This window comes from Emys orbicularis, chromosome 4 (assembly GCF_028017835.1).
Source record: "Emys orbicularis isolate rEmyOrb1 chromosome 4, rEmyOrb1.hap1, whole genome shotgun sequence".
In the NCBI taxonomy this organism is placed as follows: Eukaryota; Metazoa; Chordata; order Testudines; family Emydidae; genus Emys; species Emys orbicularis.
The window spans coordinates 153,257,640-153,400,423 of NC_088686.1; the positions used below are offsets into that span (position 1 = coordinate 153,257,640).

General features: G+C 51.7%; 4 protein-coding genes and 1 long non-coding RNA gene across 5 annotated transcripts in view; 4 read left to right on the top strand and 1 right to left on the bottom strand.

Annotated features, from left to right (window-relative positions):
- Nucleotides 1–9,909, top strand: part of LOC135878227 (E3 ubiquitin-protein ligase TRIM58-like) — a 10,469-nt gene extending 560 nt beyond the window's left edge. Inside the window, exons 2-6 of the mRNA XM_065403825.1 lie at nucleotides 1,045–1,140; nucleotides 7,416–7,646; nucleotides 7,970–7,992; nucleotides 8,079–8,191; nucleotides 9,380–9,909. Coding sequence (XP_065259897.1) covers nucleotides 1,045–1,140; nucleotides 7,416–7,646; nucleotides 7,970–7,992; nucleotides 8,079–8,191; nucleotides 9,380–9,909 — 993 coding nt within the window. The remainder of the gene's footprint in view (nucleotides 1–1,044; nucleotides 1,141–7,415; nucleotides 7,647–7,969; nucleotides 7,993–8,078; nucleotides 8,192–9,379) is intronic.
- Nucleotides 9,910–13,586: 3,677 nt separating this feature from the next.
- LOC135877933 (oocyte zinc finger protein XlCOF6.1-like) lies at nucleotides 13,587–18,007 on the bottom strand. Its single transcript, XM_065403455.1, has 3 exons — nucleotides 17,932–18,007; nucleotides 16,658–16,747; nucleotides 13,587–14,728 (listed from the first exon to the last, which is right to left on the bottom strand). Exons 1-3 carry the CDS (start codon nucleotides 18,005–18,007, stop codon nucleotides 13,587–13,589), a joined length of 1,308 nt encoding a protein of 435 aa, XP_065259527.1.
- Nucleotides 18,008–47,057: 29,050 nt separating this feature from the next.
- On the top strand, nucleotides 47,058–100,782 carry LOC135877935 (zinc finger protein 91-like). Its single transcript, XM_065403456.1, is given in 10 exon segments — nucleotides 47,058–47,133; nucleotides 48,700–48,800; nucleotides 49,569–49,695; nucleotides 52,155–52,271; nucleotides 54,339–55,338; nucleotides 73,846–74,793; nucleotides 74,795–75,176; nucleotides 80,487–80,981; nucleotides 98,446–99,696; nucleotides 99,699–100,782. Coding segments are annotated over 10 exon segments (4,836 nt in total). The 3' UTR covers nucleotides 100,038–100,782.
- Nucleotides 81,583–86,382, top strand: LOC135878228 (uncharacterized). The gene is made up of 3 exons (XR_010561387.1): nucleotides 81,583–81,675; nucleotides 82,948–83,064; nucleotides 84,863–86,382. It is a non-coding gene; the product is annotated as an uncharacterized LOC135878228 (long non-coding RNA).
- A 32,826-nt stretch (nucleotides 100,783–133,608) lies between the features above and the next one.
- Nucleotides 133,609–134,763, top strand: LOC135878614 (carbohydrate sulfotransferase 5-like). Its single transcript, XM_065404323.1, has one exon. The coding sequence runs from the start codon at nucleotides 133,609–133,611 to the stop codon at nucleotides 134,761–134,763; it is 1,155 nt and encodes a 384-aa protein (XP_065260395.1).
- The last annotated feature ends 8,021 nt before the right edge of the window (nucleotides 134,764–142,784 follow it).

The window sequence follows — 142,784 nt, forward strand, 5'->3', positions numbered from 1 at the left end:
ACAAGTCTTTTCTTGTGTTTGAGAAGACACTTTTCCCTCAGCAGGCTGGGCTGCTTGTCCATGCCTGGGGCAGGCCCTCAGGATACCTGGGTCAGTTCCCAGCTCTGACACAAATAGACCAAACAACGGCTTTAGGGTTTCTTCATTGCAACCAAGGGAACTTTTCAGGGAGAAACATGAATATTTTTCACAAAATCGTCCATGTTGAAAAAAAACAACATTTTTTCTTTGGGGGGAGGGGAACTTCTAAGCAAATCTTCGGACGGGCTTTATTTACAGGGGAGCCTGTGTGTGGTTAATGGCTCACTTTTACTGGTACACAAGGACACCCCTGGCGACTGATCCCAGGCAGGAGGCTCCTGAACTGTGGTCCTGCCCCTACACCGCCCATTCCCCCGAGGCCCCGCCCCCATGCCGCCCATTCCCCCGAGGCCCCGCCCCCATTCCTGCACCATCTCTTCCCTCAAGCCCCCACCCACCGCACATGCCTCTCTTCCCCTTCCCCGTCACTCGTTCTTATGGCCAGTAAAAATTGGGGGAGCCATGGCCCCCTGCCTCCCCCCCGTTCCAGCACCCCTGACAGGGCCAGATCCAGCGTTTTTGCTGCCCCAAGCATCGGAGAAAATAAATAAATAAATAAAGCCGCGATCGGCGGCACTTCGGTGGCAGCTCTACCGCCGCCGCTTCATTCTTCGGCGGCAATTCGGCGGCAGGTCCTTCCCTCCGAGAGGGACTGAGGGACCCGCCGCTGAATTGCCGCCGAAGAGCCGGACGTGCCGCCCCTTCCCATTGGCCGCCCCAGGCACCTGTTTGCTGCGCTGGTGCCTGGAGCCGGCCCTGACCCCTGATCCCAGGCCTCTGGATCTTCAACCACACACCGCTCCTGTTTGAGCTTACAGACCAGGGGGCATTAGCTGAGATGCAGTAGCAGCCTTACAACCCCCTCTACGTGGTCTGGTGGAAGCCAGAAGTGGTCAGCACCTCAGTGGCAGGTGCATGGCCCTCCCGGATGCCCTTCTGACCAGTGCTGCTGTTCCCCCTCAGACCAAAGTCCAGCAAGCCCTGACTCAGCTCAGGAAGGAGATGGAAGCTGCCAAGCGGCTGGAGGCCAAGGAGACCAGGAAGATCAAGGAATGGCAGGTAAGTGTCTCCCTGGTGGGACAGTAGATCCACTCCAGTTCAACCACAACCTATTGAGGCCTCGCTCTTGGTCGCCTTGTGTCAGTGCAGTGCCCAGTGCGACCGGGCCTTGCTGCTACCATGATACAAATTAATAATAATAATAGCAAGGTATTAACTGGCGACTTCTTTTGTATTTAGTGATGACCCTGGCTCAGGGATCTGTGGGGACTGAACAAAGCATCTGCCTCTAAAAGATGAAGTTTATTAGCTCAATGACTGTAGATGTCCAAGTTAGCAGGTCCGGCCTCCTGCCTAACCCAGGCCAGAGAATCTCCCCCAGCAATTCCTGCCTCTGGCCCAATAGCTCCTGGCTGAGCTAGAGCGGAGCTTTGAGACAGAGATGCCCCATCTCCACGGACAGACTCTCAAGGTTGGAGCAGACACTACTAGACCCCTACATGTGCTGTAGCTGCTGTGGGGGTCTGGGAGCACGTTAGCACAGATGTAGGGGAGCACGGCTCAGGGTCAGGGACGCTGCTCCTCTGACCCCCTGTGCTCTCTGAGGACACCCTGCTCTGGCTGTGAGCCTCCATCTCTCTGGGGTGAAATCCTGAGATTCTGCCACTCTCAGACCGGGTCCTGCCCTGCAGTCCCCTGTGTATCATGCACGTGTGGGCTGTCCCTTGGGGAGCACCCAACCCACGGTCCATTCAGTAGCCAGACTTCTTATAGCAATAGAGGTGTGTCCGTAACCATCTGGACAAAGTACTTCAGAGAAAAGGACCCTGACTCATCAAAAGGTCTCCACGCACATCCGCCTTACCTGGAATCCTGCCAGCTCCCAGGGGTCTAACTTTCCTCAGGCTAGTTCTCCATAGCTCTCAAAAACCTTTCCCTCTGCCTTGAGGGTGTAAGCCTGTTTGAGCCCCCCACCCCAAAGGGACCCAGCCTCCCTGGGCAAACTTGTCTGGCAGGGCCCGAGCCAGGGCATCAAAGCAAATGCATCTTTCATTGTACGTTAAGTGTTTCTGAGAAGCATATACCTGGATCCATCTGTCCCTTCTTGGGTGCCTTTCCTGCCACCCCTGCTATCAAGCTGAATAGATCTATTAAGACAGTGAACTTCCCAGTAACCCGGTCAAGATATAGTCTGTCTAGACCATTATGGACAACTCCAAATCTGTCACATCCACTCTAGCAATTTTAACATCCTCTACTACAGACTGTAAGTTAGGCCTGTATATATATATATTTTTCCCCATGACAGATCTTTATTCCTGATTTTTGATGGGAAATTTCAGAATGAAATGAAGATCTTCTTTACATTCTGAGCCAATGTGAAATTTCCCCTTTGGTTCAAATTCTTCAATGGGAGATTTAAAGAGCTCAATCTCTTTAGCTTCTCGAGAAGAAGAGTGAGATGTGACTCGATGGCAGTGTAGAAGTTGTGACAAAATGGGGTTTTATTCATCTTGTTATATTGCATGCGAGTCTTACTGTCCTATACTAATACTGTGGGTACCTCAGTTTCCCAGTGTACTGCACCAATGCTTCGGTGGTGGGAACTGGGTGTGTGATTTTTGCTGAGCCCCTCAGGGCAGGTGAGGCTGCCCAGCTGTTTGCACCTATGTAACCTGAGATGTCTGTGTGTTTGTGTGTGTGTGTGTGTGTGTGTGTGTGTGAGAGAGAGAGAGAGAGAGAGAGAGAGAGAGAGAGAGAGAGACCAGGTAACACCTTTGGCCTGAGAAGTGAGACAAAGAGAAGGAGGAGCAATGGGGGTGTCGGAGGTCTGGTCGCTGGAAGCTGGCAGTAGGGTGACCAGATAGCAAGTGTGAAAAATCGTGACGGGGTGGGGGGTAATAGGCCTCTATATAAGAAAAAGGCCCAAATATCGGGTCTGTCCCTATAAAATCAGGACCTCTGGTCACTCTAGTTGGGAGTCTGCTTGGGGGGACTGGAATAGGGGGAGTCCAGGACTTCTGGCCCAGGACTACCCAAGATGGACTTGGCTGAAAGTCACTGATTTCTGTGATAGCAAGCTCTGTTCTACGCTGCGTTCCTGTCAACCAATAACCTTCCGTTTAAGGAAGGGGATGATATAGATGCCTTCCTCACTGCCTTTGAGACAGCCTGCAATATGCACCAGGTTGACCCTACAGGCTTCGGCATCTCACCCCCTTACTGGGTCCCAAGACCATAGGGATGTTCAGGCAGATGGATGGGGTGGAAGCAGGGGACTATGAACTGTTCAAACAAGCCCTGCTGCGCAGGTTTGAGCTGACCCCCAAGCAGGGGTGGCTCTAGCTTTTTTGCCGCCTCAAGCACGGCAGGCAGGCTGCCTTCGGCGGCATGCCTGCGGGAGGTCCGCCGGTCCCACGGCTTCGGCGTACCCGCCGCCGAATTGCTGCCGAATTGCCGCCGAATCCGCGGGACTGGCAGACCTCCCGCAGGCATGCCGCCAAAGGCTGCCTGACTGCTGCCCTCACAGGGACCGGCAGGGCACCCCCTGTGGCTTGCCGCCCCAGGCACGCGCTTGGAGCGCTGGTGCCTGGAGCCGCCCCTGCCCCCAAGGCGTACAGGAAAAGGTTCCAGAGTATGCAGAAGACCCAGGGGATGACCAGTCTGGAACTGGTCATGCTGATGGGGGAATACACCCACAAGTGGGTGAATGGGGCCGGGGCCCAGACCAAGGAGGACGTGATTGAACTGATGGGGCTGGAGCGACTATATGAACTCTGTCCCCCGACCTGAGGATGGGGCTGGTGGACAAGAGGCCAAAGGACCTGCACCAAGCAGGGCTGCTGGCTGATGATTTTGTGGATAGCAGGTCGGGATATGGAATGGAATCCTGGGGGGACAGGCCCACATCAGTGCAGAAGAGGGGTCACCCAGGGCTACCCAGAAGGGAGTCTCGGATAAATCCCTCCTGAGAGGCACAGCCAATACCAGAGCTGACTGACCAGCCGCAGGAGACCAATGGGACCTGAGGTGTAATTACTGTGGCCAGAGGGGCCACAGATGGGCCCGGTCCCAAAAGCTCAGGGACAGGATAAGCAAACCGAGCCCTCAGAGGGTTACCTGGGTGGGAGCCCAGCCAGAGGAGGGGCTGGCTCCCCAGGCAGGAGGGGCTGGCAGTTTAGCAATGGCTCCAGAGGGAAGAGGAGTCTCCCAGGCCAGCTCCTTGGGGAGGCTTGATACTCCGGATTCAAAGTTCTCAGTCTACAGTGAGCGTGGGGCAGCCCCTGAGGAGCGAGTGCCTCATTCCCCTGGAGGTGGATAGGATGCAGGTCACTGGGTCCGAGGTGGTGGCTCCAGATCGGGTGGTGCCCAACACCTACCTGATGCTGACGGGCATCTGTGGGCCCCCATTTAAGGTACCTGTGATGAGGGTACATCTGAAATGGGGGGCCAAGGAGGGGCCCAAAGATATGGGGGCTGCACCATCAATTGCCAACCGAGGTGCTGATGGGGGGTGACCTGGTGGATTGGCCAGGCAGCCCCCAAGCACCCTAGTCATCACCCATAGCCAGAGCCAGCGAAGGGCACTCTGCCCTGACACCGGGGGCAGTGCCCTGCAGGGGGCGCAGGACCCTACCCTGGTGGGAAAGAAGTCACTGGGGACAGGACTTGGCCAGGCTGTGGCCTCGGACCCAGCCAGTGAGAGGGAGCAGGTTCCCATCCCTTCCCCAGCCGCTGAATTCCAGGCCGAACTGCGGAAGGATCCCTCCCTGGAGAAGCTGAGGGAACTTGCTGGCCACAGCACGGCGAAACCTCTGGGGGAAGGCTGCCAGGAGAGGCTCCTGTGGGAGAAGGTATTCCTGTACCAGGAATGGGCTCCCCAAGGGGAAGTAGAACTGTGGGGGATCAGGAGACATCTGGTAGTCCCCCAGAAGTACCGCCACAGGCTACTGTACCTGGCCCATGACATCCCTCTCTCGGGACACCAGGGAATCCAGCACACCTGGCAGAGGCTGCTACGGAACTTTTACTGTCCCTGGGTCGTTGATGCCGTCCAGCAGTACTGCAGGTCCTGCGACCCCTGCCAGAGGGTGGGGAAGGCCCAGGACAAGGAGAAAGCAGCTTTGAGGCCCCTGGCCATCATAGAGGAGCCTTTCCAGAAGGTGACCGTGGACATAGTGGGGCCCCTCAGCAAGGCAACTCAGACAGGGAGAAAATACATTCTGGTGGTGGTAGATTTCACTACTCGCTATCCTGAGGCCGTGGCTCTGTCCTCTATCGAGGCAGACACTGTGGCAGACGCACTGCTGACCATTTTCAGCAGAGTGGAGTTCCGCAAGGAGGTCCTTACAGACCAGTCTCCAATTTCATGTCAACTCTGCTCCAGTGCTTGTGGCAGAAGTGTGGGGTCCAACACCCCTGGGCCTCAGTGTATCACCCTCAGTCCAATGGGCTGGTGGAGAGGTTCGATGGAACTCTAAAGATGATGCTGAAAACCTTTATGAACCAGCACCCACAGGACTGGGACAAGTATTTACCCCACCTGCTGTTCGCGTACCAGGAAGTGCCCCAAGAATCAACAGGATTCTATCCTTTCAAGTTGCTGTATAGGAGGAGAGTGAGGGGACCCCTGGACTTGCTGAGGGAAGAATGGGAGGGGAAGGCCTCCCCCGATGGAGAATCAGTGGTGGAGTATGTACTGACCTTCTGGGAAAAGCTCGCTGAGCTCATGGGCTTGGCCAGGGAAAATCTAGCCAGGGGCCAATGGAAGCAGAAGCTCTGGTACGACCGCTCAGCGCGTGCCCGCTCCTATGCCACCGGGTACTAGGTGATGGTTCTCATTCCCGTGAGAAAGAACAAACTACAAGCTGCCGGGGACAGGCCTTTTAAGGTCATCAAGCAGCTGGATGAGGTGAACTATGTAGTGAAACTGTCTAACCGGGCTCACAGCCACCAGGTGTACCATGTCAACATGGTGAAGCCGTACTTTGACAGGGAGAATTTGGTACTGGCTGTGTGTGGCCATTGGGAGGAGCAGGGAGATGATCCCCTTGTGGATCTATTCCCTGAGACGGGGGCTGGACCTTCGCTGGAATCAATTCCCCTCTCTGACCAGCTAACCCCTGCCCACCAGACAGAGATCCGAGGGGTGCTGGGTTCCTACCAGCAGCTGTTCTCCAACTGGCCTGGGCTCACTAACCTGTCTGTCCACCAGGTGGAGACAGGAGCCCACCCTCCTGTAAGATGCTCCCCATTCCGGGTCACTGGGAAAACAGCCCAGGACCTGGAGAGAGAGGTCAAGGACATGCTGGCTATAGGGGTGATCCAGCCGTCCTCCAGCCAGTGATGTTGATCCCCAAGAAGGACGGGTCCGTCCGGTTTTGTGTGGATTACCGGAAGCTTAATGCCATCACCAAGTTTGATGCCTACCCCATGCCTAGGCCTGACGAGCTCCTAGACAAGCTGGGGGGGCTCGTCGTTGTCTCACTATGGATCTCACCACGGGCTACTGGCAAGTACCTTTGAATCCAGTTGCCCAGCTGAAATCTGCATCACCCCTCTGGGGTGGATAGATGGGGTGGAAACAAGGGATTATGAACTGTTCAAACAAGCCCTGCTGCGCGGGTTTGAGCTGACCCCCAAGCAGGGGTGGCTCTAGCTTTTTTGCCGCCCCAAGCACGGCAGGCAGGCTGCCTTCGGCGGCTTGCCTGCGGGAGGTCCGCCGGTCCCACGGCTTCGGCGTACCCGCCGCCAAATTGCCGCCGAATCCGCGGGACCGGCGGACCTCCCGCAGGCATGCTGCCAAAGGCTGCCTGATTGTTGCCCTCGCAGGGACCGGCAGAGAATGGCAGAAAAAGAGCCAATGGCTGGGAGCGGCGGCCAGACAAATTCAAAGTAGATATAAGGCACAGATTGTTAACACGAAGGGTGATTAACCACTGGAACAAACTCCTAAGGGAAGTGGCGGATGCTCCATCTCTTGGTGGCTTTGAATCTAGATGGGACGTCTTTCTGGAAAACGCTTTAATCAATCACAAGTTATTGGTCTCAGGACAGGGGTGACTGGCTGAAATTCAATGGCTGGGCTATGCAGGAGGTGAGACTAGAATCTAATGGTCCCTTATGGCCTTGGAATCTGTACATTTATTAAATAAAAAACGTTGGTTTTGTTTCACTTTTCGAAATCTGGATAGTGGGGAGTCATCAAACAATTTGGAGAAAATGGGGGGGGGGGAAGTTCGATGAGAAAAGTGTAGGGGAAGGTTGGCTGGTTGGTGTGTAAGTAGCACATCGTTTTTCCTCAGTCCTGTTGGTTTTTTTACTTCTCCCGGCAGGAGAAAGTGCAGGTTCAGCGTCAGATCATCACGTCAGAGTTCGAGAAGATCCGCCAGTTCCTGACTGAGGAGAAGAAGCTGCTGCTAGAGAAGCTGGCGACGGAAGAGAAGGACTTCATGCAGAGAGTACAGGCCAACCTAGCTGACCTCTCGGAGCAGAGCTCTGCCCTGGGCAAACTCATTGCAGAGCTGGAGGAGAAGTGCCGGAAATCATCTGTGGAGCTGCTGGAGGTGAGAGTGTGTTGGGTGTGTCAGCAGGTGACTGGGTGGCCAAGGAGGTAAGGTACAGGGCAGTGATGTGGGAGGCCTGGGTTTTAATCCCAGCCTGTCTCTGTGTGACTTTTCCTTCTGTGGGCATCAGTTTCTCCATCTGTTAAATGGGGTTAACTGGTAGAATTGGTTGGGAAATGACTTGGGATTTTTCCCTCTGCTGAAAAAATTTTGTTTTCTTCAAAAATTTGGGCTGGAAAAACCCCCAAATGGAAAATGTTAGGATTCACCAAACCAGCCTTTTTCACAGCAGACACTGATTCTCCTCCGTTTCTCCTCTGCAGGGTGTGAGGTGTCCACTGAGCAGGTAGGTGACTGTAGTCCATCTCCGTTCCATTTCTGCTATGGATGGGTGCGCTGGGAGCTGAGATAACGAGGCATTTCTCCCCGTAGTGCTGAAACTATCAAACTGCGGGAGCCAGAAGCCATCCCCACTGAAGTGAAGAATAGATACAAATTCCCTGAGCGTTGCCTGGATATGAAGAAAATGCTACAGAAATTCAAGAGTGAGTGACACTGCATGGGATGGAATTTGCTGGGGATCCCAGGGAGAACAGAAGAATATACACCCGTGTGTGTTTGGGCGGGGGGGGGGAGGAAGTAATGTGATACTTGGATGCATACACAGGGGAATCTGGAGTAGGAGTAGAGACGTTATTTTACCTCTGTGTTTATCACTGGTGCGACCGCTGCTGGATTCCTGTGGCCACAATTCCAGAAGGATGTTGATAAATTGCAGAGGGTTCAAGGAAGAGCCGTGAGAATGGTTGAAGGATTAGAAAACCTGCCTTCTAGTGAGAGACTCAAGGAGCTCAGTCTATTTAGCTTAACAAAGAGAAAGTTCAGGGGTGACTTGATCACAGTCTATAAGTACTTCCATGGGGAACAAATATTTAATAATAGCGGCCTCTTCAAGCTAGCAGACGAAGGTCTAACAAGATCCAGTGGCTGCTAGTTGAAGCTAGACAAACTCAGACTGTAAATACAGTGTGACTTCTTAACAGCGAGGGTGAGAAGCTACTGGAACAACTTACCAACGACTGTGGTGGATTCTCCATCACTGGCCATTTTTAATTCAAGTTTGGATGGGTTTTTTTTCTCTAAAAGATCTGCTCTGTGTTACACTGGAGATCAGGCCAGATTGTCACAGTTATCCCTTCTGGCCTTAGATCTCTGTGCAGGTAGGCAGGGCGTGGTTTGTACATGAGGGGAGGTAGGCCCACAGTGCTGAAGTGGGAAGCCATGATGTGTGGGCATGGGGCCGTAGTGAGGGGTAGAGTCACAGCATGGGATGAGGCTACATTCTGGGAGCCATGGTCCAGAGATGGGATCAAACCTGCGACCGCTGGAGCTAAATGCATGATCCTCTACTGCATGAGCTAAAAGCCACCTGCCCCTTAGCTAAGGCTGTAGCAGACTCATTAATCTCTGTGGGCTTGGTGCCACTAGCTTGGACAGAGCACCACACCCAGGAGGTGTGTGGGTTACACGGGGACGTGGCCGTGATACAGAGGATGGAGCTCCATTTTGGGGGTGGGACCATGTGTGGTGTGGGGCTATATTCTGGAGGCGTGGCCACAGGGCAGAGGTGCAGCCAGGGCCCGTGGGTGGGGCCATGTGGTCCCTGGACCATGGAGTGTTGGCTGCAGGCTGGTCTGACAGTGCTGGTCTGACTCTCTCATCTCTCCGTACAGCGGATGTGACTCTGGATCCCGAGACAGCCCACGTGTGCCTGGAGCTGTCCAAGGACCGTCGGGGCGTGCGGCTGGGGGAGCCGCAGCGGGACATCCCGTCCCACGCCAAGCGTTTCGACACGTACCGCTGTGTGCTGGGCGCGGCGGGGCTGCATACAGGACGGCACTACTGGGAGGTGGAGGTGGAGGCGGGCGACAAGGCCTACTGGACGCTGGGCGTAGCGCGGGGCTCGCTGCGCAGGAAGGGCTGGTTCAGCATGGAGCAGGAGGAGGGCATCTGGGCTGTGCGCCTCATCAGGGGCCAGTACCACGCCCTCACCTGCCCCGAGATCAGACTGTCCCCGAGCCGCAGCCCCCAGCTCCTGGGCATCTTCCTGGACTGTGACGGCGGGAGCATCACCTTCTATGAGGCCGAGGGCATGGAACCCATCTTCTCCTTTGCCACCGGCACCCCCTTCCCCGAGCCGCTCTACCCCTTCTTCTGGCTCATGTGCCCCGGCACCAGCCTCAGGATTTGCCCCACGGTGTGAGGGGGGGAAGCAGGCCTGACGGGCTGGGGAATGGCACGGGGGTGGGCAGTGTCCCTGACAGGGCCTCTGGGTGGGACAGTGGCTCCTGCCCCATCACACCAACACCCCCCTAATCGTCCAGTAGCTGGGAACCGCTCAAGGCTGTTGGAGTTGGGGGGCTCCCTCACCCTAGCAGCAGCGGGGGTGGGGGGCAGGGAGATGAGGTATGCCAGCCAGCTCCCCTCCCCTCCCCCAGCTCTCACGGTCAAGGGGGGCCTGCCTCGGTAAGTGTGTGTATACATGCTCCCATAGAACACCCATCCAGCCCTGTGCACCTCCCTCACCTACCAACAGCCCGGAGCTGAGACCAAGAGGGGCAGAGGTGGCAGGGCCGGGCCTGGTTCCTCAGTGGGACGGGCTCACCCGCACTGTTTGGGCCTCAGTCTCTGCCCCCTGGTGGGATGTCTTCGCTCCCCCTCCCCCAAAGAGCCCTCGCTCTGCTGGGTTGGGTTGGTCAGGACCATTTTTTTTAGAATAAACTGAATGTAAAGATGAGGCACGTTGTGAGTTACTGACCTCTCCACCCCACCCCCGCCAGGGTGGAGAAGCACTGGAATGGGTTACCTAGGGAGGTGGTGGAATCTCCTTCCTTAGAGGTTTTTAAGGTCAGGCTTGACAAAGCCCTGGCGGGGATGATTTAGTTGGTGTTGGTCCTGCTTGGAGCAGGGGGTTGGACTAGATGACCTCCTGAGGTCCCTTCCAACCCTGATATTCTATGATTCTATGAACAGCCCCGTGGGGCAGCACCATCTTGTGATTCAAACCCTTGGGAACTAAAACGAGAGTTATTCAGAACCCAGAGCTCATCGTCCTCCTAACTAAAGACAGTTTGGGGAGAAACCCACCCTAAAGCCCCCGTATTGGCTGCACTGCTGTGTGCTGCACTCCGGGACTTGACTCCAAAACTAGACTGGGAGGCCATCCGGGCAGGGACAATGTCTGGGATCACAGGAGGGATCCATCAAGAGCCCATTATTATTACTGTGAATCCAACCAGAATGGGGGTCCTGTTGTGCAGGGCACTGCACAGACGCTGGCCCTGCCTGAGTCTGGCGAGAGCCTGAGACTGTTGCTCTGAGGGGATGGGTTTCATACACTGTGCCCAGGAGGCTAAATCCTGCTGCTCAAGGGCTCTGATAATCAGGGGTTAAATCTACACGGCTCAGAGTCCTCTGGGAACTAGAGACCCCTAGAACATTGATTTTTGATGACATTTTTCAGTTTTTAGTGGTTTTTAAAAACCAAGCCCCCAGATTTTATGTTTGGAATCATGGGGTTTATTTTGTTCCAGGTTTCCCTCTTAGGATTTGTTTGCACTCACAGTGCTTGACCCTCATTGGATAAACTTGCTTTGTGGGGAGCTAGCATGGGCCACGTTTGCACCCCTCTGCCTCCGCCACCCTTTAGTCCCCTGCATAGCCCCACTGGCCTCCATCCCACATCCCTCCACCCCACGCTCCTGTGCCCCATCCCCCTTCCTCCTCCTGCACCCTCCGCTGCCTCCTGACTCTTCATGCCTCTGCCCCCCTTCCTCAGCCCCCCAACTGTCCCATAGTCCCTTTCTACCCTTCATCCTTCTGTGCCTTTCTGCCCTGCACCCCCTGTGCCCCTCCACCATGCGTCCTATGCCCTGCACCCTCTGCCCATCCCCACACAGCAATTACTGGGGAACAAGCTCCACCCTCACCCCCAGGCAGGATTCCCAGAACAGAGTTGCTCCTGGGAGCATTAGGCACTGTGGGGAAACCTGCCCACATCCTCCTGGGGCATGATGGGAGGCAAGGACTGAACTCCCACAATTCACTCCTGCCGTGAGTATGGCTGAGGGGGTTTGTGTGCGGGTTGGATCTGCAGCGCCCCCTGTTGGGCCCTTGTTCCTAGCGGCACTGGTGTGCGTGTGTGTGTGTGCGCACACTCCATCGGTCCATAGGGTTTTAGGCAAGACAGAAGCACAAGTCTGACTGCGCAGACAGACGGTGTGAGGGCTGTATGTTTGCGGCAGCCTCTGTGTCTGAATAAACTGGATTCTGCAGCCACAAAAGCTGGTCTCAGTCCAGTGAGTGGAGGAAGCACCCCCCAACCCCCTCCAGGGGAAAGGCCCCATATCACATTCCCTGCCCCCAAGACAGACAGTCAGCTCCTCCCAAACTCTGCAGTCCTTCACTGCAGTGCCCCCCACCCCCCACTGCCAGGCTGGGTTGTTATTGTTTATTTGAGTTATGGTGGGGCCTATAGGCCAGGTGCCCACTGTGCTGGGCACCGCACGGACACAGAACAAAGAGAAAGCACCAGCTCTCAAGAGCTCACCATCTGTGGGGGCAACATGAACCCTGGATCAGCCCAGGGGCCCCTCTAGCCGGTGTCCCAGCTCTGACAGTGCCCAGGAACAGCCCGTCCAGAGGGAGGGGCGTGAGGCCTGCAGTGGGCAGTTGTGGGAGGAGCTGGTTTGCTCCCAGTCCGAGTTTGGCTCCTGGTGTGAGGTGGGGCCAGGAGTGATTAGTCACTGAACGTTCTCGCTTCCCACCTGGACACTGAAGCGCGGCTCCTCTGCAGGTGTGAAGCGCCCTCTTTCCATCTGCCCCCAATCCCTTCAGAGACATGTTCGGTTCTTGGACTTGGCAATGAGTTCCACAGGGCATGGCAAAGGGCATTTCCTTTCACTGGACATGGGCTGTCTTTTGAAGTGTGGACCCCAGGATCGGACACAGGATCCAGGAATCGTCTCCCCAGTGCCGCATGCAGCAGGAACACGCCTTCTCCACTGACTCGGTATTTCCCTGCTCACACAGCCCAGGAGCAAGCTACCCTCTTAACCACAGCACTGCAGAGTGGATTTGCCTATTGTGGCCTCTGCTTTCCAGAGTACAGTCTGCATTCTGCCTGTCTGGCCTGCATTCCTTGGGCCTAGAAAGATGACCTTGCATTTGGCTGTATTAAAAAGCACCTTGTTCGAATGATCTCAACTGACCCCGATTCCTCATAGACTTGAAGGCCACAAGGGACCATCATAATCATCTAGTCTGACCTCCTCCACGTTGCAGGCCACAAAACCTCCCCCATCCACTCCCGTAACAAGCCCGTAACTGCTGGCTGTGTTACTGAAGTTCTCAAATTATGATGTAAAGACTTCAAGAGACAGAGAATCCACCATTTACTCTAGTTCAAACCTACAAGTGACGTATGCCCCATGCTGCAGAGGAAGCGAAAAACACCCAGGGTCTCTGCCAATCTGACCCGGGGGGGGGGGGGGGGGGGGAGGGGGAACTCCCTCCTGACCCCAAACATGGCGAAAAGTTAGACCCAGAGCATGGGGGTGAGATCCATGAGCCAGCTCTGCCCCCATTGTTATTCCCACCCACTCACTTTTGTGCCACCGGCAAGCTTTGCCCTGACGTGTGTGATACTGTCCGGGGATGCCAATCAGACTCCATGCTTTACTTCACTTGACCCTCCTGCCCCCACGACCCAGCTCCTTCCCATCCTAGTCCCCACCCCCAAACTCTCCATCTAGGTGCTAGGTCCCTCCCCCAGAGCCCATCCCCACCTTCCCAGCGTCCACCCCAATCTGACATCTGTCCTCTGCTCCTCTTGATCTCCAAGCCGGTCCCTGACCCCCAAGGGTGAGCCGTGGCCAGTCCCTAGCCCGTGTGAGTCCTCTGGTGTCTGATCAGGGCCGAACTCTGGCGGAAGTCCTTCCCGCACTGGGTGCATTTGAAGGGCTTCTCCCCAGTGTGGGTCTTCAGGTGGGCGCTGAGGGACGAACTGTGCAGGAAACTTTTCCCACACTGGCAGCAGCTGTGCGACCTCTGCTGGCTGTGAGTCCTCTGGTGCCTGCCAAGGGCAGCGCGGAGCCGGAAGGCTTTCCCACAAGCTGCGCACCGGTGTGGCATCTTCTCCCCGTGGGCACTGCTCTGGTGGTTCAGGAGTTCAGTGCTAGCACCGAAGCCAGCCCCGCAGTCAGGGCACTTGTGGGTCGCAGCCCCAGCGTCATGGCCCCTCCGGTGGGCGAGGAGATCGGAGCTGACGCTGAAGGCCTTGCCGCATTGTCCGCACTTGTAGGGCTTGTCTCCGGCGTGCAGCCGCTGGTGGATGAGGAAGCCCGAGTTCTGGGTGAAGCCTTTGCCGCACTGGTGGCAGCGGTAGGGTTTCTCACCAGTGTGGGTGCGCCAGTGCACCGTCAGGGTGGAGCTCATGCCAAAGCACTTGCCGCACACAGTGCACTGGTAGGGGCGCTCCCCGGTGTGGGTGCGGCGGTGGGCCACCAGGTCGGAGCGCTGGGCGAAGGCCTTGCCACAGTCGGGGCAGGGGAAGGGGCGCTCGCCGGTGTGGATGCGCCTGTGCGTGGCGATGTGGGAGCGCCGGGCAAAGCCCTTCCCACACTGGGGGCAGCGGTGGGGCTTGTGGCCGGCATGGCCGCGCAGGTGAGCGGCCAGGTTGGAGGAGTCGGTGAAACCGTGGCCGCAGTCTGGGCAGCGGTAGGGGCGTTCGCCGGTGTGGGTGCCCTGGTGCTTCACTAGGTTGGAGCTGCGGCTGAAGCTCTTGCCGCACTCACCACACTGGAACGGCCGCTCCCCGGTGTGCATGCGCCGGTGCTGAGCCAGGTGCGAGCTCCAGACAAAGCTCTTCCCGCACTCAGGGCATGTCTTCCGCTTCGCACTCCCTGCACCCTGTGCTCCATCCGGCTGAGCCTCGGCCCCGGGCAGGCCCTCGGACGCCTCGCCCGACAATGCTTCATCCTGCCACGGACTCCCCTCCTCGTCCCTGTGCAGCATCTCAGCACCTATGGGAAGGAAACGGGAGACAATGAACAGCTGGGAGAGGGGAATCCTGGGAGAGAGAGAGAGAGATCAGCGACTGAGATCAGGGGCCCATCATGCCAGGCACTGCGCAGACACACAGAGACTGAGATCAGGGACCCGTCACGCCGGGCGCTGCACAAACACACAGTGACTGGGATCAGGCCCCCATCACACCAGGTGCTGCACAGACACACAGTGACTGAGAGCAGGCCCCCATCACACCAGGTGCTGCACAGACACACAGTGACTGGAATCAGGCCCCCATCACACCAGGTGCTGCACAGACACACAGTGACTGGGATCAGGCCCCCATCACACCAGGTGCTGCACAGACACACAGTGACTGGGATCAGGCCCCCATCACGCCAGGTGCTGCACAGACACACAGTGACTGAGATCAGGGACCCGTCACGCCGGGCGCTGCACAGACACACAGTGACTGGGATCAGGCCCCCATCACACCAGGTGCTGCACAAACACACAGTGACTGGGATCAGGCCCCCATCACACCAGGTGCTGCACAAACACACAGTGACTGGGATCAGGCCCCCATCACACCAGGTGCTGCACAGACACACAGTGACTGAGATCAGGGCCCATCACACCAGGTGCTGCACAAACACACAGTGACTGAGAGCAAGCCCCCATCACACCAGGTGCTGCACAAACACACAGTGACTGGGATCAGGGGCCCATCACGCCAGGTGCTGCACAGACACACAGTGACTGAGATCAGGGGCCCCGTTGTGCCAGGCGCTGCACAGACATACAGTGACTGAGATCAGGGCCCTGTAGCGGTGGGCACTGCACAGACACACAGTGACTATAAAAACCATAAAAGATTAGGAGAAAGGTAACCTCAGAGAGCACAACTGTAATAGGTTGGGATCTTTAAAATACAAAGGCAGAGCACGATCCACTGGCTGGGAGCAGAAGGGAGACAATGGAGGCTGGGAATTAGGGGCCAGTGTTTATCTAGGAGGGGAATGAACCACTGGGAGAGCTCCCCTAGGGAGGAGGTGGGTTGTCCATCACTGGGAGTCTGTCAGTGGAGATGGGGCATCTCTCTCTCAAAGCTCCGCTCTAGCTCAGCCAGGAGTTACTGGGCCAGAGGCAGGAATCGCTGGGGGAGATTCCTGGCCTGGGTTAGGCAGGAGGCTGGGCTGGATGGGCACAATGGGCTCTGCTGTCTCTGACATCTATGCAATTCTAAGACATTATGACATGGAAAGGGCAAGATTCTGTCCTCATTACCAACTTCCTGCCACTAGAGCTGCGAGTGAGATTAAACAGGGCAGGAGCGAAATCTCTCCTCCTGTGTAGTCTTTGCTCTCTGCTCTTCGCAGAAGGATGGGAGGCAGAGGGCCAGAGCTGCTGTCAGAAATGAGTCAAGGTCAGTGCAATCCATGCATGCCACGGCCAGGAGGGCGTAATGCAGCTATTACAATGAAAAACAAGTTCCACTACAAAAAATGTTCCTTTCGCAGCTTCCGGCCTGAAGCATTTTTCGTCGCTTCAATATTCTTGGACCCAGATTTCCATCACGCTCATTAGCTACTTCTTTCGTCCACTGAAAACCTGGGTGTTTCACACACATAAAATTCTCTGGGGCCTGAGAACCCACTTCCCAGACAATTTTGGCTGTGGGCAGTGGACTTTTTGAAAGAGGACCTCGCCTGGTTGTACTTTGCAAAAACCAGTGCATTTCCAGAATCTTGCTGATTCTCCCCCACCCCAAAAAAAAAAACCATTAAGAAGCTAGGAGAAAACCTGTGATTTGGAAACCAAGATCTATGGCATGCTATTGAATTAACCGGGATGGGACAGAACTGGGGCTGTGGCGGGGGGAGCTCACCCCAGCCCCACTGGGATATTTACATGGCTCAGAGATGCTCTCTGAGCTCTCTCACCTCTGTGGACGCCTTGTGGCCCATCCGTGTCCTCAGAGCCCTGGAGATCCCGGACGCAGGGTGCTTCCATGGGAATCAGAAATCCTGCCCCTGTGAGGAAGAGCAGGGCAAGCGGGAGATTTTCTCCAGGAGCTGAAACTGGCCAACTACTGAAAGTTCTGAGAAAAAAACTCCTCTGGAATTATTTTGCCAACTGGGAAAGGGGGGGGGGCACACACAAAAACGATTTATTTTCTTTCTAAAATTTCCATGAAAAACAGCCCCCTAAATTGCAGCCAGCTCTAGTGACTAGGCAGCAAACAGCGAGCAGAAAAAGCCCCCCCCCCCCCGTTTCAGGGATGATCTGTTGTTCCTGTACAGCAAGGAGTGGGGTCTGCACAGGCTCCTGGGAACGAGTCCACACACCCGCTTGGCACGTTTCTCACAATCACTGAGCACCCCAGAGGGGGACTAGATAAACCTCACTAGAGCAGAGAGAGGCACAACCACTATGAGGGGCTGCCCAAGGCAAGCACTGACCCCCAACTGCTACCCCCAACTCTAACCTACCAGACTCCCCTCCCCTGCCAGGGCCGGGGACAGAACCCAGGAGTCCTGCTTCCCCGCACCTGCTGGCTGATGCACTCTCCCAGGCACCAAGGGATGCTCAGACCTGGCTCCCGGGCCCCCATAGCTTCAGGTCGTAATGCCGTGTAGAGGGAGAAAGGGAGGCACAATGGGGACTGGGGACTAGGACAGGAGCTGCACAACCAGGAAGTGCTGAAGAGATTGAGAGAGAGAGAGAAACATGAGCTTTGCCTCCCAGAGCCAGAGCCATCTAGTGGCTCCAGCCCCAGAACCGCATCCCCAGACAACAAGGAGTCCGGTGGCACCTTAAAGACTAACAGATTTATTTGGGCATAAGCTTTCGTGGGTAAAAATCTCACTTCTTCGGATGCATCCGAAGAATTCTTCATGCATCTGAAGAAGTGAGGTTTTTACCCACGAAAGCTTATGCCCAAATAAATCTGTTAGTCTTTAAGGTGCCACCAGACTCCTTGTTGTTTTTGTAGATACAGACTAACACGGCTACCCCCTGATACTTGATCCCCAGACAGGGGCCGGCAGACCCAGACAGACACAGGGCTGAATAAGATGGAGACAGTCAGAGAGCTAGGTACTGCTTTGGGATCTCGGGATCAATGCAGTCCCTGGACTTTGGGGCTAAGAAGATTAGCAGCAAAATTTCCCCACCGTGTTTAAATTGGCACCATTAGGTTTCACAATCAACAGACCCCCACGGACACTTTTCAGCCCTCGCGGAGCGATGGTCTCAGACTCTCTGCAGACGCAGGCAACTGTCACTGCCATGGCTACGCCACAGTTTATATTCCAAGCGTTTCACTCGGAACCCTAACAGCTAGGGACTGAGTTTCCTTGTTAAAGGCAGCTGAGCTGCTGGATCAAAGAAGGGGGGCTTCTACTGCAAATACTGAGCCAGGCCATCACAGAATACAATAAGATGTGACACAGAATAGAAGCCAGGAATCCAGACTCCCAGCCCTTCCCTCTGTGCAAACCCACTACCCCCGGCCCCGGCTTGCAGAGCTCACGAGCCCCTGCGCTGCTCTAGCCTTCCCTTGTGTGTGAGGTTGCGTGTGTGTGTGGGCACGTGTCTCACTCTACTACCTAGCTATGCAGAGCATCAGCCCCGTACAGCTACTCCCTCAGTCCAGGGACAGGCGCCTCTCTCCTGCCGCTAGCAGGCCAGGGCTCTAAGCGTGCCGGTGATGGCACCAGAGGGGTGTTTACACCAATGGTCCCAGCTCAGGAGGGGCCATTTCCGTTGGGTGCCAAGGGAGCTAGCAGAGTTATTACCTAGGGCCCCTGTGCCAGGCGCTGTACGGACACAGAACAGAGACAGGCCAAGCCCCGAAGAGCTTGAAAATCTCATTGTCTTTGTGCAGAGGGATTCATACATATAACGGGCAGCAGGGCCCAATGTGATTCCCAATCTCCCCCTGTGATTCCTGCCGCCAGCCCAGTAACTGCTGGCTGAGATAGAGCGGAGCTTCGAGAAAGGGACGCCCCATCTCCACAGAGAGACTCACAGTGAGGGAGAATCCATTCCGTCCCTAGGGGAGCTGGGGGTGGCAGGTGGAGGCCAGGGACCCATCCAACCCTCCCGCTGCTCCCTGACTGCCCCCCGGGACTCCCCTTACCATGCCCATGCCGGTCAGATGCTGGCTCCACGTGTAGGCAAAACACGCTGCCGGGCTGCAGGGAGCAGGGGAGGGGCTCTGGCTGCTGGAGGCCAATGGGAGCGGCTCAATCAGGCCCAGCCGCCCAATCACCATGCTGCACTCTCCATGGAAGGGAGGGAGGGAGGGGAGGGGGAAAAATCCCGGACCTTTTAACCTTGTTACCAATATCTCCTGGACGGCTATTTAAAGATGCAAAAGCCGGACATGTCCGGGGAAATACGGACGGATGGTAACCCTAGCATAGACAAGCCCTTAGTTAACAACATGTGAGCAGCACAATGTCACTCAATTATAATTCCCAGTGTCATGGCTATTCCACGGCATGTTAACTTTGGTGATCGGTTTCGGTTCCACTTTTTCTTGCTGAACCGCAGCTTCCTTCCTAGTCAGTGGAGTTGAGAGCAGAACATCACATCGGCCTTAGACCTCAGGGCACAGCCAGCCTCTGTACTGTCGGGCACAGCAAAGCCCCGCTGGGCTGGGTACCGTACTAACAGTAAACAATGGGCCCTGCCCCCAAGAGCTCACTCTTAAGGAGAAGATAAAGTGTTAGCAAGTAAGTGACTAAATAGCAAATGAGAATCATAGAATATCAGGGTTGGAAGGGACCTCAGGAGGTCATCTAGTCCAACCCCCTGCTCAAAGCAGGACCAATCCTCACCTAAATCATCCCAGCTAGGGCTTTGTCAAGCCGGACCTTAAAAACCTCTAAGGAAGGAGATTCCACCACCTCCCTAGGTAACCCATTCCAGGGCTTCACCACCCTCCTAGTGAAAAAGTTTTTCCTAATATCCAACCTAAACCTCCCCCACTACAACTTGAGAACATTATTCCTTGTTCTATTATCTGCTACCACTGAGAACAGTCTAGATCCATCCTCTTTGGAACCCCCTTTCAGGTAGTTGAAAGCAGCTATCAAATCCCCCCTCATTCTTCTCTTCTGCAGACTAAACAATCCCAGTTCCCTCAGCCTCGCCTCATAAGTCATGTGCTCCAGCCCCCTAATCATTTTTGTTGCCCTCCACTGGACTCTTTCCAATTTTTCCACATCCTTCTTGTAGTGTAGGGCCCAAAACTGGACACACTACTCCAGATGAGACCTCACCAATATCAAAGAGAGGGGAATGATCACGTCCCTCAATCTGCTGGCAATGCCCCTACTTATACAGCCCAAAATGCCGTTAGCCTTCTTGGCAACAAGGGCACACTGTTGACTCATATCCAGCTTCTCATCCACTGTCACCCCCTAGGTCCTTTTCTGCAGAAAAGGCCACCAGCAACTGTACTGAAGACGCAAGCCACCAGCAATTGTACTGATTACATTGAAGGGAGGAACTCTACCTGAGAGAGTAACACTAGGGTTTCAGATATTGAGAACCAAGCCATATAGATCTCTCCCTCCCTCAAGGTGTTATAAGTAAGGTTATGTTTTAGTCACAGGTATTTTTAGTAAAAGTCATGGACAGGTCACAGGCAGTAAACAAAAATTCACAGCCCGAGACCTGGCCATGACTTTTACTATATACCCCTGACTAAAACTTGGACGATGGGGCTGCAGGTGCTCGGGAGCGGTCCAGGGGCACTGTGGGTGCTCTGGGGGTGGCCCGGGACCCCCGCTGGTAATGGGGGGGGGCTCGCAGTCTCCCTACCTGGCTTCGTGTCCCTTCAGCTCCTAGGGGGAGGGCCAGCCAGGGGGGCTTCACGCGCTGCTCCCGCCACAACTGCCGGTTCCACCGGCACAGCTTCCATTGGCCGGGAACCGTAGCCAATGGGAGCTGTGGAGGCGGTGTCTGCAGACGCGGGCAGCCCCTGAGCCAACACCGGCCGACAATCGTTTTGCGCCCTTTTTCCGGGGTCCCGTCCACCAGACCCGCTCAGCCTGCTGCCTGCCTGGATGATCGGAATCCCAGGCAGGCAGTGGGCTGAGCGGGGCCAGCGGACGGATCCCCAGACCGGCAGCAGGCTGAGCGGCTCTGCCCGCTGCCGGTCTGGGGCTCCATCCGCCAGCTCCTGCCAGCCGGGGTCCCGCTCAGCCCCACTCAGCTGGCAGACCTCGGTGAGGTCGATCGGGGTGCCTGGACAGACATGGCTATCCTCCTCTTAGAGCACCGAGTGGGAGTGACTCCAGGTCATTCTCTTCTTTAAGTTTCGTCTCATGGAGATTCAGTCCTGCCTGGAATATCATGAGAGCTGGAGGCTTCTGCCTCAGGCTGCTCTCCCAGCCAGCAGCACTGCGTGGTTGCACCTACCCCAGCCTACCCCTTGCTCCCATGGCTCATGAAGCCTGGACAGCAGTAAGGAGCAGTTCAACTTGTGGAATGACAAATCCAGAACGAAGGATTGCACTCTATGGGCCACGTTAAGATTATTTCAGAGTCCTAGATAGCATTTAGTCCCTATAAAAGGCTTCATGAAAATTTCCCCCCGCCCCTAAAAAAAATGTTAATTTATCAGAGCAACTGAAAGGGTAAGGAACCCGGGACTATAACTTAGAGAGAGCTTCCTTATTATTTAACTCATAATTGATATAATTCAAAGTAAAATTTCACAGCGCGGTCTGTTCTAAGACTAAAAATGCAGGAGGGGAGTCAGAAAAAGGAACAGTGACCTGTTTCCATCCGGGGACGTTTTGCATGTTAGGTGACCGTGATAACCACTACACTATGGAGCTTTTGTGTGTTAGGTGAATGTGATAACCACTACACTACGGGGCTTCCCTTTTTTTTGCCACAGACTTTGCCGAACGCACAGGAATGTTTTCTCTAGCTACAGAAGCTACCTAATGCAATGTCTATATCTATGGCCTTCTTGCTCACAAAGCGGTCATGTCCCCGCCCAAGGCTGACACAGCGCGGAGTGCATGTGACACAGCGACCTGCCTTGGGCAGGATCGCTAGCGAGGCATGATACTTTTGCCGTTAAGCAAACACAGCAATTCTTTCCTGGCCTCTGCCACTGAATGCCTCCATGCATTATGCTGTGCCCTATCAGTGCGGGAGGACTGCATGAGCTCGGAAAATATGTCATCGCGAGTGCGTTTTTTTTGCCTTCTAATCTGTGATAACCTCAGGAAGGAGATGATAGGGGGAGCGTAGAAACATTCTGGGGGGACTGCATGGTCACCTGTGCTGCTGAGTGCTGCTGAGTTCGCCACACAGGCCAAACAGGAAATGAAATTCAAAAGTTCCCAGGGCTTTTCCTGTGTACCTGGCTCGTGCATCTGAGTTCAAAGTTCTGTCCAGAGCGGTCACAATGAAGCACTCTGGGATAGCTCCTGGAGACCAATACCGTCGAATTGTGTCCACACTACCCCAAATTTGACCCGGCGATGTCGATTTCAGCGCTGGTCCCCTCATTGGGGAGGAGTACAGAAATCGATTTTAAGACCCCGTTAAGTCAACAAAAATGGCTTCGTCGTGCGGACGGGTGCAGGGTTAAATCGATCTAACGCTGCTAAATTTGACCTAAACTCGTAGTGTAGACCAGGGCTAAGAAGAGGAGGAGGCATTTGTACTTTCATAGGGAAAGATTAGACTACATAGCAGTAGAGAATGAAGAAGTAAGCCTAGAATATAAAGCTGTGGAGATCCCAATGCAGAGGAGTAATATTTCTTTAAGGATTTATAATATCTATAACCCATGTTGGAAATTAAAAAGTTCAGAGCTACAAGAAATAGTGAAGAATGCTAAAAGACCGCGGCCAATGGGAGCTTTGGAGGAGGTACCCACAGGCAAGGGCAACAAACGGAGCCCTCTGCCCCCTTCCCTCAGGGGCCGCAGGAACGTGGTGCCGTCCGCTTCCTGGAGTGGCGTGGGGCCAGGGCAGGCAGGCAGGGAGCCTGCCCTGGCCCTGCTGTGTGCCACTGCCACCCCGGAGCCACTCCAGGTAAGCGGCGCCGGGCCGGCGCCCGCACCCCAAACCCCTCCTGCACCCTGCATCCCAACTCCCTGCCCCGGGCCCTCTGCCGCACCCCAACCCCTTGCCCTCAGCCCCCTGCTGCACCTTGCACCCCTCCTGCACCCCAACCCCCTGCCCTGAGCCCCCTCCCACACTCCACACCCCTCCCTGCACCACTGCCCTGAGCCCCCTCCCGCACTGTGCACCCCCTCCTGAACCCCAACCCCCTTCCCTGAGCCCCCTCATACAGCCCGCACCCCTCCTCTGCCCCAACCCCTTGCCCTGAGCCCCTTCCTGCACACCGCACCCCCTCCCACGCCCCGCACTCCCTCCCACACCCCAACCCCCTGCCCCAGCCCTACATTCATGGCCCTGCATGCAATTTCCCCACCCAGATGTGGCCCTCGGGCCAAAAAGTTTGCCCACCCCTGATGTACAATATTAAAAATAGAACCCCAAAGGGAAGTGTTATCAGCCCAACCTCATTTAATATTATGATACTGTAAACGATCTCCCAAAACAAATAAGTGCTGGGGCAGGCGTCATTCTATTCACAGATGATTGTGCTCTTGCGTTAGGAGCAGGAATACTGAGGTGGCAGAAGAGAGAATCAACGTGTTAGGAGAGACCTCTGACTGGGGAAATACGTGGGGCTTTGCATTCTCCATTGCTAAAACCAAAGAACTGGTCTTTACAGGAAGAAAAGTCGCAAAGGAATGTAAACTGTATCTGTATATAGAACAAACAGATATAGTTACAAGGTTCAAATTCTTAGTGTTAATATTTGATACTAAATTACTTTAGAAAGGTCATAAAACCCTTGTTAAAGATCAATGTGCAGAAAGGATTAACCTGCTTAAAAGACTTGCTGGAGCGCAGATAAGAAAACACTGCTGGTGGCCTACAGGGCTTTAATCAGACCAGTTACTGACTTGGCTGCCAAACTTTTGGGTCAGCGTCAAAATCAGAACTTAAAAAATGAGATGTATTACAAGCCCAGGCACTATGAATTGTGAGCAGTGCATTTACTACAACCCCTGTGTGCACTTCAGATCGCTTCCAGTGAAATGCCAGCTACGCTACAAATGAAACGACTGGCCCTAACTTTCTGGGCCAAAGTTAATGGGAACTGCAATGATGAAAGTACCAAGCAAAATATGAGGCTTGTTGGGAATCTGATAGGTGAACTATATAGCACTGTGGTGGGGCGGTTGCCCCACACAGGGAGAAGAAGGGGTTAAAAGCAGCACCAGGAATGCTGCGCAGAACCCACTAATCAGGAAAGGGCTTATTGAGCCCACCAATAGGGGGAAGGCTTGCTGGAGCAGCCAATCAGGGCCGGCGAGGGCCATATATAAAGGACTGTTCAGCAGAGCAGAAGGCAATCTCTTCCTGGAAGGCAAGGGTGGAGGACTGGGTGCCTGAAGAAGTGCCATAGCTAGAGCAGGGGAAGCAGTGTGCGAGGGTGAGCTGCTGGCTGACCACTGCCAGGCTGGGGCCTTGCTCCCAGGACTGAGAGGGTGCTAGGGCTACAGGGGAAGAGGCCCAGGGAAAAGAGGCAGTAGATTGGAGAGGGCAGTAAGTGGCTGCTGGCTATAGGGTCCCAGGGTCGGGACCCAGAGTAGGGGGCAGGCCTGGGTTCCCCCCCTTTGCACCCCACTTGCCAATGAGGAGAGTGGCCGGTATCCAGACTGCAGTTTGCCCCTGAGGCAAGGGACTGAACCTTAGACTGCAGCTGGCCATTGAGGCAAGTGGCGGGACTAAGGACTGATGGTCTCACGGAAGAAGGGAGATACTGGGGTGGGGGCATAGCTGGAGGACCGTGCCTAGAAGAGGACACTGCAGTTCGGGGAGCGACACGGGTCCAAAGAGTGGAGACAGCAGTGATGGCAGGCGTGACACCACTAGCCGAAAGCAGACTGGAAGGGCTGAGAGCTAATTCCCAGGATGGCCGGCAGGAGGCACCACGGTGGTGAATCGTGCCCCGTTACAAACACACAATGTTAGAACTCCACATGCAGGAGTTGAAAGACAAGGAAAACCTGAATGAAGTAAAAACTTTTAGTCATGGGGAAATTAGTTAGGGATGGAAAGTCGCATGCCCAAATGTGGATTTAGATTTATTTTATAAATTTGAGGCTAAAAGAGACAGTAGGTATTGAAAATGAAGTGTACCAGTCTATAGATGAGGAGTGGAGTCAGTTTTGTCAAATATATCGTAACCATTCTGCCAGGCGAAGCCAGCAGCAACCAGGGCCAGGTTCAATATCTAAGGGTTCTTTTCCATCGATACAATATAGAACTGACTCGAGCTCCCACCCAGTCACCTGGGAAAATTACACACCACCCCTGGGTGTCTCTGAGAGGCAATACTTCCCCTCTCACAAGCACAGAGTCTGAGTGTAGAAAATAAACTTTTAATAAAAGGAGGGGAGTGACTTGGCGTTAATTTGGGAAGACACTGCAAACAGGGTTCATAAACATAAACCATGAGTAAAAGACCCATCCCCAAATAAGTTGGGCAGTGCCCTTTCCCCCTCAGGTTCTTAAGTCCAGCAACCCAAAAGTCTCTTTAACGTGCCCGTCCCTTCTCTGCACCCCACTCACAGTTGCTGTACTTGGTCAGTGCAGATCTAGAGTTCAGAAGTGCATCTGTAGAGTTCACCTCCCACCCTGGGTGGAGGGGGGGGATAAGGAGGCACCTTACTCGTTCCACTGCTCAGACACTCGCTCGCCACCCCTCTCTCTCTGCACCCTGCTGGCCACTCACTGTGCCACCTGGCCACCCTGCCAGCCGCTGCTCCTCGCACCTGGCTGCCCTGCCAGCCCTGGTTCCTCTCCACTGGCCATCCCACTGGCCATGGTTCCTTGCTGCCTCACCAGCCAATTGTCAGTCACCTTCTGCTGCCACCAGCCTCTCTGCTGTGATCTCTGCACATGAGTCTCTTAGTAATTTTTAGCTTTTTGCAGGCTGGGCAGAAACACTGCCCCATCTCAAGTGATTTCAGCTCTGATTGAGCATTTAAAATAACAGAGAGGCTTCCTAATAAATCCTATTTAGCTCTTTCTTTGAAGAGTGGAGGGAAACAAGTTAAACCAGTCCAGGAAGAACCTTTGCAGGAGGGTCCACATCTTCTGGCTGGGACACTAATCCCCACCCCTCTTATTTCTACAGGGCTCTGGCATTTGAGCCCCTGGCTTGACGAGGTCCTTTCAGCTGAGGGTGACCCCCTCATTTGGGACACGTTAAGTACAGTTCTGCTCCCCTTTATTCACAATAATGCCAACATTGGTAACAGCATTTCACTACATGTTTTGTAACCCAACACCAGCCAAAGTTGATCACTTTGAGCAACACACTGCTCTATCTGCTGGATATCTAAGCAGAGTAGGTGTGCTCATGTAAATACAGTTTGCTCTTGAAGTCTCTCCCCCTCTCAGGTAGCTATCAGGGAAGAATTCAGCAGACCCTGCTTACACATATACAGGTGGGTCCAAAAAAACCCCCAAAAAAACAGGAAGCGTAGGGATGACATATTGTATACCAAAATTGGGAATTAGTGCATCCAAAAGAATATCTGATTATGTAGCTGTCATGACAGCTGAACTAGTAGCAATAATGCCAGCATTAAACTGGATCTGGGATGTACGCCCAGTAGCAGCAGCAGCAGTCATATTTTTGGATTCAATCTCAGGCATTATGGGGATAAAAAAGCATGTCTCAATATGTAGAAGTGATTTAATCAACAACATTATATTTCTAACAACAGAGTTACTACAGATGGGGATACAGGCAGCATTAGCTTGGATCCCAGTGCTTATTGGGATAACAGGGAACAAAATGGCCAACAAAGTAGCTAAAAACGCTGTGAGAAATGGAAGGATTAACACGGAAATGCCCTTGAGTAATAGGAATTCAAAAGCCTAGTACAGAAAAATGTAAAGGGAGAACGGCAAAACAAATTGCACTAATGGAAAAAGAGGAAGCTGATTATCTGAACTGTGCCCTAGAGCTGAGGATTATGACATACTTCGGGGCTGGATAGGACACACGCAGGAAGTGCTTTTGTTTAGAGTATTAACATTGTGGCTCAAACTAAAATCTTTTTCAGATGAAGAGACACAAAGACTGTGCGCCCTGTAAGGCAGAAGAAACGTGCAATTGCCTTTTATGGGCATGTCAGAGCTTTGATAAAGAAAGGGAAAAGCTTTGTGATGTGGTTACAGACCTCTCTGCCCCACACCCCGCCCCTATCCTTACTCCTATAATCCTTGCCTCCTTCCCACTGTGCTACTATCCTCCCCCACATCAGTGCCTATACACTTCCCAAAACCTAACCCTCCCCCAGCTCCTCTTCCCTTCCCCCCTCCGCTGACCCCCAGCAGTTCCTGTGTCCCCCCCTCTGGCTCCTGCAACTCTCTCTCCCAGGTGTTCCCCCCGTTCCTCCAGCCTCTGCATCCCAAGTCAGGTTGCTTCATGATACTCATGCCTGTCTTTTATCCGGAGATCTCAAAGCAGTGCCCACCCAATGCTTAGTGTATTTATCTTCACAGCCCAGTGCCGTTATCCCCATTGTGCCTATGGGAACTGAGGCAGAGATAGGCTAAGTGATTTGGCCAAGGTCACACAGGAAGTGCATAGCGGAGCAGGCACGTGAACCTGGGTCTCCTATGGCCTAAGCCAGTGCCCGAGCCCCTGTGGTGGGGCACCAGCAGCAGGGGTACTGGGAACACTGGAGAGACAATCACCCTGCTCGCAGTTCTGGGGCCCAAGGAGGCAGCAGCCCAGAGCAGTAATTGCAGAGAAAGTCTGGCTCAGCCTCTGCAGCCCTGGCCTGGAGCATAGGTTAAGACCTAGACCATCCCTGTCTAACATGTCCTTAAAAACCTCCATTTACAGGGATTCCACAACCTCCCCAGGGAACCTGTTCCAGTGCCTAATTATCCATGGAGTTAGAAAGTTTTTCCTAAATCTCCCTTGCTGCAAACTAAGCCGATTCCTTCTTGTCCTACCCTGGGTGGGCATGGAGAATGGTTGATCACTGTCCTCATTATCATAACCTTTGATATATTTGAAGGCTGTTGTCTTATCCACCCTCAGTTTTCTATACTCTAGACTAAACAAGTCCGGTTCTTTCGACCTTCCCTCACAGGCCAGGTTTTCTAAACCTCTGATCCTTTTTGTTGCTCTCCTCTGGACTCTCAACAATTTGGTCCACATATTTCCTAAAGTGTGGCGCCGAGAACCGGACACAGTGCTCCAGCTGAGGACTCACCAGTGCTGAGAAGAGCCGAACAATTACCTCCCCTGTCTTACATACGACACTGCTGTTAATACGCCCCAGAATGACATCTGCCTTTTCCGCAACAGCATCACACTGTTGACCTGTAGTCAACTTGTGATCTGCTGTAACCTCTAGATCAGGGGTCGGCAACCTTTCAGAAGTGGTGTGCCGAGTCTTCATTTATTCACTCTAATTTAAGGTTTCGCGTGCCAGTCATACATACCAGGGCATGGTCCTGAGAGGTGGAAGACCCAAGTGCTCTACATCAGGCCGAAGGGGGAACTGAACTTGCATCTCCCACATCCCAAGTGAGCGTGCTACACAGTGGGCAACAGGTATAAGGGAGATCCCCATATGTCCCCCGCCCCTGGCCATTTTGTAAATCCAGGCCACACACAAAAAACAAACGCTTTCCTTTCAGAAATGTGGAAACGCTTCGTTTCTCTTTTTCGGGTCAGTTTTGGCTTTTCGCTGAAATCCACCCGAATTCGCAAATAGCTTTGGGGTGACCCAAGCTGCATTTTTTCAATGGAAAAAAAAGCTATTTGTGCAAAGAAGTTCGCCCAGCAGTACTCATCACTGTCACGCAACACCCCACTGCAGCTGTCAAGTGCTAGATGTGGCCTTCGGACCCACACTTGCTGCTAGACCATGAATCAGGTTGGCAGGGGTCTAACCCCATCCCCCCGGGCGGATTAACAGGTACACCACATGGGGGTAGAGGGAGGGAAGTAAAGCCGAGGGCTGGATCCCTTCCCCCACAGCCTGGATTTCACTCCCTGCCTTTCCCTTCCCAAGCTCCGTGTCTGACATGCTAGGATCAGCTTCAGTCCAAGGCTCGTCTCCTGCCCGAGGCCTCTAGAGGGGATGAGACCAGCCCCCAAGTGTCCCCAAATCCTTGGAGAGAGACACACGTCTTTGTCCGTGCCCATAGGGTGACCAGACAGCAAGTGTGAAAAATCGGGACGGGGGTGGGGGGTAATAGGAGCCTATATAAGAAAAAGACCCAAAAATCAGGACTGTCCCTATAAAATCGGTACATCTGGTCACCCTACGTGCCCATCACATGTTGGAGTTTAAGGGTACGTTTACACTGCATCTGGGAGCGAGACTCCCCATCCGGCTCCACAGACTTGTGCTAGACAGTGCTCGCGGTAGCTATCGTGCTACAAAATACCGGTGTAGACACATTGCTTGGATGTTGCTGCTCAGGTTGGAGCTCGGGCTCCCAAGCCGACACAACCTCCTCCCGCCTCCCCTCCCACCAGCCTGAACGCCAGTGCAAGCTGCAGCGGCTACACGGCCAGTTTTAGGAGGCTACCACGAGCCCTCCTAAGAGGGGTGCTGGAACAGGGGGTCAGGAGATCATGGCCCACCCACTTTTACTGGCTGAGCGACGTGGGGGGGGGGGGATGGAGAGGAGCAAGTGGGGGGCAGGGTCTTGGGGGAAGGAGCGGAGCAGGGGCAGGGCATCAGGGAAGGGGCAGGGCAGAGCCTCTGGGAGTAGGGGTGCTACAGGGGGTGGGGTGCTACAGGGGGTTCAGGTGCCCGTGCGCCCCCCACACTTTAAGAGAGCTTCCGCTGCCCTTGCCTGCTAGCACAAGGCCATGGACCCAGGCACACTCCCAGCTGCACTGATCACACCCCCACGGGCATCAGCCTTTGCCCTATTTGGGTTTTTGTTTTGTTTTGTTTTTTACACAGGGAATACCCAGTCCTGACTCTGCCCCACCCACGTTCCCTTCCCACTCAGCTGGGGCTGGGAAAGTTTGGCTCAGGGTTCTGCCCCTACTTATCGCAGTCCAAGTATCCTCTCCCTCCCTCCCAGCAGCTGCTGCTTCCTCCCTTGCACCCCCCTCCACAAAATCCTCCTTGCCACCAACAAGCGAGCGACCGCCCCACTCTCAGACAGGTACCACCTTCTTTTTAATTTAAATATAAAGGTACAAAAGTTGCTCTATGTTAAACTAATAACAATAACCAGCCCCTATTGGGGTAACATGAGAATTACAGTGATTTCCCCTTTCAGCAGGCTGGGTGACAGGCAGCCCCCACTCCCGACAGGGCCCCGAGAGGTTGGTGCTGGCGGACTTAGATGGACAGCAAAGGCCCAGGGCAGCAGCCGGGTTCTGGCTTGGGGAACGTCTGGGGAGAAGCAGAGCAGAGCCTCATCCTGGCAGCGGTGGAATCGCCTTGCCCGAAGCCCTGATACAAAGGACGAATGGGTCTGTAACGGAAGTGAGAGCGTGGGGGAAGGGCACACAATACTGCAGTGTACTACAAAAACAGAACAAGAGCCCGGGACTGGAGTGCTGAAGCCAGCCAAGTTCACATTAGAAATCAGGCCCCGATTTTTCTCACTCAGGGTGGAACAAAGGCCCAAAGGAAGTGGCGAATCCTCCATTTCTCGGTGTCTTCAAAACCTGACCAGCTGCCATTGTGGAAGAGGCTTTAGTCAAAGGCAGGTCATCGGGCTCAGTGCAGGGGTAACTGGGTGAAATGTAAGGATCTGTGCTACACAGAAGGTCAGACTGGAAGATCTAATGGTCCCTTCTAGCTTTAAGCTCTAGGAGGGCATCTCTGGACTTTTTGTATCCAAAGGGAGGGTTGCGGTGGCCAAGTGCTGGCCCTGCAGGGGACAGAATATAGCTGTGGGGATTCAGGGCTGATGTCCTTTATCTTCCCAGAGACTAGGATAAGATGGAGATGTGTCCCCCAGATTTGTGGTCCTCACCAGCACAGCCCAGCAGCTGTTCAGTTCAGCCTCCAGGCCTTCACGCTCAGCTGCCAACAGAATGCAGCAGCCAGGGGCTGAGGTGGCTGGGAGAGCCAGGTGAGAAGAGGGAGCTGCAGTTTGGTTTGGGGCTCTGACGTTGGCAAATGAAGGATTTTTCCACTGATGTTTTAAAACAACACCCCCAGACAAAAATAGATCCATAGATTTCATTCTTGTCCAGATTTTTCACTGAAAAGTTCAACTTTTCAGCAAAAAAACAAACAAACAAAAACACCCAAACACATAAACTAAAACCAAAATATTTTGATTTGGAAATGCTGTCGCAGTTCCAAATGGGAGTTAAAATTTGGGTGCCCCGTGACCCCATTCTCCACTGTAGTCTGGCCTCCAGCATGCACCAGGGTCTCTCCTTTTGGTGAGAAGGCAGTTGCATCATGGGAATCCCTGTCCATGGTGCATCATGGGAAATGTAGTCCAGCTGAGGGCCCTGGTCCATAGATGAGAATGAGGATGAGGCAAGTGAACTACAACTCCCATAAGTTATACCCAAATTGAAATATTTCAGGTTTTGGCTGAAATATTTTTGGTTTGGGTGTTTGTTTTTTCAACAATAATTTTTTTTCCCTCAGAAAGTAGATATTTTATCTTGTTAAAAACCTGATTTTCCATTGAAAAATAATTTCAAGGGGAAGTTTTCACGCAGCCCTCGTCTTAACCAGTTGTGACATCTTTGGAAACATGGGGAAGACACAGAAATTGGTTTTCCTCCCTGGAACAGACACTGGAAGCAAAGGGAAAGGCACTGTGTGTGTGTGTGTGGGGGGGGGGGGTAGGGGGGTGTTCATTGCCTTCATTCCCCTTCCAGATCTGCAACAAGGAACTTGCACTTGTCCTTCAGCGCCTCGTAGAGCTGGTCCTTGCAATACTTGTTCCAGCTCACCATGAACTCATATAGCTTCCGCATTTTCATTGGGTTGGTTCTCTCGGCTGTAATGGTCAGGTATTGCTCAGTGTCCAACACGTCACCCAGCAGCTTATCCAGGACGCCCTCGACCAGAGTTACTCGCTGGATGAGCTGTTCTCGGTGCCGGTCCACAAAGTGTGTCTCTGAGGGGAGAAAGAGGAACACGAGAGAGTAAAGTAATGGTCTGCATCATGCTCTCTGCTGCACTTTGATTATCAACATGGTCTATTAGCTACTCTGTTATCGATGCATTCTATTTGATTATGTGCATGGTCTATTAGCTACTCCAGATGATCTATTTAAGAATCTACATAGTCTATTAGCTACTTCATTATCCACACAGTCTGCTCACTATTCCGTTATCCACACGATCTATTTAATTATCCACACAATCGCCTGCCCATCTTGACATCTTGATTAACTGCTCAAATGCCTGTATTGCTATTGCCCCTTTTACTGGCTCAGTCCCTAGCTACTGACCACCCACAGGGCCCTCTGTACTCAGACAGATTTTCTCTGCTCCTTAACCTCCCTCCCATGTATAATTAATCTGGTTTGCCCTGTCATCCAAAACCAATCCCCAACCCCTCCTGCTAAGCCCTGTCTCCCCTTCACCTCCAACTTCATTCAATGTGCCACCAACAACCACCCCTCCAGCTCCACCTCGGTTCCCCCCCTCTGATCCGGCTTCCACCATCACCAAGGCCCTCTTCTGGGTCCAGTCTCAGCGTTTTAACCCCATCCTCATCCTTGATTTCTCCACTGCTTCAGACACCATCCATCATACCCCTCCTGCTTGGTACTTTGTCCTACCTTAGGCTCCAAGACTCCCTCCTCTGCTGACTGTCCTCCTACCTCTCTGGTTGCTCCAGCGACTCATCCAGCGGATCTCCTCCCTGCCGCTCCCACTTCTCACTGAGAGGATCCCTCCTTTTCTCCCTGTTCTGAACTGTTCCCATGGCTTTGGCTGCTATCTTCGTGCCTGTGACTCTCGAATCTCTGCTCTTGTTCCCACTCCAACCCAATCGCTCCTCTCAGTCCTGTCTCTCTGAAGCCTCCTCCTGGATACCTCGCTGTCAGCTCACATTGGCCAACCAGATCTCCCCTGCGAGGCCCTCCATTCTCTGCCTCTATTGACAGCACCACCATCCTCCTTGCCACTCCAGCCCATGACCTGGCTGCATCTTTGACTCGGTCCTTCTCTCTTGACTCCCTCATATCCAGGCAGTGCCCAAATCTTGCCGCGTCTTCCTCCTCAGCATCTCTGAGATCTGTCCTTTCCTCTGTCCACAAAAGCTTTCTCCAGGTCTTTATCCCCTTCGGCCTCCTTCACATCCACATCAACCCCTCTCCCCTCCATTCCAAACCAAGGTGATATGGGATTTGAGATGCCACTATCTTGGTGCCCAAGGGTTCCGTTTTGGCTCAAAACAACAATGGTGTTTCTAACAGTTGGGTCCAAAAGGAACCTTAAACCCTCAGTCCCTTTGGGTTCAAATCCACAGCCAAGATCTGAGTCAGATCCAAAACTGGGAGGGGCTTGTTTTCATCACTGGGTTTAGATCTGGCCCAAGATGCAGGTAGGAAATCAAGGGAGAGCCACTGGCAAAACTCTGGCACTGTGGAACCTGCCTTCACCCTGATTTGGCCTTTGACTCCAAGCTGCAGCCTAACCCTGAGCTGGACACGAATTCCTGGGCCCATCTACCTCTCGCCCCACCCTCCATTCAGCTCTCTTCAATTTCATATAAAGACTTTGCCCATCAAAGCTTGCCTCTCACCTTTTCTACCAGCTGTGCTTCCTCCGTCTTCCCTGGAAATGGGCTTAAATTCCCTGGAGTCAGGGGTAACTTCTTTGGAAACAGCAGTAACTTCCCTGGAGTCAGGGGCAACGTCTTTGAAAACAGGAGTAACTTTCCTGGAGTTGGGGGCAACTTCTTTGAAAACAGGAGTAACTTTCCTGGAGACAGGGGCAACTTCTTTGAAAACAGGAGTAACTTCCCTCATGTTGGGGGCAACTTCTTTGAAAACAGGAGTAACTTCCCTGGTGTTGGGGGCAACTTCCTTGGCATCGGGGGTAGCTACACCTGTTCAGAGACCCCAGGAAGCAGAGTTAGAAACCAGGAGAAGACATTACAGAAGCTATTTTACCAGGAAACGTTAGAGTAACAGTCCTTTCTGCTTGTATTGCATTCCTCGTCAGGTATAAAGGTGAAAGGCTCAGCAAAAACATGTTTGGGCTGTTTCTTGCCCCGACACCCTGGCTAATGCTGGCCATCACATTTCTTTGGGAAAAACATAATCCTTCCCGTATTCTTAACATTAAAAATTTCAGCTCCTTGCTTCCCAATATTTTTTTCTGGACGGACTTTTCTGGTTTGGACTTTTGTACTCACCCCAGCTAAGCAGCACTTTAGAAGGTCCCAGGAAGTCGGGACCTGAGATTATTGTTAATTACTTTGCTCAGGAACACCACTCATGGACCAAGACTCCTTGCCCTAGGCATTGTACACTCACAGAACAAGAAGATGACCCCTGCCCCAAAGAGCATGGACCCATGGGTCTGATCCAGGACAGCAGGGAGAGGTGGGATACTGGGCTAGATGGACCCATGGGTCTGATTCAGGGCAGCATGAGGAAGGCGAGATACCAGGCTAGATGAGCCCATTGGTTGGATCGGAGCAGCAGTTCCTATGTCCCATCATTTTGTTCCAGGAGAGCGTGAGGGCTCTCTAGACCCCATTATGGATGAATCCCAGTTCAGGCTAGAGTGGGAGGAAACAACAGATATAGGGCCTCATCCTGCAAAACCTCACTGGGGTATCACCCAGCACAGCACTTGCTGCTGGGAGAAGTCTCAGTAAAGGGACTGGGATTGCTCACAGATGCCAGCAATAGGAGCTCAGCGGTGAGTGACTTACTTATTTCCAGGGTCAGGTACTAAAGCTACTAAGCGCTGCAGTGACTGACACCTGAAATATAATCCAGACCAGCAAACTGGGGTCTAGGACACAGACTGGCTGGCTGGGGCCTGGGGAGACAAACCAGAGTATTAGGATGTAGGGCTGGAGACAGATACACACACTAGGAGAAGGGAAGCCCCAAACAACCCAGGAGCAATAGCTCTCCACCTTTAAACTCAGACTGACCTTTGACCTCCAGCGTCCCGGTGCTCCTCTCAATGAGGGTCTGCAGGGCCACATGTCCCACCTGGCAGATGAACTCTGCCCCTTGGTGTCTCTGTGCCGATGGGGTGAAGGACAGCGTCACCATCTGCTGGTAGGTCTCCCTGTCTTTGGCGCAGGTCTCCTTGTGAATGATGGCGTAATCAGCGGAGTCCTCGATGGGTGTGGCCACACTGTCTCCACTCTCCCTCCTGAGCCAGATCACAGTTAGCTCCTGGGGGAAGTACCCTGCGATGAAGCAGCTGAAGGCCACGTGGCCGCCCTCCACCAGCGGCTGAGACTGGAATATTTCTGATACCTCCGGGCTCCGCAGGACAACTGAGAAGTCAAATGGATAGAGAGAGAGGGAAGGAGAAATCTTGCCTCGGAGTGAGGCTTCCATCTGTAGCGTCTGCTAATGGCCACTATTGGAGTTGGACTATTGGACTAGATGGGCCCATTGATCTGATTTGGGGTTCTAGGGAGGGGGCAAGATACAGTCTAGACTGGCCCAATGATTTGATCCAGAGTGGCGTGGAGGGGGCAGGAAACCGGCCTAGATGGGCCCCTCGGGGAAGTTCCTATGTCCCATCATTACATTCCAGGAGGGCTTGATGTCTCTGGACTCCAACATGGATCTCTGTTGGGGCGGAGAAGGGGGCCCAGCCCTCTCTGCTCAGCTCCACGTGGTACCTGCTGAATCCACAAAGGCAGGGCTTAAATTCAGCTGTGCGGAGCGGAGCTCCAGTAAATATTTCCCCTTGACTCCAGCCCGATGCTGTTGGCGCTCAACCTGGGATCCCAGCCCTCTGGGGGGCCCCGAGCTGGTCTCAGGGGATCCATGGGGCCCCGCGGCTGAAGCCCAGAGCCACAAGCCCAGGCACCTCTTGCCGAACTGAAACCCCAAGCCCTGGTGCGGCCCCTCTGGGGCTGAAGCCCTGAGCCCCGAATGGGAGGGGGGGATGGGCCTGGAGGACTCCAGGAGAATGTAAGCACTGCAACAAGGGAACTACTGACCTGTGTGTCCCTCTGCATTGTCCAAAGGGAGAATTTCCAGCTGCTCAGAGTCAGGAATCACTATGGGAGGGGACTCTGGAGCAAATGAGACAGAGAGGAAGCGTCAATGCTATAGAGCGAGTCGCAGCTCAGAGCTGGAAGGGGCGGAGACCACTCACAGGGAGCCTTATCCCCCCAACACTTGCCATGGGGCTACCAGGCACAGAGCTCCCTGCCTGAAGGCACTTACATTACATCTCAGTAATCTTCACCTGGCCTCTTTCTACAGGAGCCAGAGAAGGGCACAAACGGGGAGGGGGGCACTCTGCCGTTTGCCACGAGTCCATGATAGGAGGAAATGGGGGTGATGATCCCCCCACAAATCTAGGGGGCTGGGGAAGAGCCCTGAGCCAAAGCTGCCCCAGGCATAGGTGCCGACTCCGTGGGTGCTCCAGGGCTGAAGCACCCACAGGGAAAAATTGGTGGGTGCTCTGCACCCACCGGCAGCTCCCCGCCCCAGCTCACCTCCACCTCCGCTCTGCCTCCACCTCCTCCCTGGGTGCACCGCTGCATCCTGCTTCTCCCCCCTCCCTGGGCTTGCGCCACGAAACAGCTGATTCGCGTGGCAAGCGCTGGGAGGGGGGGAGGAGGGTGAACGGGGCACACTCGGGGAAGAGGCGGGGCCAGGGCAGGGATTTGGGGAAGGGGTCCAATGGGGCAGGGACGGGGCAGAGTTGGGGCAGAGACTTTGGGGAAGGGGTTGGAATGGGGATGGGGCAGGGGCGGGGAAAGGGTGGAGTCGGGGTGAGGCCAGGGGCGGGGGGGGCGTGAGCACCCACCGGCGCCAGGGAAAGTTGGCACCTATGGCCCCAGGTGTCTCCAAGCCTGGGATTTGGAAAGGGAATGATCTGTCCTGGGCTGGGGGAAAGGAATCCTCCTTTCAGAGCCTTTCACGCGCCTCTTGATCTGCACCCCACTCACCTGCTGCTCTGGCTGTGGCACCGGCAGGAAGGGGCTCGCTCTGCACAGGGGGCACTGGAGAAAAAAGGGGGAAAATCAGTCTCAGACCTGTGGTCAGCTCACAGCATAGCCCACCCTCTCCCCACACACTCCCTTCTCCCCACACATACACACAGAGGACAAACTTAGTTCTTAGAAGCCAGAACAGGAGTGCGAGTGAGATAGCGGAGTGGGGGAGAGTCAGGGGCAGAGGGAGAAGGATCCATAATTGCAGAGAAACAGGGGTTCAGAGGGCTAAAGCAGATGCTTCTGCCCCTCAGTTAGATTTGTTCATTGACCCTGTTCTAACTATCACATTTTCTTTCAAGTGAATGCTGCACAGACTTACTACAAATGGGGCCAGGGGGGGATGGTGGTGGTGTCTGGTCCAGAGAACGGAATGGAAGGAGGACAGATATGGCAGTGGAAAGGAGTCCACTGGGAAGGAATAGGGTCCATTCTGGTGCAGTCTGCAAGGCCTGCGTTGGACACCTGTCGTGGAGCACATGGAGCGATTCATAATTAATACAAAAAAACTAAGGAAATTCCCCATTTAAAAACAAACAACTTTGTTAACCTGCAGTTTGGGTGGAGAGATTCTCTCACTTACTTTACCTAAAACACCTCACAAAGCACTCTCGGTCCCACGAAGAGGGGCTCTCCAGGAGTCCCTCCTTGCGGGGCTGAGAGCAGGAGCCCTGCCACTCGGGCTGAAAACAGAATTCTATTGCGAGATCATGAGCGAAGCTTAATTTTACCTAAACAACAAGGAGTCTGGTGGCACCTTAAAGACTAAGGGCTGGTCTACACTAACCCCCCCACTTCGGACTAAGGTACGCAAATTCAGCTACGTTAATAACGTAGCTGAATTCGAAGTACCTTAGTCCGAAGTTACCGCGGTCCAGACGCGGCAGGAAGGCTCCCCCGTCGATGCTGCGTACTCCGCTCGCCGAGCTGGAGTACCAGCGTCGAAGGCGAGCACTTCCGGGATCGATCCGGGGCACTTCCGGGATCGATCCGGGATCGATTTATCGCGTCTTAACCAGACGCGATAAATCGAACTCAGAAAATCGATTGCTTACATCCGGACCCGGATGTAAGTGAAGACGTACCCTAACAGATTTATTTGGGTATAAGCTTTTGTGGGTAAAAGCATCTGAAGAAGTGAGGTTTTTACCCACGAAAGCTTATGCCCAAATAAATCTGTTAGTCTTTAAGGAGCCACCAGACTCCTTGTTGTTTTTGTAGATTCTGGGTAGGTCTACACTTACCTCCGGGTCCGGCGGTAAGAAATCGATCTTCTGGGATTGATTTATCGCGTCTTGTCTAGACGCGATAAATCGATCCCGGATCTGCTCGCCGTCGACGCCGGTACTCCAGCTCGGCGAGAGGAGTACGCGGCATCGACGGGGGAGCCTGCCTGCCGCGTCTGGACCCGCGGTAAGTTCGAATTAAGGTACTTCGAATTCAGCTATGTTATTAACGTAGCTGAATTTGCGTACCTTAGTTCGAAGTGGGGGGTTAGTGTGGACCAGGCCACAGACTAACACGGCTACCCCCGATACTTAATTTTACCTAGAAATCACATCTCTCACTATGCATTCGTGAGCATTGGCATGTCTGCACCGGGGAGGCCCAGCCACGGACCGGGCCCCCATTGCGCCAGGCACTGTACAAAACCCAGAACAAAAAGAGCGTCCCTGCCTCCAACGAGTGAGCAATCCATGTGAGCTGGTGAGCGCTCAGCTGGTTTGGGGGATCCTGCTGGTCCAAGGGGCTGAGTTAGTTTTGCTTGGCAAAGTGATGTTAAAGGAATAAGTGTGTGTGTGTTGGGGGGGGGGGGGGGGGCAGCAGGGGTTTTGCCAATGGATCAACAACCCTCTCTTGCTTTTTACACGAGGTGGGGGTGGGGAGCAGATTCTCCCCGGGTGTAAATGGTCCCTAACGCCACACCAGCTCAGGATTTGGCCGGAAAGGAGCAGGGGAGCTGCAGGGCAGAGAGGGGAGGGGGCTGGTAGGAGAAGAGAATGAAAGTGAAAGCGGGGGGGGGGGGGAAGAAATCCCAGCCTGGAAAAGAGGGGAAAGAAAGGCAGATTGGGGGTTGTTTCCAGCTCCCAGAGACCCCCGCGAGGGGGGGGGGGAGATTTAGTCGTGCCCAGAAACAAGGGGGCCGGCTGGGGGTGGGGAGGGGCAGTGGGGGTTCCCCCATCTCTCTGTACCGTCTGTGCCGAGTGCCTCTGCCAGGTCTCTGATGCGGTCCGGGTCTGTCAGCACCTTCACGGCCACCTCCAGCCCGTCGTGCTCGGCGCTGTCCCCGCGGTCGTTAATACCCGCGGCCGGCTCCGCCCCTCCCTCCGGCGTGTCCTCGGCGATGAGCTTCTCCCCCTCCCTCACCAGACACTTCTGCAGCCTCTTGCTGAAGCGCTGCAGCTCCCGCTCGCCCTTCTTCTCCAGGGGCCCCAGGACCTGCTTCAGGAGCTGCTCCATGCCGGCCCTGCCCGAAGCCAGCCCGCCGCTGCTGCCCGGCTCTGCTGGGAAGCGATTTGGACATCGGCCTCCCGGCCCAGCCGAGGTCCCTTCGCCCCACCCCTTGGGCATTTCCCACGCTCGTCACTCTCCGACGGAGACCGAGGGCGGGTCTGTCCAGGGACAGGAAGTGCTGGGCTGCGAGGCGGGGGGCTTAAGGTGACCAGATGTCCCGATTTTATAGGGACAGTCCCTATTTTGGGGTCTTTTTCTTATATAGGCTCCTATTAGCCCCCACCCCCGTCCCAATTTTTCAAACTTGCTGTCTGGTCACCCTAGTCTTCAGATCCAGGCCCGATGCCTTTCAGTCCCGCACAGCCAACTGGGGGACTAGATAGGGTGACGATATTTCTCAAAGGGAAAATGGGACACCCCATGTGGGGCTAGCCTGAGCCCCCCCTCTCTCCCATACTTGAGTGGCCTGAGCCGCTCGCCCGAGGGCCCCCCCCCCCCAGGGTGACCAGACAGCAAATGTGAAAAATCGGGACAGTGGGTGGGGAGTAATAGGAGCCCATATAAGAAAAAGACCCTCCAAAAAGGACTGTCCCTATAAAATCGGGACATCTGGTCACCCTAGTCCCCCCCCCCCCCACGGGGCTGACCCGAGACCCCCCTGCTCACCCAAGCACACCACACTCCCCACATGGGGCTGGCGTCGCTGCTTGCCTGAGCCCTGCCTGCCCCCCCCCTGTGTTCAGCTACCCCCCCTGTGGGGGGCTGGCATCACCACTCCCCACACACACATTCCTCTGCACCCCACTTTTTTGACAAAAGTGGGCATTTGTCCCATTTGCTCTTGCCAACTGATCAACTTTTGCCAAAAAAGTTGGGACGGCCAGGACAGGGCTTAAAAAAGGGACGGTCCCGGCCAAAACAGGACATGTGGCCACCTGTGATGGGGTGAACTCACCCCGCACTGGACGGGGAAGGGTTAACTCCTCAATGTGGGCAGAGGAAGCCACGCCCCCACATTCCTACTGGGCATGCTTCAGGTGTAGCCCCAGCATAGGCGCCAACTTCCCCTCTGCCCCATGGGTGCTTGACCCCCCCTGGCACTGCCCCTGCCCCACCCCAATTCCACCCCCTTCCCCAAGTCCCCACCCCTGCCCCGCCTCTTTACCGCCTCCTCCACGGAGCACACCATGTCTCCACTCCTCCCCCTCCCTCCTGGAAAGCCCTAAGCGTCGCCAAACAACTGTTAGGCGGCGGGCGGGAATCGCTGTGAGGGGGAGGAGCGGGGACGCGGCACGCTCGGGGGAGGAGGAGGCAAGGAGGGTGTGGAGGTGCAGGGAGCTTGGCTGCCAGTGGGTGCCCACTAATTTTTCCCCGTGGGTGCTCCAGCCCTGCAGCACCCACGGAGCCAGAGCCTATGAGCACCAGTTTAAGAGGGAGCAGTTCACCACCGGAGAGGCAGGATGTTCCTTGCCGGCTCCAACCCAGGAACCACGGGAACCCTGGACTGCAGAAATCAGAGGCGCTGAGACCCTAGCAGATGCTACCTGTGGATGCCCCAGGGGGGTCTGAGCTACAGGGAGTTGCACCAGCTGAGGAACCTGGAGACCCCGAAGACATGCAGACTGCCACCAGGAGTAACACGGCAGGAAGTAGCCTGGAGTGTGGGGGACTAGCCATTGTCCCGATGATGGTCAGCGTGTTGCAGACGGATCCCTGCTGACCCAGTGGCAGACACACTCGACACTAAGGCCAGGTCTATACTACACGGTTAAGTCAACCTAAGTTACGCAACTCCAGCTACATGAATAATGTAGCTGGAGTCGACTTGCCTTACGCTTCTCATTCTGGTAGAGTACTGAAGTTGACAGGAGAGCAGTCTGCAGTCGATTTAGCGGGTAGACCAGCTAAATCGACCCCCGGTGGCTCGATCGCCGCAGCGTCGATCCACAGTAAGTGTAGACATACCCTGACACGGCCCTAGGCTGGGACCCGATGGAGCAGGGAGGGCCCAGGTCCCCCTACCTGGCCGCCACCACCCCCTAGGCCCACACACTCCAACTGGCCACTAGGCCATACAGCCCCACCCTGAAGGGCAACTGTATTGACTCCGGCTGCTAGACCTTACTGTCTTGCAAACCCAGAGTATCTCTATGGACTCTAGCTGCTAGGCCTCACTCCCCTGCAGAGAAAGGCTCCCGCCCCCCAAACCTGACATAGGTCATGTGACCCTACTGCCTTGTGGATCAGGGCGATTACATAGACTCCAGTCATTGGGCCTTAGAACCCTGTGGATCAGGGCAACTCTATGGACTTCAGCCCTTAGGTCTCACGGCCTAGAGACAGAAGGGAGCTTGAAGATTGGGGTCCCCCCACCCCATCACACCATCCTATAACTAGATGAGATTGTCTGACTTGTATTATGCAGGTTAGACTATGACCTAATGGTCCCTTCTGGACTTAAAATCTATGAAAGTAGAAACCCAGTGCTTAATTTGTGCCGGGGCTTGCCAAGGCTGAGGCCCGGCACTTCCTGGCTTGGCAGTTCATAGCCCCGGCACCTCCGGCCTCTCCTCGTCAGTTATGAAAGTAAAAAAAATTGCTCAAGCCCCAGCATCTCTTTCATCACAAATTAAACACTATAGAAACCCCAGATTCACAGTGTCAAATGTCCTGTATTGCCAAATTCATGGTGACACCAATTCCAAATTCACAGCCACCAAACGCTGCACAGTGTCACCACACTCAAATTTAATATAGCCAAATTCACACTGTCACCAAATTCTTGTATTGCCAGCCCCCAATTCAACAAACAAAAATCATGTGTCAGGCCCCCAAGAGATCATTAGATTGGCTTAAAAAACCCCATGAGATTTAAAAAATATAATAAATTTGTCAATCTCGTTACTTCCCGTTCATGGTTAGAGCCTTTGCGGAGGATTACATTTTCTGACTCTTCTTCCCAACCATGAGGGCTAGGGATGGACTTTGTTTTTTAAATGACAGCCAAAATTCTCACATAATCCCCTGACTCCGGGAGCTGGGGCTTTAAAAAAAAACAACACCAAACTTCATGAAACTCACAAACAAATCATGAGAGTCTGTGACACTGCCAATTTAAGACCAGCTGGATGCTCAGAAAGCGGGAGACTATGCACAAGTGACTTAATGCTTCAATTTGCATATTTGAATATACACAGCTTTATTTGCATGGAGGAGAGGTCACCAGAGCTTAAGCCTGACGAGGCTGCAGCATGGAGCAAACACTGGGGGAGCCAGGAGAACCGCCTAGATGATCATAACGGTCCCTTCTGGCCTTAGACAGCTCTGGGTCTCGGCACTGCTCCCAGCTGGCTCTGACCTCCCCTGAGGCTGGTGTCTGGGGATGTTTCGTGGGTTCTTGAGGCTCTGACCCTGAGCTCCTTGTCCTGGGCTGGGTGGAGGGGAGCTGTGGCTGGGTTGCTGGTCTCCAGTGCTGGCTGTTGCTTGCTAAAGACTAAGAGGGGGTTAATGGCTGCTTCCTGCCATCAGCTGGGGGGATGCTCTGGCTCGGCTGCTCCCAGCTCTGGCTGCCCCCGGGGCTGGCCGTGGCTAGGAGCAGGGGTTGGCTCTGCTGCCTGCCCCCCTGATTGAGCTCTCAGGCCCGGTGTCCCTCTTGCCAAAATCGGGGCATTTCAGCTTCTAGGAGCTGTTCAGGCAAGAGCTAAAACTGCCCGTGACTGAAACAGGTTCCCCCGTCTCGCTCTAACCTGCCACCACCATCACACTGCCAAGGAGCAGGAACCAGAGCCCTCGGGCCTGTGCTAAGAAGGTGTCACAGAAGGTACAATATAGGGCTGCACATTTGGGGGTTGATCCCTGCTCGGGTCCATGTGTCATAGCCCCCACTCTGTTCTTCCACTCCAGGGGGGGGCAGAGGGGGGAGAAAAAGAAGTCTGCCCAGGTCTAGTGTGGAGGGTGGGGACACAGCTCCTCAGGCAGCCACCTGTCTCCTCCACACATCAGCCCCTAGGTGTTACTGCTGGCCAGCTGTAAACAAGAGGGACACATCCTAGGTAGAATGATGCCTAGTTAAAGTTGCCTGATGCATTCACTTTAAGACCCTGTCTTCAGTTGCTTATAGCTTTTTCAGACTTGAGCCATTCAGGCTGAAATGCTTCATGCCGGGTGCCTGCCTCAGGCTGAATGTTCTGGAAAGTTTCAGCGGAAATCATAGAAATGCAGGGCTGAAAGGGACCATGTACTTCCAGGCCAGACAGGCTGTATCATTCTTGATAAACTCACAGGAATGAACCTTATATATTGGGGAAAACAGGTACTCCTGGAGCTGGTCTGTGTCTCTCATGAGGGTGGTGTTGGGCAGGTTTGATCTCTGTCCGAACTTCCCCCCCCCAGCCAGTTCAGAAACAATTCTGCAATTTGCCTTTTAGCCAGGTTCACCTTGATGTGGTCTCTGTGTAAATCTACACCTTCCCTCTCAGAGAAACTGTCGGGCATCGTGCAATCAGCACTGGAGTCTGCCATAGCTCTGACCTAGTCTTCATTTTTAAAGGGTTAATGAGGAATGAGGAAAATACCCTTTGTCCCAGGCCGAGCCCAGGGCCTGCGTTAGCTGGCTGAGCTTCATAGGTAAGAGTAGAACGAATCAATAAAACAAATGTCCAAGGCCTTCACCTTCACAATCAGGACTTTGCCTTCGTGCGCGACCAGATCTACATCCATCTTCTCCTTCAAGAGCTGTCTCAGGATAATGTATCTGTCATCCCCTTGGCAGCAGGGAGCTAGGAACATGTGGTTCCCAAAGAGCTTAGCCAGAAAGATCCTGGCAAAGGCTGCAACACATGCCACACCCGTAAACTACCAGCAGATCTTGCTTTGCAAAAATGTAACTAGGGATCTGGTCAGGGGTCCCCTGCACCCAACATACACAATGTACTTTTCTGATGCCTTGGTTGTACTTATGTTGAGTTGTTGACCATGAAACACAGATGTCTGTCTAGATCAGTGATTCTCAATCTGTTTATTATTGTGGGCCGCAGGTTGAGAACCACAGGGCCCCCGCACCCTAAAACCACTCACAGTCCCTTATGCCCAGCGCCCCTGCCCAGAGTGGGGCCAGGCGTGGAGCTGGGCACCAGCGGGGATCCGGACCCTGCCACATGGGGCCAGGCAGCAGCTGGGACCCCCAGTGCCAGCCAGTAGCATAGCACCTGGTGGGGCTGGCAGCTAGGACTCGAGAAGGGGGTCAGGAGCGGAGGCCCACCTAAAACTGGGGGCAAACCCCTAGTTCCCAGAGCCCCCCAAAAAACTTACCCACAGACCTACTCACCAGCCCCCTGCTGGCAGAATCATAAAATATCAGGGTTGGAAGAGACCTCAGGAGGTCATCTAGTCCAACCCCCTGCTCAAAGCAGGACCAACCCCCACTGAATCCCCAAATCCCTAAATGGTCCCTTCAAGGATTGAACCTACAACCCTGGGTTTAGCAGGCTAATGCTCAAACCACTGAGCTATCCCTCCCCCCAGGGGTGCATGATGCTGTCTCCCCCTCAGCCAGCCCTGCTCCCTGCCAGACCAGAGCAGCAAATTTTGAATTTTTTTTTAGCACACAGTTGGGCGGCAGATGTGTGCTAATTGGCCGCATGCGGCCCGCATCTTGAGAACCGCTGGTTTAGATCATCACAGTCTTCAACATCACCAGGGATCCTAGTTTTCCGTGATAAAAAACCGCAAAATCTCTCATAAAAAAACATAAAAATCTTCATTTTCAGCGATTAAAATGAAATGCTGAACTTTAGTTTCCCTAGCCATAATATATAGAGTATCACTTGAACACAATGTTTTATTGATATCTTTACAATTTTAAACAAGTTTGAAGCCTCTTGTTTTCATTTCTTTTCATTCTGTTTATGTTGAGCTCTTTCCATTTGTTCTACAATTGTCTGCCTTCAAATGTAATCTACAACCTTGCTGAATCCTGTACAGAACAGCACATTACCATCAACGTGAAATTTGTCCTTGCCAAAGTCAGTGACATGGTCTTTAGGGGCGGTTTTTAAAGTTTTTGGCATCTTTTCGTAACTTTACTTACTCACGTCTGGAGGCTGAAGTAAAATCTGAGATGCATTAAAACATGAACCCCTATACGTCCTTGAATAACCTCTCTACGCTGGAAGCAGTTTACTGGAGTATGTTTAGCGATGTAAATTTAAAGAGCATTCAAAAATCAAGCACAAGAGGGGGAGGTTGTGCGCATTGAATAAGTGACACTGGTACTTTCAGTAACGTTTAGTGAATATATGTTTTTATTTTTTCACAAATTTAAAGATTCTCCGTAAAAATGCAAATTCTGCATTTTTCTGCAGCCAATGGATTTCTACGATCCCTGAACATCACACAGCTTACAGTCCTGGCCTTTGCACTGGTGGGTCTTTTTCCATGTAGTACTGACACCTGTCACACAGCATCTTGGACTGGCTTTGCTTTGGGTTGCCAACAGGGCCGGCTCCAGGCACCAGCTTGCCAAGCAGGTGCTTGGGGCGGCCACTCCGGAGAGGGGCGGCACGTCCAGCTATTCGGCGGCAATTCGGCGGACGGTCCCTCACTCCCGCTCGGAGCGAAGGACCTTCCGCTGAATTGCCACCGCAGATCGCGATCGCGGCTTTTTTTTTTTTTTTTTTTTGCGCTGCTTGGGGCGGCAAAAACCCTGGAGCCGGCCCTGGTTGCCAAGGCCTTCTGTCTGTCTAAACACAACCGGGACCTGCAGCACACCCTGCCAGTGTCGCACCTCTAGCACCTGCCGTACACTTGTAAGGATAAGGCCTTTTCCTGTAGCCATATTGTAAGGCCTAAAGCCTTTGTCTGCAGCCAGATTAGAAGAGCAGCAGCCGTTAGCTGAGAAGCAGAAAGTCACATCCTCACATTCCATCTAAGTTATATTAAAACAATGTAATACCAGGCTGTTAAGAAGGAGATCCTGTTCTAATAGCACCCACCATCACCTAGGGTGACCAGACAGCAAATATGAAAAATCGGGACAAGGGTGGGGGGTAATAGGAGCCTATATAAGAAAAAGACCCAAAAATTGGGACTGTCCCTATAAAATCGGGACATCTGGTTACCCTACCATCACCAGATAAACAGATTTTAAGATGGTTAAAGAAAACTTAGTTTGATAGCATTCTGTCTAGCAAGAAACCACTTAACAATAGTTGTGGTTGTGAAATCCTCATTTCTTTATTGTTTTATCTTTATGGTCCCCACTTCTCAAAGGTGCCACAGGACCCTCTGTTGCTTTTTACAGATTCAGACTAACACGGCTACCCCTCTGATACTTCTCTACTGTTTGTCTGTATGATCTCTGTCTGGTTCTCTGATTGTTTCTGTCTGCTGTATAATTAATTATGCAAGGTGTAAATCAATGAAGGTGGTGGGGTAGGATTGGTTAGAGAATTTCGTTACAATATGTTAGGATTGGTTAGTAAAATTTTAGTAAAATGATTGGTTAAGGTACAGTAAGCAGGACTCAAGTTTCACTATATAAACTGGGGTCCAAAAGGAAGTTCTTTGGAACCAGCTCCAGGACACAGCCCCAAACTCAAGAGCTGCCAGACCTCAACACTCTGCCAATGACACCATGCAGAACCTGGAGTCCCCAAATAACCTGATCCCGAGTGGCCAGCAGGAAAAGTTCGTCTGCCTTATTGGGAGTGGTGAGCATTGTATGTTGAGTGTGAGCATTCTGGTTTTGGTGATTATTAATAAATAGAGGATAAGGATATTACTGTGTAAGGCTCTTTCACTGGTAAAAGACCCCGCAAACCCATAGAGTGTAAGGTTACGCCTGAGCCCACGGAACGGGTAGGGGTGGGTGCCCCTAGAGTGTGTGAATAACAGAGAATTTTGGGTGGGTAACACACTCTGGGCTGAGGCAGAGCCTGCCGCTCTAGTGGCAAGCCTGGCTATTCTTAGGGTTACAGGTCATGTAACAAAGGTCACAGAAATATCTTACCCCATACATAGTCTTCACATCCAAGACCCCAAAGTCATGACCATTACACAAGAGGATAAACGGTGTTTTAGGGTGTACTGGACCCTGGGTCCCCTGCCCCAACCCCCCTTCTCATTGTACATCACCACGCTAACGGTGACCCCTGCACCCCACATCACTGAGCTTTTTTTCTGATGGGAAAAGCCCGATTTCTCATGGACCTTTCTCACCCCGACTAACAGCTCTGTGTTGGTGAGCTTCTTATCAGATAGCACTGCCACCAGGCTGCCTGGCGTCGCCGCTTACCCGGGTGTGTGCGGAGTCCCATTTTCAGTTTAGGGAAATAGGTCACCCTACATAATACTGGTTAAATTCCAGAGAAATTAGAAGAGCTTTCTGAATAGTCTATTTCGGGTTTAATGTGGAATAGTCTTGTGGGTGTACAAGCTTTGCTCTCATTGTCTCCAGGCCAGGCCATTCTGAACGGAACTGACATTTGCATAATGAAGTAATTTGTATCAATGTAATTTCTACTTAGAATTGTTTTCAAGGCCCTGCCCATGCACGCCAGTGGGGGAGGGCGGCTGCCTCCAGCCTCCGCTCGCTTCCGGGCTGGCTCGGGGCGGGGATTGTACCTGACCCACGTGTCCCAGCGCCCGGACTCCTGGGTTCCCAGACCCACTATTGCCCCGCCTGGCCCCGATTCCAGCCCCAGGGAGCCCCCGGCCCCTGCCTCTTGGAGAAGGGGGCGGGGCGGCTCCCGCCTCCAGCCCAGCCGGGACTCTCCGGCACGCATAGGTCTGCGCGGCGCGGCGCGGGAAGGGTTAAAGGCTGGGGCGCTAAATCCGCCCTGGAGCAGGCGGAGCCGAGGAGCTTTCCCGTGCCAGGCCGGACACCTGGGTCCCCAGCCCGGCCCGTGCACAGGGCGGGTCCTCGCTGCAGCCCGGGGATCGGCGGATGAGCGGGGCGCAGGGGAGGGAGAGAAACAGCCGCGGAAGCAGGAAATCGCTGCCCGGAGAAAGCGGCTGCTGGGGGATCGGAGTCGAGGGGGGCTGGAGAGACCCCCCAGCCAGCGCCAACGCAGTCGGGGGGTCTGCAACTGAGCTAACCTGGGGCTTCCACCCCCCTAGTAGGGCAGTGACACGCATGGGGGGGAGGGCTAATCCCAGCCCCCTCCCTGGGATGTTACTGAGAATGTCGCACCTGCCCCAGGCCCAGAATAACGGGGTCCTGCTCTCCTCGGGGGATGCCCTGGGAACTGACTAGGCCCCTTTTCTCCGTTCTCCAGATTGTCTGTCTGAAGAGACACGCCCGGTCTGTCCCTTCCCTGCTGCCACGGACCCCGCCTTGCCCCAGACCATGGCGATGGCTGCAGCGGGGCCGGCGCAGGTAGGATGCTGGTTGGGAGCTTGCTGGGGGTAGTGACTCCCCGGCCGGGCTCTGGCTGGTCCTGGCTGGGGGCCGAGGGGGGCCGGGACCCGGATCCCTCCCGCGCTACTGACCCCAGGGCTGGGGGCAGCAGCAGCAGCTCCTGGGGGGTGGCACTGACCCAGGCCAAGCGCTGACCCGGGGTAGGAAGCGGCTTAGCACGGTGGGGCCAGGCCTGGCCCGGGGTCCTACTTTGCACCAGCGTAGCCTGGGGTCTCAGGGGCTGCAGCAGCCGGAGGGCCGGGGAGCGGCTTTGGGGCCCCGGGACACCACCCGCAAAGCCGGGAGTGTCCCTGGGGACTAGGAAAGGGAGGGCCCTGGCCGGGCGGACATGCGGAGCCGGGTGCGACCCCTTTCCCCTGAGTCCCTGGCCTAACAATGGAGCCCTGAGGTGCCTGAGCAAGGGGAGGGAGCTGGCAGTGAGCACAGGCCTGGGGCAGAGGCGGGGACTCCGGCCGGGGGGGGAGGAGCCTGTTCCCTGCCCTGGGATTCGGGCCCTTCCCAGCGCCCCGCCCCAGAGCCCCATAGGGAGCTGAGGGCGACTCCTTTCCCCGGCCAGCAGGGCCCCGAGTCCCTGGGGGAGCTGTGGGGGGTCGGGGGGAGTCTCCCTGGGTCACAGCTGCTGGGCTGGGTGTTATCCCTGTGAGTTGCTCCCATAGAAACCGCGTCCCCTGCTGAGACTCCGGGCTGGAGCGGAAGGTGCTGAGTGTGTAACGCTTGTGCCAGCAGCTCCAGGTGGCGTTTGAGGACATCGCTCTGTATTTCACCCCGGAGGAGTGGGAGCTCTTATCCCAGCCAGAGAAGCAGCTATACCGGGACCAGATGCTGCGGAATTACCGGGCCCTCGTTTCCCTGGGTAAGGACCAATTTCCCTTCTTCTATTCGCAGCTGTGAATGTCTGGGTTCCCTTGAATCTTCGGCTGCCCATGTGCCACCAAGTGGTGGCAAATGTCAGTACTAGGGCTATCAAGCGATTAAAAAAAATTAATCACAATTAATCGCACTGTTAATAATAGAATACCATTTAAATATTTTTGGATGTTTTCTACATTTTCAAATATATTGATTTCAATTACAACACAGAATACAAAATGTACAGTGCTCACTTTATATTTATTTATTACAAATATTTGCAGTATAAAAAAACAAAAGAAATAGTATTTTTCAATTCATCTCGTACAAGTCCTGTAGTGCAATCTTTATTGTGAAAGGGCAACTTACAAATGTAGATTTTGTTTGTTACATAACTGCACTCAAAAACAAAATAATGTTAGAGCGTAAAAGTCCACTCAGTCCTACTTCTTGTTCAGCCAACCACTAAGACAAGGAAGTTTGTTTACATTTACGGGAGATAACGCTGCCCGCTTCTTATTTACAATGTCACCTGAAAGTGAGAACAGACGTTCACATGGCACTTTTGTAGCTGGCATTGCAAAGTATTTATGTGCCAGATATGCTACATTTGTAAGTTGCACTTTCACGATAAAGAGATTGCACTACAGTACTTGTATGAGGTGAATTGAAAAATACTATTTCTTTTGTTTATCATTTTTACACTGAAATATTTGTAATAAAAATAACAGTATAAAGTGAGCACTGTACACTTTGTATTCTGTGTTGTAATTGAAGTCAATATATTTTAAAATGTAGAAAAACATCCAAAAATATTTAATAAATTTCAATTGGGATTCTATTGTTTAACAGCACATTTAATTGTGATTATTTTTTTTAATTGCAATTAATTTTTTTTGAGTTAATCGTATAAATTAACTGAGATTAATGGACAACCCTCGTCAGCACCTTTTGGAGGAGAACTCAGGTCTATAGAGCCTGGGGCTAATTGTGGTGTAACTTGTTTACTTTCATTATGTACCTCAGTCCTGGCACAGCGGTGGTAGCAAACAAACAACCTCTTCCAGGAATCCCAGCCCAGACACCGATGGCAGCAACTCTGCCTCAAGGCACCCACCCTTACCCAGTTCCTAGGCCTCAGGGTGTAACTTTACACTCTGAATGTTTGTGGTTTGTTTGTTTGTGTGTTTTACTAGTGAAAGAACCTTACACAGTAATATCCTTAATCTCTATTTATTAACAATCACCAAAACGGAATGCTCACGCTCAGCATACAATGCTCACCACTCCCAATAAGGCAGACAAACTTTTCCTGCTGGCCACCAGGATCAGGTTGTCTGGGGACTCCAGTTTCTGGGGGTGTTGAGGTCTGGCAGCTCTGATCTTTAGGCTGTGTTCTGGAGCTGGTTCCAAAGAACTTCCTGTTGGACCCCAGTTTATATAGTGAAACTTGAGTCCCGCTTAGCTGTACCTTTACCCAATCATTTTAAAGTAAAGTACTACAAAATAAGTCTTTGACCAATCTTAACATATTGGGAAACAATTCTTTACCCAATCATACCTTCGTTGATTTAAATGTAAAATTAATTATGCAACAGACAGAAACAATCAAAGAACCAGACAGAAACCATACAGATAAACAATAGAGAAGTAGGGACCGTAAAGGTAAAACAAAGTAGAGATTTCACACCCACAACTGTTGATAAGTGATTCCTTACCAGACAGAATGCTATCAGACAAAGTTTTCTTTAACTGTCGTAAGATCTGTTTCTTTAGCTGGTGATGGTGGGTGCTATTAAGACAGGAGTCTTCTTAACAGCCCGATATTCAGGGCCGGCTCCAGGCACCAGCTGACCAAGCAGGAGCTTGGGGCGGCCACTTCGGAGAGGGGCGGCACGTCCAGCTGTTTGGCGGCAATTCGGCGGACGGTCCCTCACTCCTGCTTGGAGCGAAGGACCTCCCGCTGAATTGCCGTCGCAGATTGCGATCGCGGCTTTTTTGTTTTGTTTTGTTTTTGTTTGGCTGCTTGGGGGCGGCCAAAACCCTGGAGCCGGCCCTGCCGATATTACATTGTTTTAATGTAATTTAGATGGAATGTGCAGATGTTTGGGGAGGGTATGGAAAACCGTTCTGAAGCGGCTGCCGGGGGAGGCGAGCATGTATCTGTTCAAAATGGAGCATGATTAGGGACTTCAGCATCTCTGTTTGCTCCTCCATTACTTTTATCATCCACTCAGTGGCCATTTACAGCGACATAATGAAGCACAGTGTCTACACTGACACTTTGTCGCTAAAACTTTGCCTCAAAAAGCCTCTCATCGAGATGGTTTTATTTGATCACCAAAACAGTTTTTGTCACCAAAAGTCGCATTGTAGTGTGTACACCTCCACTGTTTTGTCAACAAAACTGTGTAGTGTAGACAAGACCTTAGTAATAAAACTGATTCTTTCCCCCCCAAACAGGCTATTCAGGTTCCACACCGGACTTAATCCACCGGATCGAGGTAGGGGAGGCAGAGCTCTGGATCCAGGATGCCGAGAACTCCAGGGAAAGCTCAGGGCCTGAGAGCCCCTCCCGAGGTGAATCACTGTAACCCAATCCCTTAACAGGGAGGGGAATTCACCACTGGAACACCTTCCTTAGGGACGGGATGGATTCTCCATCACTGGGAGTCTGTCGGTGGAGATGGGGCATCTCTCTCTCATAGCCCTGCTCTAACTCAGCCAGCAGTTACTGGGCCGGAGGCAGGAATTGCTGGGGAATTTCTCTGGCTGGGTTAGGCAGGAGGCCAGGCTGGATGAGCACAGTGGGCTTCTCTGGGCTTGATATCTATGACCCGGGATGGGACCTAAGAGAGATGGGGCCTCAAAGCAGTGAAAGAGACGTGAATTGGCGATGGGGAGGTGATGAGATGGGATGAGGAATGGGATAGTGGTATGTGACAGTGTGGTGGGGGATTTGAGGGGTGCTGAGGGAAAGAGAGAGCTCTCCTGAGGGAAGGACATGGGCTGTGTTTACACAGAGGTAGCGCATTGGATTGGCGCATTGGAGTGGATTCATAAGTTCTAGATTCATTTCCTGAAGTGCATCACTACAGCGCTCCCTGTGCATCAGTTTCACCCTCTGTGTAATGGGGAGGGCTGTGAGGCCGTGAGGTTAACATCCCTGTGTGTGTGTCAGGGGATCAGACTCTGTAGAGCTGGGGGGTGAGACAGGTCTTCTGGTCCATAGTCGACAAAGCTCTCTTCTAGGCTTCCTTGCAGATAGGACTCATTCTAGGGCAAGAGTTCTGAGCCATTTCCCCCTGCCATTTAACCAGGACTCCCGGCAATATGGGAAGGGCACGGTGGCATTGACCCCAGGTCTAGGATCTACGGGAGGGAGCGCAGTGGGACAACCTTTCTCTCATTCCCCCTCTCTTCCTGCTCCCTCAGTGGCACAAACCCTTTGACACTTCAAACTAACATTGCTTCAGTGCTAATGTTTAGCTCGGCCATCAGTCTAAATGAGGTCTGTGCTTGTCTGTAGATCGCAGGCCCACTCTGTAGGAGCCATGAACACCTTCCCGCTTAACAATATCCATTGATTGGCTTGTAAAACAATACAAAAGTAGTTTCAGGTTACATCACATAAATCCTGAGTAATTTGTCCCTTCCCCCACACCGGCAAGAAAAAACAAACTTCCAGTTTAGTTTTGCACAAGAAATGAAACATCAGGCCCAGGGGGAATGACTTCTTGAAAAGGACTCACTCCCCCACGGGAATAAGCGGTGTTGTTCTAAGCACCTTTATACTGGTCTAACTGTGTCCACATTAGAGGGCTGTAGCCCTTTAACTAAACTGGTTTCAAAGTGGTATAGTTAAAACAGTACCAAAACGGGGGAGCAGGCCTCATGCGACAAAATGGGGGGAAAGTGAAGAACCAACAACATAAAATCCTCTGATTGAAATAAAAACTAAATCAGTTTGAAAAGAAAAACCGGACCCTGTTTGTCCTGCATTCGCCTGTAGGGGTCCTGGTCCTGGATCAGGGCTGTGTTGTACCAGTTTCCTGGGCACTCTACAATTTAAGCATAAAATGAGACACGAGGTGCATGCTCATGTGGGAGCAGGTGCTAGGTGCTGCACAAACAAGTTAGGGTAGAACCACCATAAGTCAGGCTGCAGATTTGTCACAGCATTTTGTATCAAATGGCACCGACCATTCACAGCAGCACCCTCCACCCAGCACCGTGACCCTAATCCTGGCCTGGTGTGGAGAGGCTTTGGGGCTGGGGGGAGACTCGAGTGAGCCTGCCCCGTACTCACCCCACAGTGTTAGTCCCTGGAGCTCCTGGCTCTAGGGCTTGTCCTGATTCCCTGCCCACACCCCACAGCAACAGTTCCTATCCCGTGGGGCTCACGTTTGATCTGTCATGGGTGGGACAGAGGGGCAAATGTGAGTGGCACTTTGGCCCTGGATGCCAGGTTACACTGCCTGGTGCAGGGCTTTGGGCCCAGCCCCGTGGGACAGGAGTCACTATTGCGTTGTGAGTCACAGACAAGTCACGGGAAAATTGAGCTATCGATGAGATTTTTCTCACTTTGACAAACCTGCAAACTTAACCGTGAGCCAACACCAGGATTCCCTCTGCTCTCTCCAGCAGGGCACGGGATCCCGGGAGGAACGAGGAGACGGTCTGAATGTGGGGAGAGTGTGAGAGGAAAGCTGGATCCCACGGTCCACGGGGGAAACCGTGGACAGGATGGAGTCAATCCCCATGCCGAGTGTGGGAATGGACTCAGCCAGAGACCGGACCTGGCTACACACCAGAGGCTTGCCGCGGGGCAGCAATCCCACGGCTGTGTCGACTGCGGCAAGAGGTTCAGCAACGCCTCCGCACTGACCCAGCACCGGCGAACGCACAGCGGGGAGCGGCCGTACCGCTGCGCCGACTGCGGCAAGGGCTTCATCAGAGCCTCCGCACTGAACCAGCACTGGCGCACGCACACCGGGGAGCGGCCCTACCGCTGCGCCGACTGCGGCAAGGACTTCGCTCAGCTCTCACACCTGTCAGCACATCAGCACACGCACACTGGGGAGCAGCTGTACCGCTGTGCTGACTGCGGCCAGAGCTTCTGCTGGGCCAAGTCACTGCACCGGCACCGGCGCACGCACACCCAGGCGTGGCCATACCACTGCGCCGACTGCAGCAAGGACTTCAGTGATGCCGCCTCGCTGAGCCGGCACCGGCGCACGCACACCGGGGAGCGGCCCTACCTCTGTGCCGACTGCGGCAAGAGCTTCGGCAACGCCTGGACGCTGACCCAGCACCGGCGCACGCACACCGGGGAGCGGCCGCACCGCTGCGCCGACTGCGGCAAGGGCTTCAGCAACGCCAGCACGCTGACCCAGCACCGGCGCACGCACACCGGGGAGCGGCCGTTCCGATGCACTGACTGCGGCAAGCGCTTCGGCAACGCCAGCACCCTGACCCAGCATTGGCGCACACATACTGGGGAGCGGCCGTACCGCTGCGCTGACTGCGGCAAGGGCTTCAGCAACGCCAGCACGCTGACCAAGCACCAGCGCACGCACACCGGGGCACAGCCATACCGCTGCACCACCTGCGGCAAGGACTTCAGCCAACAGGCAAACCTTACCAGGCACCTAGCCACACATGCTAATGCTTCTCTACCGTTACCAGGACCTGAGGGGCTTCTGGGGGCCGGTGGGTTTGGCACAGCTCCAGTAGATGCAGACCAGGCTGTGGTCCTGTCTCCATGATGCCCAGCGGAGAGTCCATATGGGGGCAAGGAAGGGAATTAGGCTGAGCACTGTGGGGAAAGGGCGGGCAGATGGATTGTGGAGATGCCCATAAGCTTATTGTGCCTTCAGAGCAATTGGTCATGGCCTACTCCATTAGTGTGACCCTCCCACCCCATCTAGCTGGGATCCAGCCAGGACACGCCCTGCCCTGCCATCTAGCTAGGATCCACCTGTCTCTCTCTTTTATATTTTATATATATATACACACACACACACACACACCCTCTCTAACTGGGACCCAGCCAGGAACTTCCCCCCACAACCATCAGTTCCAGCCAGGACACTCCAGAGGTGGGATTTGCCGTCCCATCTCAGCGTTGATTGGTCTGAGGGACGGGGTGGGACAGCCTGTCTGTGTGATTGAAAGAAGACTCAGGAACTGCTCGTGCTGTCTATTTTAAATAGAAATGTGATCAATAAGAAATATATAACGAATCTTTAACCAAGGTCTAACTATATTTCATATTAAAGAAGCTGATCCATTCTGTTGGCATGGGGAGAAGCCAACGTGAAAAGTAAATCTTTAAAGTGAACCAACCAAAATGTTCTCTAAGGCCTAATTGATTATGAGGCCTGATGAACTTTGTGACTGGCAGGTGCCCAGAGAGACGGTCACATATGAAGTGATCCTACTGACCTGGTCACTGAGGTGTAGGAAACAAGTCCTGGTATGGAGGTGCATAGAGCGGTCTTGTGTTATTTCACTAACTGTTCTCTCCTGTTGCTGGTGGACCAAGCAAGTGAATCAAATGACTGTATATGGCTGCGTTATGAACTACTACCCAAGGACAGAGCCATCCAGGAGGGGGAAGAGACTTTATTCTAACTTCCAGAACATTGCTGCAGACAGCTAAGATGGAAAGAGCATGGAGTCAGACACAGTGGGCCAAAGGAGCACGGAGCAGGGGGCCCACGGAAAGGAACTTGCAGAAATAGATTACTGACTGGAGCTGAGCCAGCAGCTGTTCAGTGCATGGCCTAGCGTGTCTGACCTAAGTGAAGATGGCACAAAGTGTTTTACACAAAGACACTGGAGTTTTCTCCAGGAGTTGCAAGAGGCCTCGTTTCCTCATTGGACGATGAGAAGGGCCATAACTCATATCCTGGCTGGACTTTTTTTTGCCATGAGTCCGGATCACTTCCTGATTGGGCCACATTAGCTTTGCCCATCAGAAAAGGTATAAAATGTCCTACTCCCTGAAATAGAAACATCTGCATGACAGTGCTGGTGAGTGGGAGCATACTTGCCTGGCCAGGTTGAGCGCCTCGTACTGGGTAACAACTGAAATTTGGTCGCTGACAAGCACCACTGAGAAATCCCCGCAGAGAACAGGCGGATGGCTGTCCCAGCACCTTGAGTGAATCACCTGAATGAACTCCCTCTCTGTCTCTAGAGCCAGCCATCGCAGTGGTGAAGCTGAGCTGGAGAAGTCCCTTCCATGCCAACTCCAACTGATACATATAGCAAAATGACATTTATCATAGAATCATAGACTATCAGGGTTGGAAGGGACCTCAGGAGGTCATCTAGTCCAACCCCCTGCTCAAAGCAGGACCAACACCAACTCAATCAACCCAGCCAGGGCTTTGTCAAGCCGGGCCTTAAAAACCTCTAAGGATGGAGATTCCACCACCTCCCTAAGTAACCCATTCCAGTGCTTCACCACCCTCCTAGTGAAATCTCCATGTATTGTTTATCCAATTGTTGTTGTGGTTGTGTTTAAACTAAATGCTTCATATCCGGGTTAAAACCCTCTGGACGACTAAAATCTGTGATGTGTCTTTGTATTACACTAGTCATGAGTTGTCTAGAAGTTACACTGCATCACTAACAGGTTAGGTTTACACTATAGAGCCTATGTTGATGGGGCTATGCCAGCATAGTTACCTAGTATAGATGGAGTGTATGCTGACAGAAGAGGTGTTTCTGCTGGGGTAGGAACACCAACTTCCCGAATGTTGAGCATATGCAGGCGACAGCAGCACATCTATGGCTCTGCAGTCATAGCACCACAGTGTAGATTGTTGCTAAATCGACGAAAGGGCTTATTCGATCGCTTTGATCTTCAATAGCGCTGTTAAGCAATTAAAAAAATTAATCGCGATTCATCGTGTGGTTAATCATGCTGTTAATAATAGAACACGATTTCTTTAAATCTTTTTGGATGTTTTCTACTTTTTCAAATATATTGATTTCTGTTACAACCCAGAATACAAAATGTACTTCAGATTTATTTTTGATTACAAATATTTGCATGTAAAAAAAAAAAAAAAAAAACCAAAAGAAATTGTATTTTTCAATTTCCCCATTACAGGTACTGTCGTGCCATCTCTTTATCATGAAAGTTGAACTTAGAAATGTAGAATTATGTACACAAAAACCTGCATTCAAAAATAAAAGAATGTCAAATTGTAGATCCTGCAAGTCCACTCAGTCCTACTTCTTGTTCAGCCAATTGCTCAAAGAAACCCGTTTGTTTACATTAGCAGGAGATAACGCTGCCCGCTTCTTCTTTACAATGTCACCTGAAAGTGAGAACAGATGTTCGCATGGCACTGTCGTAGCCGGCGTCACAAGATACGTATGTGTCAGATGTGCTAAAGGCCCTTTATGCTTCAATCACCATTCCAGAGGACATGCGTCCATCCTGATGACGGGTTCTGCTCGATAATGATCCAAAACAGTGTGGACCAATGCATGTTCATTTTCATCATCTGAGTCAGGTGCCACCAGCAGAAGGTTGATTTTCTTTTTTGGTGGTTTGGGTTCTGTAGTTTCTGCATCGGAGTGTTGCTCTTTTAAGACATCTGAAAGCATGCTCCACCCCCTGTCCCTCACAGATTTTTTTAAGGCACTTCAGATTCTTAAACCCTGGGTCGAGTACTGTAGCTATCTTTAGAAATCTCACATTGGTACCTTCTTTGCGTTTTGTCAAATCTACAGTGAAAGTGTTCTTAAAATGAACATGTGCTGGGTCATCATCCGATATTGCTATAACATGAAATATATGGCAGAATGTAGGTAAAACAGAGCAGGAGACATACAATTTTCCCTCCAAGGAGTTCAGTCACAAATTAAATTAATGCATTATTTTTTTAATGAGCATCATCAGCATGGAAGCATGTCCTCTGGAATGGTGGCCGAAGCATGAAGGGGTATACAAACGTTTAGCATATCTGGCATGTAAATACCTTGCAATGCCGGCTACAAAAGTGCCATATGACACCTGAAAGTGAGAACAGGTGTTCATTGTAAATAAGAAGCGGACAGCATTATCTCCCGTAAATGTAAATAAACTTTTTTGTTTTAGCGGTTGGCTGAACAAGAAGTAGGACTGATTGGACATTTGGCTCTAAAGTTTTACATTAATTTATTTTTGGAGTGCAGTTATGTAACAAAAACAAATCTACATTTGTAAGTTTCACAACAAAGATTGCATTACAGTACTTGTATGAGGTGAATTGAAAAATATGATTTCTTGTTTGTTTTTACAGTGCAAATATTTGGAATAAAAATATAAAGGGAGCACTGTACACTTTGTATTCTGATTGTAATTGAAGTCAATATATTTTAAAATGTAGAAAAACATCCAAAAATATTTAATAAATTTCAGTTGGGATTCTGTTGTTTAACAGTGTGATTTTTTTTTTTTTTTAATCGTGATTAATTTTTTTTTAGTTAATCGTGTGAGTTAACTGTGATTAATCGACAGCCCTAATTTTGAAGCGTTAACTATGCTGACAAAAGTACTCTTCCACGGAGGTAGCTGTGTCTATATTGGGATTTTGTCTAAATAGCTGTGTTAGTCAGGGATGTGGGTTTTTTTTTTTTTTTTCATCATACCCCTGACCAACGTAGCTGTGCCAATATAACTTTCAAATGTTGACCAAGCCTCAGTTGAGATCACTGGAGGCTGGAGAAACTCATTATGCTAACTAGAGTGCTTCTGTCAATGTAGCTAACGTCATTCAGGGAGGTGGCTTTCCTTCTGTCTTTGTCTGCTATGCTGACAGCGGCTATGTTCTATTTAGAACAGGAAACAGCAAAAGTTACTGCAAGAAACCCTGAGGGCATGTCTACGCTACAAGTGCTACAGTAGCACAGTGTAGCATTGTACTTACCACAGCGAGGGAAGGGGTTTTCCCCGTCTCTGTAGTAACTCCACCCCCTTGAGAGGCAGTAGCAAGGTAGATGGAAGAATTCTTCCATTGACTTAACTGCATTTACAGTGGGAGTAAGGTTGACCTAACTAAGTTGCGCAGGGTGTGACATTTTTATATCTAAGTTTTAGGTGTTGACCATGCCTGAATGTTTCAAAGAGTTCAGCTTAGAAATCCTACAGATTTTTCCAGTCAAGAAAATTGACAGCTTCTTAGACAGAGGGGAAGGAGCTTTGAATTAACTTGTGAGATAAAGATTTTTACCACTATTTAAATGTATGGTTATAGAACTGGTTAAAATCTAGAGAAAGTAGAATAGCTTCAAAATCATTCCCTGCATGTTAGGTTTTGGTTTTAACGTGGTGTAGTCTTGTGCCTGTACAAGCTTGGCTCTGAGTATCCCTGGGCATTGTGCCCCTGAAATGAATTGACATTTCTTGATAATGAAGTAATTTGACTAAATTTCTAAATTCTACTGAGAATTAGTGTCAGTTCAGTCCTGCGACTCCATTAGCAGATAAGCTTGAGTGGAAGAAGAATCCATATTGAAGGATCCATAGTCCCTTTCTGGTAGCAAAATCACTCACCCAGACTAGGATAGAACTAAAGTTTGTCTTTGTAAGAAGAGTGTGATTAAAAAAAACCTTGCATAATGGAATGGCACGTTGCAGGCACTGAACCTCACCCACCCACTCCTGCATTAGCCCATAACTTCTGGACTGGCCACAATGGGCTTTCCTGACAGGATCATTTTTACCTTGTCAGAGCCTCTTTTCACGCTACTTCACTTGGTTTTGGTGTTTTGCACTAGCCTGTGAGAGCAGCCGCAGTCTCACTGAAACCACTTACACATCTGCAGTAGTAATTAGCCAAGCCTCTAAAAAACTGGACTTGCTTTTTAGTTTGGAGTATAGGCCAGTTAACAATGGATTCCACCTTCAAGGGATGTGGATAGATGTGGCCTCCTCCTGCCCAGTGTCCCAGATAAGAGAGTCTGGCTGCTCCTATTTTGTACTAGGACACTGACACTAATCATAAGCACCCCTCTGTTCCCACCCTACACACCAGTGTAATAGTCTTTGCACAACATAGGCCTTGTGAGGTATCATTTGATAATGAATAACGACCTGATCATTAATGTTCTTGCGTGAGGTATGGACGCAGTGGGTATTCAGAGTTTTGGAATTATGACTAAAGTGTGAGTAAGCCAGGTATGTCAGGGGAGTGGTTACCCAGGTCTGTCCTAAAGAGAGGAATGTGTGTTTACCTCAGTTTACATTTAAGCCATAAACAGGGCCATCAAGGCAGCAGGGGGAGGAGATGGCAGGAAACAGAACAGTTTGCATTTCAGCAAGTACAAGTGAGGGAAGAAAGAGCATGGAGCTTCCTTCCTCACCAGACTCCACGTTACCTTCCTCACAGCTTGAATAAGCTTTACTTTGAGGGGTGACCCTCGGCAGAACCCATTTAAAAGATTTACAGGACTATAAAGATGTGGGCTCAACCTCAAGTGATGAGCAATTGAATCAGCTGAAAGGCTACTGTATTATAAAAGTGTACAGAGTGAGGTCTTTTCTGAAAGCTAATGACACCCTGGTGATTAAAATCATAATGAAATGTCTGTATTAACACTATATGAGGAAATGTGGGTACTTAACAATACTATGTTTTAAAGTCTGTGGCCAAACAGGAAGAAACAGGTTCCCTCCCAGACAGGCGTCTCCTATGTAAATTAAACATGGGGAAAAGAAAACAATGGAAGCTCCATTTACATACAGAGGGATGGGAAGCTCACAGGAACGGAAGAACAGCATGAGGTCATCCTGCTTCTTGAAACAAGTTCATTTAACTTTGAAAGATATAAGCAAGGACAGAAGCCACCTTTTGGCCTTCATTGCTAGTCAAACTCAAGAGGGCAGAGCTCTTGCAAGCTGAGAAAGATGGGTCCTTCAACACAGGGAGGGTTGAAGTCTCTGGAACTGAATATAGGGGAGAAGCCTGCTTAGGCAAAGATCTTTCACTTTTGTGGAAGATCCTAATGTGACTGGCTGGATCACAGAAACCCCCTTGGGGCTGCCAACTGATGTGCCAAGACTACTTCTGCCCCTGCTTTCCCTGCCAGCTTGGGACTCCAGCCCCCTGTCTTGTTGAGCCAGACACGCCAGTCTGTTCCAACACAGACCCAGGGTCTGAACCACGTGCCCCAAAGCTGCAGACAACTGAAAGCAGCTTAAGAAGTGTTCCTGTCTTTAACACTCAGATGCCCAACTCCCAATGGGGTCCAAACCCCAAATAAATCCGTTTTACCCTGTATAAAGCTTATACAGGGTCAACTCATACATTGTTCGCCTTCTATAACACTGATAGAGAGATATGCACAGCTGTTTGCTCCCCCTCCCCCCGGTATTAACACACCTTAGGGGTGGAGAAACTAGCTCTTTAGCCAGCTGAAGACAAAATGGAGGGGTCTCCCACAGGCTTAAATAGACTTTCTCTTGTGGGTGGAGACCCCCTCCTCTCTCCTATGCAAAATCCAGCTCCAAGATAGAGTTTTGGAGTCACAGGGGCAAGTCACATGTCCAAGCATGACTCAGTTTTTACAGGCAGCAGCCATTGCTTACCTGCTACCTTGAACGTCCTCATGTAGACTTCTTATGTGGATTGGAGCCTTCCAAGATCCATTGTCCCTTAAGTGCGTCTTGATTGGGCACTTAATTTGCACATTCCTTTCTCAAGAAGCTGACCAAATGCTTTACTAAGGCCTTGGCTACACTGGCAATTCACAGCGCTGCACTTGCTGCGCTCAGGGGTGTGAAAAAACACCCCCCCTGAGCGCAGCGAGTGCAGCGCTGTAAAGCGCCAGTGTAATCAGCGCCTGCAGCGCTGCACGCTCCCTCGCAGCGCTGCAAGCTATTCCCCTCGGAGAGGTGGAGTACTTGCAGCGCTGCGAGACGTGACTACACTCGCGCTTCACAGCGCTGCCGCGGCAGCGCTGTGAATCCGCGAGTGTAGCCAAGGCTTAAGGCTACTTAAAAATCAAGCCAGTACACAGCCAATATTCATAACTTCTAATACAAAAATGATACATGCATACAAATAGGATTAAAATTCAGTAGATCATAACCTTTACAGAGATATGTTACATGGCATATGTAGCATAAAATATATTCTAGTTATGTCATATATACATTCATAAGCATATTTTCATAAAGTCTTATGGGGGGCACCGTCAGACCTGACTAAAGGAAAATCAGCCATGGCTGGGAAGAAGGATGACTGGTGAGAGAAACCATCTTGAACAAAGCCTGGTAGATTAAGTTTTAGACTGTTTAAAGCATGTTTTGTTTGGTTTTACTTGTAATTTTCTACCTTCATTCCTTATCCTTGAGCTCACTTAACCTTGTATATTTTGTTAATAAATTTGTCTAAAGTTCACTATAAATGAAGTCAGTGCTGTGTTTTAAAGGGAAGGGTGCATTTTCCCCAGGTAAGTTGAGATATGATGTGCTTTTGGGGCTTTAGAGGAACAAGCAAACATTATTAGTTCTTCGAACTGTCCAGGAGAGAGCTGGACATTACAGAGTGCACAGTATGGGGAAAATTCAGGACTAGGAGTGTGTTGGGGGCATCTCGGTGTTTGTAAACAAGGCTGGGGGAAGCCAGCATGGGGCTGTAGACAGGCTGTTGGTGTAAGGGAAGATTTTAACAGCCCAGCAAAGTGCTTAGGGCACTGCCGGTAACTGGAATATTGATTATTATGCTTATTGCCAAAAGCAGCTGCAAGGCCTTTGTAGCAGCCTTAGGATAACTAGGCGGGAGGGGAGGGGGAGTGACCACGAGACTTGAGCATGATCCGGCACCATCCTGTCTTCTTAAAAACTGCTGAAGTATAGCGTTTTGAAAGACAGGGCGTCTCTCTATATCTGACTTCTGCTGTGTTTGTCTGGATCTACAATACTGCAGACTTTGCAACAACATATTTTTTATAAATAACGGCTTGAAACTTGTTTAACAAACTGCTTGCTTAGCGGTTATTGGTGATTGACAAGCTACGTGATACTTACAAGCATAAAAAGGTAAAAAGGTCTCAGTTGGGTGGACTCTGCTGTGAACCCATCTTAAGGTCAGTATAGTGGGGAAGCTGCCCCACTCGATGGAGAGAAGGGTTAAAGCAAGCCAGAGAGGCTGCGCAGATGGGCAGCCAATCAGAAAGGGCCTGTGGGCAGCCAATCAGGGCCAGGCTTGGCCCTATAAAAGGGCTGCTGATCAAACAAGGGATCAGTCTCACTCTGACTAGCACTGGAGGAGGACTGGCTCCTGGTGGAAGGAGCAGTACCCTGGATAGAGCAGCTCCAGCTGACCCCTGCCAGACTTTGGGCCTAGATACGAGAGCTGAGTGGGTGCAAGGGCTCTGGGGAAGTGGCCCAGGGAATGAAGGCAGTAAAGGGGAATGGAGGAAGGCAGCAAGTGGCTGCCGCTCAAGGGTCCCTAGGCCGGGGCTCAGAGTAGTGGGTGGGCCTGGTCCTCCTTCTCTTCACCCCCTCCCCCCTTTGCCCTGCTGGCTGCTAGTGGGAGTGGCCAACTAGAAGGATGGCAGCTTACCCCTATGAGATGGGCTAGACTAAGTGGCCACAGTTACCCATGGTGGCATGGGGCGGAACTGAGGATGGCTGATTTCCCCTGGAAGGGGGGAGAACTGAGTTGGGACATAGCCAGAGGGCTGTGCTCTGAAGAGGATGCTGCAAGCTGGGGAGCAACGCGGGTCCCAGATGGTGGAGAAGGCAACAGTGGGCGAGTCACCACTTGCAAAGGGTGCTCCAGGGCTGGACTTGAGCTAATTCCCAGGAGCAACTAGCAGGAGGTGCCCCACTGGTGAGTCTTGACGTGCTACAGTCAGCAGCAGCAGATGGTAGGCAGGCCACCGGAAGGCTGTTGTTAACCACTCCAGACCTTTGGGGTAACTATTGTTTTGGGGTGCTCTATCATCTGTTGTAGGTGCTTGAAAGTTACTTAAAGTAACAGAGGGTCCTGTGGCACCTTTAAGACTAACAGAAGTATTGGGAGCATAAGCTTTCGTGGGTAAGAACCTCACTTCTTCAGATGCAAGATGTGAGGTTCTTACCCACGAAAGCTTATGCTCCCAATACTTCTGTTAGTCTTAAAGGTGCCACAGGACCCTCTGTTGCTTTGTACAGATTCAGACTAACACGGCTACCCCTCTGATACTTGAAACCACAAGATACTGAGCCATAGGCAGGAACTGCTGGGGGCATTATCTGGCCTGGGTTACAAAGGAGGCCAGAGGGGATGGGCAAAATGGCCCCTTCTAGCCTCAAAGTCTTTGAAAATATTGTATTTGCCTTTAAAAATCTACCTGTAAACTAAAGCAAAAGCAAAGTAAATGAATCCTTCCCTAAACAGTAACTAGCACAGCATTGCCCACTGCACATGTCCAAAAACAGTGAGCCAAGCCTCAAAAAATCAAGTCAGTTTAAAAACCATGAGCCCCTACAAAATAGGTTTTGTTTATTTGCTTTGTTTCATAGCCATTAGGGGTTGCATTTCCAAGGTTTTCTCTCAAGCCTCAGGGCTTATCCTTTTTTGAAAAGACAGTGAAGGTTTTGGCATAAACAATTCCAGGAACTGGGGATTTCAGGAATATCACCCAAATATCACAAGACTCATGCCACCACCACCCCTCCCACTTTACAAATGGCTCTGGCGTGAGGACATGGGCTGTCTGTGGCTGTCACAGTGACTGATCAAGTATGTCTTGGGTCACCACGTCCCTGGGCTGTTTGCCTGTTCTCAAGCAGCTGGCCATGCCACTTCTTGCCCCAGCTTTATTCTTGCGCAATACCCACCAAGCCTGGGCAAGTTAAGCAGCTGCCTAGGGCAGTAGATTCGCGGCACTGCGATGTGATCCACCCTCAACTAGCTTGCTGGGCGCAGCCACAACCTGATGCACATTCACTGTTCCTTAAAGCATGTGGATCTTGTCTCCTTTGAAATGGAACTACACTAAGGCGCATTTATAAATTGTTTCTGTGCATCTGCAGGGTACACAGGGTGTGCGCGTGGCCTACACACATTAACACAACGACCCTGATCCCCACCGCAGGGCTGCTAGCGCCTCGGGCTGAAATGGGAAATCCCCCGGCCCGGCTGCTGGAGCTGGCAGCGCAGGCGCGGGGAGCGCAGCAGGGCTGGAGCCGGCGCGTCCCGCAGCGCTCAGCGAGCGGGCCAGAGGCGGGGCCTTCCCGGGCTAGCCCGGCCCCTTGGGTCCCAGCCCGGCCCGTGTGCAGGGCGAGAGGCGGCCCCGGGGAGGCACCAGCCGCGGGGCGGGAAGTCGCTGCCCGGAGGAAGCGGCCGGGGCCGAGCCCGGCGATGGCTGCAGCGGGGCCGGCGCAGGTAGGACGCGGGGCGGGGACTCCCCGGCCGGGCACTGGCTGGTCCCGGCTGGGGGCCGAGGGGGGCCGGGACCCGGGTCCCTCCCGCGCTAGTGACCCCGGGGCTGGGGGCTGCAGCAGCCGGAGCGCTGGGGTCGGGGAGCGGCTCTGAGGCCCCGGGGCTGGGGGGCCCTGGCCGGGCGGACACGCGGGGCCGAGCGCGGCCCCTTCCCCCGAGCGAGGCCCCGGCCGGGCAGAGGAGCCCGGAGGCGCCTGAGCCGGGGCGGGAGCGGGGCTGAGCACAGGCCTGGGGCGGAGGCGGGACTCCGGCGGGGGGGAGGAGCCTGTTCCCGGCCCTGGGATTCGGCGCCCTGAGTCCCTGGGGGAGCTGTGCGGGGTGCGGGGGGAAGAGTCTCCCTGGGTCACAACTGCTGGGCTGGGGGTTCCCTGGGAGACGCTCCCCTAGAAACCGCGTCCCCTGCTGAGACTCCGGGCTGGGGGCTGGAGCGGAAGGTGCTGAGTGTGTAACGCTTGTGCCAGCAGCTCCAGGTGGTGTTTGAGGACGTCGCTCTGTATTTCACCCGGGAGGAGTGGGAGCTCTTATCCCAGCCAGAGAAGCAACTGTATCGGGACCAAATGCTGAGGCATTACCGGGCCCTCGTTTCCTTGGGTAACTAAGGACTTATTTATCTTTACTCACAGCTGTGAAATGTCTGGGTTCCCTTGATGCCTCACCTGCCATGTGCCACCCCGTGGCTGGGTAGTGGCAAATGCCAGCCTCTTTCTGTTCGGCTTCCTGTTGAAGAAATCAGGGCTACAGAGCCTGGTTCTAATCTTAGCGTAACTTGTTTACTTGCATTACCTACCTCACCTCAGTCCTGGTACAGGGCTGGTTACAAACAGCAGCACATGAGCAAATAAGGCAGGGAGAAAACTCTTCTACTGCTTGTAGCAGCTCCCTACCTCTCCAAAGAATGAATATCATAAACTTAACAACCACACATCTTGAATACTATATGCAGATGTGCTCACCCCAGCTCAAAAAAGATATAGTAGAATTGGAAAAAGTTCAGAAAAGAGCAACAAAAATGATTAGGGGTATGGAACGGATATGAGAGATTAATAAGACTGGGACTTTTCAGCTTGGAAAAGAGACAGCAAAGGGGAGATATGATTGAGGTCTATAAAATCATGAGTGGTATAGAGAAAGTAGGTAAGGAAGTGTTGTTTACTACTCCTAGCACACGAACTAGGGGTCACAAAATGAAATTAATAGGCAGCAGGTTTAAAACAAATGAAAGGAAGTATTTCTTCACACAACGCACAGTCAACCTGTGGAACTCCTTGCCAGAGAATGTTGTGAAGGCCAAGACTATGACTGGGTTCAATTAAGAACTAGATAAATTCATGGAGGACAGGTCCATCAATGGCTATTAGCCAGGGTGGCCAGGGATGGTGTCCCTAGCCTCTGTTTGCCAGAAGCTGGGAATGAGTGACAGCGAATGGATCACTTGATGGTTACCTGTTCTGTTCATTCCATCTGGAGCACCCGGCACTGGCCACTGTCGGAAGACAGGATACTGGGCTAGATGGACCTTTGGTCTGACCCAGTAGGGCCATTCTTACGTTCTTATGTGCTGGGCTGCACCAACACATAAATGAGTCTCTCTCCCCAAAACTTTAGTAATAAAGCTGATTCTCCTCCCCCCCCCCCCCCAAACAGGCTATTCAGGTTCAACACCGGACTTAATCCACCGGATCGAGGTAGGCGAGGCAGAGCTCTGGATCCAGGATGCTGAGAACTCCAGGGAAAGCTCAGGGCCTGAGGGCCCCTCCAGAGGTGAGTCATTGTAACCCAATCCATTCTGATTTACACACCTGCTAGCAGAGGGCTCCTTAATGTAGAAGGCAAAGGCAGAGTGAGATCCACTGGCTGGGAGCTGAAGGGGTCGAATGGAGGCTGGGAATTAGGGGCCAGTGTTTATCTGGGAGGGGAATGAACCACTGGGAGAGCTCCCCTCAGGACACGATAGATTCTCCCTCACTGGGAGTCTGTCAGTGGAAATGGGGTGTGACTTTCTCAAAGCTTTCTTCTTGTTCAGCCAGGAGGTAGGAGTCACTGGGGGAGCTTCTCTGGCTGGGATTGGCAGGAAGCCAGGCTGGATGGGCACAATGAGTCTGTCTGGCCTTGATATCTATGAATCCTAGAAATGTAGGACTAGAAGGGACCTCAATAGGTCATCTAGTCCAGTTGCCTGCACAGAGGCAGGACTAAGTATTATCGAGTCCATGCCTGACATGCTCTTAAAAACTTCCCATGATGGAAATTCCACAATCTCTCCAAGGAATTTGTTCCGGTGCTTAACTACCCTAACAGTTTGGAAGTTTTTCCTAATGTCTAACCTAAATCTCCCTTGCTGCAATTTAAGCCCATTACTTCTTGTCCTGGCCTCAGCGGATAAGAACAACAATGTATCACCCTTCTCTTTGTAACAACCATTTACGTTCTTGAAGACAGTACTCCAGTTGAGGCCTTATCAATGCTGAGTAGAGTGGAAGACATACTTCTCGCCAGGGCCGGCTCCAGGGTTTTGGCCGCCCCAAGCAGCCAAAACAAAAAAAACAAACAAAAAAAAGCCGCTATCGCGATCTGCTGTGGCAATTCGGCAGGAGGTCCTTCGCTCCCAGGCGGAGTGAGGGACCGTCCGCCGAATTGCCGCCGAATACCTGGACGTGCCGCCCCTCTCCGGAGCGGCCGCCCCAAGCACCTGCTTGACAAGCTGGTGCCTGGAGCCGGCCCTGCTTCTCGCGTATTGTTTGCAACGCTCCTGCTAATACATCCCAGATATTTGCCTTTTTCCCCCCCCCGACAGTATTAAATTGTTGACTCACTTAGTTTGTGATCCACTATAACCCCCGATGGTTTTCTGCAGTACTCCTTCCTAGGCAATTATTTGAATTCCGACCATTTCTCCATTTTGTCAAGATCACTTTAAATTCTAATCCTGTCCTCTAAAGGGCTTGAAACCCATCCCCAGCTTTGAATAATCCGTAAGCTTTATGAGTGCACTCTCTATGCCATTGTCCAAATCATTTATGAAGATACAGAATAGAATCAGACCCAGGACAGATCCCTTTGGGATCCCACTCGATATGCCCTTTCAGCTCATTAGAGAATTTCCCTGCCAGCTTGGGACTTCAGTACCTTGCCTTGTTTGAGCCAGACACGCTTGCCTGCTGCAAACACAGATCCAAGTCTGAACCACGTCCCCCAACAGCTGCAGGCTTAACTGAAAACAGCTTAAGAAGTGCTCCTGTCTCCAGCACTCAGATACCCAGCTCCCAATGGGGTCCAAACCCCAATTAAATCCGTTTTACTCATAAATTTACTCATAAATTGTTCGCCTTCTATAACACTGATAGAGAGATATGCACAGCTGTCCCCCCCCCCCCCCCCCGCGGTGTTAATACATACTCTGGGTTAATTAATAAGTAAAAAGTGATTTTATTAAATACAAAAAGTAGGATTTAAGTGGTACCAAGTAATAGACAGACAGAACAAAGTAAATTACCAAACAAAATAAAACACGCAAGTCTAAGCCTAATACAGTAGAAAACTGATAAAATCTCACCCTCAGAGGTGTTTCAATAAGCTTCTTTCACAGACTGGACTCCTTCCTAGTCTGGTCCCAATCCTTTCCCCTGGTACAGTCCTTGTTCCAGCTCAGGTGGTAGCTAGAGGATTTCTCATGACTGCAGCCCCCTTTGTTCTATTCCACCCCCTTATATATCTTTTGAACAAGGTGGGAATCCTTTGTCCCTCTCTGGGTTCCCACCCCTCCTTCTCAATGGAAAAGCACCAGGTTAAAGATGGATTCCAGTTCAGGTGACACAATCGCATGTCACTGTAAGACTTCATTATTCACTTGCCAGCACACAGGAATACAGGAAGACTTGCAAGTAAACAGACATTTACAACCAATTGTCCTGGTTAATGGGAACCATCAAGATTCCAAGCCACCATTAATAGCCCACACTTTGCATAATTACAATAGGACCTCAGAATTATATTTCATATTTCCAGTTTCAGATACAGGAGTGATACATTTATACAAATAGGATGAACACACTCAGTAGATTATAAACTTTGTAAGGATACCTTACAAGAGACCTTTTGCATGAAGCATATTCCAGTTACATTATAGTCACACTCATTTGCATATTTTCATAATATCATATGGAGTGCACCGTCACAAGTATCAAAAGCCTTACTAAATTTGAGATGTGACATCTACTGTGTCCGTCCTGTCCACAAAGCTTGTTACCTGTCAAAGAAGGATATTAGGTTGGTTTGACATAATTTGTTCTCGACAATCCATGCTGACTGTTACTTATTACTTTATGTCCATCTAGGTGCTCACAAATAGAATGTTTCATTACTTGCTCCATTATCTTTCCAGGTACTGAAGTTATGACTGGTCTATAACTTCCTGAGTTGTCCTTATCCCCTTTCTGTACCTAGGTACTATATTTGCCCTTTTCCCATCCTCAGGTCCCTCTATCATCCTCCACAACTTCTCAGAGATAATCGCTAATGGCTCAGAGATCTCTTCATCCAGATCCTTAAGTATTCTAGATGTATTTCATCATGCCATGCTATGCCATGCCAACTTGAAGACATGTAACTTGTCTAAATAATTCATAACTATTTCCTTTCCTATTTTAGGCTCAGATCCTACCCCATTGACACTGATGTTCACTATGTTAGTCAGCCGATCACTGCTAACTTTTTTGGTGAAAACTGAAACAAAAGAGGCGTTTAACTGTTTGGCCATGGCTGCGTTTTCTCTTATTGTCTTTCCCTCCATTTAGTAATGGGCCCAGCCTGTCCTTGTTTTCCTCTGCCTTCCTATGTATTTGTAAAATGCTTTGTTTTCCCCCCTTATATTACTGGCTAGTTTAATTTGCTTTTTTGCCTTGGCCTTTCTAATTTTGTTCCTATGTGCTTGTGGGTTTGGTTTTGTTTTTTTTTAATATTCATCCTTTGTCATTTGACCTAGTTTCCACTTCTTGTATGACTCTTTTTTGAGTTTCCAGTCATTGAAGATCTCCTGGTTAAGGCAGGGAGTCCTCTTATCATACTTCCTATCTTTCCTACTCATTGGATATCTGTGACCTAGGATGGCACCTAAAAATGATGGGGCCTCAAAGCTGCGACAGAGAAATGGAGCAGAGATGGGGAGGTGATGAACTTGGAAGAGATGTGGGGGGGTGGATTTGAGGGGTGCTGAGGGAAAGAGAGAGTTCTCCATGGTAGGCGACAGCACATGGCTGCATTTCCTTAGTGGGTAGGACTTTGCAACAGGATTCAAAACATCTTGGTTCAGTTCTAGAAGTGAGTCACTACAGCTTCCCCATACCTCAGTTACCCCAGCTGTGTAATGGAGAGGGCACTGGGGCTGTGAGGATAAAATCCATCTGTGTGTGTCAGTGGATCTGGCACTGGGGGGCAGACAAGCACCTGGGTAGAAAGACATGCCTGCCGGTCCATAGACCATATCGCACCCCTGTCTCCCCTGCCCTCACTCTGAGGAGAGGGGTACATGGACTGGTGGGGGGTAGGAGGGGAGAGAAAGAGAGAGACTGTGTGAGCTGGCTGCTGCAGGGCAAACAAGCACCTGGGTAGAAAGACAAGCCTGTCCGGCCATAGACCACAACACCTTCTAGACTTCCCACACCTCAGAAAATCATACCAAGGTAGGGGCGCCCTAGAGATTTTTCAAATGGGTTTCATGCCTCTGCCCCCCCGACTCAAGCTGGTGTCCTGTGGCCCTGGGCACCTGGATCCAGACATAGCTCAGACGGGGCAAAAACCTGCTCACAGCCTGGGAGAGCATCCCCGAGTCACTGGCCCTTGGCAGAGAAGGCTCTGTCCTCTCAAGGTTCCCACCCTATCCCCTATCTGCCACTTCACTTCGCACGTGACCTCTCAGACTGGAGAAACCTGTCCCCAGCGAGCAAGGAGAAAGCTGGGAATGACTCAGGGCAGGATCAGTCATGTACGATGCGTGCAAGGTCATGCCATGCAGAGGACACCATTTTGTAGAGCAGGTTTTCAGTATTTGCAGCGTTTCACTGTAATGCGCTAAAACTGCCCCGCGTTCCAGGCAGCTGCTTCTGGGGGTGCGGATGATGCACGTGGAGGCCAGAGGAAATTGTCCTGTGGGCCACGACTTGGAGTATCCTGGTATATGGGCTGGGTGTGAGGGAGAGGGGGTGGAATGGACTTTGTCACATCCCCTCTCCCCCTGCTCTCTCAGTGGCACGAAATCGTTGTCACTTACATTGCTTCATTGTCAATGCTTAGCACAGCCCTCAGCCTTAAAACAGTCTGTAACTGTAGATCAAAGGCCTGCTGGGTGGAAGCCATTCACCCCTTCCAGCTCAGCATGGTTACTGATTAGCTTGTGACACAATACAGACATGTTTTTCAGGTTACATCACACAAACCCTGAGTGACATGTCATCCCCTCAACGCCCCCCCCCCCCCCCCGAGGGTTTTAATTTTGCACAAAGAATGAAACAGGTTCAGGGTGAATGACTTCTTTAGAAGGAATTCCTTGAAAAGGACTCACTCCTGCACAGGAATAAGCTACGTTGATGTAAGCAGCTTTATACCGGTCTCAATGTGTCCGCGAGGGGATTGTAGAGCCTAAACTAGTTTCAAACCAATATAGTTTAAACAGAGCAATATGGGGAACAGGAGACCTGCTGTAAAACAGGAGACAGTACAGAACCAGCAACATGTAAATAAACTCCTCTGATTGAACTAAAACCATAATCAGTGTGAAAACAAACCCCAGATCCTATTTGTTAGCACTTAGCGGCCCTAGTTCTGGATGAGGGCCCCGTTGTGCCAGGCGCTGGGTGTATCCTGGGCAAGCTACAATTTAAGCATCAAACAAGACCCAAGAGGCGCATGGCACACATGGGAACAGGCGCCAGGTGTTGCACAAACAACATAGGGTAGAACCACCCTGAGTCAGGCTGCAGATGTGTGTCGGCATTTCATATCAGAAATTACGGAGCAGTTATAGTAAATTTATTAAAAGTCACAGGTCACTAAATTTACTGTGACGGCTCCATGATTTTTAACAAAACCTGCCCTGCTCCTCGTCCTGCCCAGGGGGCACCAACCCCCCAGCAACCCCCCAATGCTGCAACCCTATCCGCAGGCTGAGGCAGAGGTGTTGGGTCACGCTAGAAAAGATATGAGTTGCAAGTCCATTCACTGAAGTTTGTCCCACCTCCCCCACCATCATGACTGGGGGCGGGGGAATATCTGAGTGGTGCTGTACACGCGCAGGGCAGGTCTCAGTGCCCAGAGTGAGTCGTTGGGTCCAGCCCTGTGGGACAGGAGCCGCCATTGCAGGGTGAGGCACCGATCGAAAAAACAATCAGGGACAAATGGGGAAATCGCTCCATCCGTGACATTTTTACTTCCTTGACAAACCTGTAGCCTTAACGTGTGCTAACACCAGGATTGCCTCTGCTCTCTCCAGCAGGGCTCGGGATCCTGGGGGGACCGAGGACACCATCTGAATGTGGGGAGAGCACGGCAGGAACGCAGGATCCCACATCCTACAGAGGGATCCATGCACAGGACGCAGTCCATCCCCGGGATAAACTCAGCCAGAGACTAGACCTGGCTACACACCACAGACTCCCCATGGGCCGGTGTCCCCATCACTGCGCTGACTGCGGCAAGAGCTTCAGGCAGGCCTCAATCCTGAGAATACACTGGTTTACGCACACCGGGGAGCGGCCACACCACTGCTCTGACTGCGGGAAGGGCTTTGCACAGAGCTCAAACCTGAGAGCACACCAGCGCACGCACACCGGGGAGCGACCACACCGCTGTGCTGACTGCGGCAAGGGCTTTGCACAGAGCTCACACCTGAGACTACATCAGTGCACGCACACTGGGGAGTGGCCGTACTGTTGTGCACACTGTGGTAAGGGATTCAGTAGTGCCAACACACTGACGCTGCACCAGCGCACGCACACCGGGGAGCGGCCGTATCGCTGTGCTGACTGTGGGAAGAGCTTTGCACAGAGCTCAAACCTGAGAACGCACCAGCGCACGCACACCGGGGAGCGACCACACCGCTGTGCTGACTGCGGGAAGAGCTTTTCACGGAGCTCAAACCTGAGAACACACCAGCGCACGCACACCGGGGAGCGGCAGTACTGCTGTGCCGACTGTGGTAAAAAGTTCAGTAGTGCCAACACACTGACACTGCACCAGCGCACGCACACCGGGGAGCGGCCGCACCACTGTGCTGAATGTGGGAAAAGCTTTGCAGAGAGTTCAAAGCTGAGAATACACCAGCGCGCGCACACTGGGGAGCGGCCACACCACTGTGCTGACTGCGGGAAGGGCTTTGCAGAGAGCTCAAAGCTGAAAATACACCAGCGCACGCACACAGGGGAGCGGCCGCACCGCTGTGCTGACTGTGGCAAGGGCTTTGCACACAGCTCAAACCTGAGAACACACCAGCGCACGCACACCGGGGCGCAGCCACACCGCTGTGCTGACTGCGGGAAGAGCTTTGCACGAAGCTCAAACCTGAGAAGACACCAGCGCGCACACACCGGGGAGCGGCCGTACTGCTGTGCTGACTGCGGGAAGGGCTTTGCACAGAGCTCAAGCCTGAGAATACACCAGCGCACACATCAGGGAGCAGCCACACCGTTGTAACGATTCTAGTAAGAATTTCAGCAAAACCAGAGCACTGAACAAGCACCAGCGCACGCACACTGGGGAGAGGACATTGCGATGCATTGGCTGCAGCAGGAGCGTTGCACGGGCCTCCTCCTTGCTACCACATCGGTTCATTCACAGCCGAGAACAGCGGTACAGCTGTGCTGGCTGGGGCAAGCTCTTTGCTAGATTGGCCAACCTCACCCGGTCACGTACCCCAGTGCCCTTCTGCCACCACCAGGGCCTGAGGGGCTTCTGGCAGTCCGTGGGCCTGACACAGCTCCAGCAGATGCAGATCAGGGAGTGGTCCTGTCCCCATGATGCCCAGCAGAGAGACTGGGGGGATAGGGAACGGGACTTGGCTTAGCAGTGTGGGGAAGAGCAGACAGGTGGAGGGAATTTAGAGCAGATGGTCACAGCCTACTGCATTAGGTGGGATCCAACCAGGTCTCTCTCTTTCCATCCCACACTCGCTCCCCCTCCCCCCATCTTGATGGGACCCAGCTAGGAACTTCCCCACACACACCTACCTCGGTTCCAGACAGAGGATGACTCTTGGGTGACATCACTTCCCACCAAGTCATCTCTGTGCGTTCATTGTTGCTTAATAAAAGCAAACTCTCTGAAAGATAACAAATCTTTGTGTCCTACACATACTGATTACTGTTGACACTGAAACACACATGCAGTTTATTATGTTGAGAATTATGAAGAAAGGGATAGATAATGTTGGGAATAATTAAGAAAGGGATAAATAAGACAAAATATCATATTGTCTCTATATAAATCCATGGTACACCCACATCTTGAATACTGCATGCAGATGTCATCGCCACATTAAAAAAAAAAGATGTATTGGAATTGAAAAAGGTTCAGAAAAGGGCAACAAAATGATTGGGGTATGGAACAGCTTCCATATGAGGAGAGATTAGTGAGACTGGAACTTTTCACCTTGGAAAAGAGATGACTAAGGGGCATATGACTGAGGTCTATAAAACCATGACTGGTGTAGAGAAAGTAAATAAGGAAGTGTTGTTTACTACTTCTCATAACACAAGAACTAGGGGTCATGAAATCAAATTAATAGGCAGCAGGTTTAAAACAAATAAAAGAAAGTATTTCTTCACACAATGCACAGTCAGCCTGTGGAACTCTTTGCCAGAGGATGTTGTGAAGGCCAAGGGTTCATATAACAGGGTTCAAAAAAGAGCTAGATAAATTCATGGAGGATAGGTCCATCAATGGCTATTAACCAGGATGGGCAGGAATGGTGTCCCCTGCCTCTGCTTGCCAGAAGCTGGGAATAAGCGACAGATGATTACCTGTTGTGTTCATCCCCTCTGTGGCACCTGGCATTGGCCACTGTCGGAAGACAGGATACTGGGCTAGATGGACCTTTGGTCTGACCCAGTATGGCTGTTTTTATGTAATCACTTACTTACTGCAAATCCCACTCAAGAACCATCAAAAGTTTTAGGTGAAAAAAGATAACTGAAATTAACAAAGCATAGCACATTGCTTTATAGAAATACAGATTACCGGAGCTCATTATCGAATGTTCCCTCAAAGCCTCCCTCATGCAGATTACTCCCCGTTGTGCCCCTCCTAGAGTCCTGGTATCAGGCTGCTCAAAATCAGCAGCCAGGCGCTCTGCATCAGCACTCCAGCCCTGGGGAAACTTTTCACCCTTAGCCTCACAAAGATTATGGAGCGTGCAGCAGGCAGCTATGACTACGGGAATGTTTTCCTCATATGGATCTAACCTGCCATAAAGGCATCGCCAGCGTGCCTTTCATCTGCCCAGTGCACATTCCACGGTTATTTGGCACCGACTCAGTCTATGGTTGAACCACTCCTTACTGCTATCCAGGTTTCCCGTGTAAGGCTTCGTAAGCCATGGAGGTAAGGGGTAGGCTGGGTTTCCCAGGATCACTATGGCCCCCACTGGACTCTTCTGGTCTGGAAAGAAAGTCCCTGTTTGCAGCTTTCTGTACAGGCCAGTGTTCCTGAAGATACATGGGTCATGCACCTTCCTGGACCACCCCGGGTTGATGTAAGGAAAGCACAGGTGGTAATTCACAAGCGCCCACAATACAATAGAGAAGTACCCCTTTCTGTTGATGTACTCCATCGCAAGATGGTCCGGGGCCAAAATTAGAATATGCGTGCCATCTATTGCTCCACCGCAGTTAGGGAATCCCATTGCCGCAAAATCATCCAATATTTCACGCACATTGCAAAGATGCAATTAGTAGCCCTGCACACGTGCATTAACGCAGCCCCAATGGTGGACTTTCCCACTACAAACTGATTCGCAACTGAGCAGTAGCAATCTGCCGTCGCCAGCTTCCACACTGCGAGCACCACGCACTACTCCACCGAGAGGGCAGCTCTCATTTTGGTGTCCTTGTGCCGCAGGGCTGGGGCGAGCGCCGCACATGGTTCCATGAAGGTGGTTTTCCGCTTACAAAAGTTCTGCAGCCACAGCTCATTATCTACCTAACCTACATAGCGATGCGATCCCACCACTCAGGGCTTGTTTCCCGAGCCTAAATGTGACAGTCCACTGTGTGCAGCTGCTCTGTGAATGCCAAAAGTATTCTGGTGTTGTTTCTTTCCATTGCACACAGCAGGGCAGGCAACTCTGATTCCTGAGGATGGATATGAATAGAAGATTCTCACCCTAAGAGATGATACAAGCAGGCTGCAAATTCTTAACAGCAGCAACGACTGAGCTGCCGCCGCCAACGATGCCGGGACTTCGGCGGCAACTCAATCAGCTGCCGGTGCCTTCGGCGGCACTTCGGCAGAGGGACCTTCCTCCACGGCAGCGATTGAGCTACCACCGAAGACAGCGGCGGGACAGCGGCGGCAGCTCCTTCAGGACGTTGCGGGGCCCTCTTAGGGGCGCGGGGCCCGATTCCGGCCCTGGCTGCAGCTAGGGTGACCAGATCAGAGAGATAAAATATCGGGACGCGGGGAGGTGGAGGGGGCGAGCAAAAAAAAAAAAAAAAGGCGTTTCAAAGGGGCCGGGGGCATTAGCAGGCCCCGGCCATGCGCGCTGCCCTCCTCACGGAGCCTCCCAATGCCCCCCGGCCCGCCCCGGGCACATGCGGCGCGCGGTAGGTCTGGGTGGGGGCAGCGTGGAGCGGGCAGGGGCCGGGTGGGTGGCGCGGGCTGAATCCCCGCTGCTGCCGGGGAGCCCCGCGCCTCTCCCTCCCACTCGCGGCTGCGGCTCCTTCCCGGCGGGACGCGCCTGTCGCCGTCGCCCCGGGCACATGCAGCGCGCATTCCCCGCGCCTAGTCTCCCTTCCACCGGGAAGGAGATGCTGGAGCACAGCCGAGCGGGAGAGGTGCGGGGCTCCCCGCCAGCGGTGGGACGCGCGCCGCATGTGCCCAGGGCGGACCGGGGAGCGGGAGGCGTGTCCCGCCAGGAAGGAGCTGCAGCTGCAAGTGGGAGGGAGAGGCACGTGGGGCTCCCCGGCAGCAGCAGGGATTCGGCCCACGTCCCCGCGCCACCCACCCAGCTCCTGCACGCTCCGCGCTGCCCCTGTCTGGACCCACCGCGCTGCCCCGCAGGCTGCAGGGCTGGAGCAGCCTCCGCGCTGCGCTCCCGGCCCCCGTGTGTAGCGGCCCGGGGGCCGGGCAGGAGCCCTCTGGCACGGCGGGGGGCTCAAAGCTGAGCCCCCCCGTCTCCCTCCCTCCCTTGCTAGCCCCCCTTTGCCCGCCCGCCCAGTGCTCGGGTGCCGGAGCTGACTCACCAGCTCCAGGATCCAGGCGCTGCCACTCCCCTCCCCCTCCAGGCTTGCGCCGCCATGCAGCTGCAAGCCTGGGAGGGAGGAGGAATGCTGCGTGGTTGGGGAAGAGGCGGGGCCAGGGCGGGGATTTGGGGAGGGAGCCAATGGGGGAAGGAAGGGGCGGGGGGGGGGGGGCGGGGCGAGAATCCCTCCGGGAGGGCAAAATTTCTTGTTTGTCCAGTGTCCCGACCAAACATTGGTTGGGACGTGGGACAAAGAAGCAAATATCGGGACAGTCCCGATAAAATCGGGACGTCTGGTCACCCTAGCTGCAGCACTTGTACTCACCCGGCGGTGGTACGGGTCTTCGGCGGCATTTCGGCGGCGGGGGGCCCTTCAGTTGCTCCACATCTTGGGCAGCACTGAAGGACCTGCCGCCAAAATGCCGCCGAAGACCCGGACCGCAGCCGGGCCAGGGCTCGCGGGGCCCCTGCAGGGCCTGGGGCAAATTGCCCCACTTGCCCCCCCCCCCCCGGGCGGCCCCGTTTGGTTGATGTAATTGTTTTTAAATAAGCACTCAACATTAAGTCTAGTGTCTGGGTGGTGAAACAAGGACTGGGATACCTAACGAGGCTGCATTTCTGACTTCTTGTTGCCAGTGTGGTGAGACAGAAGTTTACTTTTGTTGCTGGTGTGGTATAATTTATGGAAGAATAACCACCAGTTCTGGTGTGTGTCTGCCCTATTTCTCAGCAGTTTGTCCTGAATCGGGTATGCTCAGGTGTGACCCACTGAAGCACAGTGACACTAGCACAGGATGATTATCCCCACATCTACTACTGCAGGATTCTTATACCAGCCACTGGGTGCTGGAAACAGGACACTGGAGTGGACACATCTCTGCTCTGATCCAGTCTGGCAATTCCCTATGACCCAAGTGATTTGCCCAAGTGGAGGAGCTAGGAATAAACACCGGGAGTGCTGTAGCCCAGCCCAGCACCATAGCCACAAGCCCAGCCTTGCTCCCTCATTAAAGGCTCCCAATGCCTCTCGGCATGGCCTGGCATGGCCCAGAGAATGCAGCAAGGGCCCCTCTGCCCCCTGAGTTGAGCTGGTGGGACTCGGCTACTTACCCCTCCATTGATGGCCTCCTCAATGGATGCTTTGGGCATGTTCTTGCTCCAGCACTGCTGGATGGTGTTGGCCTAGCCCAGAGCCCGCACCCCCTCTTACACCCCAACCCCTAGCCCAGACCCCTGCACCCCAGCCTAGACCCCCCTCCCACACTGTGAACCCCTCATACCTGGCCCCACCCCAGAATCCTCACCCCCTCCTACACCCCAACTCCCTGCCTCAACCCACAGCCCCCTCCCACACTCTGAATCCCTTGCCCTCACCACCCAGCCTGGACCCAACCCGGCGGCGATTTTACTGACGGGGCGGCGCTCCGGGTCTTCGGCAGCAGGTTCTTCGCTCGCTCCGCGGGTCTTCGGTGGCGGGTCCTTCAGTGCCACCGAACACACCCGGAGCAAGTGAAGGACCCACCGCTGAAGTGCCACCGAAGACCTGGAGCGCTGCCGGGTGAGTAAAAATTAAAAAGGCGCCAAGAAATTGAAAAGGCACCACTTGTGCTCAGTGGGAGAACGGTCACTGCCCTGCTCCCCTCCTAGCTATGCTACTGGCCCACAGCCCCAGCCACAGCCCCTCACCCTCTCCTGCACCCCAACCCCCTGCCCCAGCCTCAGCCCAGTGAAAGTGACTGAGGGTGGGGGAAGCGAGCTACCAAGGGAGGGGGAATGTAGTGAGCAGGGAAGGTGTGGGGGCACAGCCTTGAGGAAGTGGGGGGCAGAGGGCAGGACCTCAGGGAAAGGGCGGAGTTAGGGTGTTCAGTTTTGTGCAATTAGAAAGTTTGCAACTGTACTTGTACCCACTAGTCCTCGCTGCCCTCCGAAGGCCAGGACAGAACCCAGGAGTCCGGGCTCCCAGCCCTCCTGCAGCTAGCGCCCCACGGCACAGCGGGGACCGGGCTGCCCCCTTATGGGCTCCTGCCGCCAGGGCACCAGGTGCCGCGAGCGCCCCCGGAGATTGGATTCGGGACCCAGGCGTCCGGGGAGCTGGACCGGAAGGTCCCCGCACTGGGGCCTCCCCCGGCTGCTGGAACTGGCGGCGCAGGCGCGGGGCCCTTGAGTCGGGGACGGGCGGGGAGCGCAGCAGGGCTGGAGCCGGCGCGTCCCGCAGCCCAGCGAGCGGAGCCTTCCCGGGTCAGCCCGGCCCCCTGGGTCCCAGCTCGGCCCGTGCGCAGGGCGGGGAGCGGGCGAGAGGCGGCACCGGGGAGGCACCAGCCGCGCGGCGGGAAGTCGCTGCCCGGCTGGAGGAAGCGGCCGGAGCCGGGGCCGAGCCCGGCGATGGCTGCAGCGGGGCCGGCGCAGGTAGGACGCGGGGCGGGGACTCCCCGGCCGGGCACTGGCTGGTCCCGGCTGGGGGCCGGGACCCGGGTCGCTCCCGCGCTAGTGACTCCGGGGCTGGGGGCTGCAGCAGCTCCCGGGAGGCGGCGCTGCCCCGGGGCAGGGAGCGGCTCAGCGCGGTGCGGCCAGGCAGGGCCCGGGGTCCCATTTTGCACCAGCGCAGCCCGGGGGCTCAGGGGCTGGAGCACCGGGGCCGGGGAGCGGCTTTGGGGGCCCCGGCCGGGCTGAGCACAGGCCTGGGGCGGAGGCGGGGACGGGGGAGGAGCCTGTTCCCTGCCCTGGGATTCGGGCCCTTCCCAGCGCCCCGCCCCAGAGCCCCGCGGGGAGCCGAGGGCGACTCCTGTCCCCGGCCAGCAGGGCCCCGAGTCCCTGGGGAGCTGTGCGGGGGGGGGGGGAGGAGTCTCCCTGGGTCACAGCTGCTGGGCTGGGGGTTTCCTGGGAGACGCTCCCCTAGAAACCGCGTCCCCTGCTGAGACTCCGGGCTGGGGGCTGGAGTGGAAGGTGCTGAGTGTGTAACGCTTGTGCCAGCAGCTCCAGGTGGTGTTCGAGGACGTCGCTCTGTATTTCACCCGGGAGGAGTGGGAGCTTTTATCCCAACCAGAGAAGCAGCTGTACCGGGACCAGATGCTGAGGAATTATTGGGCCCTCGTTTCCCTGGGTAAGGACTGAGTTCCCTTCATTTATTCACAGCTTTAAAACATTTGGATTCCCTCGAGGCTTTGGTTGCCATGTGACACCCTATCACTGAGGGGTGGCACATGCCAGCCCCTTTCAGGTCAGCACCCTTTGGAGGAGAACTCAGGGCTACAGAGCCTGGGGCTAATCTTAGGGCTAGTCTACACTGCCAACGCTAAAGCACGGTAGCTCTAAAAAAATGCTCTAAAAAATCCATCTCCACAAGGCATAGCTACCAGCGCTGGTGCACTGTTTACAATGGTGCTTTACAGCAAACAGGGGGATGTTTTTTCACACCCTTGAGCGAGAAAGATGCAGCGCTTTAAGTTGCTAGTGTAGACCAGCCCTTAGTGTAACTTGTTTATTTGCATTACCTACCTCAGTCAGGGCACATTAGTGGTGTTAGCAAACAGCCCATGAGCAACAATCTCTTCCAGGAATCCCAGCCAGACGTTGAGGGCAGCAACTCTGCCTCAGGAACTGACTCTAGTTAGACAAATAAGGCAGGGAAAAAACGCTGCTGCTGCTGCAACAGCTCCCCACCTCCCCCAAAAGAATGAACATAGTAAATTTAACAACTGTACAGTTGAACAATGCAAAAGAACTGGAATGTCTGTGTACTGGCGCCACCTGGTGACACCTGCCATGACACGTTGTGGCCGATATGCTTTAATGACATGCCCGAAACGTTTCAACAGCTATAAGATGGCAAAGGAGCAACGTTCCCTTCTTCCAAAGTCTTCCCCATGAGAAATGTTTCAGGAGACATTTGGGTAAGTGAAATAATTCACCCTGTCTCTTAATCTGAGACTAATGGGTGTTCACTGGTGTTTCTGTGGGTTAAAGGAAATCCATGTCACGCAGTTGTCCTATGGAACGTAGTGACACCAGATAGCATAAAGGCCAAGGTGTTAGCAGAATGGGATATTTCTATGGAACATCTAGAGTTACCCCAGCAAGGTTTTAAACTCGGCCCCCACTGCAACGTGAGACGGGTTGTAGGCGTTGCGGATTCAGAGTACAAGTGAGAGATGGGAAGAAATCTCCTCTAAGGAAGGTTTATTTCTTTATTCTCCTGCTTGGGATCTCTTGCGCTTTACTCTGAAGCAGCGACCGACAGCAGTGTCCCGTCGTGCTAGGTGCTGCGCAAACACACCCTGACCGAGGTCAGAGCCCTGTTGTGCTGGGCTGCACCAACATATAAATGAATCCCTGCCCCCAAAACTTTAGTAATAAAACTTTCCCCTACAAACAGGCTCTTCAGGTTCCAAACCGGACTTAATCCACCGGATCGAGATAGGGGAGGCAGAACTCTGGATCTGGGATGCCGAGGGCTCCAGGATAAACTCTGGGCCTGAGAGCCCCCCCTCAGGTGAGTCGTCATAATCCGATCCCTTCTGATTTACACACTTGCTAGCGGAGCACTCCTTGATGTGGAAGGCAAAGGCAGAGCGAGATCCATTGGCTAGGAGCTGAAGAGAGACAAATTGAAGCTGGGAATTAGGGGCCAGTGTTTATCTGGGAGGGGAATGAACCACTGGGAGAGCTCCCCTCAGGATGCAATGGATTCTCCCTCACTGGGAGTCTGTCGGTGGAGATGGGGCGTCTCTCTCTCAAAGCCCCGCTCTAACCCAGCCAGGAATTACTGGGCCAGAGGCAGGAATTGCTGGGGAAGATCCGCTGGCTGGGATAGGCAGGAAGCTAGGCTGTATGGGCACAATGAGCCTGTCTGGCCTTGATATCTTTGAATTCTAGAAATCATAGACATGTGGGACTAGAAGAGACCAAGGTAGGTCATCTAGTCCAGTCCCCTGCACTGAGACAGGACTAAGTATTACCTAGTCCATCCTTGGCAGGGTGTCTGTTTAACCTGTTCTTAGAAACCTGCAATGATGGAGATTCCACAGCCTCCCAGGTAATCTTGTTCCAGTGCTTAACTACCCTCAGAGTTTGGAAGTTTTTCCTAATCTCTAACCTAAATCTCCCTTGCTGCAATTGAATCCCATTAAATCTTCTCCTGTTCTCAGTGGATAAGGAGAACAATTTATCACCCTCCACTTTGTAACAACCTTTTATGTCTGGAAGGACTGTTATCAAGGGTTCTCCCCTCCTCCTTCTCCCCCCCCCCCCTTCTCCAGACTAAACAAACCCAATATTTTCACTTTCTTCATAGGTCTTGTTTTCTAGACATTTAATCAATATTATTGCTCTCCTCTGAGTCTCCCCAATTGGTCTAAATCCTTCCTGAAGTGTGGGGCCGAGAACTGGACACAGTACTCCAGTTGAGGCCTTATGAGCGCTGAATAGAGTGGAAGAATTACCATATATACTCGTTCATAAGCCGAATATTTTTGGTAAAAAAGTGACGCATCAAAGAGCAGAGGTCGGCTTATAAATGGGTCTACACCAAAATTTGATGATTTTAAACTCTATGGAATCATTGAATTGAATATCTAATACATTGCGTTTTGTTTACCTGGAGCGTCCGCAGGCATGGAGCCTCTCGGCTTCCTGTGACCGCGGTTCGCCGTTCCCAGCCAATGGAAGTTGTGCCACTTCCCGCAGCTCCCGTTGGCTGGGAACAGTGAACCGCAGCCACAGGGAGCTGAGGGGCTCCATGCCTGCAGACGCTCCAAGTAAACAAAACGTCCCGCCAGCGGCTTACCCTGACAGGCCGGGAGCCAAAGTTTGCCGACCCATTTATTGATGTCAATACTGCAGCCTTTTAAAGTTGCAAAGGCTTTGTTTAGTGGACTAGATTGGCTTGAAAGGAATACTAAAAGAGCAGTGCTGCAGATCTGCATGACATTTGACCCATGCATTTCACAAAATGCTATGCCTTAACGAGCCAATCAGAAAAATAGAATGATAGTACTATAGCACTGGTGTCAGTCCGCTACTGTGTAATTTGATCTCTTCATGCATTTCTATCAATGGACCTCATAAGTCTCGAGCCAATATGAAAATATAATGTGCAGAATTGATGGAATCTCTAATAAAATTGAAATAGCCTGTTATCCCCACAGACATGCCAATCTACAGGGCTGCTTTGAAATAAACAAAGAACAATAATAATTTGACAGTGATAAAGCAGGTGACATTCCTATATAAAGTCCGACAAAATCTATAACTACAACAACAATAATAATAATAATCTATTTTCATACTAGTATTTAAAATGAACAACGGTGAAATCAAAAGAAAAAGGTCTGCTTATCACGCAGCGTTCAAACTTAAAGTTGTTGAATATGCAGAAGCAAACAATAATTGCGCCGCTGCTCGTGAATTCTGTATTAATGAGAAGCAAGTAAGAGAATGGCGAAAAAATAAAACAACACTAAAAGACATGCCAAGAAGCAAGAAAAAATGTCCAACGAGGTGCGCTTCATTTCCTGAGCTAGAGAAAGATCTCAATAATTGGGTTGTTGAATGTCGACAAAATGGGTACATTGTCACTAGAACGGGAATTCGTCTGCGTGCTCTGCAAATGTCGAAAGACGACAAGTACAAGTCAGTAAAGCCGTCAATGTTTGTCGCATCAGCGGGTTGGTGTACTCGCTTCATGAACCGTCACGGTCTCTGTCTTTGTCAGCGAACAAAGATAGCGCAAAAGCTGCCGAGAGATCTGGAAGAAAAAATCGAATCTTTCCAAAGGTTTATTATAAAATATCGAAAGGAATATGCATTTGAACTGTCACAAATAGGAAATATGGATGAAACACCAATGACATTCGATCTCCCGAGCAACAGAACGGTAACTGGTGTTGGTGAAAAAACAGTTTTAATTAAAACCACTGGCCATGAAAAAATCTATTTTACAGTGGTTTTATCGTGTTTGGCAAATGGATCAAAGCTCCCTCCTGTTGTTATTTTTAAAAGAAAAACCTTGCCTAAAAACATGAAATTTCCTGCTGGTGTCATCATACGTGCACACGAAAAGGGATGGATGGATGAAAATGGGACTATTGAATGGCTGGAAAAAGTGTGGAATAAGAGACCAGGAGCACTTTTCAAGAAACCTGCTATGCTCGTTTGGGACATGTTCAGGGCACACAAGACTGATGAGGTGAAAAATGTGGCCAAAAATATGAAAACTACTTTGGCTGTAGTACCTGGAGGCTTAACTTCAGTTCTACAACCGCTTGATGTCTGCCTGAACAAACTCTTTAAAGACAGGCTACGCAAAATGTGGTCTGAATGGATGTGCTCAGGCATGGCAAAGTTGACAAAAGGCGGGAATCTTATGAAGCCCGAAATCAATCTGGTCGCCCAGTGGATCAAGGACGCGTGGGTATCCATTCCTTCGGAAATGGTAGAAAAATCATTTAGGAAATGCTGTATCAGTAATGCACTCGACGGGTCAGAAGATGATGCCATATTTGATGACGCAAGAGAGGCTGCTGATGAGAAGGAATCCGAGTCTGAAGATGACACTGCCAACATCTACGATGACAATGCAGGTGCAGCTGTGACTGAAGCTGAGTTTAATGAACTGTTTGGTGAATCAGAGACTAATTCAGACTTCGAAGGATTTTAAGACTTTTTAAAGTCTCATATTGTTCTAAGTTACTTGTTTTAAATATCCATTTACTGATTTTAAATATTGACTGTAATTTTGAAGGTGAATACATATTTGTTCAGTTATTATTATAACAACAACACGTTTTTCATTAGATTACATTAAAATAATTCTAGCAAAACTTTTGAGTGTTTCTTGTGATGCCAGCTTTTAAAATATAGCAGGGGTCAGCCGACTTTGGCTCCCGGCCCGTCAGGGTAAGCCGCTAGCGGGTTGGGACGTTTTGTTTACCTGTAGTGTTCACAGGCACGGAGCCCCTCAGCTCCCAGTGGCTGCGGGTTGCCGTTCCCAGCCAATGGGAGCTGCCGGAAATGGTGCCACTTCCCACAGCTCCCATTGGCTGGGAACGGCAAACCGCGGACACTGGGAGCTGAGGGGCTCCGTGCCTGTGAACACTACAGGTAAACAAAACGTCCAGGCCCGCTAGCGGCTTACCCTGACGGGCTGGGAGCCAAAGTTTGCTAACCCCTGAAATATAGGGTAGGCTTATGAAAGGGTCATACAGTTTTTGCTATTTTTACCTAACCATCTTGGGGGGTCGGCTTATAAACGAACGGGCTAATGAACAAGTATATATGGTACTTCTCGCATCTTGCTTAAAACATTCCTGCTAATACATCCCAGAACGATATTTGCTTTTTTTCCCAACTATATTCCATTGTTCAACTCATAGTTAATTTGTGATCCACTATAACTGCTTGATCCTTTTCTGCAGTACTCCTTCCTAGGCAGTCACTTCTCATTCTGTATTTGTGTGATTGATTATTCCTACCTAAACGTAGTACTTTGAATATGATTTTATAGAGTTTCTTCCTTTTCTATTCACGCTATTTCTCCAGTTTGTCAAGATCCTTTTGAATTTTAATCCTGTTTTTAAAGCACTTGCAACCACTCCCCTCTTGGAATCATTTGTAAACATTATGAGTGTATTCTCTGTGCCACTGTCCAAATCATTTATGAAGCTACTGAATAGAACCAGACCCAGGACAGATCCCTGCACGATCCCACTCAATATGCCCTTTCAGCTTGTTTGTGAACCATAATACGCTGAGTACAGTTTTCCAACCAGTTGTGCAACCACCTTTAGTAGCCTTGCCTAGCCTATATTGCTCTAGTTTGTTTGTGAGATGGTCATGTAAGAGAGTATCAAAAGCTTTACTAAAGTCAAGATATGTGACATCTACTGCTTCTCCCCTATCCACAAGGCTTGTTACCCGTCAAAGAAGGATATTAAGTTGGTTTCACACAATTTGTTCTTGACAAATCCATATCGACTCTTACTTATTACTTTATTTCCTTCTAGGTGCTTACAAACAGAACGGTAGATTACTTCCTCTATTATCTTTCCAGGTACTGAAGTTAAGCTGACTGGTCTATAATTCCCTTGGTAGTCCTTCTTCCCCTGTCTATAGCTGCGTACTATATTTACCCTTTTCCTGTCCTTGGGTCTCTCTGCCATCCTCCACGAGTTCTGAGATAATCGCTAATGGCTCAGAGATCTCTTCATCCAGTTACTTAAGTATTCTAGGATGTATTTCATCAGGCCCTGCCAACTTGAAGACATCTATTTTGTCTAAATAATTCATAACTATTCTTTTCCTGTTTCAGGCTCAGATCCTACCCCATTGACACTAGTGTTCACTTTGTTAGTTGACCGATCACTGCTAACTTTTTGGCAAAAACTGAAACAAAAGAGGCATTTACCAGTTCAGCCATTGCTGTATTTCCTCTTATTGGCTTTTTCTCCTCATTTAGTAATGGACCTACCCTGTCCTTGTTTGCCTCTGCCTTCCCATGTATTTGTAAAATGCTTTGTTTTTTTCCTTTATATCGCTAGTTTAGTTTTGTTTTGTTTTTTGCCTTGGCCTTTCCATTTCTTGTATGACACTTTTTTGAATTTCAGGTCATTGAAAACCTTCTAGGTAAACCAGAGGGACCTCTTACAATACTTCCTATTTCTTTTGTGCATTGGTAATCTCTGACCTAGGATGAGACCTACATATGATGGGGCCTCAAAGCCCCAACAAACAAACGGATCAGAGATGGGGCTGTGATGAAATGGGAAGAGGGGTGGAATTGTGATATGGGACAATGGTGGGGTGGGAGATTTGAGGGGTGCTGAGGGAACGAGAGAGATCTCCATGGTGGGGGAAAGTTTTTTGGGCTCTCATTTATCTAGTGGGTAGGACAGTGCAGTAGGATTCGGAAGATTTTGCTTCAGTTCTAGAAGCGAGTCACTACAGCTCCACCATGCCTCAGCTTCCCCAGCTGTGTAATGGAAAGGGCATTGGGGCTGTGAGCAATGTTCCCTCTCATTTTTTCCATCCATCTGCAGAATAAATTTCGTTATGTGCACCGAGGTATGTGCGCCACCAGTAGAAACAAAAAACCTAGATATCATATATATATATATATATATATATATTTTAAAAGTTACCATAGGGATAATTACTCCAGCCAGGAGACGTTAGGTATTTTAGAACTCACTAATTAAATTTAATTAAATTTAAGTCTAAGAGAAATAAAAATCATGAAATGCATAGACCAGTCAAAACACTAAAGTCACACACTTAGAAAGAATAAAATTGCAGAGAATATACGTGCATTGTAGGAAGTACCAAGAAGTAACAATAATACTACATGTGTTCGGAGGTGAGTGTGAAAGAGCCAGAGACTGTGTGTGTATGTGTACCACACAGCGTCATTGTGTGTGCTGGGGAAGTTTCTGAGAGACGCTGTGTGCTGTCTCTAAGACACTCACTGAGAGCTCTCCTGAGCCCTGTCTCCCCTGCCCTCACTCTGAGGAGATGGGGTACATGGACTGGTGGGGGGAGGGAGAGAGAGAGACTGTGTGAGCTGGCTGCTTGGGGGCAAACAAGCACCTGGGTAGAAAGACAAGTCTGTCCGGCCATAGACCACAACACCTTCTAGGCTTCCCACACCTCAGAAAATCATACCAAGGTAAGGGGCGCCCTAGAGATTTTTCAAATGGCTTTTCATGCCTCTGCCCCCTGCGAGAGCATCCCAGAGTCACTGGCCCTTGGCAGAGAAGGCGCTGTCCTCTCCACACTGTAATGATCTAAAACTGCCCCGCATGCCACGCAGCTGCTGTGGGGGGTGTCGGAGAATAACAGAGTTCTCACTTTTTGTTTGGGTACAGCAAATCAGATACTTTATTTTCTTTCTCTCTATCAATTGCATAGAGGGAGAGAGCTAAGCAGGTCTCTCAACAGGTAAACAATTACAGCAAGCATTTATACTTTTTGTTACAGACAATAATGAGCAACAGCTGCATTTTGTTTATACATAAGTCATTCTGATATCTTGTTTTGCTCACTAATGTAGACTCTTAGTCTACATTCCATATTATCTACACAAGGTCGCAACAACTTCTCACACAGTTCTTTCCCACTCGCCTCACACATTCCTCGCTTCTACAAATCTCGCGTTATTAGGGTTACAGTTAGCCTAACTCTTGCTAACGAACTGTCATGCATTGCATCCCCTTCCTGTCAGTTCTTTCTCTGCTTCCACAACCCCCCCTTTTGTACTACTAGTACAACAAACATTTTCAAATCTCTATTTGCATTAAATCTTGGAATTCAGATTCTACATCAGATGCTTCAACCTTAGGGGTTTTGATTGGATGTAATGACAATGCATGATGAGCATGGACATGAAAGGTATTACTATTATTACGTCCTTTACAACAACAATAACATACTCCTACACTAGCTAACAACAACACAAGCAATAACATTCTCATAGCGATAATATGATGGGGTTGTTGTACAATCTTAGTCATATAACACAATACATCATACTTAGTACATAAGGTGGATACTCTATAAGCTGTCTGAAAGGCATACTTTTCAACTTGATATATATATTTTGAAGCATGTGAATTTGCCCTTGTACTTCAGAGATTTTCTGAACCTCTGGTAACGGTGAAAGCAAATTTTGAAATCGATCAGGTACTAAACTAGTCCAGTTAAAGGGTATCTGGAACCTAAGGACTACTTGCAAAATTCTATCTGCAGGCCAGTAAATAATATGATTGCCTGCAGTGGTAATGCGATTAAAATGTATGTCTTGCAATGTGGTGGCTTTAACATACACACAGCTATCACTAGCTTGAAAAAATAAGTGTCCTGTCAGGGTAGTTCCTTGTCCCCTACCCTCCCAGCAAACGTAGTCATGAAGAGTAACAACTTCTCCTGGCTTCAGTTTACGGATACACTGAAGCTGTGGGGGTTGTAACGGCCAAAATGTCCATTGACTCCCTAACCCCATCCAAATGTCAGATGTAATCCCAGGAGCACTGACTAAAAATCGATTGGGCATACCAGGAGGTCTAATTTCCCAGATGTCTCGGTGAATTACCCAATCCCACATGCATCCTCCCCATGGACCCGGCAGGATTCGGTATGTGGGAGCCCACACCCCCCCAACCGGTCCATATGCTTGGAAGGAGCACTGAGAATGTCTGCACTTCCACCCAGAAAGTCTCCAAGTATGTCTCCATGGCCACAGATCAGATGGTACTCCTGATGTGTCTGTAAGGGCAGTGGGCCAAACCTGATGCTCTAGATCATTCCGAATGGCCATTAGCTGGTCATTCAGGAAATCCTGAATTTCTGAACATGCTAGATCCCACTGCAATGCCTTCCCAGCCTCAGTGATATTCAATACCATCTCTCTTTGGTGTAGTACTATACCACATCTGTTGGTTGAACACCTTTATGTACTTCCGGGAGGCATTGATATTAATTGCAATAAGGTACAGGTCACATTATTAGTCACTGGAATAATTTCTATGCAGGTAAAATTTCCAGTGGCAAAACAAACTCTGGGTATTCATTTAATTGTTCACTAATTGGGTGACCAAATAACAATAAGGGCCTCTCGCATTTAGCACAGTGCAAATTCCAGGAACATTTGCTATAGAACCCATCAATTGTAATTACAGATTCTTGGGGTTCACTGGTAGTGATATCATATACTTTTATCTCCACTGATCCATTCAATTGTTCGCTTATATGGGATATCCTGAACCTTAAAAATATATTTTTTCAAACAATATTTAAATAAATCACTAAAGTGTGAAGGCCTTAGTCATTGGTTTTATCAAATATATGGCATTGTCTGTATTTGGATGTGTTACAGGGGTAATAGTGTAATGGAGGAGATGGCAGGGGCAATGGCAACAAGGGGCCTTTGGTACTTATCATTTAAAATCCAGTTAGGGAGGGCAATACATGCTGAAGGACTTATCCAAAACACAGGGCGCAGCCTGTAGAATAAACCCCAAAATCCAATCAATACCACGTTCCCAAGCATGGGTCCCACAAGTTTCTTCCTGCCAGTGTATAATTCTTTGTTTCTTCACCAGGGTCAGTTCTTAATGTCTCTTGTAGTCAGGAATCCCTGGACTTTGTGGTTTCAATGAAGCAAGTGTTCCTTCTTCTCTTTTCCTGAAACAGTGTGGTTTAGCATCATACAGGGGAGAGGTTACTAGCACATCACCCTGTAATGGTTTTGCTTCTTCTAGGAAAATCCAAAGGCACAGTAGGTCTGTCAGTGGACAAGGGAGAGGTTACTAGCACTTCACCTTGTCTTTTTTTTTTCCCCCTCTCTTTTTCCTGCTGTCCAGAAGACACAGCAGAGCTAGAAGGAGAAATAGGCTTATCATCAGTCGGAGAGTCCTCCCGAGGTGGAGGGGTCTTTTTACAGTGAGAAGCATGGGTCCAGGCAGGTAGTCCTTGGCACTTCACAGCGGTGTTGGTGGTTAACAGGACTTGGAAAGGGCCTTTCCAGCATGGAGCCAAAGCAGTCTTTCGTTGATGGACTTTACATAGACTCAGTCTCCTTGTTTCAATGAATGGCAGGGCTGCTAGGGTCTTTGGGTAGCACTTCTTTTATCTGTGAGAAAAGAAACCTAACACATTTCATTAATGACTGGCAGTGTTTTGCAGATCTCATAGTTGCTTGGGCACATTCAGGCCCCCCTTTTCTTGGCTGTCAGCCAAGTCTTAGCTGTGGGTAGTATCCTTGGATGGGGCCAGCGTCTTATCTTTGGACTGAGCTTGCTAGCTATTTTTTCCTCAGTTAACTCATTCTATTCTTTTTCCTTCTCCCCTTCTTGGCTTCTTTTAACCTACAAAGGAAACTTCCACTCTTCACTCATACACCTTTTCCCAACAATGAACACATACACATTGCCATTATACAGTACATTAGTCTTATTATTCAATGTATGCCATGTACACCCTTCCAGTAAAATAACTTTATTACAGAGTTTTGGAGCAACAAACCAGGACAAGCACACCCACTTTTGAGGAGTCCACTCGGTACAACCTCTGGTGTCCAATAGCTTTCCTCCCTCCCCAGCCCTCTGGCTAGAAATCTGAGGTAGCCAGAAGGATCCCATGGGCAATATGGGGAGTGGGTTAACCTTCCATGTCCTTGTTTCCAAAGACTGTTGGTATGCAAATTTTAACAACAATTTTTTCAATTAAAAAAAAATCTGGCCAATGAAGTTTCTTTTTCTTACTTAAGCAACTGTATTAGACTTTAGTATATCACATTTTCCTGATTTATCCAAACACTTTGTATTCCAAGTTGAATAAAACAAGTATCTGCTTTTTGATTTAACCCTTCTATTTAATTTTGAACTAGACTGTCTTATGAAAATATTAAACCCAACAATTCTGGCCACAAGACAAACACCACAAGACAGGACAAAGAACACAAAAATAATTCCTCTTGTACCAGTAAATGCATGGTACATTGAATGCTGTTCAGCTGGCATCCGTTTTCTCTGATGATCTGAAAGACAAAAGAACAGAGGTCTACCCCTTCTGGGCAGTCAGTCATTGCTTAAAATATTTCCTTTATAGACACATACTCTTGTTGATTTTAGACAAAACAGAGGAATTACCCCATATTTCCTTGTATTTGTTTCATAGGCAGCCCAGGTTTCAGTGGCTTCTACCTTATTAGTTAGAAAATTGCATTAATACAGATGCTTTCTGGCTTGCTTCCAGATCCAAAGCTATCCACAGCTTAAAGATTCTTACTTAAAAAGGGACACAATTAACTTTCCCAGACTTTTGATTGCCTTTTACTTCTAACTCCTGCTTTCAAACACGCAGTGATCTGAAAGAGACAACACAACCTATATTGGTAGGTTTGCATTTCTTTTACCTCTGCTACAATATACACTGCACATGTTCTGGGGAAAATGCACATCCTATCCACAATTCAATTTCCACAACACTAGCCACATCAATTTCTACACGAGGTGTAACTGTTTCTTTTGTGCTTACAAAATCTCTATGCACCCCTAGTAAAGTGACAGCTCGACCACACAGAGCCAGGGGCACTGTCCTTCTCTCTCTTTTTACCAGATCTTTTATCTGCTATTTTGTTACTCAAAAACAAATTCAAATCTTGTAAAGCATTAAGTCACCTTAAGGATTAAATGCTAAACACCATATTAAACAACACTAGTTTCCTGTGTCTGGCAAAAGTATTCTCGGTTTTTGCAACTTTAAACAATACCAATTCATCTCAAACTTATAAAACACAGATCCCACAAAAACCAATAATCTATTTGTTTCGGTGCCTGGTTTTCCAGTACCAGGCGCAAGGGAGTTAAGTAAGTCGGAATGTCAAAAGATCCGGATTCGGGCCAATCAGTGCCCAGGGCTAGCCAATCCTGGGTGCAAAGCTGCAACAAGCGTCTCTTCGACATTCTTTCCTGAACACCGGGTAAAGGCCATTTACTTAACATATAATTCAAAGGGCTATCCTTAGAGGGTTTTACCAGAGACCCACCCATCTACCTGCTGACACTCGAACAGAGAATTACACAGAGAACAGAGGGAATTATGGCCTATTAGGATCCTATTACAGGAATTTCTACTAATACTGACCGCTACAGGGGACGGGACAGAAGGATCCCAATTCAACCTCAGAGCTTCATCGCACGCGATGGCTTCCACTCTGAGGAATTACGAATGAGAGGCTCAGTTCCGTCCACACACCTAACGCCCAAATGTATAAGACAGAAATTCATTAACCGGAGTCGCCAGTAACTGTCACCGAAATATCGGGTCCACCTAGCTGAGAGCCAATAACAGCCAGACAGGGATAAGGAAGAGTTGCTTTATTCAGCAGAAGAAAGGAGAGCCTTGCACCTTGGTACAAAGACTCTGTCTTACACACATTTTACCATTCCAATCTCTCTATCTGTTGCCTGCCCGCTTGGGCCCGATCCTGCTTTTCTCGCTGAACCATCCCTTCCATGGGCACCGGCTTTTTCACTACCAATTTAGATAGGAGGGTGGGCTTCTCAACTAGCCCCCACCCTTCCTGGTCTCTTCCCTTAAACATTCTTACTCACAAGGCTACCCGAGTCCTCCCTCGTGAGGCTTGCCACTTGGGCAAAACGCATGGCCCATTGGCGTTTAACTATTCAATTTTCTCTTGTGGCAAACACACTGCTGTTACAGCATATGCAAACACAAATGGTTAAATTCTGACAAGTCCCTGAAGGACCGGTACTTGCTTAGCCAGTGCTTCCTTTTCTGCCTGGAAGTCCTGTCTCAAGGCTTGCAACTTGCCCTGGGCGTAGGTTTGAGTTGCTGCCTGGTTCATGATCTATGCTCTTAATTGCTCAATTCTAGTTATCAAGTACACAACTCTTCCTATTACTCCAACTTCTCTATTGCCCAGTCCTGCTACGACTGGGGTAGATCCACCTGACACCCTTCCCGGTCAACCGGGGTGGAGAGAGGAATGCTAAATCCCTCTCCGGTTCTCAGACTTACTGCGGCTGAGAGTAGGCACACTTTCATACTCACACACGTACGTCTAGACTGGCCACGTCTGTGTATAACGTTCAGAGAAGGTGCTGTGCAATCTTCAACTTGCTTCCTCTCTTGGGAGGGCAGTTCTTTTACACCCTGAGGTCTCCTGGGGCGTCTTTTCAGTGATTCCAGTCCAGGCCGGCTGCCTGTGGCTTCTTCAGCGTCCCCAAACCACGCCGGCTCCAGGGTCGCAAAGGCAGACTGTTGGATCTCACTGGACAGTTAAGCTTTGCAAATGTAATCTCAGCACTGTAACTTGTATTGCCTTTGGTTTGACTATGTCTATATTTTTTTCACAGCCAGCTGGGGCCGAAAGCAGTTTTTCTTTGTACTTAGCCTGGTCTGCATTGATTCTTGACCTTGAACGCAGATTAACTTTCTCTTAATCTCTGGACCAAGCTGAATTTCAAATTAACCCGTTCCTTTCCTCAATAGACAAATTGCTCCCATTGTGTGTCAGCGGCTTTTTGGTGATTAAAAGCTCCTCTGAGATGTATGATCTTATCTAGATTGAAGGTACCTTCTAGTGGGCATTGTTTAGATGAATTTTCACGCGTGTAATGATTCCAATTCTCTAAATACCTGCAGGTTTTAGTACCATAATGTACGTACATGAAATAAGCTGGGGTACCCTTAGTGGGTGAGAGGGAATCCTTAGACTGTCCCTCACCCATTTTCCAATCACACACACAGGGAGGATGCCCTGTCCGCGCTAGCGGCATATAAACTAAGGATCTCTCCCTACAGGGTACTCACACAGGAGAGGCTAACGAGGATGGCCACGACCCTCCTACACTTCCCTTCAGCAAAGAGCGTCGGCTAGTCTCAGAGAGACGGCGCCGCTTACTCTGTTGCATCCAGTGAGATGATCAGACTGTCAGTGGCTCACACGGAGAGGAAAAGGGGAGGGAAGATGGGTTCACACACTCCTAGACCCAGGTAGCCTCCTCGCCGGACGATGCCAGGCCGAGTTAACCCACCGTGGGTCGGATCTCCTAAAAGATCCTCTAGTTACCGGGCTTGCGTTAGAGTAGTTCTGGTCACGAGGCAAAAGACTTCACAGAGTACTCTGGGCGTCTTCCGGTAACACTCAATTCACACTGGTGTGTACACACACACACACACACACACACACACCCCTACCTACCTCCCCCCCCCCCCCAAGGCCTTATTCCAGGTACTATTCCCAAGTACCTCCAGGTACTATTCCCAAGTACCTCGATGCATCACTCGAGGTGGTAAAAACCCCTCAACACCGGTGCATACCTATGCACCTCGCATATGCATACAGGGGGCGGCAACAATTCCCCTAAGCCGCTCAGCATCTGACCTTGCTGCACAGTCAATAAGTTCGGATGGCGTGAGCCCAACAGGGACAGACGGCCCCACGGACAGTCCTCCTCCGACACCCCAATAGAGATTTCAGAAGGTCTCCTACCTCTATTGTGGCGCCATGGGGTTCGAAGGGGAACGATCCGTAGCAGCTGCCGGTGCCTCTGCGGGCGTTGCCATCCCGGACGAGCCCCCAAATTGTCGGAGAATAACAGAGTTCTCACTTTTTGTTTGGGTACAGCAAATCAGATACTTTATTTTCTTTCTCTCTATCAATTGCATAGAGGGAGAGAGCTAAGCAGGTCTCTCAACAGGTAAACAATTACAGCAAGCATTTATACCTTTTGTTACAGACAATAATGAGCAACAGCTGCATTTTGTTTATACATAGGTCATTCTGATATCTTGTTTTGCTCACTAATGTAGACTCTTAGTCTACATTCCATATTATCTACACAAGGTCGCAACAACTTCTCACACAGTTCTTTCCCACTCGCCTCACACATTCCTCGCTTCTACAAATCTCGCGTTATTAGGGTTACAGTTAGCCTAACTCTTGCTAACGAACTGTCATGCATTGCATCCCCTTCCTGTCAGTTCTTTCTCTGCTTCCACAGGGGAGTGGACACATTTGGGGGCCAGATTAAATCATCCTGCGGACCATGACTTCGAGTACCCTGGTGTATGGGCTGGGTGTGAGAGAGAGGGTGGTGGGATGGCCTTTGTCACATCCCTTCTCCGCCTGCTCTTTGTGGCATAAAACCTTTGTCACTTACATTGCTTCAGTGTCAATGCTTAGCACAGCCCTCAGCCCTAACGCGTCTGTGACTGTCTGTAGACTAAAGGCTGGGTGGCACCATTCACCCCTTCCAGCTCAGCAGTGCCAGGGATCGGGTTGTGACACAATGCAGACATGTTTTCCAGGTTACATCACACAAAGCCTGAGTGACTGCTCATCCCCTCAAATCCTTCTCACACCCCACTCCAAAACCCTCACCTTCTTGAGGATTTTAGTTTAGTTTTAGTTTTGTACAAAGACTGGAACCTCAGGCCGAGAGTAAATGACTTCTTCAAAAGGAATTCCTCGAAAAGGACTCACTCCCCCACAGGAATAAGCTACATTGTTCTAAGCAGCTTTAAACCGGTCTCACTGCATCCACATGAAGGGATTGTAGCCCCTCAACTGAACTAGTTTCAAACCATTATAACAGCCAAAAAAATGGGGAACAGGCCTCATGCTGTAAAACAGGAGAAAGTGAAGAACCAGCACCATGTAAACAAACCCCTTTGATTGAAATAAACACAAAATCAGTTTGAAAACAAAACCAGATAAAGCAAAGAGAACAGCAACTAAGGGTTTTTATAGCCAGCTGACTGGCTGAGTGTACTTCCCCCTTTACAACACCTGCCCCCCTCCTCGCCCTGCCCAGGGGGAACTTGCTACCCAAAGAAGCTCCCTTCTCCCAGCACTGCAACCCTAACCCCGGCCTGCTGCAGAGGGGTTGGGGTAGAGGTTATCTGGGGGGCAAGGCCATTCACTGAAATTTGACCCGCCTCCCCCACCATCATGACCGTGGGCGGGGGCAAATCTGAGTGGCACTGGAACCCCGCAGGCCAGGTCTCAGTGCCCGGAGTGAGGCGTTGGGTTCTGCCTTGTGGGACAGGAGCCGCCATTGCAGGGTGAGGCACCCATCCTAAAAACAGTCACAGACAAATGGGGAAATCGCTCCATCCATGACAAACCTGCAGCCCTTACCATGATCTAACACGGGGATTGCCTCTGCTCTCTCCAGCAGGGCTCAGGATCCTGGGAGGAACGAGGACACGGTCTGAGTGTGGGGAGAGCGCGGCAGGAACACAGGATCCCACATCCCACAGAGGGATCCATGCACAGGGCGCAGTCCATCCCCGGGGTAAACTCAGCCAGAGACCAGACCTGGCTACACACCAGAGACTCCCCATGGGCCAGTGTCCCCATCACTGCATCGACTGCAACAAGAGGTTCAGGAACCCCTTCGCACTGACGCAGCACCAGCTCACGCACACCGGGGAGCGGCCGTACTGCTGCACTGACTGTGGCAAGAGCTTTGCAAAGAGCTCAGCCCTGAGAACACACCAGCGCACGCACACCGGGGAGCGGCCGTATCACTGCACTGACTGCGGAAAGGGCTTTGCAGAGAGGTCAACCCTGAGAGCACACCAGCACGCACACACCGGGGAGAGGCCGCACCACTGTGCTGACTGCGGCAAGGGCTTTGTACGGTTTGCACACCTGAAAAGACACCAGCGCACGCACACCGGGGAACAGCCGTACAGCTGCACCGACTGTGGCAAGGGCTTTGCGCAGAGCGCAAGCCTGAGAATACATCAGCGCACGCACACCGGGGAGCGGCCGCACTGCTGCACTGACTGTGGCAAGAGCTTTGCAGAGAGCTCAACGCTGAGAATACACCAGCGCACACACACCGGGGAGCGGCCGTATCACTGCACCGACTGTGGCAAGAGCTTTTCAACGAGCTCAATACTGAGAAGACACCGGCGCACACACACCGGGGAGCAGCCATACCGCTGCAATTACTGTGGCAAGAGCTTTGCACAGAGCTCAATACTGAGAATACACGAGCGCACGCACACTGGGGAGCGGCCGTACCTCTGTGCTCACTGCGGCAAGGGTTTTGCACGGAGCACATACCTGAGAACGCACCAGCGCACACATAGCGGGAAGCGGCTGCACCATTGCACTGACTGCGATAAGTGTTTTGCACAGAGCTCATCCCTGAGAAAACACCAGCGCGCACACAGCGAGGAGCAGCCACATCGCTGCACTGAATGTGGCAAGATCTTTGCGGGGAGCTCAAAGCTGAGAAAACATCAGCGCACACACACCGGGGAGCGGCCGTACTACTGCACTGACTGTGGCAAGAGCTTTTCAGACAGCTCAAAGCTGAGAAGACACCAGCGCACGCACACCGGGGAGCTGCCGTATCGCTGCACCGACTGTGGCAAGGGCTTTGCCCAGAGCTCAACCCTGAGAATACACCAGCGCACGCACACAGGGGAGCGGCCACATTGCTGCACTGACTGTGGCAAGGGCTTTGCCCAGAGCTCAACCCTGAGAATACACCAGCGCACGCACACCGGGGAGCGGCCGTACCACTGTGGCGATTGCAAGAAAAGCTTCAGCATTGCCAGTACGCTGACCAGACATCAGCGCACACACGCACCGGGGAGCAGCTGTACTGCTGTGCCAACTGTGGTAACGGGTTCAGCAAGGCCAACAAGCTCACCCAGCTCCAGTGCATGCACACCGGGGAGCAGCCGGATCGCTGTGCTGACTGTGGCAAGGGCTTTGCACACAGCTCAAACCTCTGAAGACATCAGCGCACACACCCCGAGGAACGGCCATTCCAATGCACTGTCTGCAGAAAAATCTTTGCACAGAGCCAATACCTGAGAATACACCAGTGCATTCATGGCGGGGATCGGATGTACAGGTGTGCTGACTGCCACAAATGCTTTGCTCTCTTGGGCAACCTCACCTGGCACCAGTTGACTCACTAACACCCCTCTGCCACTGCCAGAGCCCAAGGGGCTTCTGGCAGCTGGCGGGCCTGGCACAGCACCAGCAGATGCAGACCGGGAGTGGTCCTGTCCCCATGATGCCCAGCAGAGACTGTGAGGGACAGGGAATGGGACTTGGCTGAGCAGTGTGGGGAAGAACAGACAGGTGGGGGGATTTTAGAGTAGATGGTCACAGCCTACTGCATTAGGGACCCCCCTGCATCTAGGTGGGGTCCAGCCAGGGGTCTCTCTGTCAAACTCCCCACAACACACAGAGCTGTGAGGCAGCCAGGACAATCCCCCCCCCCACACACACACACAGATGGGACTGAGTCAGGAACTTCCCCCCACACCTACCTCGTTTTGAGCCAGGGGGTGATTCTTAGGTGATATCTGGAGATGGGATTTGCAGTCCTGTCTCAGCATGGATTGGGTTGAGGGGCGGGACAGCCCAGTGCATGTGATTGAAAGAAGACTCAGGAACTGCTCATACCATCTATTTTAAATAGAAATGTGATGAAGAAAAACTATGTACCTAATGTGTAACAAAGGTCTGTCTAACCAGGTGTATCTTTGCTATTAAAGAAGCTGATGCATTTGGTTGGTGTGTGGAGAAGCCAATGTGAAGTGTAAATCTTTAAAATAAACCAGCCCAAATGTACTAAGGCCTAACTGACCATGATGCCTGATGAACTGTGTGATTGGCAGGTGCAAAGAGAGTTTTGCATTACTCCTTGGGGAATTCTGTGCCAAAAAAAAAAAAAAAAATTCTGCATATTTTATTTGTCAAAATAACACAATATAATCACACTAGTTTCAATTATTTTGATAGTTTATTTCAAACTACCTATCAGCAACTGTTTGTAACAATACAAACAAAAAAGATTCAGGAAGTGATTTTTCACAAATAGATTCCTTACTAGACATTTAAACACAGAACTTTGAGTAGTAATTCATTTAAACTACAATATTGAAATGTATTTCCCGCACCCCTCAGAAGCAGTGCAAAGGCTTCGGAGAGCCAGGGGTAATGGAGAAGCTGAGGGAGAGGGAAGTAATTGCTGGGAAGGAGCCTGGAGTGAACTTTGAGAGTTGTTGGGTGTGGGTGGGAGAAGTATGGACGAGGCGGTTTTCGAGGGAGAGGGGAAGAGTGATTGTTAGCGATTTGGGGAGCCTCCCCTATTGAACCCTGGCTCACCCTTGGCCTCTCCCATTGAGTCAGGCACATCTGCCCTCTGTCCCCATGTCTCCCTGTATCCCCCCATCCCCGTGTGTCCCTGCCCCCCTTCCACCCCTATGTGTCCCTGCATTCCGACTTGCATTCTGCCCCTGGATCATTGTTATTTCATTAGCTCCTGTGAGCCCCCAGGAGCCCTGTGTACCCCACTCTGTCCATCTCCCCCATATTCCTTGCCTCCACACCTGACCCCATGGGCAGAGCACGGTGAAGTATCCTCTGACCCCCTCCGTCTCTCTGGCTGGCTGCTCCAGCCGTAAGCCAGCTGCCCTCTCTTCTGGTGCCACAGCAGCCCCTAGAGGGGAAAGGGTGTAATTGCAGTGCTTCTTCAAAATCAATTATTCTGGGGTGAAAAATAATATGTGGAGCACATGAAGTTTGTGCTTGCGCAGGCGGCGCAGAATTCCTCCATGAGTATCGCATATGAAGTGACATCACTGACGTAATCATTGACGTGTAGGGAAAAATCAAGCTCTGGTACAGAGGTGCGTAGAGCTGTTAGTGTTCTTTCATCAACTGTTCTCTCCTGTTAGCCATGCCCACAGACCGCGCACATGAGTCAAATCACTGTATGTGTCTCTGGTGAACTACTCTCCAAGGACAGAGCCATCCAGGAGTGGAAAGAGACTTTCCATAGAGATTGTTGGAACTTCTAGATGGAAATTTCTGCTAGGGATGTAAATACCGTTTTAAGAGTTAACCGTTTAAACGATTAAAATATGTCATTTAAACAGGTAACCGTTGAAGTGGCTGTGGCCCATCTGGCTGCTGGGGCTGCGATCTGGCTGGATGGCGCTACTGCAGCGGGGCCCACTCTGGCTGGGTGGCGATGCTCAGGCCGCTGCGGCCAGGCAGCACTGCTCCAACTGCGCGCCACGGCTGGTGCTGCAGCTGGGCCTGCTGTCGCTAGGCAACGCTGCTCCGGCCGGGCGCCATGTCTGGGCCTGCTCCAGCCGGGCGGCACTGCTGCAGCCAGACAGCACAAGTGGGCCCGCTCCGGCTGGCGGGGGGGTTAACAGTTAAGGCGGTTAACCGGTAAGCGTAGTCTTACCAGTTCACCACTTTACCTTGTACATCCCTAATTTCTGCACACAGCTAAGGGTGCTGATGGAAAGAGCATGGAGTCATGCAAGTCTGGCCAAAGGAGCACAGGGCAGGGAGCCCATGGAAAGTAGCTTGTGGAGGTAGGTTACTGACTGGAGCTGAGGTTCACTCCATGACTCCACAGGTCTAACACCAACTGGGACGGCACAAAGTGTTTTACACAGGGATCCTGGAGTTTTTCAAAGTTTCAAGAGGCCTCTAGGATGGAATACGTCCCTGTATCCAAACCCTACACACTACTAGAATAGTCTTTGTACAAATTATGCCTTATAAGGTAAGTATCATTTGAAAACTAATAACTTACTGGGCAGTATTATCATAGTGAAATGTTTGCAGCAACTTTATATAAAATTTATGAACATAAACTGAAATTGCAACTGAAGTGTGTTTACCAGACACGTCTCGGGAGTGGGTAAAACTGTTTCTCAAAAACAAAGGAGAAGTTAACGTCTCTAGCCGAGCATGAAACCTCTTCCCACCATGTTCATGTCTCCCCACTCAGCTGAGAACATTTCTAGGGGTCGCTTTGAGAAAATTCTGCATTTCAAAGAGTGATTGAACTATAAAAGAGAGGGGCAAAAACACCTCTTGTAATTTCTCCCTGTTCATCTCTTGTTATCACCTAAGAGGACAAAAAAAAAAGAAAAGGGGGTAATCCTTGGACCTCAGGAACTGATTGTGAACTGAAAACTTAGTCAGCAATGCTACTGGAAACCTGTGGTAAAGGACTTCAGTTTGCACCACATCTAGTTTGTTCAGTTTAGTACTAGGAACTGTTTTTATCTCTCTTTTTCTTGAAATCATTTCTGACTTTGATGCCTCATCACTTGAAATCTACCTGTGTGATTAAATAAATTTGTTTTCTTCTTTAATTGAAATGAAGTGAACTGTGTGGGTAACTCCATTTGGGGTGGGAAAAATGTATGTATATTGATCCCCTTGGAGGGGCAATGGACCTATTGTATCAGGACGGTCCAGGAGAGGGCTGGGGACAATACAGGCCACACATTTCTGGGGGGAAATCTGGGACTGTGTGTGTGTTGGGGTCACCCTGCAGTAATAACCCAGGCTGTGAAAGCCAGAGTGTGAGCTGAGCGTGGCTGGCAGGCAGCAGCTGTACACAGACACTCGGGGTAAGACCGGAAGCTGGAGGCTGTTTGTAAGTGGTCCGGGTTGGGAGCTACAGCAGCAAAGCATTAATGGGCACCCCAGGTTACAGGGCAGGCGGTGACACTGCTGCCCACCCGGTGTCTGGATTACACCCTGGATTGCGATAGCCTCATTGTCTCGTTGGACAATGAGAATGGACACAACTCCTATCCTGGTTGGATGATCCAAGATTCTGCCATGAGTACGGGACATTTCCTGATTGGCCCAGGCCAGCTATGCCCAGCAGAGTGACCAGGCCGCACGCTCCGACAGGACCAGACTGTGTTTGCGTAGACACGCCTACTCTGCCTAGGTGCGTAGCAGGTGGCTGGTATGTGGATTTTGTGTAAAGAGTCCAGGAGCTGTGTGACTTGCCTCTTTGTAGGGGTTAGCAACAGAAATCCTTAAACTCAAGCATGAGTCTTTTCTTGCAGCTGGTGATTTCTAAAGCTGACATCAGGCTGGGAAAAGCTAGGAGCTGAGGCCTAGAGCTTGTGTGGGAACGGTGGCCAGGGAGACTGTGCTTGCTGTGAGGTTCCCCACAACTTGCTCAAGCCTGTAAAAGCTGGGTTAAGTGGCGCAACCTCAGAACATCATGTCGTGGGAGCAGGGAGCAGCAGCAGGGCCTAGTGGCAGTAGAGAAAGAGTGGCCAAGCGGTGGCAGCTGTGAGCCAGTTGCAGAGGCAGCAGCAGAGGCATTGCTCCCTGGGGTGGGAGATGAATCCTGTGAACGCACCTCTGGGTCTTGGCTAACCAATGGTGAGCGGGGTGCACGGTTGCGGGAGGTCAGTGATGTGGTAAGGGACATTCATTTTGTAAGACTTTCACGCTGGCTAGGTGGGAAACTGAGGCAAAGGACACTGCCCAATGCACTGTGAGGGCTGTTTGCTTCTGGTCATGTGCTTTGGAATGTGGTCATGGTGTTTTCCCAAATTAATGCTGGTTCCCTTTCCCTTTTATTAAAGGTTTGACTTTGTTATACATAGATTCAGGGCTTCCGAGTAGGGAAGTGTTGCCACTTAGAGGTGCCAGGGATGGTGATAGGTTTTACTAGATTACTGGGTGGGGGTTTGAGACAGTTCTATTCTCAGATAAGCACAGCCAGACGGGGTCAGACCAAAGGTCCATCTAGCCCAGTATCCTGTCTTCTGACAGTGGCCAATGCCAGGTGCTTCAGGGGGAATGAACAGAACAGGTAACCATCAAGTGATCCGTCCCATCATCCAGTCCCAGCTTCTGGCAGTCAGAGGCTCAGGTTTTGCATCCCTGACCATCCTGGCTAAAAGCCATTGATGGACCTTGTCCTCCATAAACTTATCTACTTTTTTTAACCCTGTTATAGTCTTGTCCTTCACAACATCCTCTGGCAAAGAGTTCCACAGGCAGACTGGGTGTTGTGTGAAGAAATACTTCCTTCTGTTTGTTTAAAACCTGCTGCATAGTAATTTAATTGGGTGACCCCAGGTTCTTTGTTATGTGAAGGAGTCAATAACATTTCTCCGCACAAGTCACGATTTCACAGACCTCTGTCATATCCCCCTTAGTTGCCTCTTTTCCAAGCTGAACAGTCAGTCTTTTTAATCTCTCCTCATACAGAAGCTGTTCCATCACTCTAATCACTTGTGTTGCCCTTCTCTGAACCTTTTCCAATTCCAATAGATCTTTTTGGGGATGGGGAGACCAGATCTGCATGTAGTATTCAAGGCGTTTGCGTACCATGGATTTATATAGTGGCATTACGAGTTTTTCTAGCTTTTGCTGTTTCACCAGTTCAGACTAGTTGCTATTTGAATAGCTGAGGCTAGAGTTAAATCTCTCTTCAATTGTAGCTGCTGTGAAAAGTTTTTCTCTGTTAACCCAATAACCAGCCAGCCTCTGATATTTTCAATTCAATTCAAAATCACAGTTTTCAGCCAATGTATGCAGAGCTCTTATAAAACATTCAACATTTCTCCTGGTTCTTGGATTCTCGGGCGAAAACATGTTTTTCATAAACTGCATTTCTGTGGAGTCTAAAGTATGTATCACATCTTTGTGACTGTCTTCAATAAAGTCAAAGGGTTTAAGAAAGCTCTGCTCTGCTTGCTTCCCCACGGCATAAATTAAAGAAGATACCTGTATGTTTCCAGTTGCTTTGTGGAGTTTGTTTGCAATTCAAAATCTTGCAAAATACTGCTTCCAGTCTGACCATTCTGAAGGTTTGCCAAAGCTGAAGTTCTCTGGGACACTGAAAAGTGTCATGTTGATGAGATCCTGCTACCTTCGTTGCTGTTTGACTTGTGTTTCTGTTCCTAATTTACTCCTGACACCATGTCATGCTCCTGTCCCAGATATGGACTGGCTACAGAGTTTGCTAATTCATACTAGATGTGTTCATCATAAGCTCTGTTAATGCTCTGCCAAGTATGGCTAAGATTACTTAAATACGGTGCTTTTACATACAGTGCCCCCTGGTGGCTGAACACTACAATACAGTTTAGCATTCCATTGCCGCAGTTCTTTTAGCCTAACCAACCCAGTTCTTCTTCGAGTGCTTGCTCATATCCATTCCAATAGGTGTGTGCGCGCTGCGTGCACGATCGTCGGAAGATTTTTACCCTAGCAACACTCGAGGGGTCGGCTGAGGCGCCCCCTGGAGTGGCGCCCTTACGGCGCCGGATATATGCCCCTGCCGACCCAGTGCCCCCTCAGTTCCTTCTTGCCACCCGTGACGGTCGTTGGAACTGTGGAGCGCGGCATAGCTCATCTCCACCGCCCTAGCTCTTTACTCATTGTACTGTAGATAGTTGTTTAGTGTAGTTTTTAATAGTTTTAACAGTTACAGTGTAATTAATAGTAAGTTTTGTAGATAGTACTTGGAGGGAACGGGGTTTATCCCCTTCCCTCCTTCCCGGTACCAGGGCCCATGCCTAGGTCTCCGGGTTTCAAGCCTTGCTCGGCCTGTCTCAAGCCGATGCCCATTGGAGACCCCCACGACTCCTGCTTGAAGTGCCTGGGGGAATCCCATCAGCCAGATAAGTGTCGCATTTACAAGGCTTTCAAACCTCGGACAAAAAAGGAGTGGGACTTTCGTTTAAAACAGCTCCTAATGGAAGCGGCACTTAGCCTGGTGCCCTCGGCACCACGCGTGGACCAGGCGCCTTCGGTCCGAAGCGCGCCTCTGGCACCGGAATGACCTGGCACCAGCACAGACTCTCGGCACCGGACGTCTCCGGCACTGGTACAGACGCGACATCGCTCGCTGTCTCCGCGGCCCAAGAATCAGCACAAACCACCTGCTGCTCCTGTACACTTGCAGGCACCGCCTGTGCCACCATTGGAGCAACGGCCTGTACCGGACCGCCCCACGAAGGCTCCAACTCTGGCACAGTCGATTCCGGCGCCGCAAGCGCCGTTGAATCCGGTGCACACAAGCTCCCCGGTGCACACCGTGGTCGAGCTCGGTCTGCCGTCCACTCCGGAGACCTTCTCCACCGTTCGCGACCTGATCGCGCTGACTGAACCTGGACCGTCTCACCCTCCGGCACCGCCGGTGCGGACTGTGTCATCCATAAGGAAGCTCGCCTTCATGCACCCTCCATCGCAGAGCGAGACAGCTCGGCACTGATCTCGGTCCCATTCCAGGTCGCGGTCCTGATCCCATCGATGGTCCTGGTTTCGGCACTGCTCGCAGTCCCGGCACTGATCCCCATCTTGGCGCCGGTCATACTCGCGGTGCCGCTCCACCTCACGAAGGTCTCCCTCCTGGTATGATCGGTACCGGTCCAGCTCCCGGCACCGTCCTGGCACCGATCGTCTCGCAGCCGATCCTGGCACTGCCCGGGCCATAGGTCTTCGTCGAGATCTCGATCGGCCTCCCGGCACCGTTATGACCGTCGGTCCCAATCTCGATCGCAGTACTGCCCGAGACCCTGGCACCGGTCTCCAAATGTGTGTTCGGCCCCGCCTTGGCCTTCACGACCAAATTCGATGTCGTCCCAAGCGGGGAGTGCCTACCACGTCCAGGGCCAAGACTAAGGACAGGATCCTGACCAGGGACCCCACAATGGTCCTTTTGGACCCCTTGGGCATACCACCAAGCCCAAGGTGTCCCCTCAGGTGCTTCTCGCTCTGCCCATTCGGAGCCCCAGGTGCCGGAGGCCACTGTGAGCCGCCCTCCCCCGGTAGCCTCGGAGGCGACTGCCCTGCCATCAGATCAGGCCCATGCCCCTAGCGTGGTGGACCTAGGGCAACTGGACCCTCCCCAAACAGACCTTCCCCAGGATCCACTAGTCCCGGGGGTGTCCTCCTCATCCTGGCACAGAACATGAACCTCCAGGTGGAGGAGGTGGTGGAAGTTGAGGATCCGGTGGTGGACATTTTATCGGCTGCTGCCCCCACACGTGTAGCCTTGCCATTTATTCGGACCATCCAGGCTAATGCCAATACGATCTGGCAGTCCCCAGCGTCTATTCCTCCCATGGCCAGAGGGGTGGAGAGGAAATACTTGGTGCCCTCTAAGGACTATGAATATTTGTATATTCACCCCCAACCTTGCTCCCTCGTTGTACAGTCTGTGAACGAGAGGGAGAGACACAGCCAGCAAGCGCCCGCCCCTAAGTCCAAGGACGCGAGATGCCTGGATTTATTCGGGCGCAATATATATTCAACGGGTGACCTACAGCTCAGGGTAGCTAACCAGCAGGCCCTCCTGAGCCGTTATAACTATAACACCTGGAACTCGATGGGGAAGTTCAAGGAGCTGGTTCCCCAGGAGTCCAGGGAGGAGTTTGGGGCCTTGCTGGAAGAGGGCAAGACAGTAGCGAGGACATCCCTGCAGGCGTCTTTAGACGCGGCGGACTCGGCGGCTAGGACTCTAGCCTCGGGCGTGGCTATGCGCCACTTTTCATAGCTGCAGGTGTCCGGTCTTCCACCGGAGCTGCAGCAGACAATTCAAGACCTGCCCTTTGATGGCCAGGGGCTATTCTCAGACAAAACTGACCCCAGATGTCAGAGTCTGAAGGACAACCAGGCCATCGTGCACTCATTGGGCATGCATACCCCGGTGACGCAACATAGGCCCTTCCGGCCCCAACCGCAGCGCACCTACCCTAACCCTCGACCGCGGCAGGACTTTGCTAGAAGGCGTGGCCGCGGTAGTAGTAGGAGGCAATCTGGTCCTCAATCAGGCCAGAATCAGGGCCCCCCAAAACCATCGGCGGGCCCCAAGCAAAACTTTTGAAGGTGCGCCCGAGGACAGAGCACCAGTCTCCTTGCAGGATCCTTTCCCGCCTTTCTTCAACTGCCCCTCCTATTTCCTTCCTGCGTGGTCCCGCATAACATCAGACTGCTGGGTCCTACGCATGGTGGAAACTGGATACCATCTTCAGTTTGTTTCGCCCCCCCCTTCCCACCCTCCCTCCCCGTCCCTCTTCAGGGACCCCTCTCACGAGCAACTCCTCTTACAGGAGGTACAGGCGCTCCTGTCTATCGGAGCAGTGGAAGAGGTCCCAAAGGATTTGAGGGGCAGGGGTTTTTACTCCCATTACTTCCTAATCCCCAAGGCAAAGGGGGGACTACGGCCCATCCTGGACCTGCGCAGACTCAACAAATTCATGGTAAAGTTGAAGTTCCGCATGGTTTCCCTGGGGACCATTATCCCTTCCCTGGATCCTGGTACGCTGCCCCCGACATGAAGGACGCGTACTTCCACATAGCAATTTACCCACTGCACAGGCGATTCCTTCGCTTTGTGGTCAACCAACAGCATTTCCCATTTACCGTCCTTCCCTTCGGCCTGTCCACAGCACCAAGGTGTGGTGCTGTGGACCACAAAGTGTATGGCCATCGTAGTGGCCTCGCTCCATCGCCATCGGATCCAAGTGTTCCCGTACCTCGATGACTGGCTCATTTGGGGTCGTTCCGAGCTACAGGTGCAGTCTCATGTTCGGTTCGTCATGAGCTTGTTCAGACAGCTGGGCCTGCTGCTCAACACCGAAAAGTCCACTTTGCAGCTGTCAAAGTTAGACTCAGGACTCATAGTTTGTCAGACCACTCTGTTTTATTAGCACAGCGCTCTGCTAATACATTCAGATAATGTGAGCCCTCATGCAAGATTCAAACAGTCTTATTTATACAGATAAAAGGGTGCGAACTAAACAAAGGGACAGAGAGAGCAAAATTGTAAAATTTGCATGGGCACAATATGCATATCCTGCTTCCTTATTAACTCTTATCGATCTAAGGCTAATGCTTCACCAATTGCCCTTAAGTGGGGCAATTCATTAAGCACTTAATGTCTGCTTTCCTGCCCCCTGGCTTGCAGCATTTCTCATTTCTACTTAAAGGTACATACAGCATTCTTTAATTCATTCTATTTCTTTAATATAATTCATTTTACTTTCACACAGCCAACCCAAAGAATAGACTTCATTGGGGCGATCCTGGACTCGAATCTCGCCAGGACATGCCTACCACAGGCCCGCTTCCAGTCCATGACGACCATTATTCACGGCCTCCAAAGCTTCCCGACCTCGACAGCATGCACATGCCTCGGTCTTCTGGGCCACATGGCCTCGTGCACTTTCGTGACCACACATGCCAGACTACGCCTCCGTCCGCTTCAGACCTGGCTCTCGTCAGTGTACCGTCCAGGCCGAGACAAGTTGGACAGAGTACTCACGATGCCAACAGAGGTCTTATCCTCTCTGGGTTGGTGGCTAAACCCCAGCTTTGTTTGCTCGGGGATGCCATTCCATGCCCCACATCCCTCTCTAGTCCTGACCACGGACGCATCATCTCTGGGCTGGGGCGCTCACCTCGCGGACCTTCGCACACAAGGTCTTTGGTCCGCACAAGAAATAACCCTGCACATCAACGTACGGGAACTGAGAGCAGTACGCCTGGCATGTCAGGTATTCCGCGAACACCTTCAGGGCCGTTGTCACAATCTTCACAGACAACACAACGGCCATGTTTTACATCAACAAGCAAGGCGGAGCGCGGTCGCCCCTCCTCTGTCAGGAAGCCATTCACCTGTGGGAATTCTGCATAGCCCACTGTATCGACCTGGTGGCGTCGTTTCTCCCAGGAGTCCAGAACACCTTGGCAGATCGCCTCAGCAGGTCCTTCCTGGCTCATGAGTGATCGATACGTCCAGACGTTATCCATTCTGTTTTCCGGAAGTGGGGATTTCCCCACGTAGACCTTTTCACCTCTCGCGAGAATCAGAAGTGCCAGGTGTTCTGCTCTCTCCAGGGACGCTCCCCGGGCTCCCTGTCAGATGCCTTCCTGATATCGTGGAAAGACCACCTGTTCTATGCCTTTCCTCCATTCCCGTTGGTCCACAAGGTCCTTCTCAAGTTACGCAGAGACAAGACCCGCTTAATCTTGATCGCTCCGGTGTGGCCCAGACAACATTGGTACACCACTCTCCTCGATCTGTTGGTGACCAAACCAATTCCTCTACCGTTGTGGCCGAATCTGATCACTCAGGAGCACGGCAAGTTATGTCATCCAGACCTGCAGTCCCTCCATCTCACAGCATGAATGCTGTATGGCTAACTCAATCTGAGCTGCCTTGTTCCCGCTCAGTGCAGCACGTACTCTTGGGTAGCAGAAAGCCCTCTACTGGGTCCACATACCTGGCCAAATGGAAGCGCTTCTCCTGCTGGTGTGCCCTGAGCAATACTGTCCCTCTGGAGGTGCCAGTACCTCCCATCCTAGAGTATCTCTGGTCCCTGAAACAGCAAGGCCTAGCTGTCTCATCCATCAGAGTACACCTAACAGCGATTTCAGCCTTCCACCCTGGCGAAAATGGGCGCTCAGTTTTCTCCAATCCCTTGGTCAGCAGGTTCCTCAAGGGTTTGGAACGTCTGTACCCGCAAATTCGACATCCGGCCCCTACGTGGGACCTCAATCTGGTCCTATCTAGACTCATGGGTGCCCCCTTCGTGCCGATGGCCACCTGCTCGCTTCTGTACCTTTCCTGGAAAACAGCTTTCCTCGTCACTATCACCTCAGCGAGACGAGTGTTGGAACTTCGGGCCCTCACATCGGACCCACCGTATACAGTGTTCCATAAGGACAAGGTACAGCTGCGACCACACCCCGCCTTCCTCCCTAAGATGGTGTCTGCCTTCCATGTCAACCAAGACATCTTCCTCCCGGTCTTCTTTCCAAAGCCACATGCTTCACGATGAGAGCAACAGCTGCATTCCCTAGATGTTTGTAGGGCTCTCGCCTTTTACATTGAATGAACAAAACCTTTTAGGAAGACGTCCCAGCTGTTCGTAGCGGTGGCAGACCAGATGAAGGGCCTCCCGGTCTCCACACAGCGAATCTCGTCTTGGATTACATCATGCATCCGTGCGTGCTATGACTTGGCTGGTCTTCCAACTACCCGCCTCATTGCCCATTCTACTCGCGCTCAAGCTTCGTCCTCCGCTTTCCTGGCTCATGTGCCCATACAGGAGATCTGTAGGGCAGCAATTTGGTCATCCGTGCATACCTTTGCTTCCCACTATGCCATAGTGCAGCAGTCCAGGGGTGATGCTGCATTTGGTTCAGCGGTCCTTCACTCCGCGACATCTCACTCCGACCCCACCGCCTAGGTAAGGCTTGGGAGTCCCCTATTGGAATCGATATGAGCAAGCACTCGAAGAAGAAAAGACGGATACTCACCTTTGTAACTGTTGTTCTTTGAGATGTGTTGCTCATATCCATTCCAAACCCGCCCTCCTTCCCCTCTGTCGGAGTAGCCGGCAAGAAGGAACTGAGGGGGCGCTGGGTCAGCAGGGGCATATATCCGGCGCCGTAAGGGCGCCACTCCAGGGGGCGCCTCAGCTGACCCATCGAGTGGTGCTAGGGTAAAAATCTTCCGACGAGGGTGCACGCGGCGCGCACACACCTATTGGAATGGATATGAGCAACACATCTCGAAGAACAAGTTACAAAGGTGAGTAACCGTCTTTTTCTTCTAGTGGTCATTTGTTGACCTTTTTATAAAGTTTAATATTACAGGCTGAGTTGGGCTTTTCTGACCTGGCTTGGTACCTTAAATAAGCCTGACCTCTCATCACTGAAGAGTTTTGCCACTAGCCTGGAGCCTGCAAGGGCTGAGATTCCAGGCAACGGGTGAGAGAATTCCAGCAGACCCGAGAGAGCCATGAGGGGCCATGTGCAGGGTGTGAGTTGTGCAGGGTGCAAGCTGGCAGCTATAGTCAGGCACTTGTGAAAACAAAGTGTAACTGTGAGGGTGCAAAGCCAGAGCATGAATACAGCTGGGCTGATTTAAGTGGGATTGGTCCTGCTTTGAGCAGGGGGTTGGACTAGATGACCGCCTGAGGTCCCTTCCAACCCTGAGATTCTATGATCCTATGAAAAGCAGTCAGCCCACTCCCTGCAGTACTGCTCCTGGGACAGGTCATCTCTGCCTAGTGTCTGATACTCTCCGCGCCGTCCCAGGGCTTGAGAAAGGGGGGGAGGCAGAATCCTGTGCTGAACCCCCACAGAGGCTGGCACAGCCTTTCAGTGGCTGAGGACAAATGTATCATTTGCTTCTGACTCACTGGGTCTGTAATCCAAAAGTACACAGAACAATCACCATTGTTCATTTTAAGAGCCGTGGAATCCTGCCTCTTCTCCAAAGAATGCATGTGTCAATCACGAGGATGGGAGCGTGTCCAAAGCACAGCATATCCTCACCCTTCCCACGCACCTCAGGCAGGGGAAGTGGCCTTCTGGGAAGCTCAGCCATGCAATTACCCAGGGCCGCCCAGAGGATTCAGGGGGCCTGGGGTGCCCCCTGCTGCCGAATTGCCGCCGAAGACCCAGCACTTCGGTGGCAGGTCCCGGGGCGGAAGGACCCCCCGCCGCCGAACTGCTGCCGAAGATCCGGAGCGGAAGAAGCTCCGGGGGCCCGGGCCCTGCGAGAGTTTTCCGGGGCCCCTGGAGCAAGTGAAGGACCCCGCTCCAGGGGCCCCGAAAAACTCTCGTGGGGGCCCCTGCGGGGCCTGGGGCAAATTGCCCCACTTGCCCCCCCCCCGGGCGGCCCTGCAATTAGCATTTGAAATCCTCGTGCACAGCACTGCACAGATCACCCTGTGACCCGACAGGAAACCCTCCAGGGATGGGATTGCTGAGCACCCAAGGCCAGCGTTTTCTAGGCAAACAGAGGGAAAAGAGCTTTTGCTTTACTCCAGGCGGCTGGCCTGCACACACCGCCTAGCCTGCAAAATAACACAGGACCAGATGTTCTGCAGCAAACTGATCAATAGGAACTAAAAGGTGCCCCAGGCACTCCCATGGCAGCGGGCTCCTTATGCCAAATGATACGTTGTGCTTACTGCACTAATGCGTCTGTGCATGGATGCAGCATTGCCAGCCGGGCCCCACAAATCCAAAAATCATGCGGCAGAACCCAAAAAGTCATGAGACTGAACAAATAAAGCAGCAGTTATTTGGGGGGTTGTTAGCTGGATTTTGAGCTCCCCCTGAAGTCCCCAGAGTATGTGCGGGACAGTTAGTGTTGAGAATTCATCCTAAATGGCTCACCAAATAAAAACCGCAGGCACCTCCGCACCTCCCTCCCTCCCGCCCATGGCTCCTCAACTCCCTCGCTTCCTTCCCTGACTCCCACAGCTGTCCCTGGCTCCAGCCTGCAATGGAGGGCTTCCCCTGGACTCCTGCCACCATCAGCTCCCCCTCACTGCCCTGTAATGGGGGGGGGGGGGCGTTGAGCATTTTGAGTGGAGAGGAGGCAGCTCTGGCCTATGCAGCATGAATAGGATCCCTGGTACTGCAGGCAGCTGCACTGGCAATGTGCCATCTCCTGCACAGATGGTGGGGGTGAGGGCACAGGTAGCGCCCGTGTCAGCTGGGAGATGCTATTTGCCAGGGAACTGAGTGGCAGCAATGTGCAAATATTACAAACAAAGGGGATGTGGTCCTGGGCATATGCGGAGATCCAGGACAGGAAACCCCGCCCTGCCATGAATGATCAGGGAGCTGGAGCACAGGACTAGGGGACAAGTACCAAGCAGCACAGCTTCTAGTCCATGAGCCATGCTGAGAAGCCGCTGTGGTGTGGCATTGGGGGAGTGCAGAACAAAGCAAGGCCCTATGGCTTCTGTGTCAATCCCTCGCCCATGCCCACCTGTGGCACTGAAATGGGAGCAGCACGAGGCAGATAGCAGAGCCTCTATGTGCAGCTTTAAATCCACTTTTTTTTTTTAGAGAAAAAGGAAAATTAGTCATTAGCCACCTAATGTGCCAACACTAGCTGGGCCCCAGGGTCAGCTGTCCCAGTGCTGCATGGGCCTGTCAGCTGGGGCCAGGCTCCAGCAGAGCAGCTCAGTGCCCTGGGCCATTCCCTACCCTTCCACTCTATGCAGAAGAGGTTAAAGCCAGGCCTTTGTCCACTGCCTGGATCGTGTCACCTCCGTCGCTCACTCCCTGATCACACACGAGGGTTCCGTTGCACAGCTCCCGCCCTGCCCGCATCTCTGCCCAGCGCCCGGCGGGCCACCTGCAACCTGTCGTTGTGCTTCTTCCGTGCCTTCCATCTGCCTGGAACTCCCTCCTCCTCCCAGCGTGCCAAGCACCCAGCCTCTCTCCCCAGCCCACTCCTCCAAAGAACGCGGCACATCCTCTAAGTGAGTCTCTCCCTCTGGATCCCCTGTGCATCTGTCCTGGCTGGCTCTGTCGACCAGGGCCCAGGAGCCATGTCGCTTGCTGGGGCCTGCACAAGCCCTAGCCATCGTGCTAGCAGACGTTAGCTGGTCGAGGTAAACCACAGGCTCCTCCACAGCCATTACCTCAGCCTGCTAAGTCATGTGAATTGCACCGGGCCCTGTCTTCACTAGGATTTCACCGCGTGTTAGTGGCCTTGCAAGAGCTGACACTGTTTAAGATGCCCCTTTTCTCCTCGTGAAGATGCACCCATAGAGCAACAGCAGGGTGCAGCATTAGTGAGGTGTGTAGCTCCTCCAGGGCGGTGGCTGACAGTAGCTCTGTGTAGGTCTGGGCTTTTTTGTCACCTCTGGCTAAAGATTTACTCCCTCTCTGGGCCTGATTCTCCTCCTCCTTCTCTCAGTTCCACACCAGTGAGGTCTACTGGCTTCAGTGGTGTAACACCTGCCTTACACCAGCGTAAGTGACCTGGAGCCTGCTGTCCCTGGAGAGCCATGCTGACCTGGGAGCTTTCTGCACCCATGCTGAACAAGCTGTTGGGCAGAGGAGACTCAGGCCTCCGCAGGCCCATGAAGGATGAGTGGGGGCATGACAGGAGTGCGCTATGGCTGTATCGCCATACACAGTTACCAGATAAAGTGCCAGGAGATGGCACTCAAGAGCACAGAGCAGAGTTCTTGGGTGTCATGGGACCAATAAAACGTGCTGTGCCCTGCAGCAGGGGTACTCTGTGCAGCTCTTTCCCTGGGGCTCTGAACAGGAGCTCTGCCCTGGTGCCTGAGTAGCAGCCAACTTCTCACCTGGTTTCATGAGCTTGTCCAGCTGTGCCTGCAAGGTGAGGAATGAAAGGAAGCGTGACCTGCCCCATTCAGGCCCGTCCCCTCCTGTGGCAAGAGCCGGCCATGCAGTTAGGGTATGTCTACACTACGAAATTAGGTTGAATTTATAGAAGCCGGTTTTATAGAAATCGGTTGTATACAGCCGATTGTGTGTGTCCCCACATAAAATGCTCTAAGTGCATGAAGTCGGCGGACCGCGTCCACAGTACCGAGGCTAGCGTCGACTTCCGGAGCTTTGCACTGTGGGTAGCTATCCCACAGTTCCCGCAGTCTCCGCCGCCCATTGGAATTCTGGGTTGAGATCCCAATGCCTGAATGATGCAAAACAGTGTCGCGGGGGGTTCTGGGTACATGTCATCAGGCACCTCCCCCTCCGTCAGAGCAACGGCAGACAATCGATTCGCGCCTTTTTACCTGGGTTACCTGTGCAGACAACATACCACGCCAAGCATGGAGCCCGCTCAGCTCAGCTCAGCTCACCGTCACCATATGTCATCTGGGTGCCGGCAGACGTGGTACTGCATTGCTACACAGCAGCAGCTAATTGCCTTTTGGCAGTAGATGGTGCAGTATGACTGGTAGCCTTCATCGGCGATCTGGGTGCTGGCAGACGTGGGGCTGCATTGCACACAACAGCAGCCCCTTGCCTTTTGGTAGAAGATGGTATATTACGACTGATATCCGTCATCATCGTACAGCAGTGGCTGTCAATCATGGGCACCTGGGCAGACATGCTCAGTCCTATCAAACTGTCTCGACGATGATGGCTATCAGTCGTAGTATGCTATTTTATGCCAAGCGCCCAGTATTTTCTGCCAAGCACCCAGAAGATGCCAAGGGCTATCAGTCATGCTGCACCGTCGTCTGCCAGCTTAAGATGTAAAAAATAGATTTGTTCTGTATTCATTTGCTTCCCCCTCCCTCCGTGAAATCAACGGCTTGCTAAACCCAGGGTTTTGAGTTCAATCTTTGGGGGGGGGACCATTCTGTGTGACAGCTGTTTGTGTTTCTCCCTGATGCACAGCCACCTTTGTTGATTTTAATTCCCTGTACCTGTAAGACATGTCATCACTCGCCCCTCCCTCCGTCCATCAGATACTAGTTTCGCGCCTTTTTTCAGACCAGACGCCATAGCTAGCACTGGGATCATGGAACCCGCTCAGATCACCGCGGCAATTATGAGCACTATGAACACCACATGCATTGTCCTGGAGTATATGCAGAGCCAGGACATGCCAACGCAAAACCAGGACCAGCCGAGGAGGCGATTGCAGCGCGGCGATGAGAGTGATGAGGAAATTGACATGGACATAGACTTCTCACAAGGCACAGGCCCCAGCAATGTGCAAATCATGGTGTTACTGGGGCAGGTTCATGCCGTGGAATGCCGATTCTGGGCCCGGGAAACAAGCACAGACTGGTGGGGCCGCATCGTGCTGCAGGTGTGGGACGATTCCCAGTGGCTGCGAAACTTTCGCATGCGTAAGGGCACTTTCATGGAACTTTGTGACTTGCTTTCCCCTGCCCTGAAGCGCCAGAATACCAGGATGAGAGCAGCCCTCACAGTTGAGAAGCGAGTGGCGATAGCCCTGTGGAAGCTTGCAACGCCAGACAGCTACCGGTCAGTCGGGAATCAATTTGGAGTGGGCAAATCTACTGTGGGGGCTGCTGTGATCCAAGTTGCCAGGGCAATGAAAGACCTGGTGATATCAAGGGTAGTGACTCTGGGAAACGTGCAGGCCATAGTGGATGGCTTTGCTGCAATGGGATTCCCAAACTGTGGTGGGGCGATAGACGGAACCCATATCCCTATCTTGTCACTGGAGCACCAAGCCACCGAGTACATAAACCGCAAGGGGTACTTTTCAATGCTGCTGCAAGCCCTGGTGGATCACAAGGGACGTTTCACCAACATCAACGTGGGATGGCCGGGAAAGGTACATGATGCTCGTGTCTTCAGGCACTCTGGTCTGTTTCAAAAGCTGGAGGAAGGGACTTTCTTCCCGGACCAGAAAATAACCGTTGGGGATGTTGAAATGTCTATCATGATCCTTGGGGACCCAGCCTACCCCTTAATGCCATGGCTCATGAAGCCGTACACAGGCAGCCTGGACAGTAGTCAGGACCTGTTCAACTACAGGCTGAGCAAGTGCCGAATGGTGGTGGAATGTGCATTTGGACGTTTAAAAGCGCGCTGGCGCAGCTTACTGACTCGCTCAGACCTTAGCGAAAAGAATATCCCCATTGTTATTGCTGCTTGCTGTGCGCTCCACAATATCTGTGAGAGTAAGGGGGAGACATTTATGGCGGGGTGGGAGGTTGAGGCAAATCGCCTGGCCGCTGATTACGTGCAGCCAGACACCAGGGCGGTTAGAAGAGCACAGCAGGGCGCGGTGCGCATCAGAGAAGCTTTGAAAACGAGTTTTGTGACTGGCCAGGCTACGGTGTGAAACTTCTGTTTGTTTCTCCTTGATGAACCATCCGCGCCCCGCCCACCCGGTTCACTCTACTTCCCTGTAAACCAACCACCCCACCCTCCCCTCCCCCCTTTGAGCACCGCTTGCAGAGGCAATAAAGTCATTGTTACTTCACATTCATGCATTCTTTATTAATTCATCACACAACTAGGAGGATAATTGCCAAGGTAGCCCGGGATGGGTGGGGGAGGAGGGAAGGAAAAGGACACACTGCAGTTTAAAACTTTAACTCTTATTGAAGGCCAGCCTTCTGATGCTCGGGCAATCATCTGGGGTGGAGTGACTGGGTGGCCGGAGGCCCCCCCCACCGTGTTCTTGGGCGTCTGGGTGAGGAGGCTATGGAACTTGGGGAGGAGGGCTGTTGGTTAGACAGGGGCTGTAGCGGCGGTCTCTGCTCCTGCTGCCTTTCCTGCAGCTCAACCATACGCTGGAGCATAGCAGTTTGATGCTCCAGCAGCTGGAGCATCGACTCTTGCCTTCTGTCTGCAAGCTGACGCCACCTATCATCTTCAGCCCGCCACTTGCTCTGTTCATCCCGCGATTCAGCCCGCCACCTCTCCTCTCGTTCATACTGTGCTTTTCTGTAGTCTCTGTCCTTCATGGCCTTGGAGACCTTTTCTAATATTTTGCCATTTCGTTTACTGCTACGGAGTTCAGCTAGCACTGATTCATCTCCCCATATGGCGAGCAGATCCCGTACCTCCCGTTCGGTCCATGCTGGAGCTCTTTTGCGATCCTGGGACTCCATCACGGTTACCTGTGCTGATGAGCTCTGCGTGGTCACCTGTGCTCTCCACGCTGGGCAAACAGGAAATGAAATTCAAACGTTCGCGGGGCTTTTCCTGTCTCCCTGGTCAGTGCATCTGAGTTGAGAGTGCTGTCTAGAGCGGTCACAATGAAGCACTGTGGGATAGCTCTCGGAGGCCAATAACGTCGCATTCCATTCACACTACCCCAATTCCGACCCGCTAAGGCCGATTTTAGCGCTAATCCCCTCGTCGGAGGTGGAGTAAAGAAACCGGTTTAAAGGGCCCTTTAAGTCGAAAGAAAGGGCTTCGTCGTGTGAACGTGTCCAGGCTTAATTCGATTTAACACTGCTAAAGTCGACCTAAACTCGTAGTGTAGACCAGGCCTAAGTCTTTCTGTTCTTACTGCCTCCTACGCTCTCCTACCCTGAACCCAGCCTGACAGAGCGAGCCTGGGGCTGCCCGGCTCCTTCCCAGGCTGCAGACAGACGGATGCTGTCAAGGAAGGTGGATGTCTCGCTGGGAGCCGGTGCAACTGGCAAAGCTTGGCCCTGAGCAGGAAGAGAGAATTATTGTCCTGATGCTGTTGTTAAATAGCAAATATTTTGTTATCTAGTTATGTAGCTAGAGCTCAGCTGCTCCTCATGGCCTGCGCTGTTTCCTCAGCCTCCTAACTTACCCGATGAACAATCCTGCCGTGTCTCCTCCTGCCCATTCTCCTTTCATACGGATGGGCTGGGATTATAATTGAATCTTGACATTCAAAAGGCATTTTAATGCTGATGGGGCAGTTAGGTGGATCCCCCTTGTGCCACCACAGTAAGCATGAATGTCTGTGATGTGTCACATGGCAGTTGTCTGTGATGTGTCACATGGTTTGTACCACACCGGAGTTACAATCAAACACAGTTTGATGTTCCATTTGTGGAGGAGACATCCACACCTTCGTGTGTTGTCCAAACGTGTCTGAGTGCCATGCACTGCCTATGGGGAAGGCAGAATCCCGGGATTTCTTTTGTTGGATCTTCACTCAGGTCTTTGTTTGGAATGTCACAACAGCCCACGATTCGAGCCAGCAAGTGCTGGAGTCCTCTCCGATGGCCTGTAGTGTTGATGCGTGGAGCCAGAAAGGCTTCCTGGGTTTGAGTTGGGACAGTGGCAGTGAATTGAGGTCTTGGTGTTGTTGTAAGATGAGGTCTTGAAACAAACTCTTGTGTCAGAGGCCCAGTCTGAGGCCTGAAGCCTGAACCAAAGTACTTCCAGGCACTGCTAAGCAAAAGCTGAGCTGTGAGCCAGAGGCAGGCCCCACTCACAGAAGTTGGCAAGAAGAGGGTTGTTAGAAGCAGGTGCATTCACACATAAGCGCTAATAAGAGGAACTTGTGCCAAGATGGCACCTGGACAGCCCGATACAAGGACACTCCACAGACATAACAAGGAACAGGCAGGTGCATCTTAAAGACAGGGTCAAAAGGAGAGCGTGATGGATAGAAACAACATGATCAAAGGGGAGACAGCACCCTAATGAGCCAAGAGGCTGTACCTCAATACATCAGTAGGGATGAGTAATCTGTCCTGTAACTATAAAAGTAGGTCCCGGAGTGCGCATCTGTGTCTGGCCTAGGGAGCAGTGGAGTGTCCCGCCACTGACTGAGCCGGTCCATTGCCAGGGGGCACATATTCGTACTATGTCCTGTAGAGTCTATAGGAAACTATTACTGTGCTTCATTTGACAATAAACCTGGCCGGGTTCCTTCGTACCTTATCAGAGTCTGTGGTCATTGGGGGATCTCTCAGGGTCTGCTGTGTCAGCGATCTGTGCAGAGCCGGGGCAGCACACAGAGGGAACACGCACGCAGCCGACTGTTATCATCGAACAAGAGCAGAGCACCACACCAGCAGCTACTGACAACAGGTGTATCGTCAGGTCCAGAGCAGCCAAAGTCCTTTTGTACTCCTGGACCACAGCAGCATCTCACCTGATGTTGGCTGAAGTGATGCCAACCAACACTGGGAGCCATGCTATTAGCATGGAACTGAGAGATCCGCTAACAATCCTTAGTGCATCATTGATTTCAGTGTCATGAGACTGGCATGGAAGCATTACACTCCCAGCAGGTGCCAGCGAGCTGCTAGATGATGTTAAACTTTGTCTTTATCTTCTTTTTGGTGTTGTCAGCGTGTTGGCGATAGCTCAGCATCCAATCTAGGGTAATTCCAAGGGACCAAGGACTGTGGTCATGTGACAGAGGCAGACCACAAAAGTCCACTTTCAGAGGCATTTGGGCCTCATGGTTGTTCAAGTGGAAGGCAAAGATGAGTGTTTTTGAAGTGCTGGGTTTCAGGCACCAAGTTTTGAGTTACATCTCAAGTGTTCGGAGGTCATTATTCATGACCTTGTCTGTGGCCTTCAGAGAGGACGCTTGCGTTGCTAGCACAATGGCCTCTGCATAGATGAATTTACGGGATGATGTGACTGGAAAGTTGCTGGTATAGAGACTGAACAGCGCAGGTGCTAAAATGGATCCCTGTGGGAGGCGGTTGTTCATTCTCTGTGATTCGCTGGGAGATTCATAGATTCATAGATTCTAGGACTGGAAGGGACCTCGAGAGGTCATCGAGTCCAGTCCCCTGCCCGCATGGCAGGACCAAATACTGTCTAGACCATCCCTGATAGACATTTATCTAACCTACTCTTAAATATCTCCAGAGATGGAGATTCCACAACCTCCCTAGGCAATTTATTCCAGTGTTTAACCACCCTGACAGTTAGGAACTTTTTCCTAATGTCCAACCTAGACCTCCCTTGCTGCAGTTTAAGCCCATTGCTTCTTGTTCTATCCTCAGAGGCTAAGGTGAACAAGTTTTCTCCCTCCTCCTTATGACACCCTTTTAGATACCTGAAAACTGCTATCATGTCCCCTCTCAGTCTTCTCTTTTCCAAACTAAACAAACCCAATTCTTTCAGCCTTCCTTCATAGGTCATGTTCTCAAGACCTTTAATCATTCTTGTTGCTCTTCTCTGGACCCTTTCCAATTTCTCCACATCTTTCTTGAAATGCGGTGCCCAGAACTGGACACAATACTCCAGCTGAGGCCTAACCAGAGCAGAGTAGAGCGGAAGAATGACTTCTCGTGTCTTGCTCACAACACACCTGTTAATACATCCCAGAATCATGTTTGCTTTTTTTGCAACAGCATCACACTGTTGACTCATATTTAGCTTGTGGTCCACTATAACCCCTAGATCCCTTTCTGCCGTACTCGTTCCTAGACAGTCTCTTCCCATTCTGTATGTGTGAAACTGATTTTTTCTTCTTAAGTGGAGCACTTTGCATTTGTCTTTGTTAAACTTCATCCTGTTTAACTCAGACCATTTCTCCAATTTGTCCAGATCATTTTGAATTATGACCCTGTCCTCCAAAGCAGTTGCAATCCCTCCCAGTTTGGTATCATCCGCAAACTTAATAAGCGTACTTTCTATGCCAATATCTAAGTCGTTAATGAAGATATTGAACAGAACCGGTCCCAAAACAGACCCCTGCGGAACCCCACTCGTTATGCCTTTCCAGCAGGATTGGGAACCATTAATAACAACTCTCTGGGAACAGTTTTCCAACCACTTATGCACCCACCTCATAGTAGCCCCATCTAAGTTGTATTTGCCTAGTTTGTCGATAAGAATATCATGCGAGACCATATCAAATGCCTTACTAAAGTCTAGGTATACCACATCCACCGCTTCTCCCTTATCCACAAGACTCGTTATCCTATCAAAGAAAGCGATCAGATTGGTTTGACATGATTTGTTCTTTACAAATCCATGCTGGTTATTCCCTATCACCTGACCACCTTCCAAGTGTTTGCAGATGATTTCCTTAATTACTTGCTCCATTATCTTCCCTGGCACAGAAGTTAAACTAACTGGTCTGTAGTTTCCTGGGTTGTTTTTATTTCCCTTTTTATAGATGGGCACTATATTTGCCCTTTTCCAATCTTCTGGAATCTCTCCCGTCTCCCATGATTTTCCAAAGATAATAGCTAGAGGCTCAGATACCTCCTCTATTAGCTCCTTGAGTATTCTAGGATGCATTTCATCAGGCCCTGGTGACTTGCAGGCATCTAACTTTTCTAAGTGATTTTTAACTTGTTCTTTTTTTATTTTATCTGCTAAACCTACCCCCTTCCCATTAGCATTCACTATGTTAGGCATTCCTTCAGACTTCTCGGTGAAGACCGAAACAAAGAAGTCATTAAGCATCTCTGCCATTTCCAAGTTTCCTGTTACTGTTTCTCCCTCTTCACTAAGCAGTGGGCCTACCCTGTCTTTGGTCTTCCTCTTGCTTCTAATGTATTGATAAAAAGTCTCCTTGTTCCCCTTTATTCCCGTAGCGTATTCAACATACGCCTTTATTCACCAAGGCGAATGTTGATTCTTGTGTTACTCAGCATCTCAGTGATGAGTCTGTGTTTGATTAGCATGGAAGGTTAATGATAACTTCAGCAGGAGACCTGTGCACCATACAGTATCATTTGCAGAAGAAAGGTCAACGAATGTGGCTGCTGTTTTTAATTTTTGCTGGTAGTCAAATCCGAGGTAGCTGGGTAAGGCCAGCACCTGGTCACAGCAGGTACAACTGGTTCTAAATCCAGCCTGCTCTTTGGGACCAGTTGCTCCACTCTTGGCTGTAACTTAGCAGATGCTATAAACCATTGGAGTGGCTAAGGAGGGAGATGGGCTGGTAGGTTTTTGGGCTGGTGGCCTCTTTTCCGAGCTCCAAAAGGGCTATGATCTTGGCTCTTTTATATTATGCCAGAAGAGTGGATGTTGCTGAAGAAGTCTGCCAGCCACCTTCTTGCCTTCAGGCCAACGTTATTCAGGAATTCTGGATATATTCCGTCCATTCCTGCCGCTTTCCTGGAGTTAGTGTTGGAGAGACCCTTGTCCACTTCATCTACTGTGTAGGGGGCAGAAAGGGGGTAAACTGGCACTGGTTAGTGCATGGTAAAGTTGTTTATGGACTTGCTGCCATAGGCAGCAGGTCCTGCCCATTGCAAACCATTAATGGGCCAGTTTCTGTGTGTCAATTGTCAACTTCCCCGGCTGCCCTCTGTGCTTTCTTCCATGCCGCTCCTGTGCTCAGGCATGCTTCCTTACTGCTCTGCAAGGCCAACACGCTCTCTTTTTTCAATGCCCCCAGGAGGCCTAGCTCAGCTGCAGCGCCATCAAGAAGTAAGGGACCAAAGACATTCTCTGACTCCTTTAGCAACAAAGTAAACTCAGCCAACCACACTGACACTGCCAAACAGGCTTTAGCAACTGACTGTGACCAACCTTCCTCCCCCACAACCCGTTTGCCATGTCAAGTGTGACGTTAGGGTGCGGTGTCTTTGGGTGGGGACCTTGTGCAATTTACACATGGGACAGCCATGGGCAGTCGGGGGAGATGTGATGTTCGGAAGGACACTGAGTTTGTGGTGACAGCCAAGCACGCACTCCGGTGGAGGCTGAAGGAAGAGGCAGATTGGATCAGTGACGTGGAGGGGGCATCTGATGCGCTGGGTGTGGGAAGAGAGAGAGGAAGAGCAGAGCCCTGCGCTCCAGCCCCAGTTAAAGAGAAGGGAGCATGAGGAGCCCTTATGGGGCACTGGTGGTGGGGGGAGAGAGACTCAGAAATCAAGAGCAGAGAAAAAGTGCAGTGTGTAGGCCAAAGCAGCAGTGAGAGGGGAGGAGAGAGCCTGCCCTGGGGAGGGTGCTGGCAGGAGGGGCTGTGCCCTTGGACAGGCAGTTCGTTGAGTGCTTGGGGCTGAAGCCAACTTGGAGGGGTGGGGAGGAGATAGAGGTTGCAGGGGGCCCAGCGCACCCAGCGGAGGGGAGAGGGGACGGGAGAGAGGCCAGTGGGGCCCAGGGAAGAGGAAGGAGTGTAGTAGAGGCAGAGAGGAAGGGGCCAGAGGCGCATGAAGCAGGAACGCTAACGAAGCAGGATCCCGGCGCATGGATGGGTGTTGTGTGGGCGGGCTGGAGGCTCCCGAGGAGGCTCCGAATGTGGGTCCTGAAGCAGGCGCTCTGAGTGCCAGGCACAGGCCTGCCCTGTCTCTGCACTAAACGCAGCGTGACTGCAGCCCCTGCAGTCCCGCGGCGTTTGATCACTCGGTGCACGAGAGGGGCTGGTGTCTGGCAGGCGAGTGAAGGGAGCTGTGACCCAGCATGTTGGGCTGTGTGGGACTCAGCACAGATCTCTGTTGCCAACCCACCTGCCCTGACCTCCTGCCCCATCCTACCCCCCAACCAGCAGTGCGCAGCCATTGGAGCAGCATTCAGCCTGCTCCCCAGAGAGCACTGTGCCCTACAGAGCATGGTGCCCCAGGAAAGGAAGGGCTGGGCTGGGAGAGAACTGCCTTTCCCACTCCAGCACCTGCCACCGGCAGTGGCCAGCTGGTCTGGCAGCCTCACACCGGGTCCCATTCAGAGCACAGCGCAGGTGAGATTTGCGGGTACGGTTTCCAGTGAACACCACTACTCGTGCTGGCACTGCCCCAAGCCTGCCCGGCCCACTCTGGTGCTGACATGCCACTCTCAGTGCCCCAAGCATCCCCACTTACAATCCCTGCCTCAGTGTCCCCTTCCACGGATGGGCCTCCCACCCCCCACAGGGCTCCCAGCCTGTTCTCCCCAAAAAGAGCAGTGCTCCAGCCCCATCAGGCCGCCTGCCCCCTCATTTGGCACAGCAGTGGGTCATTCAGCAAAGTGTTCACTGGGAATTTCCTGGCTCTTGTCAGCTTGTGACAACCTCAGTGCTCGTGGTGTTGGTGTGACGCTGCCTGAGTGACTCCAGAGTGTGGGTCCCAGCCTCAGGGCAGCCTGTCAGGAATCAGGGCACCCCCCCACCCCTGAAACTGGCTACAAGGTCTGTGCTTAGTTTTCACCAACCAAGTATCAAGTGTGACCTCCTCAGGCACCAGCACAGCCTTACCATGGGGTCACAGACAGTCCCCCTGGGCCCTCCTTTGGGATGGCTGGTCCCTTCCACCAAGAATCACAGCAATATTCAAGCTACTGCCAGTCACAAAGGATCAGTCACTTACCCCAGGTCAGTTGCACCTCAGATCTCACACCAAAGACAGAGCCTGCAGCCAATCCTGTCATAAGCTATATGAAGCTTTATTAAACCAGCAAAGGAAACGAGAGGGTTATTTACAAGGTTAAAGCAGGGTCAGCAGAGATGCACACAAGTTACGATCTTCAGTTTCAAAAGGCAATAGAAGATTCTAAAATCAGCAAGATCCATATGTCCTTAGGGCTACGCCAGCCTAAACAGCTGGGGAATGTCTTGATCAGTGGTGGGCAACCTGCGGCCTACAGGTCACACATGGCCCGTCAGGGTAATCCGCTGGTGGGCCGCCAGACAGTTGGTTACATTTGCACAGCCGCCCGCAGCGCCCAGTGGCTGCGATTCACCATTCCTGGCCAATGGGAGCTGCGGGAAGCGGCGCGGGCCACAGGGACATGCTGGCCACTGCTTCCCACAGCTCAAATTGGCTGGGAACAGCGAACCACTGCGGGCGGCTGTGCAAATGTAAACAAACTGTCTGGCGGCCCGCCAGCAGATTACCCTGATGGGCCGCAGGTTGCCCACCACTGCTCTTGATTATGCTTAGAAACCTTTCTCCCAGAGTCCAAGCAGCATAGAGATATCGAGTTCCTTTAGTTTGGGGTTTGATCCTCCTCCTGCCATGTGTCCTGAGCTGCAAACTCAGCTGATGGGAGGCGTCCACTTGCATGACTCATCTTCATGGGGGAGAGCAGAAAAACAAAGTCTTTTGTCCTCTTTAACATCCCACAATAGTCTGGTGTGTCTGGACCTTTCCTATTGGGAAGGCTGTAACACCTTCTGCTGAAGCTCAGCACTTCACCCTAATTAATGTCTCTCTCCCTTCGGGTGATTTACACAGTCACAAGAGGCTCACAACACAACTGCTCAAATAGCCCCTTACAATATGGGTCACAGATGGTGTAAGTGAGATTAATGCCGGCAGCAACGCACAAGCTTTCAGTTAAAGTCTAAACACGAAACGCATTTTTATAATTCTAATATCTGTTTTTACTATGCTAATACCCAGGTGAGCCACGCTGATCCCAGCCCTGGATTTGGCAGAGTTTAGTTGAGACATGAAGACTTTTGTCTGAACTGGCACCTGGTCTGCCTGCGTCACAGTTGGATTCTGCCATCCCTGCTCCCAGGGAGTGACTACCTCTTTCCATCCTTTGCAGCTAATCCTAGAAGGTGGGGTTTAGGAGAGCACAATGACTTAGGGCTATAAGATGCCTATGCAAATCCAGTGAGAGAAGAACCTTAACACAGGGAGAGAGCAGGTCGCAGGCACAGGTAAGAGCCAAATCAGTGTGTGAGAAACAGTGTATGAGTGAAAGTGTGCACATTACAGGTCTGAGTGTGCATGAGTGTGTACGTGCACAGGGGAGTGTGTATATTTATATGTGAGTAAGGGAGCAAGTGTGTGTGTCTGCACAGAGAGAAACTGTAAGGGTGGGGGGGGTGGATTGGCTAGACTGGGGAAATTAATTGTGTTTTAAAAGTGCTAGTGAATGTGGGTTATTGACGTGTATTAAATACGACTCAGCACCTGGTTATTTACAAATGTGTTGGCTGGTTGTGGTCAGCCCTAAATCCCCATGTTACAAGTTAATGTTTGTAATGTAATGTGTTATCAAAGTGCTAAGTGTTGTTACATTACAAGGGCAGAACAGATGAGCCAGATTTTGGGAGCAGTTTCTGTTGCTGCAGGTCTCCCTGGCTAGCCACTTAGAGCCTTTTTCTTAACACTTCCCACTGGTGGTGGTAGCTGTGGGAGAACTAGTGTAGACAGGGTGCTGCCACTTTTAATATTCTGTCATCTAACCCTGCTCAGAGGAAGCCTGGACAACATTGTGGTAAAAATGCCAGCGGCTGCTTGTGCCTTGAAAAGACACAGTAGCTAGGGGGCCCACGCTGCTAGCACAGCTGGAACTGCACCAGCGCTAGTGCAAAAGTGGGGAAGGCTAGGAAAATATTTGTGTAGCCCAGCCCAGAAAGTCTCACAGGACACAACTCCACTAACAAACTGAGCTGTCAGCAACCAAGCTGGTGAGAGAGCCTGGGCGTGAGAGTGTGCGCACTGGCCAGGCTGTTGGGGAGTTATTTTTGCCCCATGCCCGCAGTGGCACAGTTATGCTGCCTTCTAGGTGCCTGTCCCACCGTTCCCAGCCTGTGTTTGGTACAGAGTCTTTCTGGGGTTATGTTTTCACTGTGTTCACTTATTAATTTTATTATCCGTATTACCAGAGCACCTAGGAATTCCCGTCACGGACAGGAGTCCTTTGAGGCAGGCGCCATACAAACAGAACAAAGACGGTCCTTGCCCCAAAGAGCTTAGTATCAGACGAGAGCTGGAGTGTCTTGGGAACACAAGGAAGCAATTAGACAAAATGGTCGGCCTGATAGGCAGTGGTCTCAGCACACCCACAGCCTAACTGCTGCCTGCTACAGTGGCATTTCTTTGACAGAATCAAGTTCATTCAGTGTTGTACGTTTCCCCTAGAAATTTCCAGAGCCTTCCTATTAACATAGACTGGGCCCTTGTAGAAGGCACAGGAACGGAGCTAGGTGTGACAGCTTGCTTAGTCTGGCTGCGGGTGACCATTCCCACCCTCTTGGCTAGCTTCACGTGGTTGGCCAAATCTTCCCCCCGCAGCATGGGAATGGGATAATCATCCTAGACTGCAAAAGTCCACATGCCTGACCAGCCCTTGTACTGGACAGGTAACTTGGCTGTAGGCAAGTCAAAAGAGGTTGACTTGAAGGGTTGAATCGTCACTTGGATCTCTGGGTCGATGAATTTGGGGTCCACTAAGGATTGGTGGATAGCTGACACCTGTGCTCCAGTGTCCCTCCACGCTGTAACCTTCTTCCCGCCCACACTCACAGTTTCCCTTCGCTCTGAGGGTATCTGGGAGGCATCTGGGCCTGAGGACCTTTGATGTGACCCCAGTGCAATGAACTGTAATCTGTTGGGGTTCTTGGGGCAGTTGGCCTTCACATGCCCCAGCTCATTACATTTAAAACATCGCCCAGCTGACTGGTCACTGGGGCAAGGTAGGTTGCTGGAGAATGGTGTGGTGGGACGATAAGGTGTCTGGGGTTTTCCTTGGGGTGTAGTTGGGGCCTTGGGCTGGCCCCGGTGGTATGGTGTGGTCTCGGGGTGTCCCTTCAGGAATCTTCATAAACTGCGACCAGGGTTGTTCCCCTCTGCTACCTCCACCCGTTTGGTTTCGATTTTCCCCACCTCTCTGGTGGTCTGGGACTGCTCATATTGATCAGTATAAGAAGCAAGACTTTCTGCTGAGTCCATTTTCTTATCCCATAACCACTGTTTTATATCATAATGGGTCATAGTCAGGAACTGCTCCTGTACAAGCAAATCACACGTTCCTGCAAAGCTAATTACATCCCTTTCTTTGACCCATTTATCTAACAGATCCTTCATCTGGTTTACATAAGCCACATTACTTAGGCCTGGCCTACACTACGAGTTTAGGTCGACTTTAGCAGCGTTAAATCGAATTAAGCCTGGACACGTCCACACGACGAAGCCCTTTCTTTTGACTTAAAGGGCCCTTTAAACCGGTTTCTTTACTCCACCTCCGACGAGGGGATTAGCGCTAAAATCGGCCTTTGTGGGTCGGATTTGGGGTAGTGTGGATGGAATTCGACGTTATTGGCCTCCGGGAGCTATCCCACAGTGCTTCATTGTGACCGCTCTGGACAGCACTCTCAACTCAGATGCACTGACCAGGTAGACAGGAAAAGCCCCGTGAACTTTTGAATTTCATTTCCTGTTTGCCCAGCGTGGAGAGCACAGGTGACCACGCAGAGCTCATCAGCACAGGTAACCATGATGGAGTCCCAGGATCACAAAAGAGCTCCAGCATGGATAGAACGGGAGGTACGGGATCTGCTCATCATATGGGGAGACGAATCAGTGCTGGATGAACTCCGTAGCAGTAAACGAAATGGCAAAATATTAGAAAAAGTCTCAAAGGCCATGAAGGACAGAGGCCATAACAGGGACGCACAGTAGTGCCGCATGAAAATTAAGGAGCCAAGGCAAGCCTACCACAAAGCCAGAGAGGCAAACAGAAGGTCTGGGGCAGAGCCGCAAACATGCCACTTCTACGCGGAGCTGCATGCCATTCTAGGGCGTGCAGCCACCACTACCCCAACCGTGTGCTTTGACTCCGTCAATGGAGAAACACGCAACAGGGAAGCGGGTTCGGGGTACGCGGAAGATGATGATGATGATAAAGACAATGAAGATAGCTCACAGCAAGGAAGCGGAGAAACCGGTTTCCCCAACAGCCAGGATATGTTTATCACCCTGGAACCAGTAACCCCCGAACTCACCCAAGGCGTGCTCCCAGACCCTGAGGGCACACAAGGGACCTCTGGTGAGTGTACCTTTGTAAATATTACACATGGTTTAAAAGCAAGCGTGTTTAATGATTAATGATTAATTTGCCCTGGCAATCGCGGCCAGTACAGCTACTGGAAAAGTCTGTTAACGTGTATGGGGATGGAGCGGAAATCCTCCAGGGACATCTCCAGAAAGCTCTCCTCCATGTACTCCCAAAGCCTTTGCAAAACGTTTCTGGGGAGGGCTGCCTTATCCCGTCCGCCATGGTAGGACACTTTACCACGCCAGGCCAGTAGCACATAGTCTGGAATCACTGCATAACAAAACATGGCAGCGTATGGTCCCGGTGTTTGCTGGCATGCAGATAACATCCATTCCTTATCTCTCTTTGTTATCCTCAGGAGAGTGATATCATTCACGGTCACCTGGTTGAAATGGGGTGATTTTATTAAGGGGACATTCAGAGGTGCCCGTTCCTGCTCGGCTGAACAGAAATGTTCCCCGCTGTTAGCCACGCGGTGCGGGGGAGGGGTGAAGTGATCATCCCAGAGAATTGGCTGTGTGTGTGTGTGTGGGGGGGGTAGTTGGGTTTGTGCTGCATGTTAACCCGGAAACCCCAGCCCCTCCTTTTACATTGCAAACCCATTTAAATGGCCAACCCAATGGGTCCTTGGTATGGGAAATGAGGGCACTGCTGTTTGAAACCATTCCCACATGTTATGAAGGTTAAAAAAGCCAAAAGACTGTGGCTTACCATGGCTGCCTGCAAGCCGAATTCTGTTGCCTGGCACTGCGTGAGTGATCTCTCACACCAAACTGGCAGGCCCTCAGTATAAGAGGAAAAATGCGACCTTGCAACGAAAGCACAAGTGCTGTGTAACGTGAACAGCAAAATTTAACGTGAAAGAGTGTACCCATTGTTCTCTAAAATGTGTCTTTTTTAACCACCTCTCCCTTCTCCTCCACCAGCTGCAAATGTTTCTCCTTTGCAGAGGCTTGCAAAGATTAGAAGGAGAAAACGGCGGACTCGGGATGATATGTTCACGGAGCTCCAGATGTCCTCCCACGCTGAAAGAGCACAGCAGAATGCGTGGAGGCAGTCAATGTCAGAGTGCAAAAAAGCACAATATGAACGAGAGGAGAGGTGGCGGGATGAATCGCGGACTGAACAGAGCAAGTGGGGGGCTGAAGATGATAGGTGGCATCAGCTTGCAGACAGAAGGCAAGAGACGATGCTCCGGCTGCTGGAGCTTCAAACTGATATGCTCCAGCGTATGGTTGAGCTGCAGGAAAGGCAGCAGGAACAGAGACCGCTGCTACAGCCCCTGTGTTACCAACAGCCCTCCTCCCCAAGTCCCATTGCCTCCTCACCCAGACGCCCAAGAACACGGTGGGGGGGCCTCCGGCCACCCAGTCACTCCACCCCAGATGATTGCCCGAGCATTGGAAGGCTGGCCTTCAATAAGTGTTAAAGTTTTAAAGTCTTAAACTGCAGTGTGTCCTTTTCCTTCCCTCCTCCCCCACCCGTCCCGGGCTACCTTGGCAATTATCTTCCTAGTTGTGTGATGAATTAATAAAGAATGCATGAATGAGAAGTAACAATGACTTTATTGCCTCTGCAAGCGGTGCTCGAAGCAGGGAGGGGAGGGTGGGGTGCTTGGTTTACAGGGAAGTAGAGTGAACCGGGTGGGCGGGGCGCGGATGATTCATCAAGGAGAAAAAAACAGAAGTTTCACACCGTAGCCTGGCCAGTCACAAAACTGGTTTTCAAAGCTTCTCTGATGCGCACCGCACCCTGCTGTACTCTTCTAACCGCCCTGGTGTCTGGCTGTGCGTAATCAGCAGCCAGGTGATTTGCCTCAACCTCCCACCCCGCCATAAATGTCTCCCCCTTACTCTCACAGATATTGTGGAGCGCACAGCAAGCAGCAATAACAATGGGGATATTCTTTTCGCTGAGGTCTGAGCGAGTCAGTAAGCTGCGCTAGCGCGCTTTTAAATGTCCAAATGCACATTCCACCACCATTCGGCACTTGCTCAGCCTATAGTTGAACAGGTCCTGACTCCTGTCCAGGCTGCCTGTGTACGGCTTCATGAGCCATGGCATTAAGGGGTAGGCGGGGTCCCCAAGGATAACGATAGGCATTTCAACATCCCCAACGGTTATTTTCTGGTCCGGGAAGAAAGTCCCTTCCTCCAGCTTTCGAAACAGACCAGAGTGCCTGAAGACACGAGCATCATGTACCTTTCCCGGCCATCCCACGTTGATGTTGGTGAAACGTCCCTTGTGATCCACCAGGGCTTGCAGCAGCATTGAAAAGTACCCCTTGTGGTTTATGTACTCAGTGGCTTGATGCTCCGGTGCCAAGATAGGGATATGGGTTCCGTCTATCGCCCCACCACAGTTTGGGAATCCCATTGCAGCAAAGCCATCCACTATGACCTGCACATTTCCCAGAGTCACTACCCTTGATATCACCAGGTCTTTGATTGCCCTGGCAACTTGGATCACAGCAGCCCCCACAGCAGATTTGCCCACTCCAAAAAGAGAAAAAAAGTGTCTTTCCTTTCTCTGGAGAAGGGTTAGGAGCAAGATGCCGCAGTGACTTACTGCACAGGTGGGCATCTATAGCATTCAATCCTACTCTCTCCTAGTGCGTAGGCTCACAAACAGGCCCACAGCCCCTTTTATCTGCTTTCACCAGAGACCATTCAAATTTGCTGCCAGAATGTAATTGCTGGCAAGGCCGCGCTCTGTTTCCCCAGAACAGGGGTGCTGCGGTTTTCTCTGAGGTCCAGTCCTGAGTGTTCTGGCTTCCCACGGTGTTTGTTAACCCAACAATCTGAAGGCACTCTCTCTCTCCTCAGGCTCTTAGCCACCATGCTGAAGTCAAAGAAGACAATAGTGATAGTGGTCCTGGCAGTTCAGTCGATTGTTTTCATCTGCTTCCTCTCTCAGCTTCGCAGCAGCTATTCCCCCCAGGAAGAGAAGCCAGCTCAGGTGCACATCCTCATTCTCTCCTCCTGGCGGTCAGGATCTTCCTTCACTGGCCAGCTCTTCAGCCAGCACCCTGATGTCTTCTACCTGATGGAGCCTGCCTGGCATGTGTGGAGAGCCATGTATCAGAACAGGGCCAAAGCCTTACAGATGGCAGCACGTGACCTCATCAGGTCTGTCTTTCTGTGCGACATGTCTGTGTTTGATGCCTACATGTCTACGCAGAGGAATAAATCTGATTTATTTCAGTGGGAGGCCAGCCGGGCCCTGTGCTCCCCCCCTGCATGTGACCACTTCCAGCGCAACCACATCATTTCCAAAACCGCCTGCAAGACCTTCTGCAGCAGGTACCCATTCAGCAAGGTGGAGGAAGCTTGCAAGACCTATAGCCACACAGTCATCAAGGAGGTCCGGTTCTTTGATCTGACAGTTCTCTATCCCCTTCTCACTGACCCCTCCCTGAATCTCAAAATCATTCACTTGGTTCGCGACCCCAGGGCTGTGTTCCACAGTCGTGAGAAAACAGTGGCTGCTCTGATAGACGACAATAACATTGTGGTGGGGCCCCAGAAGAACCAAGGGGAGAGGGGGCCCTACAACGTGATGCAGGAAATCTGTAAAAGTCACATCCGGATTTACACTGAAGGCAGCCAGGCCCTTCCCAGCTTCCTCAAAGGCCGCTACATGCTGGTGCGCTATGAAGATATTGTCAGCGATCCCCTGGCAAAGGTTGCACAGATGTATAAGTTTGCAGAGCTCCACCTCATACCCAAACTTCAGGTGTGGATGTACAACATCACTCATGGGAAAGGCCCGGGGACGCAGGCCTTTGACATCAACTCCAGAGATGCAGTGAATGTGTCCCAGGCCTGGAGGGACAACCTGCCCTTCCAGAAAATAGCAAAGTTGCAAAATGTGTGCAAAGATGCCATGGACCTATTGGGTTATCGACTAGTGATGTCCGAGGAAGAACAGAAAGATATGGCACTGAACCTGTTATTTACCCAGGGCCTTCCACCCAGTGACACGGGGAGCTGAATTTAGAAAATTTGCCTCCTGTTTGTCAGCTGAAGACTGCAGAATTCAGAACTGTGTGCACAAGTGAAAATATATGTGTGTGTGTGCGCGCGTGTGTGCGCACATGTGTACAGAGTGAAACTAGGGTTACCATATTTCAACAATCAAAAAAGAGGACGGGAGGAGCCCCGCTCTAGCCCCGTCCCTGTCCTGCCCTAGCCCCACCCCTGCCCCTTCCACTCCCTCCCACTTCCCGCCCCCCTCAGAACCCCCAACCCTCCCCCCCACTCCTTGTCCCCTGACTGCCCCCTCCTGGGACCCCTGCCCCTAACTGCCCCACAGGACTCCACCCCCTTCCTAAGCCTCCCTGCTCCTTGTCCCCTGACTGCCCCCTCCTGAGACCTTCCCCCCATCCTAACTGGCCCCCTAGGAACCTACCCCCTACCTCTCCCCTGACTGCCCCAACCCTTATCCACCCCCCCACCCCCAGACAGACACCAGGGACTCCCACGCCCCATCCAACCACTCCCCACCCCCTGACAGCCCCCCCCCGAACTCCCGATCCATCTAAACCCCTCTGCTCCCTGTCCCCTGACTGCCCCCTCCTGGGACCCCTGCTCCTAACTGCCCTCCAGAACCCCACCCCCTACCTAAGCCTCCCTGTTCCTTGTCCCCTAACTGCCCCCCTAGGACCCTACCCCCTACCTGTACCCTGACTGCCCAAAACCTTACACCCCCAACCCCCAGACAGCCCCCCCCAAAACTCCCGACCCATCCAACCCTGCTCCCTGTCTCTTGACTGCCCCCTCCAGAACCTCCCTGCCCCTTCTCCGACCCCCTGGCCCCCTTACCATGCCGCTCAGAACAGAGTGCAAAAGTTTTTCCTAATATCCAACCTAAACCTTTCCCACTGCAACTTGAGACCATTGCTCCTTGTTCTGTCATCTGCCACCACTGAGAACAGCCTAGCTCCAGCCCTTTTGGAACCCCCCTTCAGGTAGTTGAAAGCAGCTATCAAATCCCCCCTCATTCTTCTCTTCTGCAGACTAAACAAGCCCAGTTCCCTCAGCCTCTCCTCATAAGTCATGTGTTCCAGCCCCCTAATCATTTTTGTTGCCCTCCACTGGACTCTTTCCAATTTTCCCACATCCTTCTTGTAGTGTGGGGCCCAAAACTGGACACAGTACTCCAGATGCGGCCTCACCAATGCCAAATAGAGGGGAATGATCAGGTCCCTCGATCTGCTGGCAATGCCCCTACTTATACAGCCCAAAATGCCATTAGCCTTCTTGGCAACAAGGACACACTGTCGAATCATATCCAGCTTCTCGTCCACTGTAACCCCAGGTCCTCTTCTGCAGAACTGCTGCCTAGCCACTCGGTCCCTAGTCTGTAGCAGTGCATGGGATTCTTCCATCCTAAGTGCAGGACTCTGCACTTGTCCTTGTTGAACCTCATCAGGTTTCTTTTGGCCCAATCCTCTAATTTGTCTAGGTCCCTCTGTATCCTATCCCTAATCCTCTAATTTGTCTAGGTCCCTCTGTATCCTATCCCTACCCTCCAGCGTATCTACCACTCCTCCACTCCTACCACTCCTCCCAGTTTACTTGCTGAGGGTGCAGTCCACGCCATCCTCCACATCATTAATGAAGCTATTGAACAAAACCGGCCCCAGGACCGACCCTTGGGGCACTCCGCTTGATACCGGCTGCCAACTAGACATCGAGCCCCGGCTCACACCTGCCGGTCCTGTCAATCCAGCTGACTTGGAGTGCTGGCCTCTCTGCATTGGCTTGGGGACCTGTCAGTCTCAGGATCCTGACTCTACTTCAGTCCTTCCCCTTTCTCGCAGCACTGGGAGAGGACCAACCAAAAGACACATTCAGTGTCAGCAAGGGGGCATGGCCCCCTTACAGTCATCATCTTCTCTCCAGATTAGCCTTACAGGGCCCAAATGCAGTGTTGCTAACTCTTGTGATTTTATTACAAGTCTTCTGATGTTTGGTGAAGAAGAATCTGAAAACGTGACCCCCAAGTGCACCCTTCAGGCTCAGAAATCAAATGGCAAATAAGTCCTCAAAATGTACTATTATGGTGCTGTGGTAGCACCTGCTATAGATTTCTATTCATTTTGAGAATGTATTACATGTTTCATTTTATAGGGGTAGTTCTTTTTTGGTGCCCCTTTTGTAGTAAACCTGAAATGCTCTGGACTGGGGCTCTACGTTGCTCCTTCTGCTGCTGATTCAGACAATATTAGTTATACAAAGCGCTGTTTGTTAATAGAGCGCATTTTAGTATAAATACTTCTACTGCTGTCTAGAAAACAGAGTGTCACCCATTGGGATAGTGTGTGTGAAGTCCTTCTCTAGTTGATGGTCCACAAAGAGGCAATTGCTCCAGGAGTTAAAGCAGTAGGGGTCTGAAAGTAACAGACCTTCTAGATAAAGGAAATGCGGTGGATCTAATATACCTCGATTTTAGTAAAGCGTTTGATACTGTACCGCATGAGGAATTATTGGTTAAATTGGAAAAAATGGGGATCGATATGAAAATCCAGAGGTGGATAAAGAACTGGTTAAAGGGTAGACTACAGCGGGTAGTACTGAAAGGTGAACTGTCAGGTTGGAGGGAGGTCACCAGTGGGGTTTCTCAAGGTTTGGTTTTGTGTCCGATTTTATTTAATCTATTTATTACTGACCTCGGAACCGAATGTAGGAGTGGGCTGATAAAGTTTGCGGATGACACAAAGTTGGGAGGTATTGCCAATTCGGAGAAGGATCGGGATATTCTGCAGGGAGACTTGGATGACCTTGTAAATTGGAGTAATAATAATAGGATGAGATTTAATAGTGAGAAGTGTAAGGTGATGCATTTAGGGATGACTAACAAGAATTTTAGTTATAAGCTGGGGACGCATAGGTTGGAAGTGACGGAGGAGGAGAAGGACCTCGGAGTCCTGGTTGATCGCAGGATGACTATGAGTCGGCAATGTGACGTGGCTGTGAAAAAAGCTAATGCGATCTTGGGATGCGTTAGGCGAGGTATTTCTAGTAGGGACAAGGAGGTGCTGCTTCCGTTATACAAGGCGCTGGTGAGACCTCATTTGGAGTACTGTGTGCAGTTCTGGTCTCCTATGTTTAAAAAGGACGAACTCAAACTGGAACGGGTACAGAGAAGGGCCACTAGGATGATCCGAGGAATGGAAAACCTTTCCTATGAAAGGAGACTCGAGGAGCTCGGTTTGTTTAGCCTAACCAAAAGAAGGCTGAGGGGGGATATGATTGCTCTCTTTAAATATATCAGAGGGATAAATACCAGGGAGGGAGAGGAATTATTTCAGCTCAGTACTAATGTGGACACGAGAACAAATGGATATAAACTGGCCTTGGGGAAGTTTAGTCTTGAAATTAGACGAAGGTTTCTAACTGTCAGAGGGGTGAAATTTTGGAACAGCCTTCCGAGGGAAACGGTGGGGGCGAAAGACCTCCCTGGCTTCAAGATTAGGCTAGATAAGTTCATGGAGGGAATGGTTTGATGGGATAACGTGATTTTAGTCAATTAGGCAATAACGTGCCATCGCTGGTAAAATGAGGGTCCGGCTGGAGATTCTTGCCTGTATGCTCGGGGTTCTACTGATCGCCATATTTGGGGTCGGGAAGGAATTTTCCTCCAGGGTAGATTGGCAGAGGCCCTGGAGGTTTTTCGCCTTCCTCCGCAGCATAGGGCAGGGGTTGCAAGCTGGAGGATTCTCTGCGACTTGAAGTCTTTAAATCACGATCTGGAGACTTCAACAGCTGAGTTAAGGGAAAGTGGGTGGGTCAGCTTTTGTGACCTGCATCATGTGGGAGGTCAGACTAGATGACCACAATGGTCCCTTATGACCTTAAAGTCTATGAGTCTTAACTGGGAATCTGACGGTTGAATGTTCAAATGCTCCTGCTGATCTGCGTGGGAGATATTCTGATTACATGTGATTCACACAGTCAGAAGAAAACTGGGATAATCAATAAATTATGGTGTGAATCACCAAAAGAATACAGGTGTATCACATTTCAGTCATTGGTCACATGTCTGGTCACACATTGCAGGCATCACAGATTAGTAGGTTTGAAGGTTTATGAGTGATATTTCACACTAGTAGGCCAGACAAACACAGTAATTAGACATGCTAGGGGAGTACAGCCACTCCTGGCTGTATCAGGTTCCAAAAGTCCATGAGAGGCTACATCCTTGGGCTGGCAGGGAGCTGGACTTCTGCTATGTGTACTGATGTCTATACTCCTAGTGCTGGGTTGACATGGAAAGAGTTAACCTTGTCCTAGGAAGGGCCACTGCTGTTTGCAGTGATTGCAAAGACTCTCAGGAGACAAGTAGGAAAAAGAGAAAGAGGTAATAAGGTGAGAGGAAGGAGGGGTGTAAGGGGAAGAACTTGCCAGACTCTCCAAAGGGACTAAACCCTGGGAAGGGCTATGAGAACTATTGAGCTATTGCCTCAAGCGGTGGAGGACTAAACCCCGTGTAGCAGGGCAGTAACCCCGCTCCTACCCTGAAGGGCTTAAAACAGCCCTGCAAGAGGGCTGTGGCGGGGAACCAGTAAGCCTGGGCTGATTGGGGAAGCAGCTGCAGCTGGGCCATGCCCCAATCAGGCCACAGCAGGCCCTATAAAGGGGCTGCTAGGCTGGCGCTAGGCAGTCTCTTCCTAGTTGTTGAGAGGGATAGACCTGGCTGCTGAGCTGGGTACCCAAAGTGGAGCAAGGCTGGGGAAAGGCCAGAGGAGCTGGGGAGCTCCGGCCTGGAAAACTCCCAGGCTGCAGGCCTTGTTAAAGGCCAAGAAGGGTAATGGGATTGCAGAGGGGCAGCCCAAGGTTAGGCAGAGGCAGCAGGTCCAAACCCTCCCTGCCAATGATGAGTGGCACTTACACTGCAGTCTGCCCCAGTGAGTGGGGGCTAGATGGTGACTGGCAGTAGCCAAGACTGAGGTGAGGTGGGGATACGGGGTTGGGGGTTCCCTGGGGAGGGGAGACCCAGTGAGACTGTGGGGTACTGCATGGGGTGGAACCAGGGCCAGTGCTAGGTTTTTTGCTGCTCCAAGCAAAAAAATTTTTGGCTGCCCCCTGCCCCAGCCCTGGGCTCCCTTCCCCCGCACCCCCCTGCCGCCCCAGCCCTGGGCTCTCCCCACCAGTGGTGACTCCGCCCGCTCCACCTTCGCCTCCAGCCGGTCTGGTGTTGGCAGGGTCAGGATAAGCAGCGGGGCTCCCAGGCCGCGCCTCAGCCCAGGGTCCCTCCAGCCAGGGCTCCCGCCTCCAGGACCGGCTGGGACCTGGGAGGGCAGAGCCGTGGAACCGCCCCGGCAGGGGCCTGAGGAGCTGGGACAGGGCAGCCCCAGAGGGAGCGGAGCCCCGGAGAGTGGGACGTGGGCCCTGCACGGCAGCGCCCCGCCCTCTATGGCACCGCTGCTGTTTCTGGCTGCCCTGCCGCAGCACCTGGGCAGCTCGGGCCGCTTTGCCCAACGTCGGCTGCGGCGCTGGGGGGCGGCCGCCCTGCGGCACCTGCAGGCGGCTCCGTGCGCGGCCAGAGTGTCCTCCGCTCGGAGCCCGCCCTGCCCAGTCACAACGTGCAGGCGCTACTCCCCCGCGGCTGGTGGCGCGAACCACAGCGGCCCCAGGGTGCCCCCAGCACACGACGCACTGCTGCTGCCAGGGCCCGCTCTAGGCTTTTGCCGCCCAAAGGAAGAAAAAAAAAAAAAAGGATGGCCGGAATGCCGCCCCTGAAAATGTGCCGCCCCAAGCACGTGCTTGGTTTGCTGGTGCCTAGAGACGGCCCTGCGTGGAACCCTGAGGTAAGGGGCACCGGGGTCCGGGAGGGACACTGGGGCCAGTGGCAAGCGGGACACCAGCCTGCAGAGGGCGCTCCTGAGTGGAAAGAGCTAATTCCCTGGATCAACCTCAGAAGGTGCTGCAGCGGTGAGTCGTCACACCGCCACAAAGGGGAGAACCGGTGGGCCCAGAGAAGTGCAGGAAGACCATTGAAGCTGTGATAGCAGATGACAGGCTTTATGTTAATGGGTTATTTTGGACATTTTACTCTGGAAGACTTGGAGGCTAAACCTCTTCCAGACTCCCACCTAGGTGGAAGAAAATTGCCACCCATAGAGGAAACTGAGGCACAAGTGAACTTGGTGGTAGGACTGCCTTCCCACATGGGGATGAAGTGTCGTAGACACAGACTGGATTGAGCCATGTCGCAGCGTCTCACATCCTTCAAGGGGTTGGTGCAGCCTGCAGTGGGTTTAGCAGCACAGGTTCTCTCTTGCTTCCCAGGCACGTGCAGCTCCCCTTTTCTCATTCCCTGAGGAGCTACTCACATGAGCTAACCACGCCTGTATAACAAAAGCTACATTTAGTGACAGTTAAGGCTGCATCATGACCCACCCAAAACCTTAACAGTGTGGAAACAAAAAGTTGGCTTCATTACTTGCCACCTTCACATACGTTGCCTACGATGTTGTGGATAAAATGCTCCAAACAGCTTTTCCTTCCATCTCCAATATATACTGAAGAGCAACATGCACCTCAACTTGGGCTTTCACACACAACCTCAACGATGATCTCATGTTCTTATACCAACAGCTCAGCACATCTGACTGTCACACACTCTCCATGCACTTGGGATGTTACTCTACATTTATCATTGCTAAAGTCCCTTTGAGATGACCACTTCCTTTAAAGGTATTATGGGGGGTGGATCCTGATGCAATCTTAACTGTAACTAACTGTAGTTTGTTTATAAACTTTTAAAACTATGTGCTTTTTCCAAGCCAATCTCCTGCCATTTGAACACTTTGTGTTGCCAGAACTGCAGATGCATGGGAGTTAGTCTCCGGTGTTACCCCCAAAGCTCCATTTGGCTGAAGCATGTTATGTGGAGAATAGCTGGTGGTTCCTCCTGGTGAATGAAAAATTGGAAGATAATTTCCCAACAGCAGGTATCAAGCCCCCTTCCTTGCAACTGGAGCGCAAAGGAGAGGGAAGGGAGGCTCCTCTAGAGTCTTGTTAGTCCTGGAGACCTGAAGAAATCTGTCCAGGACATTGGCTCCCTGCTCTTTGTAGGAGCCCATTAAAGCTCCCAGCAAAGCACTGCCAGTACCCCACAGGACACCTTAAAAGGAAAGAAGAAACTCCAAAACTGCATGTTGAATCAATGGAGTAAGGTAAGCTCTTTTACCTATAATGCTATGGCAGAACATTTAAGTACACTGCTGCTACCTTGCTACACTCCCATGGGGAATTTTTAGTGACAGTTTTTTTTAAGGCAGACCCATAAAAAAAGTGTTTGGAAACCACAAAATCTAGTTTAAGAACATAATTTTTAAAGGAGGCAAGAGTGTTCAGATACCAGGATGATGGGCACAGCCCCCAGACAGAGGGGAAGGATCAACAGTTTTTCACTAGTCTCCCAGAACAGAGAAACCTTACCTTTGAGCTCCTTCTGGAACTAGGGCAGGAATCTGAGTGAGCGTATGAAACAGGAGTAGAGGCAGGTGTGATCAGACTGAGGGAGTGGGCTGAGGCAAGAAGAGGATGTGGTCTGCAAACCATTTTGGAGAGGGAGAGAAAAAACATGACTGACTGACTCTGCTCTACCACCTTAGCTAACAGCCCTATGGCTTTTAGCTCAGGCCGTAGAGGCCCATGCACTAAGCTCCGGAGGCCCCAGGTTCAATCCTGCCGGCCAACGACCGGGGTCTGTTGGTGTTACATAGGCGACACACATTAAATCTCTCAAACCCCTGGGAGCCAGGACCAGACCCCTGAAATGCAGCTTCTCTCCACTACAGCTAAAGGAGCACTCCCTCAATGTGTGTGAGCCGACCCCAGCCCCTGCTCTCCGGGCAGCAGCACGGACCCAGCCAGCAAGAGGTTCCCCTGGGTTAACTGAAACACCATCCCATGGCAATGCCCACTGCCCGTCATGCTGACCAATATTGTTTCCCTGTATGCCTGTTTTTATCCAGCTGTCTCGTACTTAGATTGGAAGCT

What these genes read in the sequence shown, in the direction of transcription:
- LOC135877933 (XM_065403455.1), bottom strand. Translation starts at nt 18,007, where the DNA reads ATGGCAGTGACAGTTGCCTGCGTCTGCAGAGAGTCTGAGACCATCGCT. An exon ending in GCTGAAAAGTGTCCGTGGGG is followed by an intron (nt 16,748 to 17,931) that starts GTCTGTTGATTG and finishes TCTTCCTCACAG; the next exon opens with GGGCAGGATTTCTGATTCCC. An exon ending in GCCACAAGGCGTCCACAGAG is followed by an intron (nt 14,729 to 16,657) that starts GTGAGAGAGCTC and finishes TCCTTCCCATAG; the next exon opens with GTGCTGAGATGCTGCACAGG.
- LOC135878614 (XM_065404323.1), top strand. Translation starts at nt 133,609, where the DNA reads ATGCTGAAGTCAAAGAAGACAATAGTGATAGTGGTCCTGGCAGTTCAG.